Here is a 114028-nt window from a genome sequence, read left to right as displayed (position 1 = left end):
TTGGCCTTCCTGCCCGAAACCCCTGCTTCAGTGGTCCTCAGGCAGGGAGCTGAGGCGCCGTGAGAGCCTTGCAAGGGTTCCTTGGGGCTGCGCAGTGTCAGTGCTCAGAGGTGGGCAAACGCGCGTCATGAGAGAAGCGCGGAGCCATGTCCAGACAAGCGCAGGTGTAAGGGATGTGCTGCTGCAGACCCGTGTGTGGCACAACACTACACATACAGGTGCTCCGCATGCTGCTGTCTTGCAGCAGAGAGGGGGGTTTCTTGATTCCAATTTCGAAAAAACCCATGCCAAAGAAAGGGAGGGGCACATAATGGTAGCACTGCACATCTCCGGAAACTGAAGCCTGGCTGGCTGGAGCCTCATTCCAGCTGATGGCCAGGCTTCCTGCTGTGATTGTGGCCCCAGGTGGTCCCCAGGACCCTAGGTAAGGCTGCTGGGGCCAGTGCAGTTCATGTCTCCAGCCTCCCCTACCCCACCTGGGGTAACCTGCCATGTGCCAGAGCACACATGGCACAGGTGTTTCCCCCGGGCAAGTAGCAGTGACACAAGGTATGCTCCTGCTACTTGCCCCCCCAGGAAACAAACATCTACGCTCATTTCGATGCAGCCCCAGAGATTTCAAATAGGATTTCATGGTGTCAAATAGAACCCAGCAGGACAGAATTTTTCTGTGATCTTTGCTACAGAAGAATCGCTCTGTTCTTTTACTGTAGTCAAAACAGGAGTGAAAGCTGAGAGCTGGCACTTTCTGAGGAGTGCCTGGCCTCTAAGAAGGTTGAGAACTACTTCTCTGAGTCCTCGTGCCCCAGTTGCATTTTATGTTAAACTGGACCACAAGGAGGCAGTGTTTTTGGTGGAGAGGCAGGAAATGGGACTGGGAAAGCCAAGGCTTTGGATCTTCCAGCCTTTAAACATGTTACTCATTTAAGCTTGGATTCTTTTGTCTTCAAAAACTTTTGGCCTTTGTGTTGTGTTCAGATAATTTGAGAAGTAAAGCAGTTTCTCAGTCTGAGCTATCCAGCTATCTTGCCTGGAAATCTATTCTTTGCCTTTCAGATAGTGCAGCTGGGGTAGAAGCTTTCAGTGAAAGTAATTGAAGCACGTTTGTTCTGATAAAGGTCAAATATTGAAAGGAAAAAGAAGACTGCATGACTTGAAAGGCTCCAAACATTATTTCCACTCCTCTTATCAGTAAAGCAATAACAGATCCTCAGGGCAGCATGAATCTGAATTCATATCCCTGAGGATATTAATGATGATATCAGAATATATCATACCACAATTGCAGTTGAACTCTGTTGCTTGTCTTATTTGGCATATACTTGCCTTTATTAAAGCAATGGCCCTCGGCTGCGGGGGCTGCCTGTTGCTTTTTCAGGCTCTGGGGCCTGGGAGCATGGCCACCTCCCCTTGTGGGGTTTGCTCCCATTTGGGGTCTCTGGGCTGGAGCTCCTCCAGCTGGTGTGCCACAGTCCAGAGACTGCGTGCCATCAGGAACTGTGAGCAGGTAATTGACTTCTACTGCCAGGCCCTTCTCCCCTGGGAGCCGAAGGGTAGACCACAGTCTCCCTCCAGGACAAAGGAGGACTCCGGGACCTCCTGCTCTGTCCTGTCAGGGGCATGGACCAAGGTGGTCAAGGGCCCTAAGGCTCGCCGCACCAAGGCCCCTACCTACCCTGCTGGAGCTTAGCAACAGGTACGCACCTCTTGCTGCTCTAGCAGAGACTGCTGATTTGCCAGCTTCCATAGGCAACACAGGCTCAATTGCAGCTACTGCCCCCACTCTCCCCAAGACAAAATGTACAGTGTTTGTTGTGGGAGACTCCATCCTGAGGGGGACTGAGAGGGTAATCTGCTGCCCTGACCCCTTAGCTCGGGAAGTCTGCTATTTCCCAGGGGCCCGCATCCAGGACATTGCGGAGAAGATCCCAAAGCTCCTCCAGCCTACAGACCACTGTCCTATGCTCCTTATTCATGTGAGCACCAATGACATGGCTCGGAGCGCTCCCAGCCAGGTCATGAGGTGCTACAGGGATTTGGGAGGGGGGCTAAAGGGTCTGGGGGCACAGGTGGTGTTCTCATCAAGCCTCCCGGTCTCGAGGTATGGGCTGAGGAGGGAGAGGAGGTAGTTAACCAAAGACTGTGGCACTTGTGTCATTCCATGACCGCAGCCTGCTCTTTGGTGAGAGAGGCAGTGAGCTGCTGGGAAGGGATGGCCTCCACCTCTCTCCCTTGGGGAGGAGGCTCTTCTCAGCCAGACTGGCTAACCTGCTCCACCAGGCTTTAAATTAAGCCCATTAGGGGACAGGGGGACTACCGCCACTGCTGGCCTGCTGAGCAACCCTTGCAAAGCCAGCAGGCCAAGGCACTTAAGGGAGCCCACCCCTGGTACAATCTTTGGGCAAGGCAAGAGCCCCCAAGGGGACACTTGCCTGCCTGTACACAAATGCCAGGAGCTTCGGGAACAAGCAGGAGGAGCTCGTCCTCCTGCTCAATGCAAATAATTATGATGTCATAGGGATAGTGGAGACTTGGTGGGACTCCACCCATGGCTATACCCTGTACAGGAGAGATAGTGTAGATAAAAGGGGTGGAAGTGTAGCTCTCTATGTTAAGGAAAGCTACACATTCCTGCAAGCTGATCTTGGTGACCAGCTTGGATGACTGGAGACCCTCTGGGTTAAAATCCATGGGGAACATGGCACAGGGGACACAACGGTGGGAGTCTACTACAGACCTCCCAAAGTCCTGAGCTTGACCAGGAGTTCTCCTGGGAACTGGCTGAGGCTGCATGCTCCAGGACCATGGTTGTCATGGGCGACTTCGATTACCCAGACATCTTGTGGGAGGATCACTCAGCAAAATCTGAGTGGTCGCAAAGCTTCCTCTCATGCTTGGATGACTTCTACCTGACTCAAGAAGTCTATGGGCCAACGAGAGGCAAAGTGCTGCTCGACCTGGTACTGGCTACTGGGAATAACCTAACTGGTGACCTAGTGATCGATGGGAAGCTGGGTGACAGTGACCACCTTCACCATCCGCCTTAAACTGGCCTATGCTCCTTATTCATGCTTAGTCAGTCAGCAACACAGAAGTCCTTGACTTCAGGAAAGCTGACTTTAACAAGCTCAGGAGACTGGTCAGTGAGGCCCTAAGAGACCATGATCCCAGGGAGAGGGGAGTTTAAGAAGAGTGGTTGCTCCTCAAGGGAGCAATCCTCAGTGCACAAGCTAATTCTATTCCATCTCGGAGGAAAGGCAGCAAGAGGACACAGCAGCCCCCCTGTCTCTCCAGGGACCTAGCAGACCTCCTAAGGCTAAAAAGAAAGGCCTACAAAGGATGGAGAATGGGATTCACCTCCAAGGAGGATTATTCTGCATTGGTCTGGTCCTTCAGGGAGCAAACCAGGAAAGCCAAAGCTGCAACTGAACTCCAACTAACTTTGAGCATCAAGGACAATAAAAAGTTCTCTTTCAGATATGTGGGGAGCCGGAGGAAAAGCAAGGGCAACGTTGGACCCCTGCTAAACCAGATGGGGCAACTGACAACTGACGCCCAGGAAAAAGCCAACCTATTAAATAGGTACTTTGCATCAGTCTTTCATCAGTCCCATGGGACGCCCATGCCCGCTACAGGACAGGGAGGTCCGGGTGAGAGCTTGACCAGGAGTCGCCCTCCATTAATGCTGACCTCGTGAAGGAACACCTGGATACCTTCAAAATCAGCCAGCCCTGACAACCTGCACCCCAGGGTACTCAAGGAGCTGGCGAGCGTCATAGCCCAGCCTCAGGCACGGATCTTTGAAAACTCCTGGCGCTCTGGTGTAGTGCCCGAAGACTGGAAGAAGGCCAATGTGGTGCTGATCTTCAAGAAATGGAGGAAAGTGGATGCGGGTAACTATAGGCCCATCAGCCTGACATCTATCCCAGGGAAGATCTTAGAAAAGTATATTAAAGAGGCCATTCTTAACGGACTGGCCGACACCAACATCCTAAGGGATAGCCAGCATGGGTTTGTTGTGAGTAGGTCTTGCTTGACCAATCTCATTTCCTTCTATGACCAGGTGACCTATCACCTGGACAAGGGAGAAGAGATTGATGTCTGTCGCACTAGGTTGAAAATGCCAAGGTGTGGCTAGGTTGGTGGGCTGGACACCAATGAGGATGCAGTTTATGATTAATATGCAATATTTATTTGGCTTTAACCTATAAAATATTGACTACTCAAGCAAATGATTTCCTATATAATACTAATCTATGACAACACACAATAATGAAACAATCAAAGCTGAGGAGCGATGTCCGTTGGGTCACGAGGTTTGAGTCAAGGCCCCTTGCTTTCAAAACCACAAGTGGTTTTGATGCAGCTGGCCAGGGCCCTAGTCTCAGACCTGGTCAACAGCTCATATTTCTTAAAAGGTCATTTAACAGTTAAAACATAAAATAATTACAAACAGCTAAACAGGAAATTACATCCGTTGAGTCACGGGGTTCAGGTCAAGGCCCCTTGCTTTCAAGATCACGGACAACCTTGGTGCGGCTAGCCAAGACCCTAGACCCAGACTTGGTCAACAGCTCATGTCTTTTACAGGAAAGACAGACAAATACAAACATAAATAGCTACAGTCTTATGTGCATGCTTACCACTGTTACGAATTACGCTCTTAAAGCCACGTGCAGTTCGCTCTAGGCTGGGGCAATAATCACGCAGAGCAAGTATCTAAAATTAAATACAGAATCTTTATTCACTCGAGCGAGGTGCCTCTTTGAGAGAGGGACCCTGCCTACTAGTTATCATACTTTTTTATAATTAGCAAGGCGACAGCGTTAGTTCGTGATTAGCTTGTGCTCATAAAAATATTCAATCATCTATTAACTAAATCACTATTCTATCCAATCAAATGGCACTGTGAGCGTGAACACCGAAGTTTAAGTCTTGTGAATTATATGCCTCATATATTTTGTCTCAAGATGTTTCTTTATCTTACAAACACAATCCATGCCCGACTTCCAAGGTTTCCCTGTTGACGAGACTCCCCGGTTGACTGGCTTCAGATGGCTTCATAGCTTATTAATAACCCTCACACAGTACCAGTACCCCTCTTCCCTCCCAGCTGTCTCGTAAGTGCTATGTCCGCTTTTATGAAATAGAGGCGAAAGGACAAAGAAATGGCCTCACTTTTAGAATCAAAGCTTTGCTTTTAGCCCTACAAAATTCATATACAACACCACTACAGCAAACAAAAGGAGCGGCTTCATGGCTGGGAATGTTAGTCTCTTTGCGGAGGCCTCAAGATCGACCTGAGGCAGTGCTCGAGGTGGGGGTGGGAGGTGACCCTGCAGGTGATCAGTCCGTGGGCCCTTTGACACTTGAAGTTATGCTTTGAACTTCCCCTGGCAGGGCCTCATGGCTCTACCTTTTTATACCCTTACTCTTTTTCACTTATTTTTACTGGCCAACTGTGTTACCTTCCTCCCAGCATTCTGTTCACTCGTCAGTAGCCCCTTCCTCACTGCAGTTCCCTCGTTGTTTTCTACTTAGCCAGTTATGTTGCAATTTCCTTCCAGCTTCGATGGCAGTTTGATGCGGTTGACTTCCCTGCCTTGTAAGCGTGACAGGGTCACCCGTCCAGAGGCTCATGTTAGGCCTAGCTTCTGCCATTTCACTGCAGCCTGGCCATTCAGCTGGGGAGATGCTCGTGACAATGTCATATATCTTGACTTCAAAAAATCCATCAATCTGCTATCCCATGATCACCTCTTGGCAAAACTGGCCAGTTGTGGCCTTGGGTCCACCACGATCCACTGGCTGGAAAACTGGCTCCGTGGTCGGACCCAGAGGGTAGTAATTGATGGAAGTCACTCATCATGGTGCCCTGTGACCAGTGGGGTCCCCCAAGGCTCTGTCTTTGGACCCATATTGTTCAACATCTTCATTAGTGATGTGGACATTGGAGTCAGAAGCGGACTGGCCAAGTTCGCCGATGACACCAAACCTTGGGGCTAAGCATCCACACCAGAAGACAGGTGAATGATCCAGGGTGACCTGGACAGGCTCAGCAAATGGGCAGGCGAGAACCTGATGGTGTTTAACACTGAAAAATGCAAGGTTCTCCACCTTGGGAAGAAAAACCTACAGTGTCCTTATAGGCTTGGCAGTGCTGTGCTGGGTAGCACTATGGAAGAAAGAGACTTGGGGGTCATCATTGACCACAAGATGAACATGAGCCTGCAGTGCGATGCTGCGGCTAGTAAAGTGACCAAAATGCTGACTTGCATCCATAGATGCTTCTCAAGCAAATCCCAGGACGCCATTCTCCCCTTGCACTCGGCCTTGGTGAGGCCGCAGCTGGAGTACTGCATCCAGTTTTGGGCTCCACAATTCAAAAAGGATGTGGAGAAGCTTGAGAGAGTCCAGAGAAGAGCCACACACATGATCAGAGGTCAGGAAAACAGACCTTACGATGACAGGCTGAGAGACATGGGGCTCTTCAGCCTGGAAAAGTGCAGGCTCAGGGGTGATCTGATGGCCACCTACAAGTTTATCAGGGGTGACCATCAGTATCTGGGGGAATGTTTGTTCACCAGAGTGCCCCAAGGGATGACGAGGTCAAATGGCCATAAACTACTGCAAGTCCGTTTCAGGTTGGACATAAGGAAGAATTTCTTTACTGTCCGAGCCCCCAAGGTCTGGAACAGTCTGCCAGTGGAGGTGGTTCAAGCACCTACATTGAACACCTCCAAGAGCAAATCGGATGCTTATCTTGCTGGGATCTTATGACCCCAGCTGACTTCCTGTCCTTTGGGTGGGGGGCTGGACTCGATGATCTTCTGAGGTCCCTTCCTGCCCTAATGTCTATGAAATCAATAAAGAAAGGGACTATGCATGTGGTAGTTGATGTTTTAGACCCTTTGCTTCTTCCCTTTAACTCCTTGCTGCAATAGAAAGTTGCCTTAGTTTCATGGTTAGAATAACTTCAAAGAAAGTAGTGATGACTATGAAAGCTTGGCCGGACCTACACATGACATTTAAATTGCTAAATTAGAATAACAGTGTGCCCAGCCATGCCCAAGGAAGGCTGCATAGACTGAAACCACTTCCTGCCTGCATTTTTGAGAGTGACTATCGCAACTAACATATACTAGGACTTTTGTGATGGCTTATTTACCGAATATTGGGAAGGAGGCTTTTTCTGTCATTTAACCTTATAGCTCATTTGTGATAGTTATTAAAGCCTTTCTGTCATTAATAGAATGAGGTGTACTATCAATCCTTAACTGCACTAGGTTTGAATCCTGCTTTTGACTGCAACAGTAGAGCCGGAAAAATCCCATTGGATCCACTGCTCTTTTTCTCTGCCATTATAGAATTGTTACCTTCTGTATGCTATGCGTTGTCTAGTCTAGTCAGGAGTCTAGTCTAATTTTAAAGGTTGTAAGAAAGCAGGCCATCTCTTAGAAGGTTGTTCCACAGTTTGACTGACTTCACTAGTAGGAAGTTTTTCCTGCTACTCAGATTAAATTGTCTTTCACTTTCCTTGTTGCTGTGAGAGGTAGACAAGGTAACACTTATGCCAATGTGTAAGATGAGGGTAACAAATTGTAGATGCAGTGTACAGTTGTAGCAAATTCTGTCACACCTTTAGCTTTGTTTCATTCAGGCAGCAGAGTGATATATCAATTAGGTTGTAACAACTGATGCAGACCCCTGAGGGAAAACTCCCAACTCCCAGTCCCACTCCCTTTTTAAACTGGTTGAAAGTTACATTTGCCCATAGCACTAGTTCAAGGGTTGGCAATGTTTTTGACTGGAGTGCCTAAAACACCCCAACCTCAATCCAGGCCTTGACTTAGCACACCAGGCGCAAATGGGGGAAGGGAGAGGGGGAAGCTGTGAGGGGTGCAGTCCTAGGGGCTGAGGTAATGCTGCCCTGCCCTTTCCCTGCTGTGCTCCCCAGGATGGATGTGCAGCTGCTGCTGGCCATAAAGCCTAGGCTGGCAGCAGCAGGCAGGCTGCAAACAGCTACAGCAGGTTCCAGAGCCTTGGCCCCATTCTATTAGTGATGTGTAGGGGGTGCACACAGGTGCACTTGCACCCCCAGAGATTGGCCACTGCTGATGCCGCTGGCAGTACCAGTAGACGGTTGCTGCTCACCACCCCTCCCTCGCCACTGGCACCACCAGTGCCTGTGGGTGGTCGCCACTGGCCGCTGCTACGGGCACTGTCTGCAGGTGATCACCGACTGCCATAGGCATTTGCCATCCCTGACCTCACTGCCAACACTACCGTGGCTGCCTATGGGAGCTCCCTGCTCACTGCCACCACCACTGCCGCCCCATAGTCAGTGGCAGCTGCATGCGTACCTCAGTATATGCAGGAGGGAAGGGGCTGAGGCGGTACAACCCCAGCCCCTCCCCTGCCAGCAATGAGCCAGGCAGGGGCTCAGCAGACCTCAGTGCAGCAACTTTCAGCCTCCCAGTCATGTGCCATAGCAGGCTGGGCTCTGGGCAGGTCCCTTCCATCCTCCATGAAACCTGGGCTGCTCTCAGCAGGCGGCAGGGAGGCTGCAAACAGCTGCACCAAGGTCAGCTGAGCACCAGTTGCACTTGTTGCTGGTGGCAGGTGCATGTGTGTCTCTGGGTGGACAGCAGGGGAGGGACCAGGATTGCACTGCCCTGGCTTCTTCCCTGCCATGTGCCCGTAGGCATGTGTGCAGCAGCTGCTAGTGCTGGGGCTCTACAGCCTGGTGCAGCTGTTTGTAACTTTTTGGCTGCCTGCCACATCCTGCCAGAGCTCTGGGCAGTTGCTGCCTGCCAAGGACCCCAGAAGCACCTGCCCAGAGCCTTGGCCAGATGTGGCATGCCAAGCAAAATGGCTTTGTGTGCCATGCTCTGGCATGTGTGCCAGGAGTTGCCAATTCCTGCACTAGTTATACATCTGTGTCTTAAATATTTCTCCAACCTTGGTTTTGACTCACTTCAACTATTTGTAGACTTACTGGGTGCATCTAATGATAATAGCATCCATTTATGAGTGAATGACAGTGGATATTGCAGCTGTTCTACTGGCTGGTGGTGCATTTTCTCTTGTGGCTGTAGAGACTGATGTTAGACTTGCAGGTCCTGCCACAGTGATCTCAGGTGTACATAGTGTTAGGAGCTACTGTATTAACGGGTGCTTCTACACATGCAATTAAAATGATTTGATAAACTCTGGCACAATTTTCACATGTGCCTAGGACAGCAGCAGTTTAAGCTGGGGTGGTGCAGTCCCAGGCTGGCAGCAGGCTCGGGGGCATCAGCCCCATGTTCTGGGTGATGGCATCAGGCAGCAGAGGGGCTGGGTGAAGGACAAGAGTGCTAAAGTGTGGAGCTATGTGGTAGGCAGCCCCTGCACTTTAGCACCCATGTGCCCCAACAAACCTTTGTCACCATCTACATGTGCATTTCATTGGACTCAATTACTCCACTGCAAGATAGTACTGTCCCCAACAGTACTATCCTACAGTGGAGTCAATTAATTTACTGTACCTTAATACCAGCATACATGTAGACAGTGATGCTCTACTGCAGAACTAAGTACTCAACTCTGCTGTAAAGTACATATGTAGATGACTTCACTGAGTACCTCTTTAGTCAGTGTTAAACAATAAGACTAAAAGAACATTTAAATGTATAAGTATTTGAAGGTGACAAATATCAAGGAGGGAGATTGATTTAGTGGTAACACTCATATATGCTTCCTTTTAATCCTTCCAGGTAAGTCAGTCCTGCCAATTCTCTCATTTTCTTTTGAGCCTCCTTCCAGTTTATTAGCATCTTCATGGTAATGTGATGCCCAGATGTGCACCCAGTATTTCTGATACTGTCTCTCCAGAGCAGTAAAGAAGGGCTATTATCTACCTGTTCATGACATATTAACCTTGTGGATGAACCCCAGATTGTGCTTTGTTCTTCTTTAGCAGTTTGTGTTTTGGAGGGACTGTCTAAGGGCAAAGGGATATCAGTCTCCATTCTTATTCAGCTGTTGACTTTTCTGCTAAGCTTGCCTCTAATGGTCTAAATTAATGCCAGTACAGGTTTCCCTCGCTAACTGCGGGGGCTAGGTTCCAGAAAGTTCCTGTGGTTGGCAAAACTGCAGTTGGTAAAACTAAAGGCTTATGGGAAAAATGGGGTTAGAGACTTTTATACACTATATTGTACAGTATTCAAGTAATTTATACTTACCTTTAATACACGGGGTGGTCACCTGGGCATAGGTATACCCCTAGGGAGTACTTAGACAGTTTAAAGGGGTATGTGCCAGTGGGGACAGGGCACAGTGGCAGCGTTTCCCCCAGTGCATTCGCCTCTTACCCCCGGGGAGGGACATGCCACCTGGCCCTGCATAGCAGACTGGAGCACTTCCCTGCCCCCACCCATCTGAATGGTGGGGTGGGGGTGTTTTGTGACCACCTCCAGTGGCACATGATTGGCTGGCCAGAAGCCCATGGATGGAGCCCTGACCAGGCCAGGTCATGGGACAATCCGAGTCCGGCGGCAGCAGGAGATGCCCGCCCACACCCCCAGACTCGGATTGTCCCATGACCTGGCCCAGCTGGGGCTGCTGTTCTCTGCTGACCTGCTTTCCTCCCCTGTGAGCTGGCGCGGCAGAGAGCAGAGAAGCCATGTAGGGATCTCCTTCCCCACCGCTGCTTGTCTCAGAATTGCCCTAGTGACATGCCTCCTTCACATGGGGCTACATTGAGGGCAATGGCACAAGGTTGCACCCCTTAAATCAGCAGGAGGCACAGGAGGTGCGTCAGTGAGCAGTGGCAGGTGAGGAGATCTCTGTGTGGCTTCTCTGATCCCTGCCATGCCATGTCGCACGGGAGGGCAACAGGGAACAGTGGCGAGCAGGCCTGCTGTTCCCTGCCACTGCAGCTTGGGCATCTCCCCACCACTGGAGGCACCCTGCACCCTTGGGGAGCGGGGGCTGTGAGGTGGGGGAAGTAGAGGCACGAGCAGGGCCAGGGAGTTGGTGGGCTGATGTGTGGCCATGGAAAACCATGGTTACTCAAAACTGTATACCATGGTAGCCAAAATGGTAAACAGAAAATTCACCGTGGATACTCAAAACCATCTTTGGCAAAACCATGGTTGGCGAGGGAAACCTGTAGTGATCGGGCCCTTGGGAGCTGCTATGATACAGATAAATAACTATCGCCCACCAAGAAAAGACTGAGATCTCCAATTTGTTTTGCACAGATCAAACAACCATCAGGTTTTGGTTATTACCTATGTAAGATGTGAGGCAGTGACCTCCCACTGAAGAGGTCTGTGACTAACATTGTGACAAACTTGGAACTGTAATTATAACCACTGTATATTGACATGGTTATTGGGTATGACTTGACTACATCAGCATGCCGCTTTTTTCTTTGCAAGTCTCTGTACAATTAAACAGATTAGGACAGAAATAGAATTGTTCAAGACACACTACTCTCTTTCACAAATCCACAGGGGAACAAATCTGACCTGCTAGGTAAAACTGGTTAATATTTAAAAGGTACAGGACATGAGACCTACGCTCAGAGAGACCAGACAGGTAGCAACAGCACCTGTCTCCTTGCTGTGTTTATGGTTTCTCCCTGTGTATGACCACCATAACCTGAGGATAATACCATTTCTGCAAGAAAGACATCTCTGTTCATGCCCTTTGACTAAAGGAAAGAGAAGTGAAGTTTCCAGAATTTCAGCCTTCCTCATCTCTCTTTAGATTGGTTCTTTTATCTTGAGGAGGCCTGTGTGAAATTGCCCATACAACAATAATATAAAAAATACAAGGTTTATTTAAACCAACTCTAGGTTAACATAAGCTGCTTAACACATCTAGATTTACACTTCATAAACAAAACTAGATCCTTTTGAGCATACTTACAAAAGAAAGATGAGCTCTTGCATATCTGTAAGATATCGTTACAGATGTTCTGACATCCTTGTGATAGAACCAATTTCTACTGTTTTATTCAGAGGGAGAGAGGAAGGAAAACTCTACTTAATCAGGTTAGGTCAATTTGTAATCCCTGCAAGCCTCTTGCTGAGTCGTGGCAACTACTCATTTACCAAACTATTTACTCCAATCACCTCAACACATAGCAAGCAGAGTTTGGGGGCTCTGCATGCTTTAGGAAATGATCTGTTGAGAATGCAAAGATCATTTCAAAGTCTTAACAACCTTGCCTTGCCTTCACTTCCAGGATTAACAACCTAGTTTAAATACTCTACCTCATCTTGCAGATTAGTTTTCAATCCTGACAGCCACTTTTTGTGTTCTTTTCAAATAGCCAAACTATCATTTTTCTCAATGCCAACCCCACACAGCTTGTTTGATTTCCATTATTGTGAACTACAAGGTTCAGCCCCATGTCACAAACTCCTTATCCTAGCCATTAGTGGTTTTGAAAGAAACAGTTTTGTGGAGTTTTGCAGAAGTGATAGGATTATGAGACCAGCTAGTCCCCCAAACCTTCTACACACAAAGTTATTCATTACTCACTCCTGATTTATAGTACTACTCCTCAGCCTCTTTGAATTAGTCACTGATAATTGCATCAAATTGTCCTGTGAAATTAGTCTGTAAGGTAGGAAGATGTCCTCCAAAATCTTCAGTAAAGCAAACTCACTTTCACTTCTGACTGAAGACAGAATTCAAACCTGTTTCTCTGGAGACCCTGAACTAGGATTTGAATTCAAGTTTCCTGAGGTAAAAAGCTAAGTCAGGCAATCTGACCTAGTAAAGTGAGCATGACACTAGGCATAGAAGTGGAGTTCTTTTCCTGTCTCTGTTGCTGACTCACTATATGGTTTTAGGTATATCAAGTCACTTAACATCCCTGTTGCTCAACTTCCCTATCTGTCAAAGTGAGGATAATATTACTTGACTCATAAGGGATGTTTGTATAACTCCATAGAAAGTGCAATCAATCATTCTCATTTTTTTTAGTTCCCAGATATTGTGCGTCATATTTTTCTCTTCCTGGGTCCACAAGGTAAAGTCTTTCATTTTTGCTTGTGACATCAAAATTAGTACGTTTGAAAGCTATTACTCCATCAAAATAACAAGTCTACAACTTCATTATCTGAAGCAAGGTCATAGAATATAGGCAGCAAAAAGCTAGCATTCTGAATTAAAGACAACTAGGGAGATTATTACAAGCTCGTATAATTACTTTAAATATGCATCAAGTTTTCATTAAATATGCTTTAGAAATAAATAGCACTTTCATGTGGTGAGGCCTATTCATTCTCAAAATAAGGTGCTTGCAGATGGTTTGTTACTGAACCTTCCCTCCATATGTGGCATTCAAGTCTAGGAAAGTTGTCCATGGGCATGTCTACATGAAAAGTTTACTTCGGAGTTAACTGTTTATCTCTGCAGTAACTGTATTGCATCTATATGTGCAGGACAGTTAGGCTGGAGTAAACCAATTACCTTTTTTTTTTTTAAACCCTGTAGCAGCACACATGTAGACACTGATGTGGCTGGCTGGGGCATGAGAGTGCTTCAGTGTAGGAGCTTTCTGCTGGCTAGCCCTATACTGAAGCACCCTTGTGTCCCAGCTAGCTCCTCTGCAGCATGCTGAAAACAACCTCCAGCTGGAAGGCTGATGCCCATGGCCTCCTGCCCACTGGGGCTACTCAGATCCAGCTCAACATGCTGCAGCTGTGGGCACATGTTCAAACAATATGCCTGGGAGCAATAAACTTCCATGGCTTCTGAGGACAAGTGGCTTACTCACTGAGATGATAGCAATCTAGAGTCACATTGTATATTAGATGTTTTCTGATGCGAGTTCTCCAGACCATTAGAAAAAACCTCTCGGATTTAAGGCTCAATCACAGTTCACAAAAGATGTGGTGGGTGTGTAATGAATGCCTAATTCTCATGTCTTCAGACTCTTATTTAAAATGGAAATTGACCTACATGCAGAGCAAAAAAAGAACTGATGACTGGAAAGAACATTAAACAGAATCAGGAAAAGGAAATAGGGGCGAACAACCATAATTAGTTTAGTACCTTGGGACATTTATTAATTATTGAAAACAAAGAAATATTAAATCCTTTTGTAATTTTTTAAAGCTGTATCACAGTTTCATTACCTTCCTAATTATAAATTGACCAGGTAGCTTCTCAATGAGATACCCCAATTTGATGGTACAAAGTCATACATAGAGAAAATAGCTCCCATGGGGAAACAAGAAACGTTTAAAGTTGTAAAGCTAGCTCTGCGTTTTTGTAAAATAGTAGGTTGATTCTTTTAAATATGAATATACAGTAATAGTATTAGAATGTCTTATAATGGTTTTGAAAACCCTCTGTCTTCCATGTAATCTGTGATATATTTCCCGTGTCCCATCCTCAGACTGTCCAGAGGGCAGCTTCCTGTTTGCTAATTCAGCTCTTAGAAGTTATTTAACATATATTTAAAGACAAACCTTTTGTGATTTACCTTTTACAATCAGATGTTGCAATTAAAACATCTACTTATTTTTTGCAATTCAATTTGCCCTTATACAACAGAAGTCAGATTGCTGTCTTCCACCCAATCAGTATTATTCAGGCAAGGAATTTAATTGAGTGTTAGAGAGAAGAAAGTATTAATTAAAAAAAAATTACTGAACTTAGAAGAGAAAAATAAGCCTATTTATGTGCCATGTCTCTTGTATTTTGAGCAACAATGACACAACCAAATAACCTTTATCCTTCTTTTAAAAGAGAGTCATATGGCAAGACCCAAAGTAAACAGCCCCCACTGGGACCTATTTCTGCCCTAAGCAAGCTATTCTATGTTTAACAGTTACCCTAAGTAGACTTTTTGTAACCAGTTCCAAATAGTAATAAGTTGTTTACTGATGATGAACGGTGCCTCTGAGCTATATCACACCACTCCAGTGCAGATAACTTGGGGTCCCTTGCAGATTTGGTATCTTAACAGGAAACGAAATACCAAAATATAATTTATGTGCATATTTTATTTTGTTTTTCAAAAGACAATTATGTTAGCCATGCTGGCTAGTTAGAACTTGGCAGTCTGTCACAGAATAAGAGCCCTTGCCTATTTTTTTATTCATTAAGAGATCTGAGTTTGGAAGCTGGAGGTGAATTTCAAACTCATATTACATTCTATAGCAGTGAGCTAATATTGGAAGGAAGGATTTGGGAGACAATGCAAGTTGTAGATACTGACTTATTAAGTTTAAAGGAAAATTGCAGGTGGCATTTTTGAAGAAATCAAATAAAGCAAGAGGTGGCATGCTTATCACTCCCAATGCTTCATATAGTGATCATTTATCATGCAACTGCTGCCACAATTGGGCAGAACAGGGTAGCTATTCTTTCTTAATCAGTGCTACAACACAATAGTGTTCGGAAGGTACACTAAAGAATAACTACCCCAACTGGAAATGCAGTGGGAAGTTTAGGAGGGCAAAATATTGCCTATCTAATCAGAGATACTTAGAGCAGTGATTCTCAAACAGGGTGCCATTGCATCCTGAGTGCTGCCAGATCCCTTGTAGGATGCCTGTGAGGGAGCGGCGCTAAGGGCAGCCGTGAACCCTAGCGCCCCCTACCGTCACGTTAGGGTGACGTAGCACCCTCAGAATCTCGCCCGCCACGACTTTGATGGTTGAATATATAATGTGGAAGCTGCCAGTTTCCCTAGTGGACGGTCTTTGTGTTCCTGTCACTAGTCTAGAATGGGGTTTTGATATGCGTCCCGCCTTAAGGGCAATGCGTGCCTCCAAACCTCCCCCTCAGCACGCCCCAAGCCTCGCAGCTGTTCTGGGGGACGTTTGTGTAGTCCCTTGCCCCCCGGGTGCCTTCGCTCCTTCGCTTGGGCCCCAGGGTTCCTTGCCCACCTGGCGCCCCTTTTGGGTCGGGCTCCGATCTCTAGCCTGTTCCCCGCGCCCTGGGCCCGGCTCACTGGCGCCCAGCTACTTGCTGGCGCCGCCCTGGCCCCGGCACCCCCTTAATATCGCCACCCTGGCCCCGGCGCCCCCTTGGGCCGGCACGCTCTCGCCGGTTATTCTGTCTCGCTCTGGGTCCTCACCCCCTTTTGGGGCCTATACTGCACCCTCTGTGCTTCGCCCCTCTGGGGCCTTGTCCACTCTGGGCTGACACCGCGTGCCTCGCACCGTGTCTCTGCCCCACTCTGGGGCCTTGCCCTCTCTAGGGCTGACACCGCGCCTCGCGCCCTGTCTCTGCCCCACTCTGGGGCCTTGCCCTCTCTAGGGCTGACACCGCGCCTCGCGCCCTGTCTCTGCCCCACTCTGGGGCCTTGCCCTCTCTAGGGCTGACACCGCGCCTCGCGCCCTGTCTCTGCCCCACTCTGGGGCCTTGCCCTCTCTAGGGCTGACACCGCGCCTCGCGCCCTGTCTCTGCCCCACTCTGGGGCCTTGCCCTCTCTAGGGCTGACACCGCGCCTCGCGCCCTGTCTCTGCCCCACTCTGGGGCCTTGCCCTCTCTAGGGCTGACACCGCGCCTCGCGCCCTGTCTCTGCCCCACTCTGGGGCCTTGCCCTCTCTAGGGCTGACACCGCGCCTCGCGCCCTGTCTCTGCCCCACTCTGGGGCCTTGCCCTCTCTAGGGCTGACACCGCGCCTCGCGCCCTGTCTCTGCCCCACTCTGGGGCCTTGCCCTCTCTAGGGCTGACACCGCGCCTCGCGCCCTGTCTCTGCCCCACTCTGGGGCCTTGCCCTCTCTAGGGCTGACACCGCGCCTCGCGCCCTGTCTCTGCCCCACTCCGGGCCTTGCCCTCTCTAGGGCTGACACCGCGCCTCGCGCCCTGCGCTAGGGGCTCAGGCACTCGCAGCCGTGCCTGTCGCCTTGACCCTTCTCTGGGTCTGGTTGCCTCTCTAGGCCTAACACCGCCCTGATGGGCCAGGGTCTGTAATTCCACACACCACGCCTCCCTGGCACCATACGGTGCCTCCCTGGCACCGACAATAGTGCCCCTGGCACTGTGCCCCTACTGGGCACCGGGAACCCCCAAGCTGTTAGGGAGCTCCCCTGAGGCCTCCTCGCTCCCCTACAGCCTCACCCGGTCCTCTGGTGTAAACTGTAACGTAAACTCAAGCCCTCTGGCTACAACATAAACAGAGGCTCCACACGCCTAACAATAACTCCAAGCCCCGCCAGGGCTCTCAATCCTACCTTCCATCAGGGCGATCTTGTTCCCTGCATCATTGCAGCCGGATAGCGTGGTAAAGTAACAACCACTAACCCAGGCCACTCAGCTCAGCCACAGAGCTCCTGCTCCTGCAGCAGCCAGAAGGGAACTGTGAGTCAGGCTCCGGCCTAAGCTGGTTATAAAGGCCTGGCCCTGCCCCCTTCCGGCCATGTGACCCACCTGGTTGCCCTGGCTACCAGGCACCTGAGCGGCCTGGGTGATTGACAGCTCTGCCAATCACCCTCACAATCACGGGGCACCTATGTGACTCCGTGACAATGCCATGAGGTGTAAGGAGATAAGCACATAAGCAAAGATTCAGGCTTGCCTGACCAATCCCCCAACTCCACTGCCCAGCTCCTCTGCAAGGAGGTAAGCCCGTTAATATATAACTTGATGTTTTTAATTGGGTGCCACTTAATTTAGAAAAAGTTATGAAAGGGTGCCTGGAGTCCAAAAACAGATAAGAACCACTGACTTGGAGTGAGTCAAGAATATTCTTTTGTTCTGTGCTTGTGCAGAACTAGGCACAATGGGATGCTGGTCCATGACTCAATATCATGGTGCTACAGTGTTATGCAGAATAATATACCTATTTAAACACATTGTAATCTTTACAGCAGCTATCTTCATAACACCTCTGTAATAGAGGGGAGTGCTCTTCTGTCCACTTGACTGATGGGGAACTGAGGCATGCAGAGACAAAGTGACTTGTCCAGGGTCCTGCAGAAAGCCTATGGCAAAGCAGGGAATCAAACCTGGTTCTCCAGAATCCAAGGCTAGTGCCTCCATCACAGGACAATGTTTCTGCTTATGTTGTATATTTAAAATATCACTGACCAAGTAAAAAATTGCCCAAGGCTTACATCTTTGTTCTTGCAAATTGCATCACAAAGTCGATAATGATTCCAAGTGATCAAGACCTCAGTTTTTAATTTAATCTGAAACGCAATGTCCCCCATCCCCATGTTGGAGCATTCATTCTGCATGCTATTCTGGGAAACATTTAAAGACGTGCTTAAATCCCACTAATTCATACACAAGTGCTGTTATGAATCAGGGCCTCAACTGAAAGAGAGATGTGCTTAAAATAAAGCAATCCTCCTAGATACTGACTTACCTCTTGTCCTCTTTTCTGACCAACACATCCATACCAGAATACTCTTCTGCTGGGTTTTAAGGTGATGGGTAGCACTGTTAAGATGGGGCATTGGCAACTCCAATTATACTGCATGAAACCTACAATACCATACTTTCATAAAGACCTGTCTGTTTCACGAGTCTCACCAAGCCTCCCTAAAATGGAATTTTATTGTTTGTTCAAATTTGAATGATGGAGGTAGATGAGAACCTAGAGAGAGTCAGATTTGTTCCTAGTGTAAGCATCTACCCACTCATTGGTTCTATTGCTTAGCAAAACATTTAAACACTAAGAAGATTAAACCAATGACTTTAGAGCTCTTTAAATTCAGTAATTTATTTAGCGAGTTTTAGCTGAAGGTTCCAAAACACCTTACAAAACAGAAATTCAGGGAAACTCAAGACTCCTATTAGTACAGTAAGTATTATTAGCTTGATTTGTTAACAGATGGGCAGACAGAGGGATAGAGGAACTTACCTTAGGTAACATGAGGAGCTTGTGTCAAAGTTGACTTGGGTCTCAAACTGCTCTGTTCACCTTTATCATCTTTTAACATCTATATTAATAATAACATATTTGAGAAGCCAACACAAATTCCTTTGGAAAGCAGGGCTTGTATTCAAATGTTTCTTTTTATTTCAACAAAGAATCAGTTCTAGAATAGATGCATACTTTTTCTTTGTGCCTGTATTTTAATTTAAATGGTCAAAGTTGGAAAAATATGTTGGGATAGGATCAAACCCAATAAAGTTTTTGGATAAAATTTCATGTTTCAGCACTACTGGATGTGCTGGTTTCAGTGGAGAACGTGTCAATGCCCTGAATTAGCACACTTTTGTAACATTATTCAGATTCCTGTGGTAGAGGGACAGCTAAAATCGTGCTTCTCCCTCTTGTGTGCAGTTCTAGAAGTGCATAGTCTAACTTCTTACAAATTCCTCTCTATGTTTTCAATTGTATGGCTGTAGGAAGTTGCAAAATAATATCTCCTCTGAGGGCACAAAAGTGCTGTAATACTTATAAAATGTACAGTGAAACTAGACAGAAGTGTTTCTTTCTCTAAGGTTTTACAGTTTCACAATGCTAAGTAGGCAAAGCAATCTTAAATAGTGATCAAATACAAACAATTAATATCCAGAACATTGTAATAAATAAAAAATTATTAAGAACAAATTATGAGGAACCAGTGTCTTGTTTAGAACTCTGAAATTTTACCTTGAAAAGCTTTGGGGCTCACAGGGCTGTTCCCTGTCTTTGGCTGTGATTTACCTGGGGTCTATTACACATCATCGCCTTTATTTTTAAATAAGCAGGGTTTTTTTTGTGTGTTCTGGTATTAAAAAAAGAAAATCCTAAAGTTTGGAAAGAACAAGAATCCTTTCACTTTAGGGCAAAAGCTAACTTCCTCTGAAAGAGTTAAGGAGATACATTCCCTAGCAAGTTATTTGTGTTGTCTACTTGAGGTTTCTGTCTAAAATTAGTGACAGGACACTGAAACTAATTGGTACACTGATTTTAGGACCTTGTGTCCTAAAACCAGTGTACAGTATGTTGATTCCTGGGTTTGACTGTCAAATACAATGTTTTGACATTCTTCCCATGTTGCCAGTGGTACTGGAGCTTAATATAAACCATTCATAACACCTATTCATTTGTTATAGATTATCCTCACTGGATTTTGATCTCTTCACTCCCATCTTATCTATGCCACTTTTATGACTCCATCCTCTACCTTGGAGAAGTTGTCTAGCAGACAGTAATGTGATAAACAACATATACAAAAACCTGGGCTGATCTAGTGGGGAAAGTGCATACTTTCCATGTTTCCTCCTTGGTCTTCTGGTTTAGAAACTGCAGGATGGGCTAGAGAGAAGAGCACAAGGAACACGTGAATTCTCATATTGGCGCTGATCTCTCTTACATAATGTTGGGCATGTCACATAGACCCTCTATCTGTTTCCCTCTGTGTGCAATGGGGACACATCTACATTCTCAGCATGTTGTGGGGATTCAACAATACTTGTTCAATGCTCTGAAGGTATACAAAGCTACTGTTGTCCTTAATCACAGTTTTACCCAGAGAAAAAATGGTGTTAAAAAAAAACGCGGGTATGCATTTCTCCTCAGAGATACCATGCAGCACAAAGGATATTCACTCCATTTAAGAACCAAATGTGAACTCTCTGTGCAAGGGCACAACAGGACACCCTTCAACCCTTGTAGCAGTGGGGTCATTCACATATTTGCCTCCTCAAGAAGGCAAATATTGGGTTCTACTATCATTGCATCCCCCCAATGACTTCATCTGGCATTTATAAGGCTCTCCTGGATGGGACTTGATGTGCTATCCCCTTTGCCAAACTTTCTTGCAAGGGAAACTGTTAAATTTGCTCAAACAAAAAGCCTCATATAATAGCTCCAGTTTCTGTTCTCCCTCCTTTGGGCCTGACCGGACCACTGCAGGAAGCAGCACCAAGGCCGGCCAGCCCGCCACTGCCCGCAGCGCGCAGTGCACCTACCGCCCCGCCCCGTGCAGGGGGCGGGGAAGCGGCAGGCCCCGCCCCGCCCCGCCCCGCCCCCGCAGCGCACTGGCTGGGCGGGGGGCGCGGCCGCGCGGCGGGAGCACGTCACGTGCGCAGCGGGAGCAGGGCAGCGGCGGTGGCAGCAGGTCGGGGCCGCCGCGGCCATGCCCTACGTCCTCATCAGCACGCAGATCCGCATGGTGAGTGCAGCCGGAGGAGCTCCCTGTTGCAGCGGGCGGGCGGGCTTGAATCGCAGCTGCGGGGTGAGGGCTTGGTCGAAATCCACAGTCTGCAGTAGTGTCGGGGTGATGCTGCAGCCGCCGCGGTCCAGGGGTCGTGCGAGAGGCGGGGGCGTTGGGGGCAGATCTCCGGCTGCACCAGCCACGATCTAGAAACGGCTGGAGGGCACCCCATAAGCCCTGGGAGTGGCTGGATGTTGCTGCTTGGCTTTGGGGTAGCTTGTCCCAGGGTTTTTGTAAGCGTAGCTGTGGCCTGAGCCTGGCCCCTGCCCCCTGTTCCAGGCATGTAATGGACAGTAGGGCTGTGCAGCAAGGTAAGTCAACCAGCCACACAGCTGTCAACCAGCTGCTCCCCAATGACAGGAGCAGGTGGCTGGTTGACAGCTGTGTGAGGTGTCATGTTGTGCCTCGGGCAGGTGGAAAAGGACTAGATACCTGGCTTGGCGTAGAGCCTCCTCTCTCTCACTGTCCTTCCTTTATTGCAGGTAGGTCCCAGGACACTACGGCTGTGTCCACATGAGAGCGGGTGTTTTGTTCCCTGGGAACAACCAGCAGGGCACACGCACCCTTTGGCATGCAGCAGGTTATCCTGAATGGGGTAGGGGAGGCTGGGGCCAGCACAGTTGCTGGCCCCAGCAGCCTTACCTGGTGTCCTGGGGGCTGGGGAAGCTGCAGCCGCAGTGTTCCTGCAGCTTGGAGCCTGGCTAGCAGCTGGAGTGTGTCTCTGGCCAGCCAGGCTCTGGTTTTGGGCAGTGCGCACTGCAGCCATGTCTGCCACCTCACCCTTTTTTTCTGCCCAGATTTTTTTGGCTCCTAGATCTCCAAGGGTAAAAAAAAATAAATCCCTGCATGCTGCAAGGTAGCAGCATGGGAAATGCCTGATTGTATGGCATGTGGTGCTGCAGACAGGTCTGTGCTGTCATATACCATATGGCTGCGCTTATCTGGACATGGCCTACTTGGTAATGTTTGCTTCCCTCCCCTGTCCCAGCAAGCGTTGCTTATACTTCAGGCTTTGCATATATGCTGCCTCTGAGGTGCTCACTGAACTTACAGAGGATGAAGCTCAACCGATTATCATGTCTTCTTGGAAAGTTGTATATGGGAATCATTCCCTATGTGCAGAGTTCTGTGTATATGAGGACATGGAGGATTCTCAGTAGGAAATAATATTGCCCACAGCCTGGAGGCAAAGTATGGCAAAGAAATGGGCTGTAAGAGCTTAAGAGCCTACTGAGGGATGGTTCTGCCATCCAGTGAGCCTGGTGCAGGGTGGCTGACTGTCTTTTCCACAGGTTTTACATGATTCCCTACAAAAAAGTTGTGTCTCTGCTCCTTTTCCTGACAACCCGATGGAGCAATATTGTGACTGTTATGCTTGGTGAAGATCCTATCACAGTCCAGTTGAAACCACTTTACAGCCATGCTACCAGCATTTGTGGTAATGCAGTTTCCCTGCCCACTGGGCAGGGATATTAATCTGAGGCACTTCACATAGTCTGAAACTGATTTTTTTTCTACATACTTATATGATAGAACCTTAGTTCCCTGTCTTGCTATCAGCTAGCTACAACTGTGTTTAGACACAATGCAGTTTTGGCTGTTGGGCATAATCTACATGGCAGATGCATGGTATGTTGCTTTTTACGTTTTGTTTTAAATAAAAGAGAACATGTACATTTGGACCAGGGTACCAAATATGAGGATGTGGTTTTGCAGTAGGAAAAATTTACCTGTGAAATGCACAAATCGATCAGCTGCAGCTTCATAAAAGGAACAGTCTGAAGTAGTGGAAAAAATACCTGAATCTGTGTGAGTGGGGAATACAAAGAAGACATAATGTTGTTCAGTGGCATTAAAGGCTTTGCTGTTTACTTTCATGCATTCAGTGTAATGAGAGTTATATATATAATCAAAAGCAAGCAACTTTCTGCCATCATACCTTGTTTACATAACTTTTTAGGAAAAAGTTGTTTTGGATCATAGCAAAACTGTGTGTGTGTATTAGTCAGTATTAGAGTTGGCTGTTTTATAAATCCTCAGACACGCAAATACTAGTTACAGATCCTGCTCCAATCCTGTCTTGGTCCATGTGAATTAGCTGCTGTACCATGAGTGAGTATGTTTGTCTGCAGGATGCCAGTTGCAGGTGTGACTGTGTGGCAACCAAGCAGGCAGACAGACCCAGGCTCATGTTAATCTAGTTCACTCTAACATTTGTAGTGAAGATGTGGCAGCCTGGGGTCCATGAGTCTGCAGAGACCCTGGGTACATATTTGGGGGTCAGCTTGTGGTGAAGCTTACATTGTTTCACTGTTATTGGGTATGTCTGTATCATTCAATTGCAGTGCTGTATTTGAACAAGCAGCACTCAACTCTGCACATGCTGTTTCCCATCCAGGAGTAGCAGAGCTGCTTTACTGGCATACGTGCAGTGCTGCACTAAGTTCTGCAGACTGGCACTTAGATATGCTACTTCCCAACTCAGAAGTGTAGCTTTGTTGCTTCATATGATGCTGCCTGGTGCCATAACTGAATGAGTGGCACAGGCTTACCCATTATTTCTTGCCATTGGCAGATTAAGGCCAGTTTGGGGTTGTCTACCTGTGCCACACTTTTGCTTCTGATGAGATGTAGACAGATCCATGGAGTCCCACTGACTGCTCTGGGACTTTGTAAGGGCGCAGAGGTCCATTCACATAAATCTACTTCTAAGATTTTTGTGAATGGACTATTTATGTGAATTACTGGGTCTACGCTCTCTGTTAATATAGAGCAGATGCTCTGGGCCTAAAGTTGGACAATGACTGCAATCAGTCTGTCCTGGACTAACAGTTTATTTATTTAAGTTCCTGCTTCTACCTGATCCATGCTGGCAGTGGCCAGAGAGGGAGGGGATGCAGCTGTCATTCTTTTTCTGCCCTTTAGCCAGAAGCATATTGGAGGCTGCTCGGATAAGTACACCCACTTTTTGAAGTTACTTGGACTGAAGATAGGAAGGAGCTAAAAACGGTACATGTTATTGTCTGCTATCAGGAGACTGTGCCATGGATAGTATATGTATGTAGCCAGTGATGCTTTTTTACTACCTTGCTTTGTATCTTCTGTGGAATTCCAGCCTGCTGGCTGATAGTAGTGTGTCTGGGGAGGAAGACTGGGTAGAAGGAGGTTTTGTGATGCAGGGTTGCCTAATCTGTGTGTGTTGATTAACACACCCACTTTAAATGCTACCTCATTGTGCATCTACTCACTTCTGTTTCCTTTTTGGAGGGGCTGTGAACCGATGCTTGTTGACAGAGTTGCTGTGTTAATGGCTCAGCACTAGGGGGCAGAGGATTTGCCTTCCATGCTAGGTTTTGTTCTAGGGATATTTGCTCTTAAAACAAGCTGAGGAGTTTGATCAGCTTATCTGACCATGCACAAAGCCTCTGATTTTTGTACCTGAGATTTCATAGTACTTACCCCTGTTGCTGTCAGACTGGATTTTGCTCTCTTGCCCCTGCAGTTTCATTACTAAGCTAATAACAGGTCAAGGTGCATAACTTCTGGCCGCCAACTTGTTTGCTTCTGTAACAGACAGGCCCACCTAATGATGTGGAGCACATGGTCCAGGCAGAGTGTCTGTATGACATGTTCCTAAGGTCCATGCAGGGAAACCAGGCAGGTCTTTAGCCTCTGTTCCATTCCTGTTTGCAAGCTATGGTGTTTCATTTCTCTTCTTTGTCATTTAATAGATGATTTATATTTAAAGTTTCAGTTAGTGTTGCAATATTAGGGATGGGTGGCACATAAGAATAGTTTTGCTGGTACACATGCTGCCTAATCCATCCATCCAAAGCACTCATGGGGCTTTAAGCTGTATCTACAGGCAGTGGGCATAACTCTTGGCAAAACTTTGCTAGTGTAGATCAGATGTAGGGGACAGCAGCTGCTCCTCTGATTAAAGTTAGTGGGGAAGAATACCTTTGACTTCAAAAGGAGCCAGATCAGGTCCTGAGCCTGTGTCTAAATCCTGTTTGGGGTTGTTTCATAGCCCTGGGGTTGAATCGGGCATCTTCCCTCAAATACCTCTGCTGATGAGTCTCCCCTGCCTAAATTTCATGGAACTATCAGGCTACACGTTTGCTTTTGTTTTTAAAGCAACAGATGCCCATATTATCTTGTTGGGGGGGGTTTTCATAGAATCAATGAGTTGGAAGGGACCTAGACAGATCATCGAATCCAACCCCCTGCCAGGGGCAGGAACGAGCACTGGAGGTGGCTGGGGTCTTATGGTGCCTATCCAGTCTCCTCTTGAAGATCTCCAGGGAAAGTGAGAGCACCACCTCTCTGGGAAGCCTATTCCAGGCTCTGGCCACCCTTACCATGAAGTAGTTCTTCCTAATATCTAACCTAAACCTATCCTCCCCTCAGCTCGTGGCCATTGTTCCTGGTGACTCCAAGGGGGACCCTGGTGAACAGACTTTCCCCGAGTCCCTGCTGGTGGCCCCGATAAGGTTGAAGGCAGCCACAAGATCCCCCCTGTCTCCTCTTGCGGAGATTGAAGAGATTCAGGTCCCTCAGCCTTTTCTCATAGGGCTGGCCACGGAGGCCCCCAACCATACGAGTGGCCCTCCTTTGGACCCTCTCCACGTCCTTCTTGAAGTGCGGTGCCCAGAACTGGACACAGTACTCCAGCTGTGGCCTGACCAGCGCCACATAGAGGAGGGAGCAAGACCTGTCTAGACCTGTTAGTGATGCCCCTGTTGATGCAGGACAGGGTGCAGTTGGCTCTGCCTACTGTTTCATCGCACTGGCGACTCGTATTCATCCTGGAGTCGATAATGACTCCAAGATCCCTCTCTACCTCTGTGCTGCCGAGAGGGTCAGCCCCTAACCTATAACCATAATGCTGGTTCCCTCTCCCCAGGTGCAGCACCCTGCACTTGTCCTTGTTGAACCGCATCCTGTTCAGATCCACCCACTCCTCTAACCTAGCCAGGTCTGCCTGGATGCGGTCCCTGCCTGCCAGTGTATTCACTTTACCCCACAGCTTGATGTCATCAGTGAACTTGAACAGGGTGCTCTCCACACCCTTGTCCAGGTCATTAATGAAGATGTTGAACAGCACCGGCCCAAGGACTGAGCCCTGGGGGACTCCGCTGCCCACACCCTCCCAGGTTGACATCGACCCGTCCGCCACCACCCTCTGGGTGCACCCCTGGAGCCAGTTTGCCACCCATGTGACTGTGCATTCGTCAATGCTGCAGTCCCTCAGCTTGTCTGCCAGAATTGGGTGGGACACTGTGTCGAAGGCCTTCTGGAAGTCCAAGAAGAAGACATCGACTTCCTTCTTCACATCTAAGCTCTTTGTTACCTGGTCATAGAAAGTGAACAGGTTAGTCAGGCAGGATTGCCTTTGTACGAACCCATGCTGGTTACCCCTCAACATTACTTCCCCTGCAGGTCTCACAAATGTGGCCCTTGATAATTTTTTCAAAGACCTTCCCCAGGATAGAAGTGAGGCTGATTGGCTTGTAGTTGCCAGGCTCTTCCTTCCTCTGCTTCTTGAAAATAGGGACCACATTGGCCCTTTCCCAGTCCTCGAGGACTTGGCCCGAGCACCAGGAGTCCTCAAACAGCCGTGCCAATGGCTCCCCAATGACACCAGTTTGTTTGGTTTTTGTTTTTTTTGTAGTCTTGCTGACTCCAGAGAAGGCCGTTGCTGAAAGGTACTGCTTCCTCCTCCTGATCAAGTCTGCCATAGCAACCAGTTCTTTTTCAGAGGGTTAGAAGGGACCTCAGAAGTCATCTAGTCTAATGTCCTGCAGAGATGCAAGGCTCATTACTCCTAAACTGTTCCAGACAGATACCTGTCTAGCCTCTTCTTGAAAACCACCAGAGAAGCAGCTTATTCCACTGTCCCAGTCTGGGATAGAGGAGAACAGTTTTTTCCAGACTTGTCTGGAGCAGTAAAATCCTTTGGCTGGGCATCAGTGAACACTTAAGTCTTTGTAGTAGTTAGGATGGGCTTTGTTGTTGCCTATAGTGGTGTAGCAATAGCTGCACAAAGTGCCATAACTTGTGGTAAAGCCTTCCTCTGGGTATAGTATGCCTCCTCCCTCCCCAGTTGTAACCATTTAGAATAGTCTGTAAAACAAGAGGTAAAGAAATGAGACTGCTGCTCTGGACTGTGACTCAGGCTTCATGCTGATCAGTTAGGCGTTGCTCCTCAGTTCTCTTGCCTTAAAAAATAAGCATGATAATTAGCTGCTCTGCAGGTGTGTGTTGAAACTTAAAAATTGTCTGTAAAGCATCCTGAGTTCCATGGATGGAAAATGCTACAGGCAGGTGAAGTATTATCAAGCATTTGAGGAAGGTCATTATTCTTCAGGCTTCAGCATCCTGCTTTATCAAATCCAGTTTGTCTGCTGCCTGTAGCTTCTGCTGTGCTGGAACTCTCTTCTAGAATAGTTGCCTTCAGGTATGGTTAAATTAAAACACAGCTGCCTCTTACAGCTTAGAGGAACAAAGTCTCTCTTTGTCATACTCCATATAGTCTGTTGTAATGCCCTTGTAAAAATCCATAGTGATTGTACAGTTCAGGAATGAGATTTAACCTAGTTGGTCCTGTCCATGTTTTAAGACCGACATGCATTCTAACAGCATCAAGTGTGCTGTGTTACAGCCTAGTCTCCCAATATTACAGTGTCCTCACTGTACTTAAAGTCTAGTTTGGGGAGCTTTCTACAGCAGGGAATGTCTTATAACAATTATGTATCTGTGGCATTGTGTAACTGGTGTTTAATACAAAGCAAGCACTGAGCTCATTTGTACCTCTGTCTTTCCCTCTGGCTCACCTACTTGCCTTGCATTTAAAGGGAGCATGACATTTCCCTGTACCTGACTTCTGGCAGACAGTCCAGATAACTCTCTTCTTCCTCTCTGCTCCCCAGAGGATGTTTAGCAGTCAAAGAATTCCTCTAAAAGGGATGGATTATTTATGAAATGCATCTCTGCCTTTCCTTGCTCAGCCAGCAGGGGGCTCTGTTGGAACAATATGCCTCAGGCTCGCTCCCACTTGGAGAGGAACTGGCTTTCCTTCCACCTTTTGCTTTTTCCATGTGCACAAACACCACTGCTTTTTTGGTTGCCAGGCTCTGTAATTGGGCTAAATACCACTGGGAGCTTGGCTACTATATCATCAGTAGCATCAGATAAAGACATGTCTGGTACATGCCATCTTTCCTGTCTGCTGTGAGACGTGCCACCTGTCATCTTCCCAGTGTTTCCTTTCCTGTACGTGCTGCTTTTGTACCCAGAGCCTGTGCCTAGCTTCAGGAATGAAAATTGTCAAGCCAGTGCAAGGAATATGCTTCCCCCAAAATTTACTTTGCTCAAATGCTAATTTCCTGACTAACTACAAATGCCTCACTGCAAGGATTCACTCCTGAGGCCTTGGTACAGCACTAGCCAGCTGGATGACAGCTGTGTGTTCACCCTCCTAGAGGTATAATGTTGCCTTTTTTTTTTTCTCTTCTTGGATTAACCTGTCCTGTGTGGGGAAGGCTAAAAGAAGACCTGGCCTAGGGAACCTTTTCTTACCTGTTGAATTGTCCATTTCCCTCTGCAGGAGGTTGGCCCCACGATGGTGGGAGATGAGCATTCTGATCTGGCTCTGATGAACTATCTGGGAGCCACTAAGAGGAACATGCTGGGGAATCATTTGTAAGTACTGCTGTGCTGCTGCTTTCCTCCATTCTTCTCCTTGTCGTCTCCAGCTCTCTTGCTGCACTTACCCGTCCCTTGCTCTAGACTATAAGGCTTTCTTTTCCCGAGACTCACCGGGGCCTCGCCTGTGTGCAGGGTCACCATGCTCGGAGGATAGTGCTTGGGAGCTGGTTGTGCCATGTAGTGTCCTGGTCAAACTGAAATATGGGACATCCTTAGTGCTCAGAAACCCTCTGGAGAATACCCACTGTTCAGATGACTGATTTTGTTTAGATAAGTGAAAGCCAACATCTTGTGAGGTGCAAAATATAAAACCAGAGCAAGTTTAGCAGGAGGGTCCTAAATACAGGCAAACTTAAGAGAACACTGTGTTATACAGTGCCAGTTGTTACAAGTTGGTTATTCCAGTGGCAAACTTGTTTTGCTGAGGTTGCGATAATTGAGGATGTATCTTCATTGGCAGAGTGACTGAGAGGTCTGCAGCACTGGATTAGTGCTCCAAATCCCTTTGGGGGCTGTGGGCTTGTAGCTGCCATAGCCTGTTTTTTTTTGCCCCTAGGATGAACTCCAGTGACTGTAGTAGTGAGTACTTTGAGCACTCAGCAGCATCTCTTTAAATATGAACTGTAGCAATTAGGGGTGCACCAATAAACATTTTTTGGCTGATTATTAACTAGCCATATCAGCTGACACCAATCTGATTGCTGATATGCAGCCTGACAGCTTGGAAAGTCCGGCTGGTAAGTCTGTGGGGGGGAAGAGGTGTGGTGGGGGCAGATCGAGGCCCCTGTGGTGAGTTGGGGAGTGGGGCAAGGGCTGCCCAGCCGGGGAAGGACAGGGCAGGGGTGCGGAACAGAGCCATAGGCGGCTTGTCTTGAGGGGGGTGGATCCCACTGCTTCGTGTACTCTGGGGGAGGTATGGGGAGCATATCCCCCCAGATTTGTGCACAAGGCAAGGGAGCGCTGCCTGCTGAAACCTCTTCCTGGTGGCGGGGCTGGGCCAGAGCTGCACTCAGGGTGGGCGGGCAGGGGGCAGTGCTGGGAGGTTACGGGATGGGCTGCAGCCACCCAAAATTCACCATAACCTCCCTCCCAGCACCGCTGTCACCCATTCCAAACACAGTCCCAGCCCCGAGCCCATGGCAGGCATCCTGTCCTCACCCTGCACATGCATCTAGGGGGTACAAGCCCTCCATGTCTCCCTCAGGGGTGTGCGTAGCAGGGGGAGCCACCCCTCCCCACCCTCCTGAATGAGCTGCCTGCGACTCTGTCCCATGCCCTGCCTCGTGCTGGCTGGGCAGCATCTGCTCCAGCCCCCCTCCCTCCCTCACTGCGGGGGCCTTGATCTGCCCCCCGCTACTTCCCTTCTCCCACACAAACTTACCTTCCAGATGCTGCTCTCCACGGTGCTGGGCTACATTCCTGGCTGCGTACGTGTTGCAGTTGCACGCGTGCACGCGGCATTTATTGGTGACCTTATTGGCCACATTGGCCAAAAAAAGACTATTGCTGATTTCATAGATTTCATAGACATCAGGGCTGGAAGGGACCTCGGGAGATCATCGAGTCCAGCCCCCTGCCCAAAGGGCAGGAAGTCAGCTGGGGTCATAGGATCCCAGCAAGTTAAGCATCCAATTTACTCTTGAAGGTGTTCAATGTAGGTGCTTGAACCACCTCTGCTGGCAGACTGTTCCAGACTTGGGGGCTCGGACAGTAAAGAAATTCTTCCTTATGTCCAACCTGAAACGGTCTTGCAGGAGTTTGTGACCGTTTGACCTCGTCATCCCTTGGAGCGCTCTGGTGAACAAACGTTCCCCCAGATCCTGGTGGTCACCCCTGATAAACTTATAGGTGGCCATCAGATCACCCCTGAGCCTATGCTTTTCCAAGCTAAAAAGTCCCATGTCTCTCAGCCTGTCATCGTAAGATCTGTTTTCCTGACCTCTGATCATGCGCGTGGCTCTCCTCTGGACTCTCTCAAGCTTCTCCACATCCTTTTTGAATTGTGGAGCCCAAAACTGGACGCAGTACTCCAGCTGCGGCCTCACCAAGGCCAAGTACAAGGGGAGAATGACATCCCAGGATTTGCTCGAGAAGCATCTATAGATGCAAGCCAGCGTTTTGGTGGCTTTACTAGCCGCAGCATCGCATTGGAGGCTCATGTTCATCTTGTGGTCAATGATGACCCCCAAGTCTCTTTCTTCTGTAGTGCTATCCAACGTAGCACTGCCGAGGCTATAAGGATGCTGCAGGTTTTTCCTCCCAAGGTGGAGAACCTTGCATTTTTCGGTGTTAAACACCATCAGGTTCTCGTCTGCCCATTTGCTGAGCTTGTCCAGGTCAGCCTGGATCACCCGCCTATCTTCTGGCGTGGATGCTTTGCCCCAAAGTTTGGTGTCATCGGCGAACTTGGCCAGTCCACTTCTGACACCAATGTCCACATCATTAATGAAGGATGTTGAACAGTATGGGTCCCAGGACAGAGCCTTGAGGGACCCCACTGGTTACAGGGCACCACGATGAGTGACTGCCATCAATTACAACCCTCTGGGTCCGACCACGGAGCCAATTTCCCAGCCAGCAGACCGTGGTGGAGCCAAGGCCGCAACTGGCCAGTTTTGCCAAGAGGTGATCATGGGATACCAGATGAAACGCTTTTTTGAAGTCAAGATATATGACATCAATCTCTTCTCCCTCATCCAGGTGATAGGTCACCCGGTCATAGAAGGAAATGAGATTGGTCAAACAAGACTTACCCGCAACAAACCCGTGCTGGCTGTCCCTTAGGTTGTTAGCCTGGGCCAGTCCATCAAGGATGGCCTCCTTAATAAACTTTTCTAAGATCTTCCCCAGGATAGAAGTCAGGCTAATGGGCCTCTAGTTAGCCGGATCCACTCTCCTCCCTTTCTTGAAGTTCGGCACCACATTGGCCTTCTTCCAGTCTTCGGGCACTACACCAGAGCGCCAGGAGTTTTCAAAGATCCGTGCCAGGGGCTGGGCTATGATGCTCGCCAGCTCCTTGAGTACCCTGGGGTGCAGGTTGTCAGGGCTGGCTGACTTGAAGGTATCCAGCTTCTCAAGATGTTCCTTCACAAGGTCAGCATTTATGGAGGGTAGGGGATCCCCATCACCCGGATCTCCCTGTCCCATAGCAGGCATAGGCGTCCCATGGGACTGATGAAAGACTGACGCAAGGTACTTATTTAATAGGTTGGCTTTTTCCTGGGCGTCAGTTGCCCCATCTGGTTTAGCAGGGGTCCAACGTTGCCCTTGCTTTTCCTCTGGCTCCCCACATATCTGAAAAAGGACTTTTTGTTGTCCTTGATGCTTGAAGCTAGTTGGAGTTCAGTTGCAGCCTTGGCTTTCCTGGTTTGCTCCCTGCAGGACCGGACCAGTGCAGAATAATCCTTCTTGGAGGTGAATCCCGTCCTCCATCCTTTGTAGGCTTTCCTTTTTAGCCGTAGGAGGTCCGCTAGGTCCCTGGAGAGCCAGGAGGGCTGCTGTGCCTTCTTGCTGCCTTTCCTCCGTGTTGGAATAGATTTAGCTTGCGCACTGAGGGTCGCTTCCTTGAGAAGCAACCACTCTTCTTGAACTCCCATCTCCCTGGGATCATGGTCCCTGAGGGCCTGACCGACAAGTCTCTTGAGCTTGATAATGTCAATTTTCCTTTTATTGGTTCTGATATGACATGGACTGATGTATCAGTGCACCTCTAATGGTACTGGTAAATCAATGGTCAATCTTTTGGCCCTGTGGACCAAATGAGTGGCTTGGGGCCAATTTCATTGCTTTCCCTGCTGTCAAATTTTTGGACCCATGGGGAGCCCCATAGGCCAGATGACCTGGTACTGGGGGCTGGATCTGGCCTTTGGTCCAGGGTTTGAGCTTCTTGAATTACAGCAGTCTTTTATCTCCATCCCTGGAAGCTTAAGTGCAATTTTGACAAATATTTGGCTCAGTAGCTGCAAGCAAAGGATAGTTATTAATGGCTCCACATCAGAATGGCAAGAGGTTTTGATTGGAATTCCACAGGGGTCTGTTCTGGGCCTGCTGCATTAATTATTTGAATGTTGGCATACAAAGCTTCTTGAGGAAGCTTGCAGATTACATGAAACTGGGAAGGATTGTGAACAAGTTGAAGGATGCAAGCACAATTCAGAAGGATCTTGACAGATTGGAAAGTTGGGTTAGATCTAGTAGGATGAAGCTCAATGTGGACAAATACAAAATGGTACACCTTAGGAGGAATAATCAAAAAGACAGATATAAAATGGGTGATGCCTGACTAGATAGCAGCACGATGGAAAAGGACTTGAGAGTCTTGGAAGATCACAGACTCAATATGAGTCTCCAGCATGGTGAAGCCACACAGAAAGTGAATGTGATTTTTTTTTTTTTTTTTTTTTTTTGGGCTGCATCAGTTGAAGCATTAGATGCAAGACACAGGGAGTGATAATGCCTCTCTACTTGGCACTGGTTAGGTCTCATTTGGAGGGCTTGAAAGGCTGAAGGAGAGATTGATGGAGCTAGGCATGCTTAGCTTATGGAAAAGGCACTTCAGAAGGGACATGATGGCAGTCTTCAAATACTTGCAGTCAGTATGAGCTGAAGTGCTTTTGGCAGATGGGGAAGTTGAGGCACTAAGGGGGTTAAATTATTGCCTACATCACAGGCTGGGGCTAGTATGTGAGAGCTCCAGGCTGCTCACTGTGCACAGACCCTACACTGCCTCATCCATTAAAGGCTGGTTACCATTACCATCCAGTGGGATTTCACCTGGGGTAGGATGTGCGTGTGTCCTTAATTGAGAACCATTCTCAGCATATTTGCCAATAATGGTTGCTTGAAGTTTCCTGTTGAAGTCTAATAATGGTATTCAGCTTTTTCACTTGTAGAGCTTTGGAGAGGTCAGAACATTTCACAAGTATTTATGTAGACAGTGAAACTGAAGCAAAGGAAGGGAGTGTGTCCAAGATTGTACAGCAAGTCCCTGTCTGTCTGTTGGATCTCACCAGCAGGAAGCATTTCCTGACACCTGAGTTGAGACCTTTCCCTTATCTCTAATTATATACCCACTGTGGCACCCTAAATAACCCCCCTACATCTCCACTGTTCCCATTCTTCAAATACTTACAGGCTGGTATCATGGTGCATGCCCTCTGGAGCTCAAGTAGGGTATTGTGTGGTTTTTTTGATCCTTCCTATAAATGAGTGCATCTGTCTATGTCTCCCCAGTTGTTTTCTTGCTTTTATCTGAAGTTCCTCTTGGTAAATAGCATTTCTGGTATGGAAGTATCCACTCATGAACACAATACCAGATGCAGTGTCCCCTGAGTTGCACAGCTATTGCATGTCACCCCCAGTTCTCTAGTTCAGTTCCTGGCTCTTCTTGCTGCCAAGTAACACTGCAAGCTGGCAGCCAGGCAGTTCAGAGGGAACACAGTGTCAGTTTTCAAATCTCTGAAAGGCTGTCATAAAAAGAGCTTGGAGGAGGGCGTGGGAGGAGAGGAAATTCTTTTCCCTTGTCATGGAAGATGGGACAGGAGGCAGTGGATTTAAACTGAAGAAAAGCCCATTTGGATTGAACCCCAAGAGAACCTTCTTAACTATTCTATGAAGAATGGGATAATGGAATAAGCTGCCTAAAGAAGTCGTAAAACCCCAGTGAAGGAGATTTCTTCAGGGATAGGCTTGAGGTTCCTTCCAGCTCTGTGATTCTGTAATTCCATTTATCCATCATCACCCCATGGTTGCTGGTGTCCAGGTTTCTCCTTTTTTTGAGTACCTGACCCAGTGCCCTCTGATGTCAACAAAAGCCTGTTTTGGCTTCCTGAGCCTTTGCTTGGACCCTGAGTGTGTGCTGGATACTGTTCTCCCAGGTGTATGAATTTTACATTTTTCTAGGTGGAGTCTTTCAGTGCTCTTCTCTGTCCATGTTTCTGATATCTCTTGGCTCCTGTGTACCTTGATTGCCCACCCTGAGGTTGACACCTGCTCCCATTTTAGTATGACTTGCAAAGTGTTATTGACATGCTGCTTCCACTTTCACCTGAGCTCTTAGCCACTTCTTCCTGTTTGAAAAAAATAATTAAAACAGCAGAGGGGAAACAGTTAGACTTCTATTGAATGGAGCCCATGTACATCTTTGAGTAGAGGAGGCGTGGGAGGAGGGAGAGGCGTCAAACAGAAGGAGCTCTTCTCAATTCCACCCTGCAAGCTGCAACTTTACAGATTGTCAGCGCAGCTCCAAAAAGCCCACTTGCTCCCACGCTGGCAAACCTGAAACCGAGTCGGTTCTGCAGAATGCAAACTTGCAATTGGGGAAGGGGAGGTTTCAGACCCTTAGAAAGAGAGGACCTTCCCAACGTGTGGTCCATCCAGCATCTGCCGGCAGATTGTTCTAGCATCACTTCTGCCAATCATAACTGTGCCTAGCAGCAAGATAGTGGATTTTACCAGACTCTGATTGGTTTTTACAGCTGCTATTCTGAACCATGTGGGTGGCAGTGAAATTGTCATGAATGTCAGTTTCAGGCTGGTGCCTGTGAAGTTGAGGGGCAGACAGCTGAATTATGCATGGGGACAGAGGATCCTAAGGGAAAAAAAGGAGGTTTGTGAAAGGATGAGGTAGAGAGATGCCTCAACCTTAAAGCAGCAGCAATGGTTTAGAAGGAGAAAAAATCCTTCTGGCTTCCAACAGCTGGGGAGGACCTTCAGAATGGTAAGACACCTGCAGGTGGGAAGCTGCTGCCAAAAGTTAAACCCCAAAGTGTGCTTGTCTTACAGCATCCTTCTAGAAATACCAACAGCTGGGGTACCAGAGATGGGGGCTTTCCAGTGGTGAGCTGCCCTGGTGGTCGATGCAGGTGATGGATCCACCTTCTTCCCTACAGCTTTTGATTTTTGCCGTTGCCTTTGCTTGGAGGCAAAGGCAATTATCACCCTGCCTGCTTGGTAGCTAGGATGGATTGGATGGATGCAGGATAATTTACCTTCCTGCTTTAGCAAAAAGCACCAGCTCTGTGTTGCCTGGGTTTTAGGGTTTGATTGAGCAAGAGGAGGAGGAGATCCTGAAGAAAATAACTCCTTGGAACACATCTAGGTGCGCCCAGAGGCAGACTACTGCATTCCAGATGGGATGGCCCCGTGGAACCAGTTTGGAGCAGGCTGAAACTCTACTTGAAGAGCAAATCTTCTCTCCAAGAAAAATGAAGGGTCTTTTAGTTATACTCGGGGCCCACAGGATTATCAGTCCACCAAGCCTGTAAAACAGTGTTTTGCTCTGTAATAGAACCACAAAATCCTATATTTAAGTTGTAAGCCTGAACAACACATTCCAGCCTGCTGCCTTTTGATGTCTGTCAGAGCTTGCAGAAGGCCTGAGATGAATGTTCTGAGGGTGTGAACTGCCTTCATTGGGGTGATACCTCTCAATTCTCTAACATAACATTCAGATTAACCATTTGATTGTCCCTCTCCTTTCTTATAAGCAGTCCTATTATGCTGCTGTGAATGGCACACTGTTTGGGAGGGTAGATCTCAAATGGACAGTGTGTGGGGAATTATCACTGCTACTCACAGTATGTCTGTAGAGGCAGATCTCTGGGAACATCTAAGTATCATCCGCAGCATGCAGGAGCCTAGTTTTTGGTGATGAGTAGGGGGACAAATGGCTTTCTCCCTCACTTCTGTCACTGCTGCTTTTCCAACTGCATGCAAAGAACACATTCAAGCATTGGTTACAAGTGGTCACGCCACTAGGCTTTCCTATAATGGCAAGGTGTAGCAAGTTTTTCTTTTTTTTAGCGAAGGCAAATATTCTGCCTTTTGTGTGTATCTCGATGCATTAATGTAGCCCTGGCCTTGGGCATAACCAAGCTGCAAGCCTGAGGAGCCCAATAGAGTATTGGTGATATTTTAAACAGCTGCATAAACCAACCACTGGGACTTGTCTCACTTTAGTATCCTATATGGTAGATCTTGGGACTGCACTGCTCTTATTCTTTCTTCCCCTCAAGCCTGGGCTTGTTTAGGTTCGAATCCCTGGATCATTGTATAACTGAGGCATGCCTTTCAGTGGGATTTTTTGGAAGGCAGAGTGGATAATGTAAATTAACATAGCTAATTTATAAGATCAAAGTTTGTTTTACAGACACCAGGTGAAATGATCTCTGCCAGCTTTTAGCTGGGAGAGAGAGTTTACAAACTCCGAACAGACAATCCTTACCAAAACAGGCTGTGAAACACTAAGGGTTGAATATTTCCTACAAATAGTATATGGTTCTTGTGATAAAGGATCAATGGAAGCCCTGATCCTACCTAATCTATCAATTTTCATAGGCTTCAGCAAGTTACAAGCCATCTCTGCCTCAGTCACCTCCTCTGCATATTGGGAACATGTGAGCTGAAACTGCACATGGGAAGCCTCTTTAAAAGCACTAAGTTCAAAGCCAGCTATAATAATACATATTATCTTTGCACCTCATCTATAATTACAGCAAATTATAATGCGTCTCAGAAACAAATGTCTTCAGCAGACTTTTGCATCTCAGCATTATTGCATATATTAGAAATAACTACCCCACTAGTAATGCTTTGCTACCTTAACTATAACAGTTCTGTCTGGAAATTTCTTTGGGCACAACTATAGCCCATAACATGCATTATGTTAATAACTGAAAGTCAGAAAATGTATGGCCAAGGCTCAGTACAGTTTTAACTCTGCTCCCACATCCAAAGTTATTATCAGCTTGTCTGGTGGTATGAGTCATACCCAAGCTAGAAAGCTTATTAAAATGCACAAATTATACGCAAAAAATGACATTAAAGAAACATTTAAGGTTTCAAAGTCAAGTGTGTTCTAAGTTGGTAAGCTTCCATGTACAACCATGAGTTAGCCCCTTTGTGTGTGTGAGAAGACTGTGATTCAGTGCAGCTTGGACCAGCCAGTTAGTGCCAGTTCCTTCAGGCCCGTGTTTAATCTCAGTCTCCCCATTTCTGTTTCCAGCTCCAGCCTGTCTCTTTATCCCAGTTTTCACATGTAGCCACTCCCTTCTCTTCCTCCCCCCACCAGTCTGTCTCTTGTCTTCCGTGTGCATTCAGGTCAGGCTACTTCCACCTCCATGCTGCCTGGGGGCCAGCATGGAGAACAGTCACATGGCTCTTGGGTCCTCTGACCAACCTCACAGCAGTCTGGAGAATATAAATGAAGGTAACTCCTGTTCGGCCCTCAGCTTCTTTATCTAACAAGTATGCATTGAGCAAAAGTGAACTTGATTTTTGAAAGGCTTAACACAGCTGAATTTGGGATCCTCTTCACAAGGATAGCAAAAGCTCATCCTTGATAAATGGTAAGCACTTGTTCCAGAGTATGGGTGTGGGGAGAGGTGGCAGGTAGCAGGGTTTCAAGTAAACTGTAAAAATGTTTAACATGAGCAAAAAATATCTCTCATCACCTTGGAAACGCCTGACTCATTTGTACTGAAATGTTCCTAAGCAATCCAGCCAGCTAGGTGCTCTGCATGAAAAAGCTTTGGCCTCAATAATCAGCTATTAGCAACTGGAAATAAAGTCTAGTAATGGGAAATGACAGGTAGCCTAAACTGCCCAGCTCTGTTCATAATTATATATGCACATGCACTTTCCAATAAGGTGAAGATTCAGAGGTTTTTGTTTTTTTGATGAAGCTCAAAGTCCAGACAGTGGGGAGTTCAGCTGCCCATTTGATGAAGCTTTAGATGATTAATCTTTGAACCACACGCCAAATTTTAGGAAGCTTTTAGTTCTTAGCAAACCTTCTCAGTTTGGAACTTGTGGTTATTAGCTTGTCTAATATGATAAGACTTTACACACTTGCTGGGTTTTATGCCAGTGTGGGGACACCAGGGTTTTGCATGGGTTTAAGTGTTGCCAGAATTACAGGGTCCCTCTGGCAAGCAAAGTTGTGCCTCTTCCTTCCTCACTTTTGTTTCTTTCCCTCTTGTTTGGCTGCAGCTGGGAGTATTATGTAAATGATGCACCCCGGATCGTGTTGGACAAGCTGGAGAACTATGGCTATCGAGTGGTCAGCATGACTGGGGTGGGGCAGACACTTGTCTGGTGTCTGCATAAAGAAGACAACAAAGTTCCATCGGGGCAAGACATCAATGTTGATCCTGTAAAATTACAGCCTAGAAGTGAGCTTCCCCAGTGAGAATCTCCTCTATGTCCCAGTTTCCAGCCATGCTCAGGGGAAGTGCTGCATAGTCAAAACTTCACATAATGGAAAACTGCCATCAATGCCATTACATGAGTCCCAAGGAGAGGCAGGTTTGCCCATTCAGTTCTGAGGATAAGTCATGCATGGAGAATGAATGGCCCCAAACTGCATCAGTCTCAGTGGTACTCTGGAACACATTTACAGTGTTAATCTTGTCCTATGCAAGTGTTTGAGTGAGGTCAAGTCCTGACTTTGTCTCTGGAGCATGGAGTACTAAGCTTCCTGCTTAGGAGACCACGCATGGGGGTGGGCCAGGCATGGGCCACTTGTTACACAGTCCCCAGAATAGTCAAAACAGGAGGCCAAACAATACCCCCGTTGCTGCTGTTTGAGGAAAACCTCTCCTTGGGCATGTCCCCCCACTCCTAAGATTAAGGTTAGGGATGCACCGATAAAGATTTTCTCAGCTGATACCGAGAGCTGATGATTAACTAACCATATCAGCTGATGCTGATCTGATAATCAATCTTTAGTAATAGTGAAAGCCATTTTAAACTACTGACATGAATGCAAAAACAAAAAAAAGGTTTATTTAACACATGCATGAATGCAGGCATGTGCCTTCTGCCTGCTCCAGCCCTCGCTGAGGAAGGCAGTAACGGCTTTATTCCCACGTTGCCCACGGCCCCACTTCCTGCACAGCCCAGGTGTGGGGGGATGGACCCTTGCATGGACAGTAGCACCGGGTGTGTTTGGAGGCCCAGAGTATGCCACTGCCTCAGAGCTGGTGGGCCCAATGCAGCTGAGCTCCTGCAGCCACTGGGGAGAAGCCACTTTTCCAAAGGAGCCCACTGCCCAGTGCAGCAGAATGTCCCTTGCATGATGTCTTACCCAGCCTGTGCACAGCCCAACATCTCCACGGCAGCCCCAGTGCTCAGGCCCCTGCTGTACGCACGGTGTTGCCACAGCAGTGGCAGCAGCAGCAGGAGCCAGTAATGGTTCCTTTGTTGCTGAGCGCAGCACCCTGTAACCACTCCCCAAGTGCCTACTCCTGCTGCTTGCCAGGACCTGTAGTCTGTTGTGGGCTCAGGCTGGCAGCAGGATGTGAAGCCTGGACTACGCTCACCAGGGTACTCCAGGTATGTGACCATAATTATCGGCTACAATGACCACAAAAGCCAATAGCTAATAATGTCATTGCTCCTTTTATTGGTGCCCATCAGATAGATAGCCGACTGAAATATCGGTGCACCCCTAATTAAGGTTTCTGTGGTCAGACCCTGTCATCCCCAAAAGAACCATTCCAGCATAAGTGGAAAACTGCAGAAATATCCTTGGGCAGTATATCATTGAAATAAGGCCCTGTGAATATTTCATGTATTGGCTATGTAATCTTACCAACTGCAGGTCACTGATACATTGACTTAAGCTGTATGTATGATCAACTGCTGCTGTAGGTGATAAACTAATAAAACTAATAAAAAGGTAATGTAAAAAGCCTGACTCCTTTCCGTGAGCCACTCTGCATTGTCACAGCTGTGTCAGTGAAAAAAAGTTACCTAAACACTTACTTCCCATGTGAAATTCCCAGACCTAATCTTGACCTCAAGCAGCCACAATGTCTTGGAGTCCTTTCAGCTGGTACCTCAAAAATTAGGTCATCAGCTATGGTGCAGCTACCATAAAAAAAAAAAAAAGAAGACTAAATGATATCTGTTCTTCTGCCTTTTCCTAACAAGGGAAGAAATTATGTAAGAGCTGTGCAGGCTTGAAAAGTAGTATGCCTTCAGCCCTGCCCCAAGAAAAGATTCCTATAGCCATTTTTCTTAAAAAACAAGGTTTATTGATTTAAATTAAGAAAACATTTTTTCAATGAAGGGTAGGAGTCAGGAGGAGGAAGGTGGAACGGGGTGAGGGGCAGGGAACTACTTCCCCATGCTAGGTATGAGACTCTTCTTCATCTTCCCGCTGGAGCTGCTCAATCAGGTGCTGTCTCTCAGCTGCTTGGCGCATCCGCATCATCACCAAGCTTTCATAATCCCGCTCTGAGAGCACAGAACCCTACAGAACGAGTGAGAGAGGACCCAGGTAGTCAAAACCATCCTATATCCCAGGCTTATGATTCCCAGAAATTCTCCGCATTATTCCATGAGACACCCCTATGACATTTTGAATGGAAAGGTCTACAGCTGTTATTCCAGCACCACTAGGGCAATAGACTAACAGAGCTATGCCCCACGTCAGGTTAGAAGAGAAATTTGCTACTGGAAGTAGCCAGCAGACAGGTGTCTGCACTATGATGGATATACTCACTGGCAGCAGCAGCAGAGAAAAGGCTGTAACAGCGTATGGAGATTAACTCCTTTTCCTTCCCTCTTCCCATCCCCTCTTCCCAGGTTCTACAGCCTGTCCCACCATGTCAAGGCAAGGCTTGGTGGGGTGGCATAGAGAAGCGTGCATTGCTATCATTTCTGCCAAATGTGAGGAAGGACTTAAACACACTGGAATTCAGCAAATTCACAATCATTGCAACACTTTTAAACAAACAGAAAGAAACAATGCACTAGGCTGGCACATTATGATGGTGTCTTACAGGGGCATGGTTGACTATCTGGTCAATATTTATGCCTGCCCCTTGCTCCATTTTCTTAGTTTTATGTGGTTCTTCTACACAGAAGATTCACACAACCAACTGAAAGTTATCATGTACAACATACTGTCTAATATACAAAGGGACTAAATGAAGGAGTCTTCTCTCTCAGTTTCCTTCAAGCAAAGGAAAACAATTTCAGATGTAAGGTATTCTGAATTAATGGCATCTTTCACAGTGATATTTGTTTTATGTTCTTCACTCAAGTTTTTACTGCTAATCCTGGATCTATTGTTCTTGATCACAGAAGTACAAACCATTTCAAAGTAAATCTGGTATGCTAAAAGACGCTCTTCTTTTGCTGCATTTCTGAGACAGCCTTCCCTCAAGAATTAAACTCTTGCCATTTCAAATACTGTCCAAGTACAATAAAAGCACACTGTGTAACTCATTCAAGTTCTATAGCATCATTAGCATCTGATGCCAAGCATACCATGCAGTTAAAACCCTGGTGCAGTCTTGCGTATATCTTGCCAGTTACAGAACCAAAAACCACTGTAAAATGTAAGCCTCCCTAAAGCATGTTTACTCAGAAGTGACTATATAAAATTAGTACATGCCAGATCTGCTCCCATGTGTTTGAGAATCCTTTGCTTTTCTGACAAAAACACGTTTGTATTAACAGTGAGGAACCACTCTAGTGATGATAACTCAAGCCTCAGTATTTAAGTCCAAGGTTCACTGCAGAATCTTTAGTATAAATATGGCCCTCCTCACTTCAAGATTTATTCAAGATATTGCAAAGCTTTGAGACATTTGTCTTCTTCACTTGATGCTCAAAAGGTAAAAAGCCTTCCTGACCAAAAAGAAACTGAAAATGAAGAGAGGAAATTTCACATTTATCAGATATATTCAAAGCTGTCCAAACCAATACTGAATGTGGCTATGACAGCAAGGCATGAAAAGCCTCTTAAAGCAAAACTAGGCACCCCCAGGAAGGAGGCTCCTCTAGCTGAGGGGTAATATGAGATACCAGGAAGATACAGAATCTCACAACTAACTGAACTCTCAGAATGGGAAGCTTGGAGGATGTTACACAGTAAGTAGTATCTTAGCAAGTAGATGTATTAATAACCTTTTGATACCATGAGACAACAGCAAGGATGTAGTTAATACCTAAGACAGGCCATACTTGGGCCAAATAAAACGAACTGTCTGCAGATAAACTAGGATGCTTCCCAGCTAAACCTGAAGCCCTTCTCCAATGAGCACAGATTCCTTTTTGCCATCTGCCTGGCTTGATTAATTAGCCAGCACGAGGCTCTTGCATGTGAGTCACCAAAACCAGAATGTGTTTATCTCTACCTCGCATTTTAGTGTTAAAAATAAGAGGCACAACCCTTCCCCTCCATCTGTGGATCTCAGTGACACAGCCAGCTCTGTCAGAAATATCTTTAGGTAGAGCTATAGAGGGAGAATCAAAGTGCTGCTGGGGGGGAAAAAAAATCATGTTGACAGGTCCCTCAATTCAAGTGCCTCTCAGGAATCTTGCCTTCTCAGGCAGTGTGGGCTGATGCTTCACCACTCTACACACCTACTTCCTGCAATCCTGGCAATTACCAATAGTGTAAAACCCAGTTTCTGACGTGGCTGACTCAGCAAGGGCTTGGCTCAAAACAAATACATATGCACAAGGAACTGCAGCCTGGGAAGCAGTGACAAGAGACGGAAGAGAAGAGAGATGAAGAGAAAGAGATTTGGTGGATTTTAACAGCCATTTCCAAACCAACTTAGCCTTGCCTGGAGTTGCTGCTCCTAACATACAAGCAGTGTCTAGTGTGGTTCTCTGCACGAAGTGCTTCAGCTACTTCTCCTTTCTACCTGCCCAACTCTGCCCTGCTCCAATACAAGGTAAGTCCCTGTTCTAAATTCATTTTTTCTAATGTTTGCTCATTTCAAATTCCTCTCCGGCTATTTCTGTCACTGTCCTCAGTGTGAATAGGCTAATGGCTCCCCTTCCTATCCACCTAGTGCAGTTTTTGTATTGTGCCTTTCACCATGAAAGTGCCTGGTTACCATGGCATCAAGTGCCCTTTTGTTCTAGATGTTGGGTGAATTTGTTCTCATTATGACTGCCTCCCCTTACTGCTCTTCATTAGTTTAGATCTGCAGCACAGATCAATACACACAGATCCCACATTCCTTTCTATACTAAAAAGGTAGATTTCCATATAAACAAAATGGGCTACTGACACCTTACCATAAGGATGTGGTAGGAATGAATTTGTATTTCCTATAATACCAGCCTCTTTTGATTTCTTTTCCTTCCAGCTACCAGAGTTGGAAGGTAGGAGACTGTTCCTGACTGGGTTTTCGCTAAACGTGCCATTAGAGTCCTGAGACTGATCCTCCTTTCCTCATCTCACCATGGATACTTGGCGGAGAGGATCCATTAAGTCCTCAACGTTCTTCAAGCGTTTTTCGCTCAGGAGGCATAAAAAGCTGGGTAATCAAGTCATCATCTTGAATCAGAATAGCAACACAATTGACAACGATGGGCAGTACCACAAGAGGGAACTAAGGGACATGAAGGACAAATCGGAATACCTGTCATGCCAGAGTGAGCAAAACCTTGCCAAGGCACAGGCACCTCCCAAGCCTCCCCGGCTGTACCTGGACAGTTCCAGCTGCCCCAACATAATCGACCACACAGATTCCCCCTCTAAAGACATCTCCTTTTCCAGTGCCAACCCTCAGTACCACAAAGCTACTCAAACGCAGCAGGCTCACATCCACAAGGACCAGGCTACAGACTGGGGGACTGCTGAGAGAGGCTCCCAGACTGGCTCACCTCTTTATGACCCATCTGACCCCTTCTTTTCCTTCAAAGTGGACTTGGGGCTATCACTCCTTGAGGATGTGCTGCAGACCCTCAGGAAACAGAATCCCAGAGATTACACCATTTGAAAGCACCTGCCATTTAATTTACTGAGCTAATTAGCAGGACTGACAGGTTTTTAGCCCTAACAGAGGAAGGGATACCATTGTCTTATTGTCTTGCCTTACCCACCACAAGCTGCTCCTGTCCTTTCTTACAGAGCTGTCAATCACCCAACCACATGCTGGAATAAAGGGAAACATTTCCATTCTTCAGACTGCGCTGAAAATTTTTCTCCCACTGTTTACCATGCACCTCATCCTGGTAAAAGAAATCACTTTACTTGGCAACACAGAGACTTACTATTTTTGGAACATGATTGAGACTACAGAAGGTGTGGGAATCGAGGTGGACGGAACATGATTCATGGGTTACTGGACAATCTGGATGTGAAGATAGCTCCCACATTTCAAAGCTATAGCTGAGGAATTGAGAACCTGTCCAAAGAGAGAAACTGGAGTGTTTACCCATATCACAAGCGGAGATTCTAGATATGAAGATTAAGGATGTTCCTTTTTCTGGTGGGTTTCTTTCCCAATAGCTCTAGTGTGATGGGCATTCATAGTCACCTTGTCATTGAAAACAGGTAAGCAGCCAGAAAGACTCCTAATATAGGATCAGCAAATTCTCCATCCTGCTAGCAGGAGAAGGAGCTTCTGTAGATATATTGCTTTCTGGAGCTTATTCTGAATAATCAGCTGTAAAGATATATGCGAGAATAAATGTATCTGTTCTAAATGTGTCTTTGCTTTTTTATCAAAGAGCATAGCTCATACATATGGTACATGGTAATCAATTGCTTCAGGTCCAGTGCTCCGTGGTCCCTTAACCTCCTCCAGCAAGATGACTCCATGGCTCCAATTTGTTCTGCAGCTCCTGACAGGAAAGACTAGAACTGCAGCAGCTGTAACATCCTTCTCCAACCGCAGCACTGAGAACATCACTCAGATGCTAGACCTTTTACTAAATCCCCTGAAAGAACACTGCTGCCCATCTGAGATACCAAGCTGTTGCCAAGCCTGGCATCAAGGCTCAGAACAATTTGGGTAAGTGCCTAGTTCTAATCAAAATGCTGCTGCCACAAAAATTCTGCAATAATTCTTACCACTGACTAGTGGTGCCTTTTTTCTAGGGGTCATTAATAAAAGGCATCTGAGGCATTCAGCCTTTGGGCAAATCATCTCAAAGAAGGTGCAAATAGCTCTTATCTCAGTAGATGTAAAAGCCATGCAGCACTAAGGAGTTTAGCTATCATCTATATGACAGAGTTCTGCCCTTAGAACTGATGGCTGCAATGAGTAGAGTTCACACCCTGTAGTCACGTAGCTGGGGCAACAAAACCCCAGGGCACAAGCAGCTGTGCTGGCAAAGGGCATCTTCTCCCTACAGAGTTTGTCCTTTGAATAACTAATACAGATCTGGTGGCAGAAAAACTCCTGCTAGCTGTGTCTGTACTAGGGGGTCCAGTTGCTAAAGCACTGGTACCACAATTAAAATGGCAGCAGCCTATCTAGGGTACAGGACAGTGTCAGAGAGAAAGCTGTGCTCAGCACCTGTACAATAGAATTGCTGGATATCTAGCTAACAGTGGAAGGGCAGTGAGCTGGTAGAAAGCTCCCAGAGACAACCTTGCTGGGAGGTATCTTTGCATGCTGCAAATCACTCATTCAGTAGTAGAATATTCAGCGCTGCTGCAATGTCTGACAAAAACTTCCCGCCCTTAGTAGCTAAAAGTCCAGAACCACAAGCTGTTTCAAAGCAGAAAAAATAGCACATGTACAATCACCAAAGCACTGTGGCTTTTCAACAGCATTCTGAAGGAGAGCATGCAGGTAGCTTCAGTTATAGGAAGTGGAAAGCTTATCTAGGTGTATGAGCAAATTAAAAGCATGAAGCAAGGGGAGTGGTAGAAGAGTGAGGGCAGACTGAAGAGAATAAGATATAGGTGGAGCTGAAGAACCTAAAACTGAGAACCCTGAACTTAATATAAGATGGGAAGGATGATGGGGAGTGAATAATGAAAGATGAAGTAGGGGTGGCTGGTGCAGCAGAAAAAGAAGCTCTCTCAGAAACTGCATTTTGGATGGACTGGAGAGGAAGGGGAGCTGAAGGGAAGGAGTGAAGTCAGTGAGCAGCCAAGAAATATAGTTCCAGATCCTGGACATGTTAAAAGAAAACAGCAGGATCTGGGAGGTGTTGCGTAGGCAAGGAGTAGAAAAGAAAGGAATTGGAGAGTACCTCATGGCTCCAAGCCTGGAAAGCAAAAGGAGAGCAATATTATCACAGTGATGGCAGATGTTACTGGCAATGACAGTGGACTGGAGGAATGTGTCGAATGGAAGGGTCACTGCATGAATGATTATCTTTTACTTAGTAGATCCCAAGCCCTCTCCACTTTAACAGTGGACATGTACTCCTACTGGAGGGAATCCATGCAGAAGCAACTCTCCTTGCTCCATGCACCAGGAATACCATAGGCTGCTTTGGCGTGCCCTGCCTTTCTGTGCAGCCGCATTAATCTGATGCAGCAGACAGATGCAGTTTCATGCTAACAAGCCTTTTGTCATGAAAACAAGCCAAGAAAAACGCAATCACGAGTCAGGGCTTTCACAAGTGAATCTGCTAGAGCCAAGAATGCATTATCATATCAAGCAGCAGTTGTATCAATGGCCTCTTACGCAGTGAATGAGCTGGGCCATTAGTTCTTGCTCTTGTGCCTCCAAGGGGGATGCTGAGATCTAGTAGGCTGACTACTGCCGGCCACCCCAAAAGACTCTGTAGTGCATGGAACTAAAGCCAGCTCTACACTGTACATTCCCAACCTCTAAACTCTGCTCCTGCATAAGCCTGCAGCCAAGCAGAGATGCCACTCTGCTTTTCACAGGCAGGTGCATATATACCAAGAACACACCGCAGCCTGCAAAACTTGGGGTGGTGGCTAGGCAATGCCACCTGCAATCCCCTCTACATTCCTCCTTGCATTGGTTGGGAAAGATCAAACAGCCTTGGAAACTGCCAAAAATATTTAGCTCCTAAATATACCCAAGGCTGGTTTCTAAGCACCCACTAAAATGGGGGTTGAGAACACACGCAGTGAGAAGCAGAATCACTCTTGGCACTGACTAATTTGTTAGGGCTTGTTTTTGACCTCCAAATGAAGATGGCTTACATGAAATTTAAAGACTATGCCAGACCTGAACTCACTGGCAGAGGAGCTTGCAGCACTTCACCCCATCCCTCAGGAGTGGCTATGGTGTCACCATCTGAACCAGACATGCAAGGGTCTGCAGAACTAAACACACTATACCTTACAATGCCCTTACGTGGCACTATTTACTTTTGCATTTCAGAGTATTTACAGGTGGCTACGGTCCCCATCTTTCACAACGGGGAATGTAAGCAGAGGGAGCTTACGTGATTGCCACTGACTTGCTGCACAATCTCAAGCACAGTCAGAAATAGAAGCCAGGTTTCTTGTTCTCACAACTAGGGACTGAGTTTAGAATACTGCTACTGTAGCACAACAAGTGCACAGGGATTATTTAGGGCAGGGGTGTCAAACATACAGCCCACAGCCAGATCTGGTTTCCAGAGCAGTGTCATGTGGCTTGCAGGGCTCCTAGAGGGGGCATGAATTTGGGAATGGGACTTTTTGCTTGAATTCAGGACACAGAGCCTGTTAGGGATGTGTGCTGATGGGGAAGGGAGATAGGGGGAGGCGAGACATGGCTGCATTAGTCCCCACAGCTCTCTGACACTACTCATCCCAATCACCACCACTAGAAGTGGGTCTGGATCTGGCTCCCAAGGAACAGTGTGGGCTGGATCCAGCCTCAGGGGACAAGTGAGTTTGACATCCTTGGTTCAGTGAAATTTAACAGAGTATAGCAGAGTTAACAATCATCTTGTGTGTGTCCCATTTTCAATCAGATTCCAGATGGCTTTCTCTCCCAAACATCCCGCTGCATTATCACAAGCCTCCGCAGTCATAGAATCAGAGAACATTTCATAGACATTAGGGCTGGAACAGACCTTGGAAGATCTTCAAGTCCAGCCTCCTGCCCCAGGGGCAGGAAGTCAGCAGGGGTCATAGGATCTCAGCAAGATAAACATCCATATGTCTCTTTAAGGGTTCAAAGTAGGTGCTTGAACCACCTCCAGCTGGAGTCTATTCCAGACCTTGGCGGCTCGGACAATAAAGAAGTTCTTCTGTATGTCCAGCCTGAAATGGTCATGGAGGAGTTTGTGACTATTTGACCATGTCATCCCTTGGGGCACTCTGGTGAACAGATGTTCCCCCAAATCCTAGTGAGCACCCCTTACAAACTTATAGGCAGCCACCAGATCACCCCTGAGCTTGCGCTTTTCCAGGCTGAAGAGTCCCATAGCTCTCAGCCTCTCACCATGAGGTCTGTTTTCCGGACCTCTGATCATGTGCATGGCTCTCCTCTGTACTCTCTCAAGCTTCTCCACATCCTTTTTGAATTGTGGAGTCCAAAACTGGACACAGTACTCCAGCTGTGGCCTCACCAAGGCTGAGTACAATGGGAGAATGATGTCCTGGGATTTGCTTGAGAAGCATCTATGGATGCAAGCCAGCGTTTTGCTCACTTTACTAGCTGCAGCATCACACTGATGGCTCATGTTCATCTTGTGGTAAATCATGATCCCCACGTCCCAAAATTAGGGTTGGAAGGGGACCTCAGGAAGTTTAGTCCAAACCCCTGAGATTGCACCACCTCTCTGAGAAACCTGTTCCAGTGTTTTACTAACCTTTTAGTGAGAAAATTCTTCCTAATATCTAACCTAAACTTCCCTTGCTGCAGTTTGAGACTGTTGCTCCATTTTCTGTCATCTGCTACCACTAAGAACAGTCTAGCTCCATCCTCTTTTGAACCCCCTTCAGGTAGTTGAAGGCTGCTATTAAATCCCCTCTCAGTCTTCTCTTCTCTAGACTAAATATGTCCAGTTCCCTCAGCCTCTCCCCAGAAGTCATGTGTGTCAGCCCCCCAAACCATTTTTGTTGCCCTCCGCTGGACTGTCTCCAATTTGTCCACATCCTTTCTGTAGTGGGGGCCCAAAACTAAACACGGTATTCCTGAAGTGGCCTCATTAGTGCTGAATAGAGGACAATAATCACTTCCCTGGACCTACTGGCAACACACCTACCAATGCAGCCCAGTATGCCATTAGCCTTCTTGGCAACAAGGGCATGCTGCTGGCTCATTCAGCTTACTGAAACCCCCAGGTCCTTTTCTGCAGAGCTGCTGCCCAGCCAGTCAGCCCCCAGCCTGTACTGGTGCATGAGATTGTTCCATGCTAAGTGCAGAACTTTGCATTTGTCCTTGTTGAACCTCATGAGATTTCTTTTGGCCCAGTCCTCCAATTTGTCTAGGTCACTCTGAATACTAGCCCTACCCTCCAGTGTATCTACTACTCTCCCCTCCAGCTTGGTGTCATCTGCAAACTGGCCGAGGATGCACTTTTTGTCTTTTTCCAGGGTCATTGATGCAGACATTGCACAAAACCAGCCTCAGGACTGACCCCTGGGGCACTCCACTTGATACCGGGTGCCAACTAGACATCGAGCCATTGATTATGGCTCCCTCTGAGCCAAATGCTCCAGCCAGTTTTCTTACAGTCCATTCATCCAACCTATATTTACTTAACCCATATGTCCTTGCCAAGCTGCTGGTTATAGTAGCAACATGGGGATGGATGGTGTGGAGGACATGCCAGTCTATGAATCTTATCATCAAGATAATCTATGTAGGTACTGCTGTTCTTTCATTTCTCCAGTCTCTAGACTTTAACAAGCACCTGGTCTTTAGGTTTCAATTGCATGAGCCCAGCATTCTCTACAATCTGGTGAACCAACCTCCCTAGACACGTTCTGAAGGCCTTCTGGCAAACTCACAGTAAGATGTTTGCTGTTGTTAGCAGGGGACATGTAGTTTAAGACAATGTTAAACATAGTATTTCAGAGGTCTGTTCTACTCACCACACTGTTTCTGATGGAAATATATACATATCAGATGGGACCCGAAACACTGGCCTACATTTTCTGTCTATCCTCATCTGAGCTCTGATGGCCAAAAAGACATACTGGAACAAGGAACTTCCTTATAAAAAGATGCACAGGATGTAACAGATATTCCTGGAGGCTCAGAGTTATAAAGGGGGCAAAGTATGTGGGACAGGAAAGAAAGGACAACTTCCATTATTTCTCCACTTAGACATGTACACTAACAGATATGAACAATGTGCACATATCACCATGACCAAGAGATAGGCATCCTTACCCTTGCTGCTGCATCGGTTAGTACAGTTAAGGATGTCCAGGGTTAGGGAGAGTATGTTAGAATAGATCAGTTAAAATAAAGTCACAAAAAAGGGAGTTCAGAGGCTCTAAGCTAAACACAGAATGTCTGTGCTTCTCAGTCAGCAGGAGGAAAACAGAGAAAGATAAAGTCATTTGAGCAGTTTGTGCCACATTTTGTACTTCCCCAGGGAAGAGATGTTTCAGCAAAAGGCTACTGGGTCAGTGAGACATTCCAAAAGCCAACTAGGAAGTACAGGCTGAGATAGAGAAAACTTTTACGCTGGCGTAACTGGCATTATACCAGTGTAAAAGGGTAGTGGATAGACATGCACATCCCCAGTCCAGTGTAGTGTAACTCCTGAAAGAACCTGAGGAAACACTACTGGCATGAATTATACTGACTTTTTCCTATCTGCTTGCATCCTGGAGTAGCTGTATGTAGAAGGCAGACAGATTGTTACCTACTTCTCTGCCACTGCATGTCTGCCTGTTCCTAATACCAGTGCAATTTATATCACTGCCCAAAACCAATGTAAATTAGCGCAGGGTGTGTATGCGTCTGTCCAGGTCTCCAAGGCCCCTAACTAGGACTTTCTCATTAAACTCTTTTGGGAAGGAATATATCTTATCACACAGAAAATTAAGTGCCACACTGGGTTAAACCAATGGTTCATCTAACCCCGTATCCTCTATCTGACAGTGGCAGTAGTAGATGCTTCAGAGCACTGGGAACCAACATTTTTGGCAGGCATGCCTCAAATTCAGCCCAAGTGCCACTCTGATCCCCTTCCTCTTTTTTCTGCTCCCTACCCAATGCAGTGTGTGCTACACAGAAAGGCTTCCCATGATACCCGGGGCACATGTGCTGCAGGTTAGTCATCCCTACTTTGGAAGGAAAAGTTATGAACAAGGCATGTCTAGAGTACTCTATCCCCACCCTGCCATACCCTCCCTAACATCCATCCTCATTAGTTTAGACATGAGGATTGTTAAGTTTTGTTTAATAGCTATAAATGGATCTATGCTCCACACACTGGTCTAACCCCTTGTAGAAACTCGTCATGCTATCTGCCTCTACAACCTCTCCTGGCTGAAGTTACTATGTGTCGAGTGAAAAAAAAAATGAATACTTCACCTTTTAAGCTTCATTGGTGTTGCTATCCAAGTAGGTTTAACAGTCAGTGGCCTGCATTCTCCTTACCTGGGAAGTCCAAGGCTGATTAGTACTGCCAGGAAACGTGGTGTTGGGATTGTTCTGTGGCTGGCCCTCTAGCCAGGAGATTTTTAGAGGATTATTTATCAGACCAGCTTCATTCTTCACTGCCATTTCCTATCAATGAGAACATTTGTCCATCACTATCTGAATTTCAGACCCCATTCATTCTAAACTCACTTTTTCAGTTTCAACCCAAAATCTAGGCCACGTAGAGCACTAAACTGAGAATAACTTATCCACAGCTGCTATAGTATCCTTACAGGAAGTCCACACCAGTGTCAGACAGGGAGACTTATGACAATCAGTGCATTTGATAAACAGAATATATACTTGTTTTGATCTAAGGAATAAAAGAATAGACCCAGTCCTCATGCTGTGTATATTAGAGTAGGAGGGCTGCTTGGCTGAGAATTTACTGCTCATGGCAGGTCAGTCTGACAGGGGAAAATAAAGATTTTAAACCAGAATTAACCAGATTACACATGCACATCTAGTCCTGTAATCCACCTCCTAATAGCAGCTACTACAAAATGTGTAAGTGAACTGGAAATTAGGTTTTAGGATTTCTGCTCCCATTTAGCCTAGACTCCAGTGATATGTTTCTGCACAGTCTTGCCTGTAAATGCACTACAGTATAACCACCATTACTAGACTGGTTATAGCAGTAGTAACAGCATCCATATCGTATAGCCCTCCTCCAGTCTTCCCAAGGGTGTAAACCTGAGGTCTCCTGCTCAACTTACAGCAGCCTTAACTGACACAAATTCCACAACCGCACTCCCAGTCTTCTTACTTGAGATCACCAAATTGAGTACTTCACCATACTGTTAGAACCAATAAGAAAAGACGGGGCTATTACAAATCCAACTGAGAAGCAAGACACATCACTGTGAAACATGACCAAAAGCTACAGCTGCTCCAGTTCAAGCATGTCTTTATGCAGACTGATGGAGGAGCTCTAGCTGTCAGGGATAAGGGCCAGGACAAGATATCAGCTCCCCCACAAAGAGTCATTTTAAGAAATGTATGGATATAGCTATGAGGTAGGTCAGAGGTACACTCTCTGCTCCTGACAAGATGCATTGTAGGGCAGTGGAGTAGGAGGGGCTGCTTGGCTGAGAATTCATAGCTCCTGGCAGGTCAGTCTATACCATCAGGACTCAGGGAAAAATAAAGATTGTAAATCAGAATTAACCAAATTACACATGCCGATCTAGTCCTGTAATCCACCCCCCAACTGTAGCTACTACTAAATGTTTAAGTGAATGGGAAAATAAATCCTAATTCTAATCTTTATACATGGTTACCAAAGAAGCCAGAACCACTGTAGGGAAAGGTGTATGAATGTGAGCCTGGGCACAGTTCAGCTGACAAATCTATAATGACAGCCTTTATAAGTGGTGTGAGAGGGAGAAAGGTACACAAGGAGGAACAATTAGAGCTACTCTGGTTATATATGTAACTGCCACCAGAATTTTCTGCCCTTTCTTACAGCATCATGGTTGGGGAAAAGTCAAGCGGTAGAAAAGAGCATCTCAGAACAGGACCTTCTGCAGGATTCGCAGGAGAACTTCTTCTGAATATCCACCCTTGGTCTCATCATCTTTCTTGCATTTCCATCTTAGCTAGGAAAAGGAGTTGGAAGTTAATTTCGTCTACTTCAGTGCACTCTGCATACAGCTGTTGTAGGCTGCAGAATAAACCACAGCCTGCCAATGACAACTGTACTCAATGTTGCTGATATAGAACACACAAATTAAAGGAAAAAAACTTATACAGCAGGGAAGGGAGAAATAACTCCCAGTGAAAGAGCTCACACTGTACAGCACCTGAAATGATTTTTCTCTGGGTAATGAGATGTTTGCAGTGCCTGAAGCACAGCCACCAGAATTCCAAGCACAGACCTACCGGTTTCTATGTCAGACACCAGGGGGAAAAAGTGGGGAAAGGACTTTTTTTTCTTTTTTTAAGAGGAAACCTATCTGAAGCCATCTATCAGCATCAAGAGCACTAGGCAGAGAATCTCAGCTCTCTCCCAGACTGGAGATATCCCTGTTTGGAAAACAGCTGAGATGCTCCTTCTGGAAGCAAGTGCCCATTGGTTTCCAATGTAGCAAAGGCTAGTAGCCAGTTTTCTCACCTGGCCTGATTTTTAAGGAATGTCTTACTTTGAGTTTGGGAGTCACTTTGCCTTCTGCTCCATTCCCTTCTTGTTTGCCTAGAAAGAGGAAGAAAAAGAGCGTATGGCATAAGGGCAAACAGAAACACCACACAACATGTCAGAATATATGGCCAATGTACTGGTCATTCTGTCGAGCAGCTGGGGGGGCACTCTTCACCTCTACAGTCTTCTACTGTGGCTGAGAATGGTTCACTACCATAAGAAGGCCCCCTAGCATCAACCAGATGCTGGTAGCTGCCAGTATGTTTTATATCTTGTTGCCCAGATTTGCCTTGATCAAAACCAGATGTCACAAAGACAAATACAGGCAGTGTAGGACCCTGTGCTCCTACAACAGTTCCCCATAATTGAAGCTCCACTATGAAGTAATTGTGAAAATATGGAAAACAAAATTAAAACTAATATTGATTGGGAATATCTGTTGTGCAGAGTTATGCCAGCAATACCTTGCTCTTAATTTCCCCTTATTTTCATCTTAATCTCTGACCATCTCCTCTCAATTTCCCATCTGTACAAAAAGTTTCTGCTGGATCGTGGAAGAGAAATTAGCTCATCTCCAGTGTCACCTCCAGTGACTTCCAGTGTTTATATTTTTTTTCCTTCCACACAAGATCAATCATTGCTGTGAACTAACCCTATCCCCTGCTAGAATGGAAGGAGCATGAAGTGAGGAGCCCAGCAATCTCCCTAGTAAATTTCCCTCTCAACCTGGGAATGGTCTAACTCATTCAGATCAGATCAGTACTTTCTGAATCATACACAGCACTGTATTTTGAGTCCAGGGGACAGAGTGTTAAAGAAGTAAGTAAGGAATTGCTCTACAGGTATATGGTTCAGGTGGAAGATTCAGGTATATATAAGGAGGCAACACAAGGGTTGTGGACAAAACTCAGTGTAACGGGGAGCTCCTGTTACTTTAAGGCATAAACAACAGCAGGGGGATCCTCAGGTGGGGGCTGAAGGAGAACAGGTCCCCAGGGATTTACAAGCGAGGCATGCCTATTGCAAATGCTGCAGCAGCACAATAAAGCAGACCCTGCATGGGCAGCAGAGTGCCTACTGCAGTGCTAGCCACTCAGTAACAGTTCTGCAAAGCAGAACCCAGCACAGCATTCAAGGCACTACTAAAATGACTAGACCAGCAGCAGCAGGCTACCCTTGAGATCAGTAAGTAAGCCTAATTAGGGTACACCTGCAGACTGCCCAGGGGAGTCACTTACCTGCAAAGGGGCAGGGCCTGGGGGAGACAAACCCAGGGCAGGTAGTCTAGCCTCAGGTGCTGAAGGGTAAGGAGCTCTGCTGCAAGCTGGCTGGCCAGATGACTGACTGAGACCCACCAAGCAAGGAGCTGAGTGAGGGCTGGTAGGGGACTGAGACCCAGGATGAAGAGAGAGTTTAAGAGATGGCCAGCAGACAGACAGTTGTGTTGGAGGCAGAGTGCCTATGTTTTTCTATTTGAGTTTTGACTGATGGTTTGGGTTTGAGACTACTGGGGAGGTGAAGGTCCCGGCCGTGCCCGAGAAGCACACGACTACCTTAAGCTCGGCCAGGGGGTGGGATTCAAATTGTGAGTATAGTAGAGACAGGGCAAGGGCCAGTGCCCAAGCAGGACAAAAGCCAGGACCAGGGACTGTAGCCCAAGATGGGTGAACTAGCCTAGGAGAGGTGAGAACCAGGGTCAGGGACTGGTAGCCCAGGAGAGATGAGATCAGCCCAGAGGAGCAGAGACCAGGAACAGAGTCCCACCAGCCCCAGAAGGGCAAATTCTGCGGCCAAAGGCTCAGAGTGAGAGACCCAAGGGCCAGAGACACTGTAGACTGACAGGGCTGAGGCTGAGACAGCCAGACCCGGAGCAGTGGGTCAGGGCTGGAGACTTGCAGCCAGACAAAAGAGGCTAAAGCCAAAGGGGCTGAGGTCTCTACAAGGAATAGAACTGAACGTGTGCTGAGTAACAACTGTGAGACATGGGCATGGCTGTAGGGGAGGCCAGAGCTGTGAACAGCCCATGAGGCAACAGGTACCCTGGTTGGTATGTACAGGCCAGGAGGGCCAACTATGAGGATGGGATTGGGACCTGCGACATCTGAGAGGGATTTGCTGGTAGGAAGATAGTTTGAAGCTCACTCTAGGACCCTTGAGCAGCTGCCCTTAAAAAAAAAATCAATTAATCAAGACATGGCAGGAAGGAGAGCAGGGAGGGTACCTTAGAACTAGAGCCAAACAGGAGCCGCATGATCGTTAAGGGGCATCAGGGCTGCCCTAGGAGCACTGGCATTGTTACACTCAGTTATTGGTGCATAAGGGAACTACTTGCTGTACCCAAGGTGCCATGAATATTTAGGAGCTGACCACTTTAAGCACATAAACTTTCTTTCCTCAGAAAGCAGTGCAAGAGGTAGGGAAAGGAGCTCAGGAGTGAAGTGTCTTGAACTTAAAACGTTGCTGATTTCCTGTTGCATGTAAGAGTGTGTGCATGTATGTGGGGGAGGAACAAACACCTGCATATGAAAGATCAGAGAAGTAAGTACCAGGCACACCTGGGACTGCAGTTTACATAACTGACCTTCCATATGTTGAGCCTCTCTAGGTGATAGACACCACACACCACTTCTGAGGAGCAGTGGTGGCTTTCATAAGTAATTAGTGTCCTAACCCCTTGGCAAACTAGAACTGCTCTCCTGGTTGTTTAAACTGTGCAGGGCCAGCAGGGAGAGGGTGAATGCCTGTAACTGATTCATATCCCACTTTAGATTATCTTCCAAGCTCTACAGCAGGGAGCCCCTTTGGCACTGACTAAGCCCCTTTGGCACTGACTAAGCCCCTTTGGCACATCCAGGTTCAAAGTATCATAAAGAATGTGTTTGCATTCCCAGAAAATGGAAAAGGAAGTGGGGTGCAGAAGATGGCAAAGAACTTTATTTCTCCTCCTCCAGTGCACTGGATCATCAAGCTCATGTGGGAGGCATTCCAGCAGGACTATTAGTACCACCTACCTCCACACGCAATTCTCATCAGGATGCTATACAGAAAGCTGAGATGTGTGTGGTGCGTAGGGAGTGGTGCCCCTGAACGTTAACTCAAGAAAATTTGGGGGCTTGTGAAGCATTTCGTTTGGACAAAGGCTCCAATCTCATCTGCCCATACCTTGGACTCGCTCTCTCTCAAGCCGGATCTGTTCCTGAATGAGCCTCTGCTGCTCTTCTAACTGCCTGGAGCCCTCTTCGCGCAGACGTATGATCTGTAGCCAAAGCAAAAAGTTAACAAATAAGGTGCACATATAAGCCAGTTACATCAGTGTAACTTACCTATAACTTATATTGCCTGTAGGTCAGGGTGAGAGCACACAGACAACCAGCAATTCTGTTTTAACCCCATGGTAAGTGAAAGCTAAACTATTAACCCTTTTACCCCTTTTCCACTAAGGGCTCAGCTAAGATTCCTTCCCCAAACATCTGGGGCCAGGATTATCTCATATCAACACCCCTCTTCCTATGGGCTCACAGAATCACTTATTCCCAAAGGCTTTGTTCTAAGCCATACTTCATGCAAATTTATAGAATCATTGAAAATTAAGGTAGGAAGGGACCTCAGGAGTCCAGGGGTTGGACATGCAGTCCAATCCCCTGCTCAAAGTGGGACCAGCCCTGACTAGATCCCAGGTCTTATAAACCTCCAAGGATGGAGGTTTCACAACCACTCTGGGTAACTTGTTCCAGTGCTTTATTACCCTCCTTGTGAGACCATTCTTCTTTATATCTAATGTCAACTTCCCTTGCTGCAACTTGTTCTGTCACTGCCACCACTGAGAATAGTCTAGCTCCATCCTCTTTAGTTGAAGGCTGCTATTAAATCCACTCTTAGTCTTCTTCTCCAGACTAAAAAAGCCCAGTTCCCTCAGCTTCTCCTTTTAAGTCATGTGCCCCAACACCCTAACCATATTCATTGCCCTCCATTGGAGTCTGTCCAATTTATCCACATCCTTTCTGTAGCAGGGGGGCCCAAAACTGGACATAATGTGCCAGATGTGATCTCATCAGTGCCAAATAAAGAGGAAAAATCACTTCCCTCAATCTGCTGGCAATGCACGCGGCCCAGTAGCTGTAAGCTTTTTTTGGCAATAAGGGCACACTGTTGGCTCATATTCAGCTTACTGTCTACTGTAACCCCCCAGGTCCTTTTCTGCAGAGTTGCTGCCCAGCCAGTCAGCCCCCAGCCTGTACTGGTGCATGGGATTGTTCCATCCTAAGTCCAGCACTTTGCACTTCTCCATATTGAACCTCATGAAATTTGTTTTGGTCAAATCCTCCAATTTGTTGAGGTCTCTCTGAAACCTAGCCCTACCCGCCAGCATATCTACTACTTCCCCAGCTTGATGTAATCTGCAAACTTGCTGAGGGTGCACTCTATCCCATCATCCAAGTCATTGATGAAAACCTTGAACAAAACTGGCCCCAGGACCAACCCCTGGGGCACTCCACTTGAGACTGGATGCCACCTAGACAGTCATTGATTACTACCCTTGGAGCTTGATGACCCAGGTCTAAGCTCACCATCATGGCTATGTGCCCAAACGGTCTTGCCCACATTTCTGCTATGAGTGGATCAACCCACAAATGGTTCCCATTACCTCTTGCTCTAATGTCCTGGTTATTTGGAGCTCTTCCTCTTCGCTTACACGAGCTTGGGCTTCTCGTTCCCGGGCTTCAAGGTCTGGAAAAAACATTTCCAGCTATTGCCACAGTGGTCTACAAAGCCAAGTGACATGTCACCAGGAGCCAAAACTCTCTACCTATACTTGGCTGTTCTTATTGTTCCTGCCCTCAACTCTCTTCCTGAACGGTGGTCCCAACCTCCCATTTACATCCATGTTCAGCAATGTGCAACTTGCATCATTAATTCAGCAAAACAAGTCCCACATGTTTAGGAGTTTGGAATACAGAACCTGAGGATCCCTTCTTGGATCCCATAATTCTATGAAAACTCAAAAAAGGCTTCAACCCATCCCCCTTCTGCTGTTTGCAGGGGTTGATCCGGGGGGAAATCTGAACAACCAGAGTTCCACAAGGAATGACACAAGAGTTCAGCCACTTTAGGGAAACGAAGTTTAATGGGAAATAGAGAATTCTAGGGGTGGAAGAAGTGCAAAAATCTCCCATTGCCTTGGACTTTATCCCATGGAAGAAGGGAGCAGTCTCGATTTTCATACCAAGTTTCACTTTTTTCCTTCTGTCGTCAAGTTTTTGAGTCCTTTCTGCTGCCTGCTTCTTCGCTTTTCTCACTCTGTCATACGCTGCCTGTTTAAAAGAACAGCAGAAAGGATGACATGCTGTAAAACTTGGGGGAGAAAGTGAGGAGTGACAGTTACATTGTAAAACTGAAGGTAGAGGTTTTTTCCACCTAGTGCTGAGGGCTTTCATGAAAACAAACTGGATGTCAGCTCAGGTACTCAGAAAACAGAAGAACAAAACAGGACTGACCACTTCAAGATGTAGCATGGAAAGGTGAAGTGGAAAGGGTGCCAGACCCAGAAATTATCCTAAAATAATTTTGAGCGAAACCATGACCCACCTTCAGAAGTGAGATCATTTTGGTTTCCTGAGCCAGCTATAAGCAACCATTGGTGGCAATGGCACAAAATGGATCAGAATAATTATTTCATTTACATCTGTTGGTGACAGATTGGAGTTTGCTTACAGCAAAGTAAAGAGAAATGCACCTTGAAATTAAAGAATCCACTGCTTAGTTCTTCATAAGTCTAACCATGACTGTGGAGACAGCAGTTGGGGATCAAAAGAAATTGCAGGTATTCAGTCTCTGAATCGAAGCTTTGCTGTTTGCTGTTGTTAGCAGGGGACATGTAGTTTAAGACAATGTTAAACATACTATTTCAGAGGTCTGTTCTACTCAGCACACTGTTTCTGATGGAAATATATACATATCAGATGGGACCCGAAACACTGGCCTACGTTTTCTGTCTATCCTCATCTGAGCTCTGATGGCCAAAAAGACATACTGGAACAAGGAACTTCCTTATAAAAAGATGCACAGGATGTAACAGATATTCCTGGAGGCTCAGAGTTATAAAGGGGGCAAAGTATGTGGGACAGGAAAGAAAGGACAACTTCCATTATTTCTCCACTTAGACATGTACACTAACAGATATGAACAATGTGCACATATCACCATGACCAAGAGATAGGCATCCTTACCCTTGCTGCTGCATCGGTTAGTACAGTTAAAGCCTGAGACAGCTGGTGGAAGACTTCCGCTGGGGATAGAGAGGGAAAAAAAAACATATAAGACACAGAAAACCAAGTAAACAATTCACAGGATTTCTGGATAAGTCTTTGAACAAGTAACCTTCATGCAAAAGTTCTAGAGAATTTGAGAGAAAAGAATAGCCTCTCCACAGCATTTATAGGCTGACAGACAGCAAGGGCATCTGGAATTTAGTCCTATGCGTGATTAACAAAGCTTCTGTTTAAAAGAAAAAGAAAAGTTTCCAGACTACCTGACTGTGATGGAAATCTTGAATATATGAATTAAAAAGTGCGAGTCCCCCCATTCATATCAAACTTAATATCATATTTAAGAGTTATTAACAGTCAAACCTAAAGGCAAGTATTCACACTGTTAACTCTCTTAATTCTTGATCATTTTACCTAAAGGAACTAACTGATGTACTTATCCCACCACCTCAGGTTGCTTCTCTTGCCTACTCATATGTTGAAAGCCTATCTTCCTGTTACCCATTCACTGAACCTCATGTCTTCTCTGACAGCCTTTTCACTGGAATTATCAGTTTGAAAAGTCTGTGGCACAGCAAGCTAAAATTTAGCTGAATTCAATATCTTGACAAAGAGCAGAAGCTATAGCATACATAGCATTAATTCATTTTCATGTTTAAAATAGTTAAGGTTTGATTCATCTGAATGTAAGTGCAGAATGCAGGGACCCTGCCCACAACTTAACTCTACTTTGCTCAACATACAGTGACTTGCATCTAACAGGGATACAACCCCCTGATAACAGGCACTTCCAGAACATAAACAACAGGATATCAACTTTCCATTAGAATAGAGATAGAGAGTTTTCCTATCTACGGGGAGATTTCCAAGAACAGAAATGAGAATTGTATGTAGCTTCCATTTGAGCTGCACATTTAGCCTCAGGACTCAGTTGCCTTGTGCTGCTGAACATGTCTCCTGCCCACCAACACATGTGGACACACTGCATGATGCACAGAGGTTTCCAGGGGTTACGGTCAAAAGTAGAGCTGTGCTACAGCAAACAAATATGGACATTCCCTGTATCCATGCAGCTGGGACTGACAGGGAGAACCTGTTTGTATACACACAGATTGATCTTACCTGCTTTAGGATTATCTGGGTTCTTATCTGGATGGCAAGTCAGGGCCTTTTGTCTGTAGGCTTTCTTAACCTGTAGGAGCCAGAAAAGAGATTCACTGATCAGAATGACTCTCCAGAGTGAGAGGTATCCATGGCAAAAGCATTGTATGTAATTTTTAAAAAAATTTTCTAATCAAGTGCATGGATTTTATTTAAATTCATGCACATCACTTAAATAAATGAATTACAGTGAAGGGCCAACACACACTACAGGGCTGAAAGATTTAGAAAATAATAATAAAAGGCATAAGGAAACAACTGGTAGCTAGCTAATTACAAGAAAATATCCTTCTGCAACAACAGGAGGCTGTTTAAGGGCCAACATGCAACCTCCCTGTAGCAGTATCTTTGCTGATTAACATCGTATTGCAACAAAAAAGCATTCCAGTCCAAGATGCCAAGTACTCAGGGAGCCACATCTGAAACCAAAATGAGTTTCTGAAGGATAGAAATTTCACTCCTACATATAGCATGTTACAGTGATACAAATCTCAGGGTCAGAAATAACTAGAATAGCATAGCCAAGACCAGGCCTAATTAACTGACTGGAAGACTGTATCTCAGTGTAAGGTGGAAGAGGGGCGGGGGGGGGGCGGGGGGAATAGCACGTAACATACGGTGCAAGAGTTTGGCAGGGAAAAGAAATCCTGGCCAAAATATGTAGTATTAGTAACTGCCATAAATCTAGCTAGGGAGACAGTGCTATAGAGATGTTGAACATACAGTATTTCTGACACTTCAGAGTCAAGTCAACAACAGTTTTTTAGACTAAGTCACTGAGCAGGATGTTAATCATCTGAGTTCTCTTTACCATTTGAAAATGCTATGTGCAAGAAAAGAAATGCTACAAGAAAGAAGAACAGTGTCTGTATAACTGCAACAGAGGCCTTTGACAAACTGGAAAAAGGACACCTGTTGTACTCAGACACCACCTGGTGGACAAAAATGAGAGGCTAACAACATAAGAGAGGGCTGTGGCAACCTCTGGCCCATGGGCCACATCTGGCCCACTGAGCTTTTGAGTCATGGCGTCTGTGATGGAGTTCTCCCTGAACTGTAACACAGCTGGGAGCCCGAGGCAACAGCACAGGAGGGCTCTCTCTGCGCTGTGCCAGAGCCAGGTGGCAGGGAGAAGCAAAGAAGTAAGCCAGGCCTGGTCTACCTGCCTCAGACCTGAGCTGGGTCATTCCAACCCCCTGCCGGAAAACATTGCTGATCCCTGCAATAGCCCTTTATCGAGAACCTATTGGCAAGACCCCACTAAACAAAGTAAAGTCTTCTCAAATGATAAATTATCCACACCATGGACAGTCAAAAGACCTTTCCCATATAATGACCTCAGTGGGGGCTTCCAAACACCTGGCCCACCAGATTATAACAACTCTCCCTCACCACTGCTTTGATGAACAAAGGTCGCCCAGACATCTGAGTTACTTCAGGTATTTGAAACAAAGCTCGCGCCCAGCGCCAGGAACACTGCTGCTGCCGCTGGCCCAAGGCAGCAGTGGCAGCCTCCTGCCATTTGGTGTGCAGATCTGTCTATCCTCGCCTGGCAGTGGGGGCTTTCCTCCACGCCCAGCAGCAGGTTCTGCCAAGCTTCTCCTGCAGCTCAGCCCCAAGGGGTGAGCCCGAAGCTGGCACGGGGCCCAGGCTAGCAGCAGCAGCGGGTTATGAGCTGCCTGTGCCTGCTCTCTGGTGTTGCGTAGGAAAGGCAGGACAGTGGGAGCGGGCCCCTGATCTGCATGCTGGATGACAGGAGGCTGCCACTGCTGCCTCGGGCCAGCAACAGCACCAATCTTCCTGGCACTGGGCACAGGCTGTGCCCAGCATCAGTCCCAGGCGACAGCAGCAGCCTCCTGTCATCTGGTGCGCAGATCCAGGGTCCCGCACCTCTGAGAGGAGTATGGCACAGTCCTGCAGCCCTCCCCTGATCTGTGCGCCAGATGACAGGAGGCTGTCGCTGCGGGCTGGGAAGCCAAGTAAGCCCAGCTTTGAAACTTGAAATGTTTTGAGTGCCCTTGTTTTGTTTCAAAGCTGTTTCAAAGGCTTTTGTTTCATTTCAATTTTGCTGTTTCAAGCTCGAAATGCATCAAAACAGCTTCGAAATGAAACACCAGGCAAAATTTCACACAGCCCTACTGCTCACATCACTTTAACAAGATTAACTCTGTTCAGCAGAAAACAGTTGGTATTTACAGTTTCCTTATTTCCTTTCTATAGGAGAGTCAGTTTCCCCACACAGGAAAATAAGGAAAAAGAAAAAGAAAGAAAACAGACACGCAATGGCGAAACCTCAATATCGACAAATAGACTGAAGAACAGGTATGGGACCTGAGGCTACTTTAAATCTATTGCGTTGCCAAAGAATATTTAAAAGTTTAACATTTCCCTCTCAAGGGCTGTAAACAAACACCAGAAGTGAAACTCTGCCCAAGTGAAGTCAATGGAAAGTTTGCTATTGACTTTAGTGGGACAAGGATCTCATCCCATGTACCTAAGACAAGGTGACAGAGGACATAACAGCAACTACAGGGCACACTACAATCAGCAAACACTATTAAGGAACACAATCAACAATGAGTAAGAATGAGCAATGCAACACTGGCAAAACTCCAAATGCCACGCTGGTTATTAATAAAAGGATCCCAGGCCAAACAAGAAAAATTACTTCACGCAATTAACAAGCCACCAATACCCAACAAACAGTTTCTAAAATACAGGTAATTATTTGAGGGGGTGGGGAGAAGGTAGGGGGAGAAAAAAGAAGGAGCATGCTAACCAGGCATTAAAAACATGTAGCCCCACAAGATATTCTGCTGTTCCTTTCATCACCAGGGAGGACTATTCTGTAGTTGCTCGGGGATGTAGGGGGGGTAGTTAGGAAGGCCAAGGCAGAGATGGAACTGGGACTAGCTTCCCAGATTAAGGACAATAAGAAGTCCTTCTTTAAATACATAGGGGGTAAAAAGAAGGTCCCGGGTAATGTGGGGCCCTTGCAGGACGCGATGGGAAACTTGGTCATCACACCAGCCGGCAAAGCTAACATGTTTATGATTTCTTTGCCTCCGTCTTCCTAAATAGGGACCAGAACAGCCACCTCCCTGCTGGGCCCCCCTCGGGCCCCACGGGAGGCACACCTGGGCCACAGGTTAGCGAGGATTTAGTTAGGGAGCTTCTGGAGGGGTTGGACGTATTCAAGTCAGCCGGCCAGGATGATCTCCACCCTAGAGTTCTAAAGGAACTGGCCGAGGTCATTGCAAGTCCCCTGGCACAACTTTACGAGCACTCATGGTGCTCTGGTGAGGTACCGGAGGACTGGAAGAGGGCCAACATGGTCCCCATCTTCAAAATAGGCAGGAAGGAGGACCCGGGAAACTATAGGCCGGTTAGTCCTACCTCGATCCTAGGCAAGCTGTTTGAGAAAATTAGGCTGGCACACATCCAGGAGGGGCCAGCAGGAGACTGCATGCTTAGGGGCAACCAACATAGGTTCATCAGCGGCAGGTCCTGTCAGACCAACCTGGTGGCCTTTTATGATCAGATCACCAGATCATTAGACGCAGGGGTAGCAGTGGATATAGTCTTCCTGGACTTCCAGAAGGCTTTTGACACTGTCTCTCACCCCGTTCTCATCAAGAAACTGGGGGGCTGTGGTGTAGACACCCACACAGTCAAATGGGTCGCCAACTGGCTGGAGGGCTGCACCCAGAGGGTGGTAGTGGATGGGTCCTTCTCAACCTGGAAGGACGTGGGCAGTGGGGTTCCGCAGGGCTCGGTCCTTGGGCCCGCAGTGTTCAACATCTTCATCAGTGATTTGGACGAGGGGGTAAAAAGCACCCGGTTCAAATTTGCTGATGACACTAAGATGTGGGGGGACATGGGCACACTAGAAGGACGCAACAGGCTACAATCAGACCTAGACAGGTTACAAGGGTGCGCAGACGAGAATAGGATGGGTTTCAACACAGACAAGTGCAAGGTGATGCACCTCGGGAGGAACAACCGGCACCATACCTACAGGTTAGGGAACTCCCCTCTTGTCAGCAGGGAGGCGGAAAAGGATCTGGGGGTCATCACTGACTCCAAGATGAACATGGGCCGGCAGTGTGGAGAGGCAGTCAGGAAGGCCAACCGCACCTTGGCATGCATCCACAGATGCATCTCAAGCAGGTCCAAAGAGGTGATCCTCCCCCTCTATGTGGCACTGGTCAGGCTGCAGTTGGAGTAGTATGTCCAGGTCTGGGAGCCACACATCAAGAGGGATGTGGACAGCATGGAGAGGGTCCAGAGGAGGGCCACTCGTATGATCAGGGGACAACAGGGCAGGCCCTATGAGGAGAGGCTACGGGACCTGAACCTGTTCAGCCTCCAAAAGAGAAGGCTGAGGGGGGATCTTGTGGCCTGTTATAAACTAGTCAGGGGGGATCATCAGGCATTGGGGGAGTCACTGTTCCCCCGAGCACCGCCAGGAGTGACCAGGAATAACGGTCACAAGCTGGCACAGGGTAGGTTTAGTTTGGATATCAGGAGGCGCTACTTCATGGTCAGGGCGGCTAGGGTCTGGAACCAACTTCCAAGAGAAGTGGTGCTGGCTCCTACCATGGGGGTGTTAAGAGGAGGTTAGATGAACATCTTGCTGGGGTCGTTTGACCCCAGTACTCTTTCCTGCCATGGCAGGGGGTCGGACTAGATGATCTGCTCAGGTCCCTTACGACCCTAGAAACTATGAAACGTTCAACCTTTGCTCCTGTGTTCCCAAAGAGGGAAATAGTACAGATTGGAAATAAGGACACTGCTTTATCACAGACAAGGCCACCAAGCCATGCACAAACTACAGCAACCCTGAGGCTGCTTTAATTTACACTGAGGCTGAGACAGGTCCCCATACAACCCTGGAGCCTAGGGAACAGCTGAGGTACCATAAAGCAGCCGGCTGCTTTCCTGATCTGGGGACAGCCACATGTGGAATGAAGAGCTGGACCCAAACCTACCTCTGGATCCTACCACTAGGCTGAGCAGAAGAGCAGCTACATTAGGTGCACTGTCACTTTGTATCCAGTCTGTGCTTTAGAGCAAACTGGCAGCCTGAAGGCATGAGGGGTTAACCTGTGCCAGCTGCTGTTTCCCCCATCCCTCCAGCTGGAGGTTCAGCCTCTTCCTTCTCACTCCAGCCACCCCCTTCCTGCCCTTGCCCAAAAGGGCAGGCAGAACTCATTTGTTCTAAACGCCGTGTACGGTGCTGAAGGATAAGTATCCTTCATCCCAGACCTCTCACCCTGAGACTTCGCATGCTCCCAAATCCATTGGCAGGCGTCCTATGTCCAGGTCCAAGCCCGGGGGTCTTGGGGTGCAGATGCCCCCAGATACTACAGGTAAGCCTCCTCCATCCCAGACTCTTTCATCTGGGGCTTCAGATACTCCCTACACTAGGTCTTACCCCACAAGCGGTGAAAAAGTAGGGTTGCCAACTCTGACTGAAGCTATCCCAGGAGATTTTTTTCCCCAACATGACATAATGTCATTAATAGGGGTCCACTGTTACAGATTTTTTGGGTTGGTGGCCAATTTTTAATGAGCCATATCGGCCAATACTGATCCGATTGCCGATATGCAGCTGGGCAGTTGTCTGACTGGTAAGTCTGCTGGGGGAAGGGGCGATGGGGGAGGGAGGGGACATGCGGGGGGCACAGATCGAGGCCCCCATGGTGAGGGAGGGAGTGGGGCTGGGACAGGCGCTACTGGGCAGAGTGTGAGATGGAACCAAGAGTGGCTTGTCTGGAGAGGAATGGGGGTGGCTTCTCCTGCTGTGTGCACCCTGGATTTGCTCATGAGGTGAGGGTGGGCTGCTGCTGCAGGCTGGGGCCGGGGTGGTCCTGGGCTATTCCAGGCGATGGGTGAGCCAGGCTGTACTCAAGGTGGGCTTTGGTGGAGCTGGGAGGCGCTGCAGCCACCCCAAAATTTGCCATAGTCCCTATCCCACTGTCACCACCACCCATACCGAGTGCAAATCTGGGGGCACATTTATAGATTGTTAGGGGCTGGAAGGGATCTTGTAGAACATCGGGTCCAGTCCCCCTGCACTAGGCAGGAAAAGACAACTGTGGTAAAGTGATCCCAGCAAGGTGACTATCCAGTCTCCTTTTGAAGATTTCCAGAATAGGTGACTGCACCACCACTGGAGGGAGTTTTTTTCCTGAAATTGAGCCTGAAGCAGCCTTCCAGGTGTTTGTATCCATTGCTCCTGGTCTTCCCCAGGGGTGCCCTGGTGAACAGCTGTTCACTGAGTTCTTGATGTATACCCCCCTAATGTAGCAGTAAGCTGCTACCAAGTCCCCTCTCAGCCTTCTCTTTGTAGAGGCCCAAGTCCCTCAGTCTTTCCTCATATGGCTTATCTTCCAAGTCCCTGGTCATACAGGTGGCTTTTCCCTGGACCTTCTCAAGTTTTTCCGCATCCTTGTTGAAGTGTAGTGCCCAGACTTGGACACAACACTCCAGCTGCAGCCTTACCAGTGTGGAGTACAGTGGGAGTATCACTTATTTAGTTTTCCATGAGATACAACGGTTAATGATTGCCAACGTGTTGTTTGCCCTGCTGGCCACAGCAGCGCACTGCTGGCTCATGTTCATGCAATGGTAGATCGCTACTTCTAGGTCTCTTTCCGCCATGGTGCAAGTCAAATTGTTGCCACCAAGCCTGTGGGTATTTTGGGGATTGTTTGCCCCCAGATAGAGCATCTTACACTTCTGGGTGTTGAACTTTATCTGGTTCTTGTCCACCCAACTCTCCAGCCTGTCCCATTCTGCCTGTGTCTGGAACCTATCTTCTAGCATGACCACACTCCCCCATAACTTGGTGTCATCTGCCCCACCCTGTAAGAGCCACTTGTGGCTCTGTCCTGCACTCCACCCTGGCTGTGCAGCACCTGCCCTTGCCCCTTCCCCAGCCCCACACCTTCCCTCACCATGGGGGCCTCGATCTGCCTCCACCCTACCCTGCCCCACCCCCGCCTTCACAACAGATTTACCAGCCAGACCCAGCGGCTTTCCACACCGTTGGGCTGAGCTCCTGGCCACCTGCACACTATGCTACAGCTGCACGCATGCACGGGGCATTTATCAGTGACATTATTGGCCATATCAGCCAAAAAAGGCAATTACCAATACTGTCAATTTTCCTCATATCAGTGCTGACCCAATATGTGATCCACATATCAGTGTACCTCTAGTCATTAATTGTACTGTTCAACCCATTCACAATATCTATCTCCCGGATTACTTTCAGTAGTCGCCACGGGCTTGATGCAGATACTGGCAGATTCCCTGCCATACCAGGAGGGTTGGCAACCCCATAGAGAAGTGATTTGCCCACTGGTGCCCCCAACTTGTTGGAGGGCCAGAAGGTGCTGCCACATTGCGTGCCCTGGCAGTGCCCCTTGCCACCCCTGCCCCGCAGCTGTGCCGGGGCTAGGCCCGCCAGGCGCCTTGCACCAGGTAGCCCTGGCCCAGGGGACTAAGGGATCCCTGGCCCGCCAATGTTCTTCTCATTTGCATGGCCCCGCCCCTCCAAGGAGACGTCGAGGTTGCACGAGGGAAGTAGGGATCCTGTGAAGTCACGCACGGTGGGGAGGGGGGCAGAGCGCATGCGCAATGTAACCATGGGGCAGAAGCTGACGGGGCAGCGCAGGGGGAGGGGCGGGGATAAAAGCGGCCGCAGAGCAAGCACGCCACAGGGGTCGCTGCCCCGCGCCATCCTCAGGGCCTTGGGACCCGGCGGGGCGGGAAGGGCCCTGACCTCCTTGTCTGACGCCTTCTCCGGGATACCCAACAGCGCGTACAGGTCCCGCTCCAACATCTCCTTATCGACCGCCATCGCCGCGACCGCCCGCGAGCCGCAAGCCTCCTGCGCACTGGCTGCTGGGATATGTAGTCTCTGCGGCCTCAGCCTCGCCCGCGATCGGCAGGGCCCTAAGGAGGGCATCGGACTACAACTCCCGCCGGGCCACGCGCGGCCATCTCGGAAGCGCTGCGAGGCGGAACAGCGGGTCCCGCCAGGCTGTGCGCGGCGGGCGTGTGCTCTGGGCAATGTAGTGCTGAGGCGTTCGGTCCGCAGTGTCTGCCGGCGGTGGCTGGGGGGGGGGAGACTACAACTCCCGGCAGCCCCGGCGGCTCCGTGGGCCGTGGGAGCCCTGGGTAGCCGGCGGGTGCTGAGGTACTTTGCTGTGTGAGGCGGCTGCGGCTGCGGCTGGCGGCAACTCCCCGGGGGTCTTGGTCTGCTCCGTCCTGTCCTATCCTGGCGTGGTTGTTGGAGGGGGACTGGCGCTGCCCCAGGTGCCGTTGGGTCCAGACCTCGCGGGCTGTGGTTACCTGTGGGCGGGGGTGGGGCGCGGCGCGGGGCGGGGCGGGGCGCGGCTGCAGCTAGCCTCCAAGGAGCACGTGTGGTTGCAGCTGCGCCGCCCGAGGGAGGGTGTTCGAGTGTTGAGCTCTTTCCACCGGGGTGCGAGTAGCTGTGATAGTATTGGCGTTAGTAATAGCATTAGCAGTAGTAAAAGACCTAATAGCAATAGTCATCATCTGAGGGAGCAAAGCCTAGTGCTGCTAATAAAGAGTAGTCAGTAGCCATAGCCCCTTAATCACAGGCTGCAGCAGGCTAGTTAGTGGGGGGGCTGGCAGTCTCCTCCTCCCTTTCTCTCTCCTGAAGGAGTTTGGAGCCAGTTTGCGCTGCCAGTGCTGTGCAGCCTGGGCTGCTCCAGAGACCATCGCCAGCCCTGCATGGTTCTTCTGGACCAAGACGGGACCTCCCTGGGATAAAGTGTTCCTGTGGGTGCAGTCGCCTGCCTCCCTGCCATGGAGAACAGGTGCTACGGCTGTGCATCCAAGTTCACTCTTTTCAAGAAAGAGGCAAGTCTGCCTTACACGAGGGATAAAAGGTCAGGGTGGCACCCCAGGAGGTCAGTAGCCAGGCAGGCAGCAGTATTTGATTGGTGCTCTGTGGAGCGCCAGCACTCTGAGGGTCTGAGTGCAGAGTGCCAACTACACCTCTTATTTGCTGCCTTCCAGACCTAAGCTTGACCCTACTGAGTGTGTTCATTTGGAAGCACATGTTCCCCATGCCCTAACGTGGCTCTCTGGGTGTGGGTGGTGGCTTTCAGGGGCTTTTTAGTGTGTGTGTGGGAGGGGTTTAAATACCAATGGCACAGAAACTAATCTCTTGCCAGTTAAAGTGGTAGGGATTCCTGTAACAAAAAAGGCTTGTGGGTTGCGTCACCCACTCTTCTGCACGACCTTCGGATGAGAGAGAGAGACTCTTCTCTGTGCACTGTCTCACAAGAGAATGATATTTCCAATTCTAGCTGTTGATCCTTTTATGCCCTGAAGGTTGAAGGCTGAGAATCATTATATTGTGTATGTAGGTGCACTAGCTAGGATAAACCATTCCTGCTTGGAGAAATATTTAAGAAAAAAACAAACAAACCTTAGAACTCCCCGAATATCTCTGAAGTACTCAATACTAAAGCTGTATCCCTGTGGTCCCTGTTCAGAGAGACTCATTGTACATCTAGAGTTGTTGCGGCCAGGTGCTGATGCACTTTCAGTACTCTGTCTCTCTTTCTCTCTCCTCAGTGTGGATGTAAGAACTGTGGGCGGGCATTTTGCTCAGGATGTCTTGGATTCAGTGCCATTGTTCCCCGGTGTGGGAGTACTCATCAGAAGGTGTGCAAGCAATGTCATGGGTTGCTAACTGGGTAAGATGAGAGACTTGGGCACTGTCTCTATCTACTGTCTTTTCTTGTTTCAGCACTGTGTCAAATGCAGATTTTTTACCCACTTCCCTCTTAATAACTCCACCCTAAACTCATACTTGTATTGGTCCTATCTTGGATTCCAATAGAAGATAGTCCTTCACTGACCTGCAGTTGCCTGGGTTGTCCATTAATTTATCCAGAAGACTACAGTTATCGGAACTTTTGCCTTTAAGGCAAATTGAACGTATTCTAAAACTCTGCCCTTCCTGTTTTGCTGAGTTATGATCTGTAAGCATACTGTTGGGTTGCTTTCCTTTTTAAAGGAGAAAATATGCCTGGCCTCCCAGCTTGGAAAGCCTCAGAGCCCAGACTACAACCAGCCAAAGATAGCGACCCTTACTCTCATCTATTTAATATCTCAGAACAGGAACAGTGAAATAGGCTGGAAAGGCTATGAAGTCCCAGTGGAAAAATGTTTTTTCTTTCCTTGTTCACTAGAGCAGACAAATGGTATGTTCATGTCCTGATCTTGCAAGCTGCTCTGTGTCACTGAGGGCTCCATTAAGCAAACAGTTCTGTCCCAAACAACACCTTGCAGAATCTGAGCCTTGAAGTGTAACCTCTTTGTGATGGAGCCCAGGCCTTCATTCTTATCTCTACAGTGCCTTGCTCAATGTAGAGCTTATCCTTATTGGGGTCTCTGGAAACAATTGTTGTGAAATTGATGTAATATCTTCCATAAATATCAGGAAAGGTTGCAGTGTTAATCACCTTGTATTTAAGCATATTTGTAGTAGATAATATCCAACTATTGTCTACTACAAATTATACTTTGTAGTAGATGATAGTTGGATATTATAATTTGTATTATATAACTATTTCTGCAATATGTAGTTACATAAAATCCTTTAGCCCTTGCATGTTATATAATTCTGTATTTGGAGCCAGTTAAGTTGAATCTTTTCCCCTAGGCTGTTCATTGATAGTGACCTAGGAAAGTTTAGAACCTTAACTTGTTTCCTCTTGTTTTCTGCCTTTGGAGATGGACTGCAAGATAGAGGGGGTGTTTCAGATCCTTTCTATTAGGGAAGTTGTCAACTGGGGGGGGTATGCATACCCCAGGGGGGTACTTGGGAAGGCCTCAGAGGGCATACAGCAGCAGCACAGAGAAACGGTGGGTGGGGGTACCAGCACATTGAGGCATTACATACTACGTGCCGCTGGTGCTCTTGTTTTTGCCGGTGCTGTTTACTGCTGGTACTTCCAGTTTTGCTGCTGCACACCACGTGGGGGGCCCCCCACCCTGCCGCTCCTCGATCAGCTGGTGAGGGACTCCCTGCTTCTCCACTGGCTGCTGGGGGTACACCGACCAAAAAAAGTTGAAAACCACTGCTTTATATTGTAACATTGATAGCCATTTTAAACTAAGTCAGTCTTGTGCAGTACAGATGGGAATAAAAAGTAAGAAGGCTGAGTCACTGAGTCCAGTTTCCTGCTGTCATATGCAACCTCCACATAATCCCTTTCAGAAACTGGGCAGATGCCATCTGGTTTGGTTTTTGAAAGGAATTGTATGATGCAGCTGCTGATGAATGCAGTTGAACCATACATTCTGATCCCATAGGTTTGAACAAGAGAGGGTATGTGAAAGAAGCATGTAGTTCAGACATGTGCCTCTGTGCTGTGCTTCACATTTGGGATTTTTTTTTTTCCCAGAGGGGTGTCTCAAAGCAGCACAGCAAGATGGTCCCCACCAGAGAACTACAAAAAGTGAGTTCTGCTCATTTGGTTGTTTCATTGCATTTCCTCTTGGTCCTTGTCTTTTCTACTGAAATTGCCAGAAGGCAGGGTCTTGGATGTGGACTGCTTAGGACTGGATTGAGACCAGCAGCTGTTGTGCAATGCTGGTAAAACAGTTTTCTAGATACTAATGACTTCTGTCTGTTATGGTCTAGCTGGATTCAACTTTAAGTTTATGCATCTCTGATTCAGCTGGTTTATAAAGTGCACCTCTACCTTGCCTTCTGCCTGGATTTCACCTGTGGATTTCATCTGCGAGATAAAAGCATAAATTTCTGCATTTCACTGCCAACTCTGCCATTCACTGTTTGACCACTTTATGTTGCTGCTGTTCAATAATCTCTTCCCCCTAGTGCCCCAGATTTAAATCTAGCCTACTGAAGTCAGGAGCAGGAATATAAAAGCATTTGCCCTGTTCTCTTCTATAGCGTCTTTTCCCAAATAACATTTGTTACAGAAGGGCTCACAGAAGATGTCTTCAGAATTCATCTTCTGAGTTCCAAGCTCTGCTGCTTTTTCCCTCCTTGTCCCAGGCGCGTAGCAGCTCTTGAAGCAAAGCAGAACCAGCCCAAGAGGCAGCCAAAGGGACCCACAAAACTCCAAGGCCCAGCAGATCCCAAATATCAGGGGCTGTCAAAAGAGGACAGAGCTATTGCTGAGAGACTGGAGAGGCTCAAGGAGGACACAAAGCCCAGTGAGTGTCACAGGACTGTGGAGACTCTCAGTGGGGAAGCAGTGGTTATTGCAGCTTGTGAGATGCAGAATAGGAGCAGTGGATGATGCTATTACAACTACCTGTGTATTGGTAATCTAGTCTGTGCGCCTGGGAATTGGTAGGAGAAAGCTGGCCATGGAAGCCAGGCCCTGCCTGGCCTACCAAAGCATGTAGCATTACCTTTTGGCTACCTGGGTTAATATCCTTGGCTTAGCTGTCTTGGACTCCTGAGTTTTCATTGACTTGCTCAGTGCAGTTCTTACCTAAGTATCACACACAGTAAAATAATTTGCTTGTTTATATTTGTCTTGGGGCTATTTTTGTGCATGATAGCAAGAGAAACAAGGCAAATCGGGGGCCATCACACTGCTATTTCTGTGTGGCCATAGCATTATGCCAAAGGTTACACACGGGATCAGTTTGTCTGGACTGCACCAGGGCTCCAGGGGATCCCATTCTCATCAATCTTGCCTCACAGGAACTGAAAAGAGAGAGTTGATTTCAGCACATGGTCCCAGGGAGCGTCTGAAACCAGTCTCTCATAGGGCAAGAAACTTAACTAGTTTTAAGATGGAGCTTGATTTGTCTTTGACTGGGGTTATATGAGTGGTGTCTGTAGTGTCAGGGGACTGGGGTCAGTGACCCAGGAGATCCCTTCTAGCCCTGCATTCTTACAGTGCATAGACAGCAGCACACTTTGCCTCCTGAAACATGAGGGTGCTGTGTTCATTTCACTTTCTCCCTTGTAGGTGTATTGGTCCTGTGAGCTCATATGAAATTGATAATCTTCCAGCTGCCTTCACCATATGTAGGAGGGAGTGGGTATTCATCAGAAAGCAGTAGATTGTACTTTGATGCCAATATGCTATGCACTCATAATCTCTCTGGGTGTAATTAATAGGATGAGAGAGACTTTGTTTAGATGTCTAGATCCTTTATTCTAACAAGAAAAATAAAATGCAAGTGATTCAGATGAAATGAACCCATTTGCCTTTAGTAAAAGAAAAACATCTTGGTCTGAATTTTAGAGTCCATCCCATCTCAGGCTGAGATAGAATCTAGGCTCGCAGCACTGAAGCATGACCCCTGCAAACCTGTTCCATCTACACAGGAAATGGAGGACCGCCTCGCTGCCCTACAGGGGAGAGTCCTACCCTCCAAGGCTCCGAGACCGGTAAGATCTAGTCCCCTTATGTCAGTTATTTCCAGTTCATCTTCCTGACCTTGCATGCTAGTTGTGGTGTCCCACGAGATTTCAGAGGAATGTCAGCCCTTTCCTGCTTTATTTGTATGCGTCTGGCATACCACCTCAGAAATATATGAAGTTGCTCCCTGCTTATGGTATTGCTGTTGTACCTCATTGAAGTGAGGGCACCTAGTCCTTGTGGTGCTGCCAAACAAATGATAGCTAGTTTAAGGGGCTGAAAAGGAAGCAGCCCCATGTCTGAGATGCAGATAAGACTCCTACAGTAAAGTGCAATTTCTTTGTCTGTGAGAATTTTTGGCTTGAGAGAGAGAGCTTTGCTTGGACGGGAGATGCTGGCATCAGGAGTCCTGGATTCTATTCCCACTTTAGTGGTTGATCCACTTTGATGCAGAATAAGGTGAAGGAATGTGGGCTGAATTTTTAGAGGTGCTGAGAATGCCTAATGCCTGTTGGAGGCAGTAGGACATGTGGGTGCTCCATGCCTCCAACTATCCACCCATTAGCCTTTGTTAGTTTTCCCATCTATAAAAAGGATAATGTTATTTGACTACCCCAGATAAGTGATGCAGTTTTTACAGATACTTTTAAATCCTTGGATGAAGACAGCTGTAATATGTAATGTCATTGTTATTGTCACTAATAAATGTCTGAAGTGGTGAAGTAAATGGCAGCCTAAAGAAGACAGTAAGACAGGAAAAAGTTTGCTTCTGATGGGTCCTGAATATAAGGCAATGCCCTACTTGCATTCCACATACTGCCTTTTCCCCAAAATCAGCTTTCCAAAATTAGGGTATGTGTCTTAAGCAGAAGGATTACTTTTTCTTTTCTGAAATAGAAGCACAGAGACACTGCTCTTAAATGGATGCTGCTTTTCTGTAGATCAGCAAGCAGAAAGTCCAGTGTGTTAACCTTCTCAGCCACTAAGGAATTTGCAATAGCTATTGACTAAGCTCACTGTAGCTTGTGCCTGAAGGAGCAGTTGAGCTGGCTTGGGGCAAGTGAGGTGCCACATGCAGTTTAAAGTATCTTGGTGAGGTTTGTAGCATGAAAACAACACCTTTTTTTTTTTTTTTTTTTTTTTTTTATTATTTAGAGAGAGTTACATAAAGAACTATTTAATATAAAGAAGCAAGTTGGCTTCTGCTCTTGCAACAGTTTGGGGCCTAGTGTTGCTGCTCTCCTGCCACACAAGGAAGTTCTTAGCATCTCGCTCGGACTGTTTCCTAGGTTGCTACACTTCCTGGACACTCTGTTACCAGGAGGTCTTGTCCCATGTCACACAGTTGACCACAGCTCTGGAAAGTCTTTTTCCTATGTTCTGCCTTCCAAAAACAAGATATGGGTCTTACTGCATGGCATGTGCCCCTAAATATCAGAAGCTTACCTATCCAAAAAAAAAGATTTTTATGACCTATGCAGTCATTGATCAATGATCAAACAGGGCTTCCATGAGATATTAGAAAACGGGACATGACAGTACTCAAATATTGGAGAAAACTATTGTATTCAGTGGGGGTTAAAACCACCTTAAAGAGATGCTTTTGGGTGACATTCTGCCAAAAGCATGGGTTTTCTGCATGAATTAATAAAATAAATCAATTGCAGAGCTGAAGTTGAATTGAAATGTTTCTATTACTTTTTAAAAAAGTAATGTTTTACCTTTTTAAGAACTTTTTGAAGTGAAACCAAGCAGAAATTTTAGTGACTCTGGCTTGGCATGTGTTTAAATATTTTTAATTGAAAGCTGGGAGAAAGGCATATTAGACTATAAATAATGTAACATTTTATGTAAAATATAGATGTGTTCAGTTAAAAGAAAAAGCATAAGCTTTATTTTTTAACTTGGCACATTCCTTTTAATGGTCCATAGAAAAACAGTACAACATGTTTTATATAGTTGTAAAACTTAAGTAGGCTTTGTCCCAGAGTGTTTGTTTGTAATTGGGAACCTAGCATTAGTATCAAATCCCAACAGCCTCTCTGTTGACTTCTGCCTGATTGCTGAGCAGTTCTGGAAATTGGGTAGTTTTATTTAGTTGCTTAAATGTAAGTGTGCCATGATATGAGTTGGTATTAGACCTGGGATGAGATCTCAGCAGTTTCTGACTCATTTCCATTCTGAGTTTAGTCTGGTGTCTGTAGTTGGAGCTGAGGGTGTTCAGCCCCACTTGAAACCAGATCCTGATCATCTCCAGTTGCACCTCCAGCAATGGAGTCATCTGGTCCCAGTAGGAATAGGGTTCAAATAACTTTTCATATTTTAAATTTGCCTCTAACCATTATCCATTTAACTCTTCCATTCCTCTGTCTCCCACAATTCCCTTCTCTTTTCCAGGCTCACCAGCCCCCAGACACCAGAACACAGGTCCAGCAGACCAATGACCTACTGACTCAGTTTGCTGAGGAAGTGGCTGTTGATGAGTGGTGTAGTCCAGGAGTCCAGTCACAAGGTACCTCTTACTATCTGCCTCTTGCAGGTTGCCTTTTCAAAGTCAGTTGGTGTGAGGATCAAGGCTTGAAGGTGTTTTCCTTTTTCAAGGGTAATGTTGTTTGGTTAATATTTCTAGTTTTTGAAGGCAGCTGCTCACTATGGAGGGAAAAAATGCTACCTCCAGCCATTCAGTGCTGTGTTACACAGCCTGTGTTAGTAGTCAAGGTCTGGCGATACCGTCATGCCCAATGTCCTTTATGGTTTAGTTAAATTTTTCTTACTTGCCATGGTGAGTTCTTCTACAAATGGTTTCTCTTCTGTGGAACCCCACTGAGAACTGCAGTGTGACTCATTTCTCTGGTCACCATTCAGTGAAGGCCCTGATACAGTGTAACTTTCATTATGGAAAACGGGGACCTGTGCAGCAGAACCTTGGTGGTCCATCTATTATTAAATGAGATGTGTGCTCTTAGTCTGTTCTTTTAATAGCCTAGGCTGTGCTGAGGGGAGGACTGCTACTGTAACACCTATGTGTTCTCTTCCTGTTTTCCAGCTGTTAATATCCAGACTCTGAATGATCTCAATCGCAAGAATGAGAGTGATATCTCCATTACAGATTTGGACCCAAAACTGCTAGAGGAGGAGAAGAATAAACTTCTAGCAGAGGCTGCTGCTGAGCTAAGGGAGGAGAACACTAGACAGGACAAGATTCTAGAAGTTGCGAAGAGATTGGCAGTACTCAGAGGCCAGGACCCTGAGAGAGGTGAGTAACAGGGAAGAACACAGTGCTGGAAGAGAGCAGACGTGAGAGCACAGTGGTTGAGTTAGATTCTCTTCCCATAAGACAAAGCAATATCCCTTCCAAATAAACCCCTCAATCATTCTGTATCCTCCTTACGTACATGCTTTGCTCTTGGCTTTGCCAGAGCCAGTACTGGGTTATGGTTTGGTGCACCCCTCAAGTTCAACTCACTGCTCAGAATAGTGTGTGAGCTGGGAAGAGATGCTATTCTAACTCACTATAGTCTCATAACTTTCCATACTTCTTGCAGTTACTCTGGATGACTATAAACTCCCAGACAGCGATGAGGAGATGGATGAAGAGCAGGCCATTCAGAGAGTCCTGAAGCAGGTTAGAAGTTGATACTAGGACTTTACTTGCTTTCTTTTTTTAATTAATTCCAAGTCATTTTGTTAGTGGTTCAGCAGGCACAAAGAACATCCTGTGTCTTTTTTGTTTCATTTGAACTAACTCTTGATTTCAGTAGATAATAGAACATTTCTGTGACCCAGTCAGTTAAGTCTAGTGGCCCTGGCTTCTCTGTTCCAGTGTGTGTCTTTCACTCCAGCTGACTTACCACTGTTGTGGTAACTTGTCCTTCCTAGGTAATTAAATGACTTCCAGTCCGAATTCTCCATCCCCCTTGCCTAGTGTATCTTCAGAATTTGCAGCAAAATATAAGGCCCAGCCAGTCATAGGCTACACAGGACTTTGGAAGTCTCTTGTGCTTATGTCCTGTCACTCATGTTCTCTCCCTCTCCTAACTTCTTTCCCCCATTCAGTTGTTGCTCGTTCTATATCCATGCCCCCTCAAACAGGAGACCATGCGATATAGTTCTCTTTGTAGAGGCAGGTTCTGTTCCTATCGGATTTCTGGCTCTAATGATAGTTTGGAAATTTAGGCTGGGGGTAGGGGGACAGTTGAAACAAGACAATTTTTTTTTTTTTTTTTTTTTTGTCATCACTTGTTACCAGCTCACAGAGGAAGCAGCTCTGGATGAAGCGAGTGGTTTCAACATCCCTCCAGATCAAACCACCCAGCCTGGAGTCTCGCAGCAGAACCTACCCAAGAAAGCAAAGCAGAAGGCAAGTCAGTCGAACCCTTGTCAAGTGACGTTTTTAGCTTCTTGACACAACACATTTCTTTGTAACACAAACATCCACCATATCTTGAGGGTATTGTAGCACAGTATTTATTGTGCTTTGGACTCCTAAAACCATAATATGGGGAGGGGCTCATCTTGGATTTGAGTATGGAGTGGGGGGGTTATGACAAGCGGCTGCTGCAGCTCCAGCTCTGGCCCTGGCCCTGACTGGGGTTGGAATCAGAGCTGCAGCTGCTGTCATTTCCTTTCCCACCCCCTGGCAGCTGGATAAGGTCTAGAAACTGTATCAGTAAGCAAGTGCATGCTCTCACTTACATCCAATGAAGGGAATTAGTAACGGGATGCCAAGTAGTCAGGGCTGATTTACTTTTTATTACTTAGAGGCACACGCTCTCTAAAGTAGTTTGTAAGCATTAAATTAATCTGTAATATGTGTCACTGCGATGCATGTTTCAAATCCAAGAATATCTTTAATTATCGGTGTTATCAAAATGTCAGTAAGTGTGTTAGACTTCAAAACCCACCACTTTATCATCATGTTTGTTAGGAATCTGTTCTTATGATGTGTGAAGAATATTTTCATGCTTTTCCCCAAATATGCACTTGGAAAGGTTAGTTTTTAGCTGTGGCTATTACCATAATGGCAGCATAAACGAGAGGAGTTAGATAGTCTTGTGAGTAAGGCGTTAGTCTTTGACATGGATCTTGAGTTCGGCTCCTGGATTAGCCACAGGCCTTCTGTGTAATCTTTTGCAAGTGACCTAAGACCTCTGCTTCAGTTTCCAGTATAGAATGGGATTAGTGTTACTACCTTTACTTCTACACCTGGTGTGCCTGAGCAATGTAGATCATCAGCCATTCTTATCAGAAGATGTCTTTTTCTGTGAGTTGGTACAGTGCCTGACACACAGAGTAGATGCTGCTGTTGACACTGGACAGACAGGAATGGTTACCTACCTGTCAAGAAAGATGAATGTACAACTAAGTATGAGTGTGTGAATTTAGTCTTTATTTGGAAAAAAAAATAGATTATAATCTATATGCAAACCAGCCCTTTGACTCCTGGCTAGTTCACTGGGCAGAACTTGATACAGCAAAAGTTGGATGCTTTGGAGGGTAGAGTGATATTGAAATAATGTGTGAGTATTTGTAGCCAGTGTATATTAGAACAGGGCTGTCTAACTGGCAGCCTGTGGCCATATCTGGCCCCTAAGGGGTTAACATGCAGCCCCAGGCTCTCCTGCCTATCTGCTGTTCTCCCCATTACTACTGCTGTTGTGGCAGCAGAAGTTTCCAGGCTCCCCTCTTCTCCTCTTGCTTCTGCTTCCTGCCTCTACTTCTAAGGCTAGGGTAGGGCTGGGCAGCAGGAGGGTGCTGCACACAGTAGAGGGAAAGCTGGACTGCCCATACCATAAGAGGGGGTCACGTGCATGTGGCCAGGAGGTATGCTGCACTGCTCACTCTACCTGCACTGGGGAGGAATGCCAGTTTCCTTGCACTACCTGCGTAGTGGGTGAGAGACCCCAGAGGGCTTGTAGCCCATGCAGCCCAGAGGTCTGTGCCTCTCAGGGTGTGCCGCCCCCCCCCCCACCCCCCCCCCCGCCAGAAATTGAACAGCCCTGTATCTTTTGCAAGTGCAAGTCCTTTGAGTGTCTTTTCTGGACAGAATCGCCCTCTGTAAAACCTCTTGCTGCCTTGCCTTCAATTTGTGTGCAAGCTGAGAAGATCCATGAAGCTCCAGTTCAGTCTAATTCTTGTGCATTATCCCAGCCTGTCACCTACTTTTGTTTAATCTGGTTTCTTCTTGTATTAGAGTCAAGCTCCAGCCAGTATAACCACTGCTAAGAAACCCAGTCTGATGGCTGAGGCAGAAGACAGTAATGAGGAGGAGTTGCCATGGTGCTGCATTTGCAATGAAGATGCCACATTACGTTGTCATGACTGTGATGATGATCTGTACTGCCAGCGATGCTTCCGGTAACTGGGCTGAGATCTTTTGGATAGAAATGTGCATCAAGATAAACCTTTTCCTTCTACACCAAGTTTATAATTCTTATACAAGTAACTATCCTTTGTCCATTAGCAGAAGGAGAAATTTAACGAACTGAATAGTTCAGTAAGTTGCCAACCCTTTAATGATTTTTTTTCCCCAACATTGGGCATTTATTTCATTAGCTTACTTGGAACTTACAAGCACCATTATCAGAAATAAAACTGGGGTCAGGGAAAGTATTCCTTCCCTGCTTTAACACTGCAAGCTAAAGTGTATTATGAGGATGTTATGCCTATCTCTGAAACTAATTTCTGCTGGAGGCCAAATAAGTGAGATTATTGTTCAGGTCTGGCTGTTCCCATGGTTGGCTGATGTTGATGGATAATAGGGCCGCGCAAAGCTTTGGGTGGTGATTTGATTCGGAGGAGATTCAGCCCAGTTCGGTGGCGAAATCTTCAAATCCAAATTGAATCAGGACCAATTAAAAGGTCTGAATTGACTCGAAGCTCTTTGAATCTTCAGAAAAGATTTGGAGAGCTACAGTGATTTGGACAGTTCCTTGTGGCTGCAGCAGGGAGTTGCAGCCAGACTGAGTTGGTAAGTAGGTGGTAGAGAAAGGGGAACTGGGGGGGGGGGGACCATGGGGGACCCCTGCCTGCTTTCCTGGCCCTCTTAAAGAAAAGCCCAAACTCACTGTGCTGCTGGGCGGGGGGTGATCCCTGCTGCCCCCCACTGCCCCATGTTGCATGTGAGGCTCTGCACGAGCCCCCCAAACCCCTGCCTGCCGCAGCTCCAGCCCTTTTAAGAAGAAAAACCAAAACCCCGGAATGCACCATTCCTGCAGTGGCCTCAGGGCTTTGTGGGGCTCATACAGAGCCCCCCACATGGTAGGCAGTGGAGATCACCCCCCTGCTGGCAGAAACAGTGAGTCTGGGGGTTTTCTTGGCTTTTTTCTTAAAGGGCCAGAGCTGCAGTGGATGGGGCAGCCACGAGGTGCTGGGGGGGACCCATGCAGTGTGGGTCAGTGGGGATTGCCCCCTACACAGCAGCACCCAGTGAGTTGGGGTGCCTTTTTCTCCCAAGTGCCAGGAGTTGGGGTGGGCAGGGCAGCTGTTGCTGGGCTGGTGGGGGGGGGATGGGCTTGGCTGGTTCAGAGATTCAGCAGCAGCTGAATCTCCAAATCAGATTTGGTCGAATTGATTTGGGACAGTGATTTGAATTGCTGTCCCCCAAATCAGCCGATCCAAAGCAAATACTAGCCATTTCACACAGGCCTCATGGCCAGCTGTTGCTGGCAGAGACCAGGTAAAATCAAAAACAAAGGAAATTTACAAGGATAGAACCTGTGACCTGAAATTAAGACTTTTTTTGGTGTTTAGTTGGGGGACGGGGGGTGTTTCTGGAGTATTTGAAATTGGAGTCTCCATTTTGTTTATCAACCATTTCTAGTTTGCAGTTGAGCAATACAGTAGCTACAGTTTTTTAACTCTTTAAAAAAACCCAACTCCTAAAGTTTTTTGACTTCTGGCAGCGTAACAATCTTTGGGTTGGGGAATTATTTTCCTTAGAACAGTGTTTCATCAATCTTGGCTTCTAATTTACGTACATTTATTCCTCTTTTTAAAATATCAAAGTTGCTTGATTCCCAAGGCTAGTGTTGTACAGAAGCTGAAAATTAGCCTAAAATGGAAACTGGATAGTAGCAAGAAATGTGTTTTGTCATTTCCAGGCTTGTAACACGTTTCTTACTATTTAATATATTTTTTTGCTCCAAGCATTGCTCTCTGCAGAGCCATGTACAAGTGAAGCTAGCTAAGTTTAAAGAACAGTTGGCCAAACAAAAGCAAGGTATTAAGTCAGTTTGCCATGTGCTGCAGACCAGGGTTGTGTCCTTGCCTAACCCAGCCTGCCTCTGTTCAACTTGCTGCATATGTAACAGAAGAGAAATCCACTGAGTAGGGATTCTAGCCTCTGCAGTACACATTAGCATTGTAATGGCATCACCTTCATTATGGTGCTGAAAATGACCACTAATGATGTTGAGCATGAACCTTTCAGAAAGCAAGGAACTCTTGTTATTTTTCTTGCTAGCAGTCAGAAGATGGAGTGGAGGCTTTAGATTTATCTGGAAGTCTTCCCCCTTCACAAAGGAATTACTAGTGTGATATTAAAAAAAATAAAACCTCTCAGCTCTCAATCTATATACAACAAATGGTAGTTTTAGGGAGAACCCCTCTCATAGCCAAACATAACCCAAGAAGCAATCCCCAGTAATATGTTCACACTACAGACTACAGTGCAGTGTAACAGCACCTGAGTCATCTTGGGTATCTCACACAATATAGTCACAGTTGCACGGTCCTCAGTGCAGGTTAATCTACCCTGCCTCTCAGTAAAGTGTATTAGCCTGGGCAGAGCAACAAATGAATGTAGCCAAACTGGCTCCAGTACACAAGCAAACTCATTGGAACTATACTGTAGGCTGCAGCATAGCTATACTTTTACTTGGGTACCCTCTGTAGTTGCTGCTGTTGAGTGGGCCACTTTGCATGATCTTATTTTTCTTAAATGCTAATGACACTTCTTCTTTTCTGGCTTTCAGGGAAGGCCATAATGAGTTTGAACTGAAGGAGCACCACACATCTAGCTACCATCCTCTTCGCAAGCACAAATGAGTCTGAGTCTTGGCCAGAAAGGAAGATGGAAAATGGAAATGAAGAGAATTGTCCAGATGAGAGAAATCCAGGAGGTTTTGCAGTTGCAGTTGAAACTAGTGACCTCTTGAACAACTAATGGGCTCTTGGTAGTTCTGGAGAAGCTTGAAGAATCATGTGATCCTGTTGCCAAAACACAGCCAGGGAAATGTTGCTGGGAATGAAGTGTGTGCATGGGGTATATGAGGGTTTAACATCAGGAAATGGTTGCAAACAATAGGAACTTAAACAGGTGGAGTTTAGGTAATGCTAGAGCCACGGATGCAGCATGCCTTTTAAGGAAGCATGAGGCTGTGTGATGAGTCACTTCTTTCTTTTACTAATAATTTGCATGCCTACTCAAAAGAGAAGGTAAAGCAAGTCATAGGAAGTCAGTTTTTCTCTGATTTCATGGAATATATGATGAACATTTTCAAAGTATAATAAAAGGTATAAAAGAGGTGGGTGTGGCGAAAGCTTTCTTGGAATTTAAGGAGTATCATTGTGCCATAATGTATATCCTCCATTCTAATGCCAGACAGCTCACAATCAAAATGGAAGAGTTTGCATTTCTTGAAATACTCTTAGGCAGGTCTGAGAGACCTTGGGGTTGCTGTATAATGCTGTGAAGAAGGTATTAAAAATACTTGCTGTGTTCCACCTCAGTGGGGGCTTCTTTTTACTACTGAGCAATATTGTTCCTGTATCCTTCTTGTCGTGTTTAAGGTAAAATCTAAATGAAGCTGGAAGGTGTTCCATTATGTAAGCAGTGTTTTTTTTTCCCCTCCCCCTGCCCCCCCAAACCAGGGTGCTAGAGTACCCTAGGATGCCTTGAGATTCTTTCAACAAGTGCCACACAATGTTGGCACTGTTATGTTTACAGACAGGATTCAGAAGTCAAACCCAGGGACTTCAAATAGACCACAACTATGGATTTCTGAGTTCTTTTTTCACAACAGAAAAACTTCTCATGATATCTTTCTGTAGTCAAAAAATGAATGAAAATGAAGAGCTGGCATTTTCCAAGGGGGAATCTCGAGTCTGTCCAGAGTTGCCTTGAGTCTGAGGTTGAGAACCAACTGATATAAGGGCTCACAAATCATATTGAAGCAGATAAATGCATGCTTGAGTTGCTAGTAGACTGAAGATCCTACCCCTCCTCCATGTGAGCATGCATTCATCTTGCAAATGAACACGTGCTGAGATCCTTTGGGGTTCCTGGAGACTGTCCTCATGCCAGTCAGATCTTGATAGGCAGAGAGATTTAAGATTATCTGCTGACTTGGCAAAAAGCCTCTAAGGAAAACAGTTCAGGCTACTCCCACTGCACTTCTGTACATTTCAGTTGTCACAATGCTGAAGTTGCCTATCTCTTTTTTTGATCATCCCAAAGCTCATGGACAAAGACACCAGATTATTATGTCGGTTTCTGACCGTGTCCTGCCCAGGATAAAAACAGCCTGTCCCTACCCCAGGTGGCTGCCATCTACAAAATAAAACTTGGTCCTGGGCTGTGACCATTTAAGAGTGATAGTTATTCAGAACTATTTGATTGGAACAACTTATGGTGAGACACCATTCCTGGAGCAAGGACTTTTATGTGAAATCCCTTATGGTCTTATTCTCTCTCCTTTTGTGGCTCAATTACATTTTGGGGAAGAGAGAGCGAGAGGTGAGAAATATCGGTGGTGAGAAATATCGGTAGCTCCTTTTTATGTATCCTGCATCCTTTTGGTTTGAAGGGGGCTTGCAGTTTAGAACTTGTTCAAACTGCTCCATCAGTAGATCTTTAGTCTTGGCTTTCTTCCAGATATATTAAGTCCTTTTCTTCACACCTCCTGCTCTTAAATACCTTGGCCTCAATTACATGGAGGAGCATGCTTTTAGAGTGGCGGGCTATAACCCTACCCAGTTCCGCCATTAACTTAATGGTCTGGAGTGACTAAATCCTTGCCTGCTGCTTTGAAAACATTCATAGAGATGCTCAACAAAGGCTAGGAACTTCTGAGTTGTGGTACTGTGAGTAAAGACTATGTGATGTGTACAAAAGAAATTGTGTGTGAATCTGGTTTTGTTTCTTTATGATGCTTAAAGTAGGGTTGGAAGAATTTTCTTTCTGAAAGTTGTTCAATTTTTTTACATATTTTTTGCTGTAGAATTAAAACTAATATGACATCACAGGAGAGAGAGGCTGAATATTTTAGGAAGGTGCTTTGAGGTGGTGCTAGTAGCAAGAACATGTTGATTTGGTTTGATTTGTTGTCTTTATATTCTACACCTGGGCATAGATCCTCACTTGTAAAACCTAGCCCAGCTGAAATGTGTCCAGCTGTGAGCTACAAGCAAGAGGACTTGTTTGCTTAAAAAACAAAAAATCCTACGGAAGCCAGACATTACAGCTTTGAATTAATGGGTCTACCAGACATTACAGCTTTGAATTAATGGGTCTACTGAGAACCAGGATAAGAAATTATTTATCAGCTGATAGTAAACAAAAAGCAACACTGGTAAATCTATTCTTTTTGTCAAGGCTGAAAGAATTTCAGAGAGTGAATTGGGACATTAAATTTACTTTGCTTGCTATTTTCTACATTTAAAATCTAAGAGAAGTGTGTGCCCACACATGCATGTTCACATGTTATAACTTTTGGTAATGAGGTTTATCTTGACTGAATCTGAACTATACAAAAGATAAAAGGGGATAACTGAGCAAACAGAATGTTCCTGGCTCATGGATATAAAATCTTGGGTCATCTAGTCAGGGGTTGTCAAAGATGCAGCCTGCTGGGCATCTGGGGCTGTTGCTAGCTGCTGAAATCTGGGGTATGGAGCCCAGCTGAGAACTAGCATCTGTGAAAGAGGCAAGCTAAAGCTTATTTTTGCACCAGTGCTAGGTGTAGGTCCACATCCAGCCTTCAAGGAGCCCCACAGTCTAAATCTGTCCCAGGTGAGTTCAATAGCCCTGATCTAGTCCAACACCCTGCACAAGTAGAGATGCAGAGCTGTTGTATATTTAAATATTTGAACATTCTGTTTCCCCAAACTGCTGAAATTTACAAAATCTGTGTTCATGATAGGACTGGCCGTGTCTCATTGCTGCATTGTGGCACAGAAAGGCTAGCCCCTGGATCAAATATTAGCATACCCATAGGCAGGCGATTAGCACTAAAAGGAAGTGTCGTTTCCACCCTTTTGACATGCTGCCTGTTGGACTCTTATCAGCACCCGAATGGTGAGGGGTTAGCTTGGTATCAGAAGTCTTTAAAGATGGATTGTGTGGCTCACTGCCTGCCAGTATGCTAGGAAGCACAGGGAGGGGGGCAAACATGAGCTATCAGACTGGCACTAACTAGGGAGAGAGAATTGAACTAATTTTAAGATCTAAGATGCTTCAAGATTTCTAGTCCAGCCAAAGACTTTCCATCTGTTTTCTACTGGTAGCTGACAGACAAACTAGCCCCATCCCGACAGGTCTTTTTTTTTTTATGTTCTAGGCCCCAGCCCTTCCTTTTCCTTTACTTCCCACAGACAGGAATACAAGGATGAGCTCCTGGTCTAAATCTGCTTTCAAGCATCATGGTACATGGGACTTCCTCTCCCACAGTGACCTAAAAATTCACTTCCATGGCTGAGAGGTGACTAGAGTGGGAAGGGAGGAGGAGGTGAAAGAAGGACTAAGACTTTCCTGTTCTGTAGGATGTTGTTGAGCTCAAAATACCCTCCCCACATTTGCTGTCCATTTCCTTCCTATGCTTGGTACATCATTGTCCCTCTGACTAGAAAGGTTGAATGTGGCTTTGTTTATAGAAGTTTTTCAGTCCTAGGCCTGCTGCAGCCAGAAGCATTTGTGTAGGGAGACACAAGACTCCCATTTCTCCTCTGGGTTGATTGTCCATCCCAAGGGACAGATTCTGAGCTGCCCCCTGTAGGAAGAACTTGGCCAGTCCTGGGTAGGTTTTTTTCATGCAGTTGTTCTTCCCTCTGCATTTCCTCTGGGAAAGCAGAACAAAGGACCCTCATCACAAACAGGTCTTGCTTTTCATGTCTTTTAATAATACAAAATAAGCATTTTCCAAAATGTTTTTGGGATGATGATAATAATATCCCAATGGTTATGACAGGAAAAACCCTTGATAAACTCCTTTGTTCCTGACAGCAGTATCTGCGGAAGTCCCATGCACCACAGAACAAAAATAAAGCCTGACTATTTTCCATTAACTTTAGTGGCTGCTGCATACATTCACTCATCTCTTAAATATTCATTAATGATAGACACACAGTGGGATTAAGAGAAAGCTTCAATGAGCACTGAGTGAAGGATGATGAATAAAAACACTGACTGGAAATATACAGGAAGCAGCTTTCTGGCCATGTGCTGTCTTTGAGTCTGTGCAATCCACTAACAAAGACATCTTGGTTTCTGTCTCAAGTAGGCAGGGAGTAGGAGCAGTTCAGTAGAAGTGTGGATAACAGCCAATGACTTATTTTTCCTTTCAGTCACTGGATGAAATAAGCAGCCTTGATGGGCTATGATGGAGCTGTTTTAAGTACTGCTCAGCTGGAGCGGAGGTTCCTTTGAGAAGGAAATTAAAGGAGAAGCATGAAGATCATCTTGGTCTGTCCCCGAACTTCATGGCTTTTTAAATATTCACAAATTACTAAGTCAGGAGTGGGGACGGAAAGAAGTACTTCAACCCCCATGGTGCAGAAAGTATGTAAGGTGTTTCTCAGTGACACCATGTTCTAGAAGAAACTAAAAATAATCTTCCCATGATTCTCTTTCCTGGGGAGATGCATGTTTCTATAGAAGCAATGGTAGAGGCTTCCCAAGATGGGTGAAATCATTTCTTTTGTGGGGAAGGGATTTTCCTGAGACCTTTCAATCGGCTCAGCAGTTCAGTAATGAAGTCCTGGAATGAGAATCAAAAGAAGGCTTTAGTGTTTATTATTTTCACCAACAACTCCATCCATTCCCTCCAACTCCATATATATCCAATACCAGAAATGAGAAAGTACAATCACCTTACAGAAGCACTCCTAAGACAGAAAGTCTCAGTAGGACAGGCACATGATCAGTGCTGTTCTAAGGTTTTAAGTACTCTTCTCTAGGTTTTGGGAAGAAGTGGGTGGGCAGGCTTCAAGCTGCACCTTGGATGTGGTATGGAGGTGGTGTAGATATGCCATAGGGGTCATGCCTTCTGTATCACCCTCTTTTCCCTTTCTGCATAGTAGAAGTATAAGGACTAGAATTCTGAATTGCAGACCATGTTACCCCCTGGTCTGTTTGTAGAAGGGAAGGTGAGATTTTTTGACAACTGAGCAGGGACAGGTACAGGGGGGAAGATATCCATTTCCTTTCTCAAAGAATCATAGAAAATTAGGGCTGGAAGGGACCTTTGGAGGTCATCTAGTCCAATCCCCTGCCTGAGGATCATCATTTCTATACAAACCATACTATATAAATCCTCATCTAACCTATTACTAAGGCTACACAATCCTGTTTCACAACTACAACTGTAGCACCCTAACTTGCCCAAGGTAAAGCAGGGGGGACATTGGTGGTCGTTGACCTGCTGCTACAAGGATTGCTAAAATCCACTTGAGAGATCCAAAGAAGAGAGCCATGCTCCCGCTATAAAACCTCCAGTGTGTACCAGTCTGACCATGGAGTAAAATTCCTTCCTGAATCCAAATGTGGAGACATCTAACTCTGAGTGCAGGGGCAAGACCCTCTTGCCAAAGGCCCCTGGGTTTTGGTCCTAGCAGAAACACTGGCACACTAGTCAAAATTCCCAACCTTGGCTGCAGGTATCACCCAGTGTCTTGTCATCCCTAGCCTCTCCTCTCCACTGACTTTACAGCAGTCTCACCTCCTGTCTCTTCCTATACAGTCCACCCCTTTCTCTCAGTGGAGTCCATTTGCTGCTGCCCATTAATGACCTGAGGGTGTACCTGTCCCTACTGGGTCTGGTGCTTCTGCATTGACTCTCCTATTACCACTACAACTTCCCACTCGCTTCTTGTTGTACTCAAGATCTAAGCTAAAAAATATATATTTTGCTTGTTTAATATGCCATGCCAATGGATAGTGAATTATAGGGCACTTCAGATTGTGACCCATGGTAACTGGCTCAGTTCTATGAGGACATGGCTGGCAGAGAATGAGGCCTAAAGACATTGGTGAATGAGTGAGAAGAAATGAGGTCAGAAGGTGAGGTGACTAGATGGATGAGCAATTGAGATAACCCCCCTCAATTTTACTGAACTGTTGAGAACTTCAAACCTGGGGCATCTGATTATCACCGTAAACAGCAGCACAAATTCCCATAACAACCTGAATCACCATAAAGAATCAGATGATCTGAACTCTCTTTCCAACAGTGTTCACTAATAAGATCACTACACTTAGGAAAGGCCAATCTAAGCACGGTAGGGTGCCAAGTCTTTTGTTTATAGCAGGCTTGACTGGGAGCCTGACTTCACAGGTAGTGAGAGCTGCGCTGACTCCATCATTGCATGTTCCAGGATAAATTCTCGGAACCGTACCTTCTGCATCAGCACCTTCCCCATGTATTTGCTGTGATTCTGTCTGCTTTCTACATAGGGATTTCAGGAATGTGATTGTGAGAAACCTGTGGCTGGATATTTACACATACTTCAGTATCTAGTGTGAGCTATGTGGATGTGTTGAATCCACATGTGTGAATTTTAGATTACTTTCTGTTGAATCTGCTAATGTCAATGCACATACAGTTTTACTTTATGTTTACAATATATTCTGTGCCTGCCAGTTTGGCAGCCCTCCTTCCCACACTTGTAGCTGGAGTTATTTATTAGTGAATGCCTTGGACAAGCATAACATCTAGTCCTGAAATACTACTCTAGTCCAGGTAGCTGTTAGCAAGCTGCAGCCTTTCAGCCTGTAAACAGATTATGATAGTGAATAATATCAACTCCTTCTGGTTACCCACGCAGTCACAGTTAGCCTTGTGCTCTTGCCTATGATTTACAGATGGGACTCCAGAGCCAACCTCACTACAGCTGCTGTCTGTCAAACTGGAGTGAGCAGTATTCTAGGCAGGTTTCTGCAACTCAAATGTGCTTGATTTGATCTAGTCAAATGTCCATGTGAATCATTCACCAACCCAGCTTTGTGCATGGGGAATCTTCCTTCAGCCATTTACAATGACAATGCAGGATACAATGGAAATGAATAACGATGGGACAAAATGATCAGAGGTAGTGAGGGGGGTTGTAGAGAAGTGCTAAAGAACACATGGAGGAAGGAAACTCCTGTTATGCCTGTACACTATGTAGCCAAATATAATTATGAGGTATGAACATCATATGGCCAATTTGTGACCTACTATAGTCTATTCTTCCAAAGATCATTTGAGCTTCTGGTGTCTCCTGTGCCTATAACTAGGAAACAAGACCTTAGAATTCCGTAAGAAACACACATCTGAAATCAGCCACTTAGTATTATGCATACATGGTGATATTTGCTTTTATAAAGAGATGGAATGAAGTATTAACACCCCCCACCCCCAAAACTGAACAAATGTGATATCTCATGCTGCCAAAACCTGCAGCAACAGCCTACTTAAGGCTATGGAGCCAAGCTACATACCCACAGCACAGTATAGTGAAATTAGATACAAACATTGGGCTTGTTTAGACCACTTTTACAGTGCTTTCTATCTCTGATGGGTTTGAGAACAGTGGTAGGTTTGGAAAGTGTTTTCAGGATGGCTTCACTGTCTCTTGTCTGGGTTTGACATGGGTGGGTAGGCAGTGCTGTACTTCTCTGTGGAGATCTCAAAAGCCTCACAGAAGGTAATGCTTCACTCACCTCTGTAGGTCGGGAACACTCATGAAGAATTTCCTGAAAAGCAAAGACAAATTCATTTTAATTCTTTCAGAGTTTTACTTTTTGCACTTCCTAAGCTGGAAGAAAGGAGATGTATATAGCATGCTACAGAGTACATGGATGTTTTAGCAGTGTGATCATAGACAAAATGCAATGTCACACATGCTAGTATTAGTCTGCCCTGCTTGCTGCATTATGCAGAAAATCCCAGTGCCAAATCATTTACCATTTATAGCCCATTATAATACCTCTTCCACAGTGCTAGATCAGTTTAGCAGTGCCAATTTTAATTCACCAGGAAGGACCTCTGACAGACAAATATAACTGTAGACATTATATGATGTGTAGACATTCTGCTTCCAAGCATGATTTTTAGTCATGATCGTGGATCCGGGTTTTCCATTTACCATGGAAAAACATGGTAAAACCTGGATTTTCTCATTTTAAGGACAAAAACCTGGATTTTCACATTTTAAGGAGAAAAATGTGGGAAATGTGGGTTTCCCCTTGCAGGCTGGCAGAGTTCCAGCTTGCAAGGGGCTAGGGGGGGCGGGGGGAGTGGAAGGATGGTGGTTAGGCAGGGGGGGCCATGTGTGTGTGCGTATGTACACATGCACATGGCCATCAGGCAGCCTGGAGAGCATCTCCCCCAGGTAAGTTGGGGGAGCAGGAATTGAGGTCCCTACAGTAAGAGTGGGAGTGAGCTGGGCAGGGCTGGGGCTCCTGCCCAGCCAGGTGGTGCATGGGGCTTGGGGCTGGAATGCATGGCCACAGGACCTGGGCAGGGAGTGGGACTGAGCTGTGGGCAGCTCATCCAGGGAGTAGCAGGGGTGGGGGTGGGAGGTGGCACTCTGCCACTGTGCGCACTTCTGGGGGAATATGGGGGGACTGCGCACTGTGCGCACTTCTGGGGGAATACGTACCATCCAGATCTGAGTAGGGGCAGGTGCGGGCTGCCCACTGCAGGCTCGGACTCTTTGCCCTGTTACCCTCCCTACAGGGCCTCCACACCTCAGCGGGCAGGATGCAGTGCAGCAGAGCAGAGTGGGGCTGCACAGGGAAGCTTGTTGTAATTGCCATAAGTCCCACACTGCCATAGTGAGGTGGCAGCAGCAGGGGTGGCAGTGTGGAGTTGTGCCCCTTGCTACTGCTGGGCGGGCAGGGGGTTTCTCGCTATGGCAGCGTGGGGGACTCAGCAGCAGCAACAAGCTTCCCAGCCTTGCTTTGCTCTACTGAGCCAGGTTCTGGCCACTGGGCCATGGAGACCCCAGGAGGAGGGCATCAGGGAAGAGAGCCCAAAGCCTACAGTGAGCAGCCCACACCTACCCCACCACGGACTACGTTCTGGTTATGCTGCCCGTGGGGAGGGGGAGTCAGGCTCTGCACTCCACTCCACTGCAGGAGCCACTGCCTCCTGAAGGCAGCAGTCAGGGCTTGGACACTGCTGCGAGGAGCAGAGAGCTGCAGCCCCGGTCCCTGGCCCCATAGTCCTTACAGCTGGGGGCCCCCTGTGACAGGACTGAGGGGGCAGGGATTGAGTGAGGGGCACCATCGGGGTGGGTGGGACTATGTTTGGGGAGTGAGGGTCAATGGCATGGGGAGGGCATTGGCATATCAGAGCCGCTCAGCACCAAAAAGCAGTTGTGTAGGGGGGTCAGCCGCAGCTGGACCCCCATCCTGGTGCATGAAGGGGGCAGGGGAAGCTGTGATTTTCCATGATAAGAAACCCAGAAGCAAACACCAAAATGTATGGGTATTTAAAATTTATTTTATTACAGCGATTGAGGCACTGGTAGGCTCCCAAATTGCTTTAAAATTGTAAATATATCTGTTCAGCTGATACCTATATATATAATCGTATTTCATTTTAATAATGGGAAAATGTGGATTTTGGAGGCTTTATTCAGAGAATGTTGTGGGTTTTATCAGAGAATTTGCTATTTTTAAACAGAGAAAACCAGGATCCCTGGTTGTGATATTTTCATGTGGAGAACAAGGCATGGGCCAAAACCAAGGCCCCATTGAAATCAGTATGGGTCTTCCATTAACTTCAGTATACTTTTAAGTCAGGGCTGTCCAACTGGTGGCCTGCAGGCTTGCATGAAACCCTCAGAGAGTTAGAATGCAGCCCCGAGGCTTTCACCCAACCACCACTACCCCCCTTGTTCTTGCTCCTGCTTCCTGCTTCTTCTCTTGGTGGTGGTGGAGCACTACAGTGGAACGGAGCTGGTGTGTCCAAGCTGCACATGATAGGTACATAGGTAACTGGGTTGTTTGTGTTGTGTGAAACAAAGACAGGAGTCAGGCTGCTCACGCTGCTGGTGGGCAATGTATGTGGTCAGGGATGCTGTATATACAGTGGGGGGGCCCTGCCTACATGATTGAGCTGTACACATGGGCTGGGATGGGGAAAAGGTTTGCTGGGCTGTCCATGCAATGGGCCAGAGCCCAAGGGTGACCACCTACATATGGGCTGTCAGGTCTGCAGTCCATGCCACCTGCAATCCCTGAGGACTACAGCCCACAAGGTCCCTGGCTGCCTGGAAGCTGGACAGCTCTGCTTTAAGTCAGGATCTGTAACAGCTAAGTAATACTGTGAAGTTTTCTGATGTTCATTCTGGATAAATGCTTAAGACTTTGAAGGCTTTTCCCAGGATACTGAACTGAATCTGAAAAACAGGGCTGGAAACCTCGTAAGAAATTTCAGCTGCTTCATGCATTTGCTGGAACCAGAAATACTCCAAGAACAGCTACTACGTTTTTTGTAGGGGAGGAAAAAAATACATACAGTACAACTAGGATAGGCATGTGGGAGAATGAAAACAATAGGCCTGTGCGATTTGGCAGTGATCCGATCTGGCTTCGGATCCAGTTGCTTTGGATGGCAATGACCCAACCCAGAGCTCTGGACCGGGTTTCCGCCTTGATCTGGCTGAAGCAGCTCCGCCTCAGAGATCTGGCCATAGGGTATAATGGGGGAATAAATGAAATATCTATAACTTTGTTGTTTTTTGTCCACTTCGGATTGAACTTTCAGGTATGGTAGCCTCTGCTGAGAGCATGAAATCTGCCAAGTTTTAAGAAGATCCATGGAGGGGTTTGGGGGGAACTGTACCCCAAATTCTTGAAAACCAAACTCATGTCACGGCTGTGTGTTACACCACAGGGGGGTCAAAACAGCAGGGGTGGTAGCTCTTACTGAGGCCACAAAGCCTGCCAAGTTTCAAGAAGATCAGCGCAGGGGTTTGGAAGGGAACTTCACCTCAAGCTGCAGACAAGCAAAACTTGTGACGTGGGTGACACTGTGTGTGTTAAGGCGCAGCGGAGTGACAGCTGCAGGGATGGTGCCCCTGCTGTGGCCATGAAGCCTGCCAGCTGTCGAGGAGATCGGTGCAGGGGGGTTCTGGGGGCAGTTGATTTTCTATATTGATTCTTACCTCTCCTTAGTCTGGTCTTGTAGGTGCTAACCGATGGCAATTAACTGGCTACATTAGCTAGGTCCTGTGTATTGAGCAGGTGAGTGAATCATGATTTATTGGTAACTGGCAACACTAGCTTAGCAGCCAGGCCTGCAGTAGTATCTCCCATGCCCCAAGACAGACATAGTCAGTCCCACAAGCACCCATGTCACAAGTTTTGCCTGTCAGCAGCTAGGGGTACAGGGCCCCAGAACCCTCCTGCACTGATTTTCTTAACAGCTGGCAGATGCTGAGGGCCACCATCCTTGCAGCTATCACCCTGCTGCGCCTTAACATACGCAGTGTCACCCATGGCACGAGTTTTGCTTGTCCACAGCTTGAGGGGCAATTCCCCCCAAACCCCTAAACTGATCTTCTTGAAACTTGGCAGGCTTTGTGGCCTCAGTAAGACCTACCACCCCTGCAGTTTTGAACACCCTGTGTTGTAACACGTAGACGTGACAGGAGTTTTGCTTTCAAGAATTTGGGGTGCAGTTCCCCCCAAACTCCTGCACCAATCTTCTTGAAACATGGCAAGCTTCATGCTCTCTCTAGAGTCTACCAGATCTGAAAATTTCATCCAAATTGGACCAAAAAACCCCAAAGTTATAGATATTTTATTGTTTCCCCATTATACCCTATGGCTGGATCTCCAAGGCGACTCCGAAGCGCTTTGGAAGCTCCAAACCCAGATGCGCTGCTTTGGACCCCGAAGTGTCCAAAGCTTCTCCAGATCTGAAGCTCTGTCCAAAGCCTCACACAGCCCTAGAAAACAACCGCACTGACAGGTAACAACGTTTGTCTGACCTCATAACAGGTCCAGTCCAGACTTTGGGTGAAAGGCTCAGTTCCTACTTAATTTATTTGAGCTACAGTAATTCATCCATTCTTAATGAATAATTAGGTCAATTATCCTGAACAAGAAAATTATCAATCTATATACCGAAAAAGATAAAAGGTGCATAGTCCATGTCAATAGAACATTTCAGTTCCGTCTACAGGGGGTTATAGATTTTATAGACATAAGGTGCTGGAAGGGATCTTGTGAGATCATCAAGTCCAGCCCCCTCGCCATAGGCAGGAAGTCAGCTGAGATCAAGTAATCCCAGCAAGAAAAATATCCAGATGTTTTTTGAAAGAGTCCAGAGTAGGTGCTTGCACCACCCCTGGGGGGAGTCCGTTCCAGACCCTGGACACTGGCACTGTTAAAGAAATTTTTTCTTATATCTAGTCTAAATCGGCCTTCTTGGAGTTTATGGCTGTTAGACCTTGTTATCCCTTGGGGAGCTCTGGTGAACAGCTGTTTTCCCAGGTCCTGATGTACCCCTCTTATATAATTGTAGGCTGCTACCAAGTCCCCCCTGAGCCTTCTCTTTTCCAGACTGAAGAGACCCAAGTCCCTCAGCCTCTCCTTGTATGGCCTTCCGTCCAGGCATTGGATCAGACGAGTGGCTCTCTTTTGGGCTCTCTCAAGCTTTTCCACATCCCTCTTGAAGTGGGGGGCCCAAAACTGGACATAGTACTCCAACTGTGGCCTCACCAAGGCCAAGTAAAAACGGAGGATGACATCCCTGATTTTGCTTGAGATGCATCAGTAGATGCATGCCACAGTTTGGTTTGCTTTGCCACCCACAGCATCGCATTGGTGACTCATATTCATCTTGTGGTCAATCAGGACCCCCCAAGTCTCTTTCGGTCATTGTGCTAGCAAGTGTAGCGCCTTTGTAGCAGACCATGGTAGTTAGCAGTTAATCTTGAACGAATGAAAAGAGGACAAAAACTTTTTTCAAACCTATTGGGCAATATGATTGAGAGGGGTTAATTTGGGTGCAGAAAAGCCAAGTCTCTGAGTTGCTCTACACATAGTTTGATTTATCATGCTTTATTCTGATAACTGCAACTATAAATTGGGATCCACTGGTTTAACTATAATCTTTTTTTACAGTGGCAAAATTCAAATGCAGAGCAGCCCTTGATCACAGTCACGGAAGTGAAGCTGATGGTTTTGTATCATCTACATGAGCTGTTAAACTTCTATTAGTATCATTTCCAAGTAGGCTGTTACTGACCCACATTTCCATCAATGGATCAATTTTCTAGTGTAGCCAGGGCCTTAGCGCCCATGTTTACTATAGCTAGGAAGTGGAGTATCTTTATCTGACCTGGAGCTTTGACTTCTGTTCATCATTAGGGACCTCCAGAAGATCTTCAATGTCAATTTCTGGTTCAGGGATGGCTGCTTCTGCCTCCTCCTGCAGCTAGAACAGAAATACATAATAAATACTCTTCAATTTGCAACCATTCAAGTAAGTCTTAAAGGATTCCAGTTCAAGATGAACCCAGGCCCCAAAGAATGCGTCAAGAAATGACTCTTCTCAAAATGTCAGTGGTGTTTAGAACCAGAGATGTGATTCATCTCTGGCACTAATTGGAGCAATACTTATGAACATGCACAATGCCCCTTTGCATAGGTAACACCTCCCTGCTCCTACTGGCACAGCAAAGTCCTACCAGCCAATTGAACAGTCCTACCCCTAAACCTGACACTTCTGCCCAAGGAAATGTGTGCCATTGTGACAGGAACCTTCCCAAGAGATAGTGTAGTTGCAGTGGGATAGATTCATAGAAACATAGAGTTGGAAGTGACCTCAGGAGGTCTCTAGTCCAACCCCCTGCTCAAAGCAGGACCATCCCCAACTACATCATCCCAGCCAAACCTTTGTCTAGCCAAGTCTTAAAAACCTCCCAAGGATGGAAATTCTACTACCTCTCTGGATAACCTGTTTCAGTGTTTTACATTATCCTCCTGGTGAGAAAATTATTCTTAATATCTAACCTACACTTCCCTTGCAGCAACTTGAGACTGTTGCTCTTTGTTCTGTCATCTGCCACCACTGAGAACAGTCTAGCTTCATCCTCTTTTGAACCCCCCTTCAGGTAGTTGAAGGCTGCTATTAAATCTCCTCTCAGGCTTCTCTTCTCTAGACTAAATAAGCCCAGTTTCCTCAGTCTCTCCTCAACAGTGACTGGTGCCTGCTGAGTCTGGGGGTGGGGCACAGCACACCACTATCCCCTCCCCCAACCCCAGAAAGAGCCCCAGACATACCTTTCTTCCAGGAGCAGAATCAGCACCTCTGCTGGGGGACTGCAGCACGCTCTTTACAAGTAGGGAGAGGGAGGGAGGGGCGGGCCACGTGGGCGAGGGAGGCAGGGCAGCGCTTCAGTTGGCCGGAGCACTCTCTGATGCTCTGGGCTCCAGTGTGCTGTGATGGGGGGCGGGGCTGAGTAGAGAAGCAGAGCATGGTCCCTGGCCATATAATCAGGCTGGCAGGGATCTGCTCTGTGCCTGGCCCTGTCCTGACTGGTAGCGAGTTGGGGTCCATTAATAGGCCCTCCAGCACTTTCAGGAACCAATCTCAGGGGGGAGGGGCATGTGCCCCCCCCCCGTGCCTCCCCTACCAATTGCCTGTGCCTCTCCTCATACGTCATGTGCCCCAGCCCCCTCACCATTTTTGTTGCCCTCTGCTGAATTATGGTAAGAAAATAGTCAAGGCAAGAGAACAAGCTGCCAGTGGAAGCTGTGGAATTGCTGCCAATTGCACTAATGAAGAGGAGACTATTGAGGACAATTAAAACAGTCCTTCTATGATCCAGGTAGCAGAGTTAGGCACCCAGTAGACACCCCTTTTCACTGAAGAAAAATCTAGAATCACTTCTTCATTATTAAAAAAAATTATTTTAAGACATTCTATAAGTAACATTGACTACAAACTGTTCTGTACCCTTTCAACAGGCTTTAAAATCTGCACATACTGGTTATGTCACTTCCCAATGTGTCTGGGTTCACTGTAGGAGGAAATCTGGATGCTTGGTCTAAGGATATGAATGCTGAAATGCCTGTCTGAATACGGAAGAATTTCTTATGAGGGAGAAGAGCCAGCAGAACAAGCACAAGTCAGAGGCAACTCACTCCATGAACAATGATGCTGCATTTTCTGATGTCCTTGTTCCTGTTGGGACTTTGTAATAAGGAAAGAAAGATTGACTTTATCTATAACTATAATCTGTGGACTGCAGGTTTAAAAATGCTGTATTTTCTGATTTTCTTGTTCCATCTGGGATTCTGTAATAAGGAAAGAAAGATGGACTCTAAATCTATGCCCTTGAGACAGCTACCATAGAATCACAAAAAATGAGGGTTGGTAGGGACCTCAGGAGGTCATCTAGTCCAACCTCCTGCTCAAAACAGGACCATCTCCTACTAGATCATCCCAGCCATGATGTTCATTAGGAAATATAAAAATAGAGCCTGATTAGGGAATACAGACTCAGAGATGGAAACAAAGACTTGACTTGTTGCCTTTGTGGCTCCTTAAAAACGTTCATTTGCAGGTCTGGAAGGAGGCAAGTCTCACAAAGGGAAGCATACCCTGTTGTTAGAAAAGAGTAATCAAAACCTACCCTTAGATCACCATCACCTGCTGTACAATTTCTAAATAGATATTTTAAATTTTACTAGCTTCTGTGAACAACGTAAGTTTCACTCTTAAAGGAGTAGTAATTGTCCTTGCTAGCTTTCTCAGAACTCTCTTCTGCCACTTCCTTTCAGCTTTGTGAGCCTCAACATGGTAGTGGTCTATCATCCAGATCTCCGTCATTGTGAACTCCCTCACAGCAGGACACGGTCAGCCCCACAGACAGCTTCATCTTTTGGCAGTTCCACAGGTGTAAATACCATAAGGGTCTGTACTCTTTAGGCTGGAAAGTGGAAATGGGATCTTTTTCATTGTTCCCTATCAAATGTAATTAGTCTTGTCACAAGAATACAGTGACATCTTGGTTCCAGGGCCTGCTCTACACTGCGATTTCTATTGAACTAATAGAGGGACACAATTTACATGTTTTTCACAAAAGAATTGGCACACTAGCTTGGAACTGTGGGTCTTTAGCTGCAAAATATTATGGATTAAACCAAAAAAAATAAAACCACATAGGTGGGTTTTATTGTAATTTTAAAAGATAAGATGAAGCCAAAAACAGCCAGCTTGTTTTCTTCAAGTCAAGTAAAAAAAATGGTACCAAATCAGCACATCTCTGGCAAATGAAACAGAACAGAGAAAGTCCTGGGAGCAACTTTTCCAGCAGGGCCAGCTTTGAGGGACTAAAAGACTAATGGACCACAGAGCCTTTCACTGTTATGCTGCTGGGTTACTTCCAGCTCAGACTGATAGAGTCAAAACCAAAAGGGGCTAGCGTTCAATGTCTTTTGGTCCCAGTCCAGTTCCCACATTCAACAATTTATCATCAAAATCATTATTCTTGTTGACAGCCTGAGCAGAGAAGCCAAAGGCCAACTGAACAAACCTATCACCCCTTAAAAAGTTTCATCAAATCCAAGTTCAAACACAATGAAAGGGAAACTACCACTACTGCTGTACCTGTTGCATGTATAAAGTCTTCATTTATGGGGATGGTCAGTCTGACACATTGAATAAACACTAAATTAACATAAAAATATGTATTTTTTATTGATTCACAATTCTGCACCTTGTGACACTTCTATCAATGGGTAATCTGGGGCAGTCTGTTTAAAACTACCTAGAGACTCTATCTGCTATTGTTTGGGTAATGGAGTGTGGAATGAGCATCAATTAGTATTATTTATAAAATGAAAGAATAGATTAACCTATGCAAAGAGACTAAGACATGAAGGAACCATCTAGCACAGGGGTGCTCAATCCCTGTCTGCTGAACCAGATCCAGCTTGTGAAACCAAGTTTGCAGAGCTCCCTATGAGTCTGAAAATCTAGTGTCAGGAGAGTGGGGGCAGCATTAACTGGTGTTGCCCTACTGCCAAAGTTCTGGACCTGTGGGAGCTTTATGGGTGGACAGCATTTGCCCTGCATGCTAGATTCGATGTGTGGGGTGGGGCAGCGTGAGGTGGGATCCAGACAAATGGGGTCTGATCTGAGTTCTGACCTGGTGGATCCAACTTGTAGACCAGTCCTGCATCACTCATCCTGCCTGTGGGGCCAAAAGGTTGAGCACCATTGATCTAACCTAATACAGTAGTTTTCTGAATTTCAGGAAGATTAAAACACTACTTAATAAAAAAAATGGTAATAATAATTCAGGAAACCAGATATTCTTGCTCAAAAGTGCCAGATGTATCATAAAACAAAGTGACAACATAGTTTCTTTGTTCTATACATTTTAATTCCATTGCCACTTGTTGATGGTACAAAATACAACTGAACTGTTATCTCTTTTCAAGTATTGGGGCAGTCTGGAGACTGTACCTGGTATTGTCTTTGTTAATGTATTATAAACTGCCTGGCACGTAGGATGGGCATAAATTTATAAAATAAAATAAGAAATGAATATATGCAAAGAGAAATTAGATTTAATGCATAAAGAATGGGGAATGAGCCCACAAGTTAATAAAGGTTCAGAAAAATGTACAAAGCAATGGAGGACCCAAAAGTTTGGATACATTTCTGAAGAGTTCACAGTGTTCATTTTGCAGCTCCTGGTACAAAAAATTATGTAACAACAGCCTTTCCAGGGGCATTGGATATCCTTTTGCAATTCTAGTTAAAATCTGAAATCACAGATGTTCAAAATGGAAGTTAACCAAACTTTTGGAGAGATCTACTAGTAAATATTTAATCAGCTTCTGGATGAAGATGGGCATCTTATTTTATACAAACTGTTAGACCCATTTCCACTTCTGCTGAAGGTAGCTGCCATGATATATAGGATGGTCAGGAGATTTGGGCTCTACCGCTGCTTCTGCTTTTACTGAAGCCCGATACAAAATTAATTGAACCTTGTAATTTCAGTAGGTTTTTTATCAGGTCTTGTTGTGTGACCCCAGGCAAATTCCATAATGACTCCATGTCTCAGCGTCCCAAAAAGGGGAAAATCCTACGTAGGCTCTCTGTGGTGGTGCTATGTAAGTGCAAGATATTAAAGGTAGCAACATTGTCAGATTAACGTTTTAGTGTTTAGCCAGCTCTGGAATGTTTCATACAAAAGTAGTAAAAAACTCCTGGTATAAAGCGGTTAAAAAAAAAAGATTAGTATTGATACAGGCATATGTTTAGGAACTCTCAAACCTTTACTTGCTTTTGCCAACTCAAATATGGACAGCAAGAATTGCCCACATGCCCAATAACATAATTGCTGATGAAAACAGGTGCATCTCGAGCAGGTCCAAAGAGATGATCGTCCCCCTCTATGTGGCACTGGTCAGGCCGCAGCTGGAGTACTGCGTTCAGTTCTGGGTGCCGCACTTCAAGAGGGATGTGGACAGCATGGAGAGGGTCCAGAGGAGGGCCACTTGCATGATCAGGGGACAGCAGGGCACGCCCTATGAGGAGAGGCTGTGGGACCTGAACCTGTTCAGCCTCCAAAAGAGAAGGCTGAGGGGGGATTTAGTGGCCTGTTATAAACTAGTCAGGGGGGTCAGCAGGCACTGGGGGGTCCCTGTTCCCCCTAGCACTGCCAGGAGTGACCAGGAATAACGATCACAAGCTGGCAGAGGGTAGATTTAGGCTTGATATCAGGAGGCGCTACTTCACGGTAAGGGGCAGCTGGGATCTGGAACCAACTTCCAAGAGAAGTGGTGCAGGCTCCTACCCTGGAGGTTTTCAAGAGGAGGTTAGATGAACACCTTGCTGGGGTCGTTTGACCCCAGTATTCTTTCCTGCCATGGCAGGGGGTTGGACTAGATGATCTACTCAGGTGCCTTCTGACCCTAGAACTATGAAACATTGGCCTGAGGAAGAAAGCTTCATGTCTATAGGGATGGAAACACAATCTGTACACACACTGGCTGAGCCCACCATTTCTCTCTTCTTTCCTCTATACAACTGTTCTCTGCTGGTAGATACAGTGTTACCCAGAGTGTGATCCACTGCAGTAGCACTAAGGGTATGTGTACCTGTTGTAACTGTAGCCTACTTAAATATATTGGAGCTACCTTTAAAGTAACTGGCTCAGGTGCTGGTAGCATTCCAGCTGCAGCAGCCTAAGCTCAGCATGGGTTAATTGCCAGAGTGTTTATCCAGTTTCTTGGGAGGGTTTTGCTGAGCTCCAGGCTGCCGGACCTATAATGCAAGTAGCAGCTGAACTGGCTACTTTAAAGGTGTCTCAGGTATGTCTACAATAGCTACAGTCATTGCAGTGATAACAAGACAAACTTAGAGAAAGCAAGTGCTAGCAATGTGGCAGTGGGATGCTCAACAAAGAATGAAGTCACCCTTGGTAGTCACTATGTACTACACTACTCCCATAAATTAAAAAAAACATGTCATGACACACCCAGTCTACGACCCCTACACTTAAGTCTAATTCACCCCAGTTCCCCACCTGGTACTGGTACAGGTCCTGCAACTGGGCATCGATCCATTCCTCCAGGTCTCGCCATCGCTGAAGGTCCTTGCGGTTGTACTTCACAGTTAGCTTGCCTAGTTTCCTGTGGGAGGATTCCTCCTCGGGCTTCTCTGGAGTCTGAAAGGTGACTCGTGGCAGCGTGCTGGACTCATTGGCCATCCTTGCCACTCCTCTTACTCCCTCTTCTTCTGTCTTCTACTCTCACAGTGAGAGCTCTCTCTCTTGTCTCCTTTTCTTCTTCACTCTGCCCTGTAAGATAGTTCTGTGGTGATTGGTGAGTAGTAGTGCAAGTTGCCTGCAGTGGCTAACACAGGTAGGCAGCATCAACAGTCCCGGTGACAGAGTGAGAAAGATGAGGAGAAACTGCACAACACAAGCAGCAGCAAGGCAGTCAAGGCAGAGTTACCGGAAAAAGATTCTGAGGTTTCACATTTGGTGGTGTGGACAAAAGCAACAGGGGAGGGAGAGAAGTTGTTGTAATAACATCTGTTGTTAAAAGGAGGCCAAGGGAACCATTGGTGAAAGTTTGTTAATATTTAATACAAGCCAGCTCAGGGGGTGGGAGAATGGAAGGAGAAGGTTTTAAATGACAGCTTTCCTACAGATGCATGTATATATGCATACTTATATACAGTTCCTCAGGACTTACCATATATAAAATATAGACTCTCTTAGTGTCAAGATGCGCTATAACTTTAGTCTAACACAATTCCTAAAGAGTTCAGCTCATGCCAAAACAGTGTATGTGCTATTTATTTATAGAAGAGAACTCAGCACTGATGAAAAGAATGATCCTGAGAGAACTACAGGAAGAATTCATTGTAATTATAGTGGTAACACCACTGTAGTTAATATGGAGACTAATTTACTAACTAAACAGCTACATTTGTAAGTGTTTTAAAATCAACATGTTTACTCTAGCTACCTTGAAAAAGGCAATATCTCCTAGAGATTCAGAGTAGGGTTAAAGATACAAAATTAAAGTCATTTCAGCAAGGGGCTCTTAAAATGCATTATCATGAAAAAATTGTGCAACAAAAATGTTATGCTTCTTATAATTTTTCCTCTCTTGCTTTCTAAACTCTTTTGAGTCACTAAGAGACATTAATGCTGGGGGGCAACATTCTTTACTGAGGAAAGTATATTGTTAGCACCTGCTTACAAAAAGGAACTAAAGATAAGAGGCAGAGTCTATTGCAGTGTAGTAAATATACAGTAACAGAATAACATTGCAGTTTGCCTTGCCATTGTTTTTATTAGAAGGGGGTTTAAAGGTCTGTGATATTCCTCACCATGTTACATTTTTACAGGGACATACTGCAAGAATGAATAAGGAAATGCAAAACAATAACTCTAATTACAGGTGTCAGAGAACCTGTGCCCCCTTCAGACACAGTATCCTTTTACTTGGATATGCTCCACAAGCCTCCTACTGCCCTTCCTCACCCTTCCAGAGATCTGATCTTAGACTTAAACAGTGACAGATTAAAACCTTATCAATGTCATGAACTAACTGAGGCTCTACATGATAGAGAACGATCCCACAATTGCTATTTGGTAGCCTGCAAGGAAGGAGTCAGTGGACATGGCTACACATGTAATGAATGCACCTGAATTTTCTGCACAGACAATTCAGGCACATCAAACTGTGTCCCTGCACATATCTGAACATGTGCCTGTTGGGAGCAAATTTGTTCCTGGTGGGAGCAGTGCAGTCTAGGGCTGGTCCTGTCCTGCTCTGCCCTCCTGCAGCAGCCAGAGGGAACTCCAGGCTCCCCTGGGTGCTAGCTCCAAGATGGCAGCAGGCATGGGGGTTGGTCCTGATCTCCACAAGTGGGGGAGAGCTGACCCGGCTGCTGGGCAGCTGCCTCCCAGCCACATGGAGATCAGGACCTGCCTAGATCTCCACAGGGCACGAAGACTGTCCCAGCTGCTCTGCAGCTGCCTCCCAGCCAATCTTCATGTGGCTGGGAGGCAGCTGTCGAGCAGCTGGGACAGCTCTCTCTGCCCCATGGAGATCAGGATGGGTCCCGATCTCCATGTGGCTGGGAGGCAGGATCCCACCAAGCCACGACAGCTCTCCCTGCCCCCCTGTGGCCTCCTGCTGCCTAGGCTGACCAGGAACAATTGGTCCCAGACAGCATCTACACCTGAGCTTCAGCGCATTACAAGTACTAAAAATTGGTGCATTAAAGTATCTACAGGTACTAGAAAATGGTGCATTAGATTAATCTACGGCGCAGCAATTGCTGTGCATGTGTAAAGGGTGATGCTTTACTGCACATTAGATTAGTCTAATGTGCAGTAAAGCAACTTGTGTAGACACAACCAGTGTGTCTCAGTCTAGTTTTTTTTGAACTGTCACAAGCTCACAGAATAATGTGTCACTGTAATTGGCAACCTGTGACACTCTTGGCTCAGAGATGAAGGACTCTATAGAACCAGAAAAACTGAAATGAACTAGGTCCAATGGAATCAGCTGCCTAAAGAAACTGTAGAACTTCCTTCATTGAAGATTTTCAAGAAGAGGCTGAATCATCTATAAACAGTGAATCCTGCATCTGAGCAGGGGCTGGACTAGATGAACCTTGAGGTCCCTTGGCTAGAGTCTGGGCATTGATGGGAAAGTAAAGGGAAATTTGCAGTGCCTAGTGACTTACTCTGCAGATAAATTCATGGCCCAGAAACACTGTTAACATGAAGTTAATACTGACCAGTTGTACCTTGTACCTAGAGCAGGTTGGAAAACAGATTTTCCATTTCATGGGAAATTCTGATCTTGTGAAAACATTGGTAGTTTAGATAGCAGCAAACAGAAAAATCTTCCATCAAATGCAAATTCCATGTACAGCATTTGGATTCTGAAACATGGAATTGTTTTGGTAAAGGCTAAGCACAATTATAAATCAATAAAAGGCTGCCACTGGTAGCATCACCTATAATTCAGGTTGTCCAATATTTCCCATTATAAAACTTTCTTTTCAGTTATTTGCAGCTGACAGTTATTTGTAGCTATTTGGGCTGAAAATTTTCATACTGCATGTCTGCTGGAGGCTGATTTTGTTGTTGTTGTTTGTTTTTTAGAAACTCTGAAATGAGGCTAGGGGAAAGTGTATGGTTTGGGGTGAGACTTGTATATGTTTCGTAAGGGTAGGAGCTTTGGAGATACTTTGCTGCTAAAAAAATAAGATATTTCTACATGTGAAAAATGAAAAGGCTGCAGTGTTTTGCCTAGAGTTTTCCAAAATGGGGGGAAAAAAATCAATCTGAGGCAAGCACCCAGCCTAGTGAAGAAGGGCACTAAAAGGTTCTTGGAGCATAGATGAGTAAGGTCATGACAAAGCGTCCAAAGGGACATTGATTGCTGCAGTCAAACTTATTCTGCCTTGTGTCTCTCTGCAGCTCTGACAATGAATCATTGTAAAATGGAGTAGAGGTGAGTTATCACAGGCTCTTCCAGTAAAAAAAAGCATGGGGGCCGAACTGTAATATACTGTTACCATATGTTTATTACACTTTTGTGAACTATGCCTCTTTTATCATTAGTTCCTTCTGAGAAGAAAGCGATAGTGTGACTCTCGACATTTTCATTTATAAAGGTTATCATCACCTCCAGTACAGAGATATTGTAGTGCCATGGGAGGCTCCAAAAGCAGGAGGCAGAACATGAATTCTCAGTTCTATTGTAAAATGGGAAGGAAGAAATTTGTAACACTGATCTGAAAACACAACTGGGAGTCAAAAGATCCTCAGATTCACCCTGACTGTCACTCTCTGTGGGTGTGGGCAAGTTAGTTGAGCCAAAATTTTCAAAGCAGATGTCTAAAGTTAGGCAACTAAACCCCACTATAGGCATTTAAATAACTGAACTGATCTTCATAGTTGCTGGGTACTTATCACTCCATCTGACTTTCTGTAGCAGTTGTGAGTGCCCAGCTCCTCTGGCAATCGAAACACCAACTGTGGATGTTGGTGCCCAACTGTAGATGTCCAAGTCTGAAAGTATTAGACTTAACTATAGTGCTTCAGTTTCTCAGTAGTAAGTTAGGGACACTGTCAATTTTCTTGATGGAGATGTTCTGAGAGTTAGCTAATTTTGTCCTTGAAGATTAAAAAGTACTAAGTTCTTAATATTCATGTGTCATTCTAATTAGAGACTACCTGTTTATGTGTAAAGAGGCCATTTAGGTCAGACCAAGATCCAATGTTTCAGAGGGATCCCAAGGCAGAAGGTTTGTGCGAGAATGTCAGAAGGCTGTGGCAATGATCCAGCTCTGAAAGCAGTCACATATGTGAGGAGGATCCCATTACACTGCTCTTTTTTTTTTAATTTATAATCCACATCCCACACCTGTGACCTAAACTGCAGCAGCTCTGTGTCAGAACTAACAACTGTTACATACTGAATAATTGAAGAGGGCTCCAGCTCATCTTTCTAGAGAACGAGGTCGGTCTCTTCTCCTCAAGTCCAAGCCCTAAAAGGAAAGCCTTCCTTCAGGAGAGATAGGACCGTGTCTCCTCCTACATCCTACTTTTGAAACAATCCTTTTCAACACAGTGGTTAAAGTCAATCAAAATGAGAGAAGGAACTGAGGTGGCTGTCTCATGAGAGCATTGATATAAGAGCATAAAGTCTCATGGCAATTATGTGCTGGAACACAGTTCAGGCAAGAGAGTGAGAATGCAGAAATAAACCTATCTGAAAGCCTACAAAAAGAGTTGTATGAGCATGTGCATACACAAAGTAAGTGAAGCTGTTCTGAGCCAACTTCCCTACTACTCCCAAATACCTTACTTTCCAGACCTACAAACATGTCTGTAGAGGACTAGGAGGAAAGAAGGAACTAAGACATGTAACATTGCCCTTAAGTTCTGGCTAGGGGAGGTGAGATGACAACAGCTGTGGACAAACATAACAGTATTCTGTTTTAAGAGGGTTAGGGGTGGCTGCTCAGGAGAGCACATCTGCTGGACTAATGTAACTCTGCATTGTTAGTACATGCCTCTATCAGCATAAGAGGAGCTAACCTACTGTAACCTGAATGAGACAGAAGTGAACTGATGAAGCAGTTCACCAGAAGCAGAACTGGTTCAGTATAAGCTGCAGTAAACTGGTATAATTTTAAACTGCTGTAATTGTATTTTCCATCCACACAGTTTTCTAAAAGGAGGAATTCCTAGCTTGCATAATTCCTTTCTCCTGATACACTGATGCTGTTACAAATGGTGGCAAAAACTAAAACAGAACCCAGAAGAGAGAAAAGAAAGGACAGGAAAGTCAGTCCTTCCCCCTTCTTCCGTATATTTTATCAGGATAGTCTATTGCAGTTACGGTTTTATAAAAGGATACAAACATCACCCCTGAGAATGTTACCCCTATCCCAACTGAAGCTGATAACATGGCTTTATAAATGCCAGAGAAATGATTGTCAGAGGTCCCCCATTAAACACTTGAGTAGATTGCTTCTGCTGTTCCTCTTCTAGCATGGAGGGGAAGAGAACCATGGCAACTGAAAAGCTTTAGCATTAAATTCTGACCCAACTGCTTCATTTAAATTCCATATTTTTTAAAACATTTTTCCTTCTACAACTTGACAGCAGCCTGGTTAGTGCAGTTGAAGACAACAGAATCAGATATATAGGGGTGTCATGATAGCCCATGTTTCCTGTAAGTTTCCAGACTTCGCAAATAGGTTTTGGAGACAGCCATAGCCCCCTCTGAAAGACAGGGACATGGCCTGGCATAGTAAGGCCCTGCGGGGCTGCGAAATAAATGGCAGTGGATAGGGACATGAGGGAAAATGAGTGAGGGAGAACTGCTGTCTTTTATGGAGGTGTGGCATGTGGATTGAGAAGGAAGACTGAATTGGGCTGGTTGGCACTCTCTTGGGCCAGAGGCAGGGAGCAGATGGTGGGGTGGAGTGAACTGCTTTTGATTTTGGGGGTTGGGGGTGAGGAGGGGAGTTCATTTTTCTTATTTCAGTATTGTATTCTGTTTCTGTCATTCTTTTTCTCTTTTACTTTAAGCCACCATGGGCCTTTCTGAGAAGGGCAGCATATCAATCCAATGAATAAATAAAAATAAACATAACGAGGGCTCATCTGTACAAGTTTTATACCAGTATTGTTATAAAGTGACAACCCCTACCCCAAGGCAAATGCAGGTATGTGGAAATTTCCATTTATAAAATACTGTGTGGAGACCAGTCCTTAATAACAGACTCTGTGGGGAGGTTCTCAAGTAACTAGGGACTCAGCCTTTCCTCACTGGTGTCATTACAGGAAATGACAGGAATACAGGCTATGGGGAAGCCCAGAACTACTTCTGTTGCAGTAAGGGTGTCAGAAAGTCTCCCATTTTAGCAGCAGTCACTGTAGGGATTGACATGGGAGAATGGGTTGTGTGCGAACTCTCAGCTGCTCTTACCATAGCCCCTCACCATGAGGAACAGCAGAGGAAGGTGTGCATGTGTCCTTGGCTGTTCTAGCCTTGCTTTCTACTAGTGGGAGCTCTACAGGAGGTCTGATGAGGGCAAAGCAAATCTCAGGCTCTGCTTTCATTGTCCAGAAAGGCCCATTTTCACATCTAGTTACCCGTTTCACTGTGAAATATGCCTGAATACAAGACAAAGGTAGTTTCTGTTACAACCTAGCTAGTGCAGGTTAATACCATTTCTCCCCTATATAGGACTTACCTTGACTAGCAACAATAATGAGATAAAAACTACACTGCCTTGCCACCACAAGGCCTGCATCATAGCTACCTTGGTGTAACAAGACACCTCCTTTGAGAAGTGAAGACGTAGCCCAAAATCTCCCCTGAAACCTGGCTGCCAAACACCCTGCAGAGCAGTGCTTCACGCTAAGGGAATGCCCCACTCCTGTGCCAGGGATTCAGCACCCTGTCGTCATTTCCCATGCCCTACCTTCCATTACCACACCTTACTCAGTATCAGCTGTGATTCTACCCTTGCTACCTCTTTGTGCCGTCATTTATATCTGGGTCCCTCCCTCTACCTTTCTATGTTACACCACCCACGGCAGAAGAATGTACCTCAGGCAAAATAACAAAAGAGCAAGCCAACCAGTCTCACAAGCATGAAACGCAAATCAGTTCCTGAATAAAGCAAGGGAGAAAGGGTTCAACTGCAGCAGATGGTATGAGGCAGGTGGCAGGAAGCAGTCAGGGTAAATGAAGGGGGAAGATGTCTCTCATTAGTGTTACAGATCAGTTTAAGGAAGAGGAGGAGGAGGAAAGAGTGCCCAAACTTTTCTGTCATTACTACACCAGGACTAAGAGGTCACTTCCTTTGATACTGGGAATCGACTTGAAGGTCAAGGTGCTATTGTTTCCCTAATAACCACAGTGACAAGATAAATGACAGTCAAGTATGCCAGTAACACCTCTATTTTGTTTGTAACATGACATGCTTGTTTAAGAGCTGTCACTGAGTTAGACTAATATTAAACTGCCATACATCTGTGCAGGGTTCTGAACTCTGATAAGTACTGTAATACTGAAAGCAGCTATATCTCCTTGCATTATTGGATAAACACAGCTCGTTTCATAGATTTGGGATCCTCCAGGAAATCATATTACGATATAATGCTATAAGGCTTATTTCTTCTTGCTTTAAAATAAATAAGTTAAGTTGGACATAACTGAGGTACAGCTAAGTTGAAGTTGTGGGAAATTATTAATTAAGCTGGAGAATATGGAGATTCATGTAAGAGTTAAAAGGTAGACAATGATTTGCCTACAGGGAAGATGATAGTGTGTGGTGCTGGGAGGAGAACTGTTGCACTGAATGAAAGTATGAGTGATGTTCCTTAAGGATTTGTCTTTGGACCAGTCTGATTTATTAAGTTCCTTAATGATCTTGGTACAAAAATTCAGAGTGTTCTTATGAAATTTGCTAAGGATAAGGCATCATTAGAACAGAGGAGTATTAGAATACCACACTGGAAAATCTAGATCATTTTGAGCGATGAGTATTTGAAATTTAATAACATACATGCAAGATCATGCCCTTAAGGACTAATAACAAGATCTGTTATAAATTCAGAGCTCATCAATAGTCTGTTTCCTCTAAACAGCTGAACTTCTCAGAAGCATCCAGAAGTACATGTGTATCTGTATAGACCCGACTGCAGGGTCAGAGCCAAAGCCATAAATGAATCTTTCCCCAAATCAGTGTGATATAATAAATATTCTGCATCTATATCCTACTTTTCACCTGATAATCTCATAGCACTTTACGTGCACTGATCAGTAAAGCCTTACTAGCGTTCTGGTAATAGAAGCAAGTAGTATTCTCATTTCATTGATGGAAACTGAGGGAGAACAAGGTTAGGCCACATACCCAAAGCCACAGAGCAAGTCAGTAGTAGAACTGGTTCCTTTAGGGCCTACATCAAGAGGCATTAGAGTATGCTTTTCTCAAAGAGCAGATGTGAAGCTAGACAATAGAGGAGCGTACTCATCCCACAGCTACAGAGAAAGCCAAAATAAGCAAGCAGTACACTATTTAAATGTTGATAAGAGTGTATTTCACTCTTTGCAATATAAACAAGAAGAGCATACGGGGAAACAAACTGCAGATTAGTTTACCTTAGATAACCCAGAACAATGCATAGTCTGATAAACCTAATGTATTGCAAACCACAATTCTGTGGCAAGTTGAGCAAACAGGGCAGTACTGACTGCCTGTAGAGAGTCCACATACCCATTTGCACTATAGGGTGCTGCTCAGTAGGGTAACAGGGGTGGGACAACCTGAGCAGGTGTTCTGGGTGCTAACTTGGGGAGAGGGTACAGAAAGAAAAACAGCTGCCGCTACTACCACACAAATCACACCAATGGTGGCAACAGCAACCAGAAGTCACCAATGCCCCTGTGTGCGACAGCTAGCTTGGGTGCTTGGCTGCATTCTTACACTGCTGAAGGAGCTCTAGGCATCCAAATATGGACCACTGATTTTTTAGGAAGAAAGATGTTGAATACCACAAAACATTTACCTTGGGGTAAAAGTGGAGGAGATACACAACATGTAGCCTCACACCCATGTTTCTCTCTCCACTCTGGAGTAAAGTTAGCCCTCAGCAAGCAAGGAGTACATTACTTCACCAGTCCTATGTTCACAGATCTAGTCATTATCCCTCCCAGCTATCCCACAGGTCAATGCAAACAGGCTATTACCAACTATTCTAGCGCTTACCCATAAGGCTGTTGAATGTCCACTCTGGACACCTGTGCAATTTTATTCCAAGTAAGAATCTGAAGTAGACAACACCCAGGGGAACATGCTGTGTATTCACACCCTGAATCTCACAGCATTAAAGGATGAAGAAGAGAATCATATACCCAGAAAAACTGCATGTGTTTATGATGGCAGGTAGGGGATAGCTTGAAACCAAAATCAAGTTAAGTAGAAGGAAAAGCAATTTGCATGTGTGTAATCAGCAATGCTGACGGAAAGAGAGACATCCCAATTCTCTAAGGCAGGAGTTAGCAGCCTATGGCCCACAGGCCAATCTGGCCCATTTGATCCTGCCCATGGATGTAAGACTTTGCAGGATTCAGGGGCAAGCACTATCTCCTATGCTAGTGGCAGAGGTGGTGGCTACATCCTATGGCCCACCTGTCTGCTTCTAACCTAAGATGGATCATTCCAGCCCACAGCCTGAAATGGTTGTTGAATGCTGCCCTAGAGGGACTACTGTTACTGAGGAGTTCTCAGCACACAGCACTACAACATGAGCAGTGAACATCACATTCATATCTCCAGGGACCTCTGCAGCCCTCCATCTGGATGCTGTTTTGAGTGGCTCTGACAAGTCAATTGGCCTGTTTCCAAGTCCAAACACTGGTTATGTAAGAGCTATGTTCTTTCAAAGGAAACAAGAGACTGAGGGAATCCTCTCATTATAATGAGAATAAGGTAGACTGAGTTATTCAAGATAGCTCACCTGGGATAGGCACACAAATACCAGACTACATGAATCCTGAATATTGGTGATATCCACTTGCTATACCAAAGGGTCATTTTAACTGACCTAGAAGACAAATGTTCTCTCTTTATCTAAATGAATATTAATAACATAATTCCAATTCTCACCTTTTTGCAATTAAGCTTCTGGGGCAGGAAAACTACTA

The 114028-nt window shown here is 46.2% G+C and overlaps 5 protein-coding genes across 9 annotated transcripts; 3 read left to right on the top strand and 2 right to left on the bottom strand.

Moving 5' to 3' along the window:
- Window positions 1–20935: 20935 nt before the first annotated feature.
- GCHFR (GTP cyclohydrolase I feedback regulator) lies at window positions 20936–40495 on the top strand. The gene is made up of 3 exons (XM_090033422.1): window positions 20936–21074; window positions 28726–28820; window positions 38817–40495. Exons 1-3 carry the CDS (start codon window positions 21039–21041, stop codon window positions 39013–39015), a joined length of 330 nt encoding a protein of 109 aa, XP_089889548.1. The 5' UTR covers window positions 20936–21038; the 3' UTR covers window positions 39016–40495.
- Window positions 40496–40821: 326 nt separating this feature from the next.
- Window positions 40822–69656, bottom strand: DNAJC17 (DnaJ heat shock protein family (Hsp40) member C17). Of its 3 annotated transcripts, XR_016440313.1 has the most exons (12): window positions 69471–69656; window positions 61640–61709; window positions 60479–60537; window positions 59476–59563; window positions 58897–58979; window positions 57414–57507; window positions 54256–54305; window positions 53635–53712; window positions 52831–52911; window positions 52073–52201; window positions 44853–44986; window positions 40948–41082 (listed from the first exon to the last, which is right to left on the bottom strand). XR_016440313.1 is itself a non-coding variant. In XM_090033418.1 (11 exons), the coding sequence occupies exons 1-11, from the start codon at window positions 69654–69656 to the stop codon at window positions 40960–40962; spliced, it is 1041 nt and encodes a 346-aa protein (XP_089889544.1). In that variant the 3' UTR covers window positions 40822–40959. The 3 variants fall into 3 exon arrangements, 2 of the variants coding, with proteins under 2 accessions (XP_089889544.1, XP_089889545.1); XM_090033418.1 differs by lacking the exon at window positions 44853–44986 and having other exon boundaries at window positions 40822–41082; XM_090033419.1 differs by lacking the exons at window positions 44853–44986; window positions 52831–52911 and having other exon boundaries at window positions 40822–41082.
- C2H15orf62 (chromosome 2 C15orf62 homolog) lies at window positions 43943–44578 on the top strand. Its single transcript, XM_090033421.1, has one exon. The coding sequence runs from the start codon at window positions 44039–44041 to the stop codon at window positions 44576–44578; it is 540 nt and encodes a 179-aa protein (XP_089889547.1). The 5' UTR covers window positions 43943–44038.
- Window positions 69657–69748: 92 nt separating the features above from the next.
- On the top strand, window positions 69749–86267 carry ZFYVE19 (zinc finger FYVE-type containing 19). Of its 2 annotated transcripts, none has more exons than XM_090033417.1 (12): window positions 69749–69887; window positions 70377–70576; window positions 71300–71421; window positions 73138–73191; window positions 73755–73915; window positions 74965–75110; window positions 77479–77593; window positions 78128–78337; window positions 78627–78706; window positions 79331–79441; window positions 81275–81438; window positions 84057–86267. In XM_090033417.1, the coding sequence occupies exons 2-12, from the start codon at window positions 70523–70525 to the stop codon at window positions 84127–84129; spliced, it is 1290 nt and encodes a 429-aa protein (XP_089889543.1). In that variant the 5' UTR covers window positions 69749–69887; window positions 70377–70522; the 3' UTR covers window positions 84130–86267. The 2 variants fall into 2 exon arrangements, with proteins under 2 accessions (XP_089889543.1, XP_089889542.1); XM_090033416.1 differs by having other exon boundaries at window positions 69871–70006.
- A 1925-nt stretch (window positions 86268–88192) lies between these two features.
- Window positions 88193–104645, bottom strand: PPP1R14D (protein phosphatase 1 regulatory inhibitor subunit 14D). 2 transcript variants are annotated; one of them, XM_090034967.1, is made up of 4 exons: window positions 103849–104645; window positions 97638–97733; window positions 92000–92032; window positions 88193–89057 (listed from the first exon to the last, which is right to left on the bottom strand). In XM_090034967.1, exons 1-4 carry the CDS (start codon window positions 104029–104031, stop codon window positions 88989–88991), a joined length of 381 nt encoding a protein of 126 aa, XP_089891093.1. In that variant the 5' UTR covers window positions 104032–104645; the 3' UTR covers window positions 88193–88988. The 2 variants fall into 2 exon arrangements, with proteins under 2 accessions (XP_089891093.1, XP_089891094.1); XM_090034968.1 differs by having other exon boundaries at window positions 97638–97727.
- Window positions 104646–114028: the final 9383 nt, after the last annotated feature.

Source organism: Crocodylus siamensis, chromosome 2 (genome assembly GCF_052110815.1).
Source record: "Crocodylus siamensis isolate JL-2025a chromosome 2, ASM5211081v1, whole genome shotgun sequence".
NCBI classification, from domain to species: domain Eukaryota; kingdom Metazoa; phylum Chordata; order Crocodylia; family Crocodylidae; genus Crocodylus; species Crocodylus siamensis.
Note: the sequence above shows the minus strand (reverse complement) of the source record. Positions and strands in the feature narration are given on the sequence as shown.

Coding starts and splice junctions, on each gene's coding strand:
- GCHFR (XM_090033422.1), top strand. CDS start 21,039: ATGCCCTACGTCCTCATCAGCACGCAGATCCGCATG. Junction 21,075..28,725: donor TCAGCACGCAGATCCGCATG/GTGAGTGCAGCC, acceptor TTCCCTCTGCAG/GAGGTTGGCCCCACGATGGT. Junction 28,821..38,816: donor AACATGCTGGGGAATCATTT/GTAAGTACTGCT, acceptor GTTTGGCTGCAG/CTGGGAGTATTATGTAAATG.
- C2H15orf62 (XM_090033421.1), top strand. CDS start 44,039: ATGGATACTTGGCGGAGAGGATCCATTAAGTCCTCAACGTTCTTCAAG.
- DNAJC17 (XM_090033418.1), bottom strand. CDS start 69,656: ATGCCCTCCTTAGGGCCCTGCCGATCGCGGGCGAGGCTGAGGCCGCAG. Junction 60,538..61,639: donor CCCAGATAATCCTAAAGCAG/GTAAGATCAATC, acceptor CTCTATCCCCAG/CGGAAGTCTTCCACCAGCTG. Junction 58,980..59,475: donor AAGGAAAAAAGTGAAACTTG/GTATGAAAATCG, acceptor TGTTTTTTCCAG/ACCTTGAAGCCCGGGAACGA.
- ZFYVE19 (XM_090033417.1), top strand. CDS start 70,523: ATGGAGAACAGGTGCTACGGCTGTGCATCCAAGTTCACTCTTTTCAAG. Junction 75,111..77,478: donor CCTCCAAGGCTCCGAGACCG/GTAAGATCTAGT, acceptor TCTCTTTTCCAG/GCTCACCAGCCCCCAGACAC. Junction 78,338..78,626: donor AGGCCAGGACCCTGAGAGAG/GTGAGTAACAGG, acceptor TACTTCTTGCAG/TTACTCTGGATGACTATAAA.
- PPP1R14D (XM_090034967.1), bottom strand. CDS start 104,031: ATGGCCAATGAGTCCAGCACGCTGCCACGAGTCACCTTTCAGACTCCA. Junction 97,734..103,848: donor AGGACCTGTACCAGTACCAG/GTGGGGAACTGG, acceptor TTTCTGTTCTAG/CTGCAGGAGGAGGCAGAAGC. Junction 89,058..91,999: donor AGTGTTCCCGACCTACAGAG/GTGAGTGAAGCA, acceptor TTCTCATTCCAG/GACTTCATTACTGAACTGCT.